Source organism: Xyrauchen texanus, chromosome 22 (genome assembly GCF_025860055.1).
Source record: "Xyrauchen texanus isolate HMW12.3.18 chromosome 22, RBS_HiC_50CHRs, whole genome shotgun sequence".
In the NCBI taxonomy this organism is placed as follows: Eukaryota; Metazoa; Chordata; class Actinopteri; order Cypriniformes; family Catostomidae; genus Xyrauchen; species Xyrauchen texanus.
The window spans coordinates 1,948,661-2,092,839 of NC_068297.1; the positions used below are offsets into that span (position 1 = coordinate 1,948,661).

The 144,179-nt window shown below is 39.4% G+C and overlaps 1 protein-coding gene across 1 annotated transcript; it reads left to right on the forward strand.

Moving 5' to 3' along the window:
* Positions 1-28,565: 28,565 nt before the first annotated feature.
* Positions 28,566-104,773, forward strand: LOC127662756 (gamma-2-syntrophin-like). The gene is made up of 17 exons (XM_052154062.1): positions 28,566-28,991; positions 51,114-51,251; positions 53,007-53,063; positions 53,296-53,353; positions 54,972-55,015; positions 57,385-57,426; positions 58,322-58,409; positions 60,365-60,456; positions 69,011-69,138; positions 77,495-77,624; positions 82,511-82,549; positions 82,856-82,972; positions 88,838-88,909; positions 89,584-89,793; positions 99,571-99,663; positions 102,801-102,911; positions 104,035-104,773. The coding sequence occupies exons 1-17, from the start codon at positions 28,923-28,925 to the stop codon at positions 104,164-104,166; spliced, it is 1,620 nt and encodes a 539-aa protein (XP_052010022.1). The 5' UTR covers positions 28,566-28,922; the 3' UTR covers positions 104,167-104,773.
* The last annotated feature ends 39,406 nt before the right edge of the window (positions 104,774-144,179 follow it).

The following is a 144,179-nucleotide window of genomic DNA, read 5'->3' on the forward strand; positions in this document are numbered from 1 at the left end:
TCTTATTTTGTGTTCTACGGAACAATTAAAGTCTATGCTTTGGAATTACATGGCGGTGAGTAAATGATTACAGATGAAAGAAAAAGGAAAAGAATGATCAATCAAAACATCTAAGGAAGCTCATGGAGTTTTTAGTGTATTAAAGATTTAATAATTCTGGAATTGAATGGAAGATCACATTAAAAAGGCCAATGTTCATGTTTTCTGGGTATAAAGTGAAACAGTTATGAATGAGTTGAAAGTGAGAACAGCAGTATTTGAAACGGGTGCACTGTGATTAAAAGCCTGAGGAAGTGAAAGTGATTACTGCTCTCTCAGCTGACTTACAAGATTGCACTTGAGAGTGATTCATGTTGTTGGAGTTTTCATATTAAAGATGTTCGACTTTGCATTTAAAGGAATAGAGTTAGTTTCTACTTAATGTCTATGGAGAGCATCCCTGGCCTGCTGTCGATCACCAGAGACAGTCATTTAGAATGCCTCAGTTTGTATAAACAAATCAGAAGTACGTCACAATAATATACTTTAAATGGAAGTCTTGCAGGCAAGAAGACTAGAGTGTTAAAAATCTGAAATGTTTTGCTTGTATTTTTGTTATTGCACTTTCATTAATTATTGAACTTTTCTAAATGGATGAACTTCTGGTAATGTATTATGGATCCATCCATCCATCCATCCATTCATGCATCCATCCATCCATCCATCCATTCATGCATCCATCCATCCATCCATCCATCCATTCATGCATCCATCCATCCATCCATTCATGCATCCATCCATCCATCCATCCATCCACCCACCCATCCATCCATCCATTCATGCATCCATTCATGCATCCATCCATCCACCCATCCATACATCCATTCATGCATCCATCCATCCATCCATCCATCCATCCATCCATCCATCCATCCATCCATGCATGCATCCATCCATCCACCTATCCATCCATCCACCCATCCATCCATCCAACCATCTGTCCATCCAGCCATCCATCCATCCATCCATCTTTCATTCTCACCATCCATCCATATTCCCATCCATCAGTCCATTCATCCATCTGTACATTTTTCATTCTCACCATCCAGACATTTTTTTTCTAACTTTCTATAGTTCTGTCCATTCATCCATCAGTCCATCAGTCCATCCATCCATCCACCCATCCATCCATCCATCCATCCATCCATCCATCCATCCATCCATCCATCCATCCATCCATGCATAAATCCATCCATCAATCCATCAGTCCATCCATCCACCTGTAAATCTTTCATTCTCACCATCCATACATTTTTCTAACTTTCTATAGTTCTGTCCATCCATCCATCCATCCATCCATCCATCCATCAATCCATCCAGTCCATCAATCCATCAGTCCATCCATCCACCCATCCATCCATCTGACCATCCATCAATCAATAAATCCATCCAGCCATGGATCCACCTATCCATCCATCCATCCATAAATCCATCCATTCATTGATCAGTCCATCCATCCATCAGACCAACCATCCATCCATCCATCCATCCATCCATCCATCCATCCATCCATCCATCCATTTTTCATTCTCACCATCCTTCCATAGTCCCATCCATCCATCAGTCCATTCATCCATCTGTAAATCTTTCATTCTCACATCCATATTTTTTCTAACTTTCTATAGATTTATCCATCCATCCATCCATTCATTTATCCATCCATCCATCCATCCATCCATCCATCCATCCATCCATCCATTTATCCATCCATCCATCCATCTATCTATCCATTAATTGTTCTACCATCCATCCATCAGTCCATCCATTCATCCATCCATCCATCATCCAACCAACCGTCTGTCCATCCATCCATCCATCCATCCATCCATCCATCCATCCATCCATCCATCTATCTATCCATTCATCTTTCATTCTCACCATCCATATATTTGTCTAACTTTTTATAGTTCTGTCCATCCATCAGTCCATCCATCCATCCATTAGTCCATCCATCCATCCATCCATCCATCCATCCATCCATCCATCCATCAGTCCATCCATCCATCCATCAGTCCATCCAGCCATCCATCCGTCCATCCATCCATCAGTCCATCCATCCATCCATCAGTCCATCCATCCATCCATCAGTCCATCCATCCATCCATCCATCCATCCATCCATCCATCCATCCATCCATCCATCCTTCTGTAATGTGACTGTATTTTCTGAGAGTTATTCCTTCTCTATACTAAAATGCACTGTTTCATTTTTAAAATAAGAAAAGAAATGTGTAGTAAGAAGGTACATTTAAAAAAAAAGTGGTCAATTTTGATTTTATGTTCACTTTGAAAGTGAACAGCAACACAGTGATTAAAAATTTAGAACATTTTCACCTAAATTATGCATTGTTAAACATTTAAAATGTTTAATTTAGTTAATTGTATTTGTTAGCTACCCTTTTACATTTGTATACACAGGTTTTACATATTTATATTTATATGTATATCCTATATATAATGGTCTTAAACTGCATTTATACAGTGCTGCCAAATGGAGGTTAAATAATATTTAGTTATATAAGATCCAGATCACACACACTTAGTTTATTCAGGTATTTCCAGAATCAAAATACTTTGAATGACCTGACAATGAAGATGCATTCTCCTTGCAATCTCTCTCTCTCTCTCTCTCTCTCTCTCTCTCTCTCTCTGATGTCATTTGTGTGTGCTATCACTCATGCATGCTAACAGAGGTAGCAGAGGTTGTTCGGGTTCAAGCTGTAAGTTTTATTAGATTGCTCTGCACAGGGAAAGTGAAATGTGGGCTAATTGCATAGGAATGTGACTAATCTCGTCTTTATATAGGTCACAGCGGGGGCACGGTTTGATCTCACAGCTACCTGACTTCACTCACAATAGGAAAATAGCTGTCAAACATCTCTGGAGACTCATCTCTTATTGCGTTTAGACTCGCTGGCTCATTTTTGTGGCCCTGCATTGACAGACTTAATGTAACTCATTAGAAATATGTTCCTGTTAACATTAGGTCATATGGCTTCATGATTTTTATAGTCCTTTACATTTGTCTAAATGTGTATATCTATGGCAAGGCAAGTGTATTTATATAGCAAATTTCAGACATAAGTCATATAGTTTTTTTTTTTGGCTTTATAAAAAATTAGAAATAAAGAGAAACATAAAAATCAAATGTTTTCAATGTATACATAATAAAGAAATTGCCTATATTTATCTTAAGCAATGATTATTACTGTTTGTGATTTAGCATGATAAAGACGAGCAAAGAAAATACATTTGGTTTGCATATTATAAAACACGCTGTTATCATTATTAACCGTGTTGTTTCATCTTTGTCTGTTCTAATGAATCTGACACAGTTTAAGAGCGATTTTAACGGTTTCACAGGCTAACATCAGGTTGCTCATGTGGGACATTGGTTTGAATGGGAACTATGGAAAGCAAACATACTGCCACCAGACCAACGGGCCTTTCAACCAAACAGGAACAATCATTTCCTTAAATTTATCAAGCTGTTATATTTAAAAAAATAAATGAAAGCAATTTAGGAGTATATGCCTATTATTGACACATATCAGCCTATGATTCTTTGGTGTTGCATAGAAAATAATTAACTTTACGTGAGAGTGACTGTTCTGCATGCGTGCGTGCAATTACCCCATTCATTCTTGCATTTTGATTTAAAACGGGAAGACTAGCAGCTGTACATCATCGCACCATTAGCTGGGTAACTCCTAGCCAATCACATGTAAGCCGTTGCTTTATAAGTCTGCTCACACTCTATCACATCGCTGTTTCAGTGTGCTAACACGGCAACCTCCTCCACCCCACCACCACCTGTTGAGTCCCGTCCTGAACGGGGGTAGACTCCTCGCCCCTGCCTCCTATCTCCGGCAGGATATGGCGGTTCCAAGTACAACTTCTTCGGACCGCCAGACGCCAAAGAGAGACATTACATTTCTGTTTAATATTCATCAAATAAATGTCATCTTAAATTTCACTCAAGTGTGCAAGTCTTCCTGATAGAGACATAATGATTGTGTTTGTTTGGCAAAATCTATTGATTTTCAATCTTTAATCTTACATTTGTTTGACAAATTGTAAAAACTAAGGATGTTTTCTTTCTCAGTAATTCAACCATTCCCAGATAATTCAAAAGATGATACTGTAGCATGGCACAAAATGTAACATTTCAGACTTATGCATCTCCCATATGCATAATGCATTATTAAACTTCCCATGCAAAGGCAATACACAGTAGCTTCACATGTTGTCAAAATTGAGTTATGAGCTTGAAATTGTGTCTCTTTGATTATGATCTATCCTGTGAAAGATGTGTTTGGCTTGCTTACAATGCTCAGATTCAAAGAGATGTGACAGTTTAATAAATCATATTTGGCTGGACAATCTTTGAAGCACTATTTCTCAGTTTAAGTGTTGGTGTAAGTACATCATTTTGCTGACATAAATGGCCTGTTTATCACTCAAAATGATTATAGATGGAGCAGAAGTGTCATGCCCAATCAAAACAGTATATTTATGTATTTTTGCATGGTGATCAATGTACGTTTTTTTTTTCAGTTTTAATGAAAAACGTACTGTAATTACTGGCTTTTAGCTTCAGTTGCAATTTTGATTTATTTACAATAACAATATAATAAATTGTGTGTGTGTGTGTGTGTGTGTGTGTATGTGTGTTTTACAAAACTGTTTTCAGTTCAACTGTTAAAGATATATATGAAGCTGCTGAAAAAACCCACACTTAACCCCACACAGATAGAAGACTACAGACCAGTCTCTCTCATCCCATTCATGGCAAAAACACTTGAAAGGGCCGTTTTCAATCAGATCTCTGCCTATCTCTCACAGAACAAGCTGCTGGATGACAATCAGTCAGGCTTCACTGCCATGCTGTGTGACACGGAGTCGCTGAGACAGGCGAAAGCTGAATCCAGATCATCCGTCCTGATTCTGCTGGACCTTTCTGCAGCCTTTGACACAGTCAACCATCAGATCCTACTCTCCACCCTCTCTAAACTGGGCATCACTGGAACTGTGCTTGACTGGTTGAACTCTTATCTCTCAGATAGGTCTTTCAAGGTAGCCTGGAGAGGTGAGGTATCCAAGCCACATCCGTTACTTACTGGGGTACCTCAGGGCTCAGTGTTTGGGCCACTTCTCTTCTCTATATACACAACATCACTGGGACCCATCATTCAGTCACATGGTTTCTCTTACCACTGCTACGCTGATGACACGCAACTCAACTTGTCTTTCCAGCCCAATGACACCACCGTGACCGCTCGAATCGCTGCCTGTCTGGCAGACATGTCGGCCTGGATGAAGGAACACCACCTGCAACTCAACCCAGCCAAATTTCTTTTAATATTATTGACATTTAAATCTAACTTTTAAATAGGATAAAGGCGTGTTTTCAATAGCACATTACCATATTAGTATATTTTTTCTGTGGTCTCGAAATTGGTATCAAAAACCATGAAATTTCACTGGTATCGGCACCGACGACTGCAATGTTGGTATTGTGACAAAACTAATGGCCTACATATTCACCAGATAAAGAGTTTTATATATTTCACAGAATTACTTTTTTATATTATTCATCAGATATGAAATTGAAGACGTGATGTGTGGTATCCGGTGTCCAACTTCGCATGTTAGCATGCCATCGCTTTAATTTAGAATACTTGATGTTTATCTTATCAAAATAGATGGATGAATATTACAACAGATTTGATCACATGATGCCGATTAATTGTCAAAAACGGTACATCGGTGGCTCTAGTCTAAACAGAGTGGTGGTGGCGTAGTCGGCTAAAACACATAACTGGTAATCAGGAGGTTGCTGGTTCGATCCCCACAGTTCGATCCCCTTTGAGCAAGGCACTTAACTCCAGGTTGCTCAGGGGGGGATTGTCCCTGTAATAAGTGCTCTGTAAGTCGCTTTGGATAAAAGCATCTGCCAAATGCATAAATGTAAATGTAAATGTAAAGAGAAACATTCAGTTAACAATGTTCTCTCAGTAGGTGTCCGTATGCACTTGTGAAAGTAACATGTTAGTTCTCATGTTTGTAGTGATTCTCTAGACAGCATCAGATGCCGTATGAAGGCTTCAACAGAGCAGTCATGTGCACTGGCACAAACACAACATATCATTTCTAGTGAATAAACAAACACCTGTGAAACCTCAAAAGAACAAACTACAAAACTGCCTCATTCACAACAGCAATGTGATAAAAGTGCCATGGTATAAATAAGGTTTCTTGGAAATAGTATCTTGGATGATTTGAGAAGATTTACACATTTCTTTGAAATCCATATGATGACATATAAATGATCAGTATATTGTTACATAGCTTTGTGGATTAATTAGTCAATTGCAGAATTGTGCATGCAGATACTGATGTATCAATATTTAATGTCAATGTATTGATTTATTTGCTAAGTAGCCGTGTAATAAATGGGGTAATATTCTGCCAGTCATTTTCCCCAAATCAGGGTGATTCAAGGCCCCTTAATAATGCAATAATGAATGATGGAATGCACATCGTCCCGTACAGTTGAGTCTGGTAATCGAACAATATCATCACCATCTGATATCATCACTGTACCATGGTACTGCCACAACCTTCTTTTGTGAGGGATATTATAATGAGATGATAAACTCTTCATATCAAGTGTTCCAAAAATATTTTTGATTAGTGATTCAGACCCCATCTGTTTATTTTAGTGTAGCTGCAGTTGTGCACTAGATGTGCTTTTCAGTGGGCACGAACTGCTGTTTCATTAAATATAAATGAGCACATGGACTCAGGTGTAAATAATCTGTCCCTGTTTTAGACAAAAACATGACACAGGAGAGTAAAAAAAAAATGGATCTGTCTGAAAACACGTCTATTTTTAGTCTCCATAAAGTGTTTCAGCTTGTATGTCACCGGAAATGTGCTTCTTTATTCTCTTCTAGAATGTTCTCTCACAATAAGGTCACAAAAAGAAAAAATACAATTGCAAACAGCAATAAGTGTATATATATATATATATATATATATATATATATATATATATATATATATATATATATATATATATGCAGTGCATCCGGAAAGTATTCAGACCCCTTTGAATTGCCAAAGCAAATAAAACATTTTTGATAGCTTTGCAAATGTATTAAAAAGAAACAAAAAACTGAAATATATCACATTGACATAAGTATTGATATAAGTACAACTTTGCTATGACACTTGTAATTGATCTCAGGTGCATCCCATATCTCTGGATCATCTTTGAGATGTTTCTACAGTTTTATTAGAGTCCACCTGGTGTCCAAACTCAGTTGATTGGACATGATTTGGAAAGGCAGACATCTGTCTATATAAGGTCCCACAGCTGAAAATGCATATCAGAGCAAAAACCCAGCCATGAGGTCAAAGGAACCGTCTGCAGAGCTCAGGGACAGGATTGTGTTGAGGCACAGATCTGGGGAAGGCTACAAAAATATTTTGGCTGCATTGAAGGTTGCCAAGAGCACAGTGGCCTCCATAATTCTTAAATGGAAGAAGTTTGGAACAACCAGGACTCTTCCTAGAGCTGGATGCCCGGTCAAACTGAGCAATCGGGGGCGAAGGTCCTGGGTAAGAGAGGTGACCAAGAACCCGATGGTCACTCTGGGTGAGCTCCAGACGGAAGCCTCTCCTCAGTGCAAGACACATAAAAAAGCACCTAACGATTTGTCAAACAGAATTGTTTGACCTCAATTCCAAGCGTCATGTCTGGAGGGAACCAGGCAGCACTCATCACCTGTGCAATACCATCCCAATGGTGAAACATGGTGGCAGTAGCATCATGCGGTGGGGTTGTTTCAGCGGCAAGGACATGGGGACTGGTCAGGGTTGAAGGAAAGTTGAATGCAGCAAAATACAGAAATATCCTTAATGAAAACCTGGTCCAGAGCGCTCAGTACCTCAGACTGGGCCGAACGTTCACCATCCAATAGGACAACGACCCTAAGCACACAGCGGAGACAACACAAGAGTGGCTTAGGGACAACTCTGTGAATGTTCTTGAGTGGCCCAGCCAGAGCCCGGACTTGAACCCAATCGAACATCTCTGGAGAAGCCTGACAATGGCTGTCCACCGTCGGTCCCCCATATAACCTGACAGAGCTTGAGACGATCTGCAGAAAAGAATGGCAGAAAATCAGTTCAGATTTTCTGCAATTTGCTCTCCAATTCTCTGGCTTCACCTCGTCCCTCCGATCCATCAGCTCCACCGGGGACCTCCATCCCTACGGCTCCACCTTTGTCCTCAGCCTCACCGGCTCTTCCTCCAGCGCCGCCTTGTTTCTCCGAGCCTCCAGTGACGCCTTGGTCCTTCGAGTCTTCGGCTACTCTCTGGGTACCAAGTTCCCTGGTATCACCCATTAAGTCTCTCATGGCCCCACCTTCCACAGCTCTGCCCATCGAGCCTATCAGGGCCCCACCTTCCATTGACCCTGCCCTGCTCCCATGCCCCACGCCCTATCTCGCCAGGCCACGCCCCACACCATGCCATTCCAAGCTACGCCTCAAGACCCCCCCAGCTCCATTAAAGTCGGTTATGTTTGATATGGTTTGGATTCACGTTTTGAATATCACTGTGTAATAATCTGCACTTGAGTTCATCTATACTTCATCGTCTTCATCTGCGTCATTGTCAGCACCAACGTTACAGAATATTACAACCACCAAATTTAATTCAATATTATTAATTAAATATTAATATTTAATACAATTACAAAAACCTACATATTAAGTTTTTTTTTTCATATTTGTTTCATATCCATATTTTTTCAAAGTTCATATCCATACTCTGAAAATATAGTGGAATATCAAATTATGTGCCTGACAATAAATATTGTAGCCATTTTATGCAGCCTGATCTCATGAAATTTACGTAACCATGACAACATTTTTGCAATTCTAAATTAACGTGCTGTAATAAACGTTTGGCCGCAGTTTCCCAGCGAAATGTCCAGCAGGGGGCGCCAAAAGTGAGTAAAATGGTGTTGTATTCAGAAAAGGTTTTCAGGTTAATTGTAGATGTTATTTTGATTAAAACATACCCCACTAACCTAAAATTTTTGCCTGAACCTAACCAGTAATGTTTTAAAATATAAATGAGACATTAAAAAGACGTCCTTGCCTAAATAGAACCGATAGTGTTCTAGATCCAACCCGTTAGTGCCTAGTATATGCAATTTCACCAAACCCACTTGCACCTAGAATGGCCATGCCCATTGACTTTGTGCTTACGACTTTTGGCAAAGCACTACGCTAGCACACTTAAAATAGGGCCCTTAATGTTTTCCCCAATTATACTTACTTTTTGAAGATTTTTAAGGTCAAGTAAAATGTCCAGCCCACATTTCGGTAAATTTAGCTCGCTTTAAAAAAAAATTATGTAGTGAGGATCCAGGAGAAGGCACAATAATTTTCCAGGGCTGTTCAGTTTCTGCATGCATGATCTTCTTCATACATAATGGATCACACTAGAATCTGAGCCACGGCACTTTAAAGAGGCTTTTCTGCATCCCCGACTCAATAAGTTAGATGATGCACACACATGCAAGGTGTCATAGGCACTTCTCGGTTCATTCGTTAGAGAAAAAAATCCAACATGATAACAGAAGAACACTAATTAAAGAGTTTGCCCTTACTGGATTTGCATAGTGCCAATTCTGATGGCTACATTTTATGCTTGTGCTTTGTAGATACTGTATATAACCAAGTTTCGTAGTTTGGCCTCTTATTATACCATATTTGGCCTGTTTTGTAAATTGAATAGCACAATTATAACTGTATGCATTGGCCTACATATGGGTGTTTCTTTAACTTCAGGCACATTTACATACACTTCGGTTAAAGTCATTAAAACTAATTTTTCATAAAACCACTCCATAGATTTCATATTAGCAAACTATTGATTTGGCAAGTCATTTAGGACATCTACTTTGTGCAAGACACAAGTTATTGTTTCCCAACAATTGTTTACAGACAGATTGCTTAATTTTTAATTAACTATATCACAATTTCAGTGGGTCAGAAGTTTACATACACTAAGTTAACTGTGCCATTAAGCACTCTGGAAAATTTCAGAAAATTATGTCAAGCCTAATTTAGCTTATGATAGACTAATTGTAGTCAATTGGAGGTGTACATGTGGATGTATTTTAAGGCTTACCTACAAACGCAGTGCCTCTTTGCTTGACATCATGCGAAAATTAATAGAAATCAGCAAAGACCTCAGACAAAAATCTGTGGACCTCCACAATTCTGGTTCATCCTTGGGAGCAATATCCAAATCCCTGAAAGTACCATGTTCATCTGTAAAACAATAGTATGCAAGTATAAACACCATTGGACCATGCAGACATCACACCGCTCAGGAATGAGATGCATTCTGTCACCTAGAGTTGAACGTATTTCAGTGCAAAAGTGCAAATCAATCCCAGAACAACAGCAAAAGACCCTGTGAAGATGCTGGAGTAAACAGGTAGACAAGTATCTATATCCACAGCAAAACGAGTCCTATATCGACATAACCTGAAAGGCTGTTCAGCAAGAAAGAAGCCGCTGCTCCAAAACCACTATAAAAAAAGCCAGACTACAATTTGCAAGTGCACATGGGGACAAAGATCTTACTTTTTGCAGAAATGTTCTGCAAAAACGGTCTGATGAAATAATATATTGAACTGTTTGGCCACAATGACCATCATAATGTTTGGAGGAAAAAAGGGTGAGGCTTGCAAGTCGAAGAACACCATCCCAGCCTTGAAGAATGGGGGTGGCAGCATCATGTTGGGGGGGTGCTTTTCTGCTGGAGGGACTGGTGCACTTCACAAAATAGATGGCATCATGAAGAAGGAAAATTATGTGGATATATTGAATCTCAAGGCATCAGACAGGAAGTTAAAGCTTGGTCGCAATGGGTCTTCCAAATGCACAATGACCCCAAGCATACCTCCAAAGTTGTGGCAAAATAGCTTAAGGACAACAAAGTCAAGATATTGGAGTGACCATCACAAAGCCCCGACCTCAAACCAATAGAACATTTGTGGGTAGAACTGAAAAAGTGTGTGCGAGCAATGAGGACTACAAACCTGACTCAGTTACACCAGTTCTGTCTGGAGGAATGGGACAAAATTCCAGCAACTTATTGTGAGAAGCTTGTGGAAGGTTACCCAAAATGTTTGACCCAATGTTGCTCGCCAATCAGAGTAGACCACATTGACAATACAACCGTGCACCAATGCTAACATGAGAGGGAGCTGACTTGTATACTGGCTGACTTGTTACTTTTTAATTTTGCTTACAGATATCATTGACAACTGTGGCAGGGCGGAGGGCGTGCTGGGTCATGATTCTACACACCCGGTCCCTTATCAGGCTAATTAAGCCTCTGAGAGGGATAAAGACCGACTGCATTGGATAGTGCGGGAGAGAGAGATCGTTTACGGACATGTCCGTCATGTGTGTGTTTGTCTTATAAGTTTCTCATTAAAATTTCATTTACATCGTCAAGCTGGTTCTCGCCTCCTCCTTTCCATCTAAATTACGTTACACTGGTGCCGAAATCCGGGAAGGAGGAGGGATGCGCTGTAGTAGAGTTCTCGCCACTACCGTCCTCTCCAACAGAGCAGCTGCGGCCATCTGCCGGAGGACGAAGAACCCGGCCGCCTGGAAGCGGTAGGACGCCCACCGACTGCGAGGGTAGAAGGGGCTCCTAACCGACCGCCTGGAGCGGTCAGGGCCGTTGCCAGGGGCAGAGGAGTGCCCTACCAGCCGCTGAAACCCCTTCTGTTCCCCAAGAACGCGGCAGGGCGTTCCATCCGCCAGGGGCTGGAGGACTGGCTCTGATCTGTCCGGAGAGGCGCAGCTGTCCTCCGTTAGAGGGTGGAGGAGTTGCCAAGGATCAAGCTAAGGCGTATCGGAGAACTGGCGAGTAAGTGTTTTCTCTCTCTCTCTCCTCTCTCTCTCTGCCGCACTGCGTTGGCCTTTTCCCTCTCGTTTAAATTTTACAGTGTTTTTGTTGGGGGTACTACACTGTTACAGGAAGTTTTTTTATTATTTCTGTTTCCCTCCCCTTGTCCCCTCCCTCATCCAGGTGGACGGGGATGACCTGCCTGCAGACAGGGCTTCGGGCACGTCCTCCCCCAGGGAAAGAGGGGGAGGGGATGTATGTCATGCCGGGGGCTCCCCTGCCTGAGAGAACGAGGGAGGAACAGCAACTTAATCAAGTTTTGTTAATTCGCTCACTTTTGTAAACTTTGTTAATGGTGTTGTCTCTGTATTGTATGTTCACTTACTGTTGTACCATTCTTGTGTTGTGTGATTCAACTTCTTCGACCTCGTCACTTGTAAACCTCCGTGTCATCACAAACAGGGAAAAGAGGAAAGGTTTGAACTGTCACGTGGCATACATTGTGCAACACCTAGGATTGGTGTTTTTGTATTGATTCACTAGGTTTAGGGGCGAGTGCCACTAAGTTATAGTTAGAGGAGCTTATATAAGGCATCATTGATGCTGAAGATTACTTTTCTTTAGACAGTTTAGTGGTTTTCAATCAGGAAGACAGTTTGTTCTGTTTTGATTAGTTCCTTTCTATGTCCCTTTTCCCCTCCCCATCTAGTGTGTCTTTGGTAACTTCATTTATATATGTTTTTTGTATATATTGCAAATACTCCTATTTCTTTATTGCACTTACCACTGAAGTCCTTGTCAAATAAATTCATTCACTTTAGGTACATAATGTCTCTGTCCCTTGCTTAAAAGCTGAAATAAATCATTCTCTCTACATTTATTCTGACATTTCACATTCTTAAAATAAAGTAGTGATCCTAACTGACCTAAGACAGGGGATCTTTCTATGATTAAATGCCAGGAATGGCGAAAAACTGATTTAAATGTATTTGGCTAAGGTGTATGTACACAGTATATATTTTGTTTACACCAGCCCAAAGCTTGGCAGCAAAGTTATCCGTTGGCATCAAACATATAGTCTACAATACAATGGAAACAACTCAAATGTTTTGCAAAATGAGATCCCAGCATATGTCTCAACCAGTTTACCCAGAAATAAAAAGGATGCACAAATCAACAGTTTTGTATCATAATATATTTGAAAAACTAATTTTGATTTGACATGAGTTTGATTACAAAAGGGACTGATTTTGAGTAGTTCATTCAACTTCATTTAGTTAAAAATGTTTGTGACACATATAAGATTTAGCAACTAATAGCACTGTTTCAAATGAACATTTATATTGTTTCTACTGAACCCCGTGCATCCACATGCTTCGCTATTTGCAACACATAATTTAAATGAATTAAAACAGCTGAATGCTGTTCACAAGACTCAACACTGTCATTTAAGTGTTAAACTTCTGGCGCACCAAGTCAGGTGACACAACAGCATGACGCCGATTTCCGTGAAGCGCTTCTACAGGCGCAGCTCCAACAAAAGTGCATCTAGTAAGAAACCTCTTTATGTTTTTCGTGATCGCTTGTATTAGTACTACACCACTAAAGCTGGGAAATAATGAACAACTTCAGCATTACAGCTCATCACAGCTAATAAACAAAACAGAATGATTGATTGCACAATGGTGGCCATTTAAAATGGTGGAGGACATTGCGGTTTCTATAGTGATCGACTCTTGCGCACCGGCTACCACGATATAGGGAGAAATATCCCCGCTTGGATGTTAATCTAACACAGAGAAAGCTGATCTTCAGAAAGCTGACAGCATCTCTGCTTGGGAGTGGCAACAGGTGATCACACACGCTCCATCGCTCTCTCTTTCTCCCCCTCTCTCTCTCTCCCTCTCTCTCTCTCTCCCTCTCTCTCCCTATCTCTCCCTCTCTCTCGCTCTCCCTCTCCCTATTTTTATTTCTCTCTCTCTCTCTCTCTCTCACACACACACACACATCCATACTTGTTTATCCAATAACTTGTTCTATTTCTGAAGTTATATTTTTGAATTACCAAAGAAAGTTTGGACGCATCATTTGTTTTAAACCAGCAACGGTAGATTCTGATCCGTCACTTAAGAAAGTAGTTCCATGCAGAAATGCGTTTTTATGACCGTACTAATTTTTTTACATTTACTTGTTCATTGATCTGTGGTATGTAAGCAATATCACACTCGCAATCGTGCTATATGACCCTATATCAGCACTGATGTGATTACATACGACATTCGACCTGTGGCCAAATCACAGCAGTGCTGATTTCACAACGTCCCCATATGAGGACATACATTTTTAGGAAAATGATTTGCCCTAGGACAAGTATTATTTTTATTATTTACATTTACATTTATGCATTTGGCAGATGCTTTTATCCAAAGCGACTTACAGTGCACTTATTACAGGGACAATCCCCCCGGAGCAACCTGGAGTTAAGTGTCTTGCTCAAGGACACTATGGTAGCGGTGTGTGGGCACCCGGTATTGTATGACACAACGTCATACATGTACAGAGACCGAACGAAAAAAAAACATCGCTTGGGGGAACGTGAGCAAGGAAGTTGGACTACCTGGTAAGTTCTGAAAATATGCGCGTCTACATGATTCCAGCTATTGGTTGAACTTTACTATGAACCAACTCGTAGAAGCCCCTCCTCCTGTCCTTTTCCGGAAGAGAACGGGGAATACTCGCGGGTTCCTGTTACTCGCGCAAACGCGAGTTTAAACACACATTTATAATCCAGCGGTCAAACTCACGCGAGCAATATGAGTCGAAAATTTATGTAAACGCACCATAACGGTAAGACCCGTGGGTGGGCCTAAGCAGTGTCGACGATAAAGTAGGCATTGATCTGTTTATGCAGAGGCTGGCCTGTGCTGATGTAATTAATACCTCACTATGACGTATTAGCAGTGCTGGACTGGTAATCTGGCATACTGGGCATTTTCCTAGTGAGCTGTCGCACTTTGGGGCCGATCAGGGGCGGACTGGCCAATGGGAGAACCAAGCGGGCGGGTTGATATGCTAAAATGAGCCGCCATGTTATGCAGAATGGACCACAAAAGGGCCGCGATATGCAGAATAGGCCAGCGATTTTCATTTTAGTTTGAACTATTCCTTTTCCTTTTATCTTACAAGAAAAAATACAAATCAAACTTGTATGTGGTCAATAAAAATCCTCTTCTTGGAGGTCCAGTGCCAGCTCACATCTAATAGAGTTCAGCTGATGTTCTGAAGTCGCTCTGTTCACATTTCAGCCCTTAATCATCAGCTTCGATCTTTCTGCTTTCTATATTTGTACTTGATAAATATATATAATCAATGCAATCCCACCTGCTCTGAAAACACTTTCCGTGCATTATGTGTGCTTAAAAACAAGAAGTTTAGAGTAATTACATACTGCAAAACTGAATCAGCTGGGCTGTGATGCATTCTTGTGTGTCGTGCTTCAACTGAATTATTTTCCCCAATATCAGTTAAAGGGACAGTTCACCCAAAAATGAAAGTTCTCTCATTATTTCCTCCCCCTCATGATATCTCAGATGTGTTTGACTTTCTTTCTTCAGCAGAACACATTTGAAGTAAAATAGTAAAATATCTCAGCTCAGCAGGTCCTTAAAATGCAAGTGAATGGTGATTTCTCTTATGAAGCCCCAAAAATGTTTGATCTGTTATTATCTGTTTCTTTACTCACAATGGCGTATTTGAATGTTTATCTTGGATGTCTCAACTGAGAGAAGAATGTGAGATTATGTCTGTATCCATGGCAACGCGAATACGTCACACGAGAGACCGCTTGGTCTCCATCCTCTCTATTATAGTTAAAAAGTACTTACATTTTATCTTTTGCGCACTAAAAGTGATCATATCGCTTTAGAAGACATTCATTTAACCACTGGAGTCGTATGGATGACGTTTATGTTGACTGTCTGTGATTTTTGGAGCTTTATAGAGAAATCTCCATTCACTTGCATTATAAGGACCAACTGAGCAAAATATTTTGTGTCACTTCCAGCATGTAGTGTGAATGCAGCTTAACTCACTTAGATGTTGTAATTTTATTCACACGGCTGTTTTGTTTCCCTCTGAATTCCATTCACAATCTTCTGTGTATGTTCATTGATAACAAGGTGTCTGCTGTATAGTTAACCATTGCAAATGAAGTGACAGTCGCTTTCATATATACCCAAATTAATTTGCATAACATATCACCAGTGGGGGTGCATGTTTACCCTTTAAACAGTCCTGTGGGTTATGAAAGGAATAAAACAATGTCTTCTTCAAAGCTGTCACACATTAAAGACATTGCGTTTTAAACCTCAGCTAACATGTTCGGTGTATTTGTGCAAGCTGTTTGGTAAGGATATAAAGTGTTAGAGTCGCACGGGCATATAACCAGAGACTTGTGATAAATGCATGACATTAGAAAACTTTCCAGACAGAAACGTTATGGCATGAAAGACACGATCACCTCTGGCTAAAGTGCATTTTCATTGACGATCTCTATTTTTTAAAACACAGTGAATCAGGCACAAGAGAGCCAAACAGCTACATATTAAAAAAGCTTCTTCTCATATATGAAGACTTTCCAAATGTTATCTCTTGAAGGGATCACTTGATATATATATATATATAGGTATATACAGCACCTTGAAGTTCTGTATCAACCGCTGGTCCTGTGTGATGCTCCAGGGCAATCAGCAACATTTATCTGTGATGAACTGCCCATTCCTGAGCTGAAATTGTTCATGGCACTTCTAAACAGGGACCTTAAGGAAATATACAGTTCTCATTCGTTCTAGTGGCTTGCTATAGGCACACAAAGGAAACCAAATGTTAATGTATTACCCTTATAAATAAATGAACCTATTTTGTCATTACCTAAATTAATCTTTAAAGTTAACATGATATGATTCATCAGTGCATTTTATTCCAAAGCATATTCATAGAATCACGTTATTACATTTACATTTATGCATTTGGCATTTTATCCAAAGTGACTTACAGTGCACTTATTACAGGGACAATCCCCCCGGAGCAACCTGGAGTTAAGTGTCTTGCTCAAGGACACAATGGTGGTGGCTGTGGGGATCGAACCAGCAACCTTCTGATTACAAGTTATGTGTTTTAACCCTCTACACCACCACTCATTATTGTTCCTACATTTTGCAAAATAATATTTGCATGGCTATTTCTTCGTATCGCATCATATACACTAGAGGCGCTACAACAACAATCACACAAATAACGAGTAAAACTCGTTAGGGTTTAAGTTTAGGGTTTAGGGTTTAGGTTTAGTGTTTAGGGTTTAGGTTTAGGGTTTAGGTTTAGGAATTAGGTTTAGAAATTAGGTTTAGGGTTTAGGTTTAGGGTTTAGGTTTAGAAATTAGGTTTAGGGTTTAGGTTTAGGGTTTAGGTTTAGGATTTAGGTTTAGTGTTTAGGGTTTAGGTTTAGGGTTTAGGTTTAGGAATTAGGTTTAGAAATTAGGTTTAGGGTTTAGGGTTTAGGATTTAGGTTTAGTGTTTAGGGTTTAGGTTTAGGGTTTAGGAATTAGGTTTAGAAATTAGGTTTAGGGTTTAGGTTTAGGGTTTAGGTTTAGAAATTAAGTTTAGGGTTTAGGTTTAGTGTTTAGGTTTAGGGTTTAGGTTTAGTGTTTAGGTTTAGGGTTTTGGGTTTAGGTTTAGGGTTTGGGTTTAGGGTTTAGGTTTAGTGTTTAGGTTTAGAAATTAGGTTTAGGGTTTAGGTTTAGAAATTAGGTTTAGGGTTTAGGGTTTAGGTTTAGTGTTTAGGGTTTATGTTTAGGTTTAGGGTTTAGGGTTTAGGTTTAGAAATTAGGTTTAGGGTTTAGGTTTAGGGTTTAGGGTTTAGGTTTAGGATTTAGGTTTAGTGTTTAGGGTTTAGGTTTAGGAATTAGGTTTAGAAATTAGGTTTAGGGTTTAGGTTTAGGGGTTAGGGTTTAGGTTTAGGTTTAGGGTTTATGTTTAGGGTTTAGGTTTAGGGTTTAGGTTTAGTGTTTAGGTTTAGGGTTTTGGGTTTAGGTTTAGGGTTTGGGTTTAGGTTTAGTGTTTAGGTTTAGAAATTAGGTTTAGGGTTTAGGTTTAGAAATTAGGTTTAGGTTTTAGGGTTTAGGTTTAGTGTTTAGGGTTTATGTTTAGGTTTAGGGTTTAGGGTTTAGGTTTAGGGTTTAAGATTTAGGTTTAGTGTTTAGGTTTAGGGTTTTGGGTTTAGGTTTAGTGTTTAGGTTTAGGGTTTTGGGTTTAGGTTTAGGGTTTAGTGTTTAGGTTTAGGGTTTTGGGTTTAGGTTTAGTGTTTAGGTTTAGGGTTTTGGGTTTAGGTTTAGTGTTTAGGTTTAGAGTTTTGGGTTTAGGTTTAGGGTTTAGGTTTAGGGTTTTGGGTTTAGGGTTTAGGTTTAGGGTTTCAGTTTAGGGTTTAGGGTTTAGGTTTAGGGTTTCAGTTTAGGGTTTTGGGTTTAGGGTTTAGGTTTAGAGTTTAGGGTTTAGGGTTTCGGTTTAGGGATTAGGGTTCAGGGTTTCGGTTTAGGGTTTAGGTTTAGTATTTAGGTTTAGGGTTTCGGTTTAGGGTTTAGTGTTTAGGGTTCAGGGTTTAGTGTTTAGGGTTTAGGGTTCAGGGTTTCGGTTTAGGTTTAGGGTTTAGGTTTAGGGTTTAGGGTTTAGGATTATGTTTAGGATTCAGGGTTTCGGTTTTGGTTTAGGGTTTAGGTTTAGGTTTAGGATTAGGTTTAGGGTTTAGTGTTTAGGTTTAGGGTTTAGGTTTAGGTTTAGGTTTAGGTTTAAGGTTTAGGTTTAGTGTTTAGTGTTTAGGTTTAGGGTTTTGGGTTTAGGTTTAGGGTTTAGGTTTAGGGTTTAGTGTTTAGGTTTAGTGTTTAGGTTTAGGGTTCAGGGTTTCGGTTTAGGGTTTAGGGTTTAGGTTTAGGGTTTTGGTTTAGGGTTTAGGCTTAGGGTTCAGGGTTTTGGTTTAGTGTTTAGGGGTTTCGGTTTAGGGTTTAGGTTTAGGGTTTATGTTTAGGGTTTAGTGTTTAGGTTTAGGGTTTAAGGTTAGGGTTAGGCATCATGAGGAGATGATTTAGGCAAAATCGTTGTTTGTTACTAGTAACGATCTTGACTACTTTTGTGATGTCAGATGGTGTGCCAGATACAGACTGAACTTGTTTACTCTTTAGCAGAACTGACTGAACTCTTGCCTCTGTCACATTTAATCCCAGCAGGCAGTGGGGTTTTTGGAAGGCAGCACGGGATGCTAGTAGTTTAGTTTAGGATTGAATGATGTTTGAACCACACGATCCACAGTAGACCTTGTTTTGTTCTGGCTTAAGGGAGTTTGTTGCCCTTGTTAACTGTCAGCCGTAAAACATAAATCAAAATGAACCCTCTTTACTTTCTTAAAGGGATAGTTCACCCAAAAATGAAAATTCTCTCATCTTTTACTCACCGTTGTGCCATCCCAGATGTGTGAGACTTTCTTTCAGCAGAACACGAATTAATATTTTTAGAAGAATATCTCAGCTCTGTATGTCCATACAATGCAAGTGAATGGTGACCAGAACTTTGAAGCTCCAGAAAGCACATAAAGATAGCATAAACATAAGCCATACATCTCAAGTGGTTCAATCAATGTCTTTAGAAGCGATCTAATTGATTTTGTATGTGACAGACTAAAATGTAACTCCTTTTTCACTATAAATCTTGACATCAGCAGCTCCTTTGGCGATTATGATTTCAAGCTCGATTACACTTGTGCTTGATGCATGCTCAGAGTGTTAGATGGCGCTGTAGGAAGTGTAATCGAGCCTGAAATCATGATCACCAAGGATTTTTTTATTTTCAAGATTTATTTAAAGATTTCAATTTTGGTCTGTTCTTATCCTCACCTATCCTATCTCTTCTGAAGACATGGATTAAATCACTGCCATTGAATGGAATCCTTTTATGCCGCATTTATGTGATTTTTGCCGTTTTAAAGTTCAGGTCACTATTCATTTGCATTGTGTGGACGTACAAAAGAAAGAAAGTCATGCACATCTGGGATGGCATGAGGGTGAGTAAATGATAAGAGAGTGTCAGCTATCCCTAAATATAAAATGCTGTGCATGTGTCTTACTGTGTGTGATTCATCAGATTATTCCAGTCTTCATAATCTGTTATCAAAATGTTATAACTTGCTCCGACTCCAAGCCCTTTTTGGCTCACTTATATCATTCGAATCAATACCAATAGATAAAATGAAGTCATGCCTGACTTTCTTCTCTCATTGACAATGTGTGATATTACGGAATTCAAATGGATTGGGAATGTTGTTTCGTGTTAATTTCAAGCCGGTCCTTTCTCTTCAAAACTCAGTTTGTGACACTTCTGACAAGAACTTTGAAGTCTTATTTATCAAGGCAGCAGGAATATTTTTTATTAAGCATCGCAACAGCTTGTCATTTTTGAGGCTGTTATCTTTTTATGCGAGGTTTCATATAAACCTGTTCATGCTGTCACAGGAAAAACTGATTTTCTCATGAAAATAGGGGTCGTTCCCTTTCTGTAAAAATGTTCCAAAAGCTTCCAATATTCCTCTGTTTTCACCTGTACTAATCAGAACAGTGTCTGTCTTATTTAACCTTTAAATACGCTGAAGAAAGGGCTCGAAGGGACGAATTAAATGTACCGTTAAAAAGCTTTGGGAATGAGATTCGAGAGCTAAAGCAATGGGAATTCTGTCCTCACTGTTTCTCCAAAAGCTATCGTATGGCTTCAAAAGACTTGGAAAATACCACTAAGTCACATTTTATCATATTATAAAAGTAATCTTTAGGAATGTCCCCGTTCACATTTATTGTATGGAAAATGGTCTTCCACAGATGAAGCTAATTTCGTTTTTATTGCAATTAGAATCTTTTGATTATTGTTTGTTTGTGATCTTGCCATAAAATAACACCTTTGATGCTGACATTACATTCAAAATATACTATAATAAATAAAGTGTTTCCACAGAAGAAAGTCATGCAGGTTCGGAACGACATGAGGGTGAGTAAATATTTACAGAATTTTCAATCCGCAATTAATATGATCTCAAACCCTCAAATATTTTAAATAAATAGCTACAAAATAAATAGAAATTCTGACTTTTGTCCTTTTGGCCTCTATTAAGTTTTTGTCAAAATAACTAACCAGAAATCTGTTTTTCAGGACAAATGTGCCTCTTTCTTTTTCACTTTAACGCTGAGAGGAAATGAGGAAAAGTGTTACAAAATAACAGTTCCCTTCTTGTGTCCATTGTGTCGTTTTCATTCCATTTGATCATTTTGTAAAGATTTTTTTTCATGTTTTAATCTTTGATCTATCTTAAAATATCTACACGATGACTTCTATATAAAATTTCTATTTTCAAAGAGAGATTTAATGATGATCACACTGAAACGGTCCGAAGGGTTCATGAACGGCATTAACCATTTTGGTTAGAAACTATTTATAACAGTGTTATAACAGGGAAAACTGATTTGTTCATGTTCTTCCTGAAAGGCTGTAACCTTTTGAATGAACTTAACCTATACTAATAAAAACAGTCTGTTTATGAAGTTTCAATAAGATAAATCCATCCATCCATCCATCTTCAACCACTTATCCGAAGTCGGGTCGCGGGGGCAGCTGCTCCAGCAGGGGGCTCCAAACTTCCCTATCCCGAGCCACATTAACCAGCTCTGACTGGGGGACCCCGAGGCGTTCCCAGGCCAGTGTGGAGATGTAATCTCTCCACCTAGTCCTGGGTCTTCCCTGAGGCCTCCTCCCAGCTGGACGTGCCTGAAACACCTCCCTAGGGAGGCGGCCAGGGGGCATCCTTACCAGATGCCCAAACCACCTCAACTGACTCCTTTCGATGCAAAGGAGCAGCGGCTCTACTCCGAGCTCCTCACGGATGACTGAACTCCTCACCCTATCTCTAAGGGAGAAGCCCGCCACCCTTCTGAGGAAGCCCATTTCGGCCGCTTGTACTCGCGACCTAGTTCTTTCGGTCATGACCCAGCCTTCATGACCATAGGTGAGGGTAGGAACAAAAATTGACCGGTAGATCGAGAGCTTTGCCTTCCGGCTCAGCTCTCTTTTCGTGACAACGGTGCGATAGAGCGAGTGAACCGTATGTTTATGTATTCAGGAAGCCTGTTTGGAAACAATAATTATCCCAAAACAAAGGGGTTTAAAGGTTATGTGCAATCGTAGACACTTAATGTTTTCTGTTATATAATGATTAATTGCTGAAGACAATATTATCTCTCGTCTTACACTTGAATCAAGGCTCGCGCTGTGTAATTAAAGGTAATGATATTGTCTCTGACTCTAATAGATATGATTTTATATGCCGTCCTGACGTGGGATGAACTGCATGTCATTTATCATTTCTATATGCATCCATAATTGCGAGACACGGCGATGTTGATAAACTGCCTCGCAGTGATAAACATAGAAGGATGCATTTTCCAAGATCATACGTGAGATTGACAGTTTGTCACTTTCACCTCAAGGGGTCCAAAAATGAGATCTTTGGACTTCACAACGCAAGATAGCTTTTTCCCTCTCCCTCCAAGCAACAACAATTTGACCCTCTATCAAATTATTGGTCTTATACACAAACAGACCCCTGCTGACGGTGTAAAGGACAGTTCTCTCAGAAGGTCCGTCCCAGCGCTGCATGCTGGATTCAAGAATAAACTCACATCCCAATTCTGGAGGGCAAAATGTACCCGATGCATAATAGACAACAGTACCGCTGGAGGAGAGGAAAAACAAATGTGGGGGGAAAAACAGTAATATGTTTTGTGCTGCTTTTCACCAGCCTTAAAGGGGCAGTTCACTGATTCAGAACATTCCACATAGGCAGCAATTCCCATTTGACTTCAAACATTTGGTAAAATAGTCTTGTTTAGTGTGCTCATCTCAATATTGTACATTCTGGAATTGTTTTCAGTATCTGAGAAGTCAATTTAATGTGACCTAGTGAATTCATGTGTATCTTAGCCAGGGCTGGACTGGGGCGTTTCTGGTCCGTTCTGCATAACTAATCATTCGGCACGATTCACGGCCGAACCCACCGGCCCGCTCGGATCTCTCGATGGCTAGTCCGCCTGTCACGATTCCCCGTTGTCTGCTCTATGTTTCTCCCGTCACCTGTCCCGAACTACACTTCCCATAATCCCCTGCCCTCATCACTGCCAGTGTCATTGTCCTCACCTGTGTTTAATTTACTCATCATCCCTGTGTATTTAAGTCCTGTTGTTTGTTCATTCCTTGTCGGTCGTTGAATGTTATGGTTGTCTTCGATGTTTCTCCTGTTTATACTTTGTTTTCCCCTCGTGGACGTTTTGTTTGTTCCGTGTATTGTTTTGTTATTTTGTGTTATCCGGTTCACCCTTTTCATTAAAAAGCTGCATTTAGAGCCTCTCTCCTCATCTGCCCTCGTCTGATTCATAACACCGCCCCTGATTGGCCCCAATGGGCATCGGCCCACCAGGAAAATGCCCGGTACTCCAGATTACCAGTCCAGCCCTGCTCTTAGCTAAAGTGTGGTTTTAGCACCCTGTACATTTGCGTACATTTGCGTAAACGTACTTTTTTGATTTACACATTTACATTTTATAGCAAAATTTCATCAAATTGAATTCAGTAAAATAGTTAATATTTATTCAATTTTGTTTAAAAAAACACACAACTCAGTAAGATGGAATTTTGTTATGAAATTCAAATGCATAAATCTTTAAAATGGGATATATTTTTTATTTTATTAATTTATTGGAAGTGTATTTAAAGGGACAGTTCACCCCTCATTATTTACTCCCCCTCATGATATCTCAGGTGTGTTTGACTTTCTTTCTTCAAGAAAGAAAGTCAAAAGAAATACTTTTGTGCTTTTTGTCCTTTTTGGAAAAGAGTTGCCAGTGATTTCTTGAAGACTATGCTTCTGAAAACTGTTCTTTCATAGTGTATGTGAAGATTGCGGCCTAATTAGTTCGGTGCAAGGGGGAAAAGTGAAGGGAGTAATTACACTTTGAAGCTAAATTGTTGATGCAGCTTCCTGGTGAAAATGTAAAGTTTGCTCCCAAGTGTAACCCTCATACTGACATATGTGGAATAATAACCACTGCTTAACAAAGCTGCCTCACAAGGCGTCTCCCACATCTTTAGGTTAGTGTTTTGCCATGTTGCATTCTTCTCAGTGCATCAGGACAAGGGTGATGCAATTTCTGTTCCCTGCCGGTCTTCCCTTTCCATGACCTCCTTCTAGTTCCTCTGCCCCTGTTGTTTTTTCAGACGCTCTTCTGCTAAGGTGCTCATGTGAAATGAATGTTAATCAGTTAGGCGATGGTGATGGGAGCTGTATTGTTGGATGCGAGCTTGGCCCTCTGCCCGGATGCTCTTTACCTCCCTCGCCGTATCGCCCAGCATGTGTGATCGCATTAGAAGGGTGAAAGCAAGACATTGAAAGTCCATCGCGCTCCGCAACTATCGAGTGCAATAAAATGAATAGTGCCTGGAAATGGGCAGTATAGTTTGAAAGGCCAGACATCATGTGATGGGCTATTATTAAATGTTTGTGTCATGACAAACGGCAAATTGCTTTGTGGCAGTGGGTGGCATTTTATGATCCCTGGTAACCCTTAAAGACAAAGACAAAAAGCAAGTGTGAGTGAAGCATTTTTGTCATGGAAAGTGCCGTGCATGCTACAACTTTAGAAGTAATCACAAATGAATGTTGCTTGAATTAATCTGGACTCAGAATAGCTTAGAAATGTTTAAATAATTTGAGCTCAGGAGCACTGAAGCTGTTCTGGTGTTCTATTAAACTGTAGTGTTTAATTACTCATTACTTGTAATCAGACTTCACCTAAGGCTGCAGACTTTAACAGTAGAGTGCAAACAATAATTAGGTCAGTGGCACATTATTTTAGCCACTGAACACTGAAATTGAAACATTAGGAAAGCCCTACAAGCATGTTTAATATTCCTCACATTTTACATGTTTGGAAGAAGCCAAAACGCTGCTATCGAGAAAGGTAATAAACTACATTTGAAATGTTCAAACACTTTAAGTATTCAAGTACATCGTAACCTTAGCTTGTCCAAAGGTCCTGAACACTCTTGTAAAATCTTGCTAATTTGGAGTTGATGTTACAAGGGTGGCGTATCCATTAAAACACCTTTGATCTTAGTGTACATTTATTGCCTGATCAGCAGCATCATAGATAATCCATTAATCCATGTATTTGTTGGTATCTACAACAACTAATAAATAATAACTAAAAAAATAATAAACAATAAAAACAAACAGCATCATGAAAATACATCAAAAAGATGTATTTTCAAAGAGTAAACTTTCTAAAGAAATACTAGAAATATAAACAAATGACATTCAGATTCAAACTACTTGTCATCAGGGCTGGACTGGTAATCTGGCATACGGGGCATTTTCCCGGTGGGCCGACACACTTTTGGGCCAATCAGGGGCGTAATGGGCATCGGGAGAACCGAGCATGCCAGTGTGTCGGCTGCGAAATGTGCTCAATGGTCCGCGATAAGCAAAAATGATCCGTTTCATTATGCAGAACGGACCACAAAACGACGCCGCGATATACAGAAAAGGACAGTGAACACAAAATGGCATGTGGAGTCGTGTGGGCCGGGAATCGAACCACCAACCCTGAAAATGGCAGCCGACCCACTCTACCACCTGGGCCAAAGCCTTTCCCACATAACTGAGTGGGGAGAATCGATTGAAAACCCTGACAGGAATGGGAGAGTGTCCTGCTGCGGTGGCTCATTAGCTGGAACTAAAGTGAGTGTTGCTCTCTGTACTGCCCGCATCTGAAACAGTATCTACCGGCTTCTCTTTCTTACTGATCTCCACTAGCGTTCGGATGCATGTCTCTAACTCATTAACCTTCTCCTTCAGCCTGTCTAAATCCTTAAATTTATCACATGTGCATTCCTCACTGCTGACGGAAGAAGCTATAGTAAACATGTGGCATCCAATGCAGGAAGCAATAATATGAGCAGATGCCATGATTTACAGCAATTGTTTGTTGTATGGTTGATTTTGGAGGGTTTTAGAGCAATGTGAATCCCTCATGCAATTGTATGCTGTTGTTGCTTTAGTTCCTGATCAGCAGATGTTTGAGATTGATGTAATAATCTGTGTAAAACACAGAGGAGAAAACGAAATGTGAGATGCTGACAAGTGGAGAAAAGAAAAGAAAGAAAACGGGTGCGCGCAGTAATATACAAGCACTTAAAACAGTAGAAAAGAAGGGGAAAATATTAACTATGTGTTAAAATAATCACTTGAAGGAGGTATTGCCCCAAGTGAAGGAGTTCAAGTACCTCGGAGTCTTGTTCACGAGTGAGGGGACAATGGAGCGGGAGGTTGGCCGGAGAATCGGGGCAGCGGGGGCGGTATTGCACTCGCTCTATCGCACCGTTGTCACGAAAACAGAGCTGAGCCAGAAGGCAAAGCTCTCGATCTACCGGTCAATTTTGGTTCCTACCCTCACCTATGGTCATGAAGGCTGGGTCATGACTGAAAGAACTAGGTCACGAGTACAAGTGGCCGAAATGGGCTTCCTCAGAAGGGTGGCGGGCTTCTCCCTTAGAGATCGGGTGAGGAGCTCAGTCATCCGTGAGGAGCTCGGAGTAGAGCCGCTGCTCCTTTGCGTCGAAAGGAGTCAGTTGAGGTGGTTTGGGCATCTGGTAAGGATGCCCCCTGGCCGCCTCCCAAGGGAGGTGTTTCAGGCACATCCAGCTGGGAGGAGGCCTCGGGGAAGATCCAGGATTAGGTGGAGAGATTACATCTCCACACTGGCCTGGGAACGCCTCGGGGTCCCCCAGTCAGAGCTGGTTAATGTGGCTCGGGATAGGGAAGTTTGGGACCCCCTGCTGGAGCAGCTGCCCCCGCGACCCGACTTTGGATAAGCGGTTGAAGATGTATGGATGGATGGTGTTAAAATAAAACGATGAGTGTAGAGGAATAAGCAATGCAAAGCATGCTAGCATTTGGTTAGATTTTCAAATAGACAGAAGAGAAGTGTGTAGCAATATCTGACACGGCCAATTAGATGTACTTTTTAATTATGAACCGATCAATAATTGTGCGTTATTAATAAGCCCTTTGGGTTTGCCCCTGAACAATGGCCCGGTGGTTAATCCGTCCTTGCTGTCAGCACATATATTGTGTCTCCAACTTCATATCTTGAGAATATATTTTATTCCTCATTATACTTCATCTGGAGAAATATACAGCATATACACAAAACTCATGTGGTGAATATATAGGCTATAAAAACTCTTGGCTGATTAATGGATTATCAGCCTTTTTCACCACCTTAGTTATCAGTACCTGTAAAATTCACAATCGTTCCAACTCTAATATCAAGTAACATCACTGTACAAACATTTTTGGAATCGGTTAGAATGAATCATGATAAAGATATAAAAAAGGTCCAACACATCGCAGCATCAGGACCCGCACCAGCCGACTTCATGACAGCTTCTTCCCCCGAGCGATCAGACTTTTGAACTCTTGTTTGCTCGCCATACATACATCAACACCGCACATTATTAGCCTCATACTGGAACCACATTTCATACTTCACTTAATAACACACTGGCAACTGACTATCAACGGACAGCCGAATGTCAACAACACTTCATATTAATTTCTACTGATTACATTATTTTATTTATACAGTCTTCTTATTTTATGTATACTGTATATTGTATTTTATTAGGTGTATATTGTATATTGTGTTGTGTAATAAGACTGTGTTATATGTAAATCAGGTGTTTATTGTTATGGTCATACTACAATGTTGTTTGGAAACGCACCCAAGACTTTCACCCACTGTTGCACTTGTGTATATGGTTGAGTGACAATAAAGAGATTTGATTTGATTTTGAAACATCTGAAATGCACCCAAAAAAATAAAATAATATTTAAAAAATTAATTAAAAAAATCTGCCTATTTTTTAAGATTTGCCCATTTCAATTTCATAACAAAATTCCATCAAATTGAATTGACTAAATGTATTTAATAAAACTTAAAAATATTTACATTTTACTTGATTCAATATTAATTCAATTAGATGGAATTGTGTTATGAAATTTAAATGCATAAATCTTAAAATATTTTTTTGTGTGTGGTTTAAAAGTGCATTCTCATTTCTAAGGTTATAAACTAAAATATTTGTCAACATGCATTTTAAGGAAATTGGTTAATATGATGCAGCTACTTTTGAATCGATTCACTGAACGCATTTTAGTGGATATGTATCAAACTCAAAAACTCCAATGTCACATTGCTGCTGTAGTCGCTATATTTACGTGTGTTAATTTTATATCGCCAGATATATCGTATACCCATATATCGCCCAGCCCTGCATGGCTTCAGAGTTCAGTCACTGATGGGTTAAAGCCCAGTCCGAGCTGAAAGGTTCATTTGAGGCAGCAGGTGGAGAAGTGAACGCGCACAACATTCGCGCTCCGGACCTTCAACATCACACATCACGCACTCTCAACTCTGGACCAGCAGAAGGAATAACCCCTAAATCTACCTACCCCTATACCCTGTGAGGATGTCTCTTTAAACATCAACCATTCCCCAGCCTCCAACATTTCCCACTCATTCAGAATCCCAAAGAGCTGCTGATTTCCTTCAAGTCGTATTGAATGCTGGATCCCGGAGCAACTTGCGCGTTTTATTGTGGTGCCGCGACCTTCCCCACAGGCTGAGCACGATGCCCGAGCTCTCCTCCGCGACACACGCGCATCACTGGATATAAATGACTGATTCAAGTGTGTGTGACTTCGGTGGACCGAACCAGAGGCTGCATGGGAAATGAACGCAGCCGGCAAACATCAACCCGATCTGTTAGAGAGACCTGCCAGCCTTCTAGTGCCGACATGGGTGAGAGAAGATTATGTAATAATGCAAAAGCTGTCAACCAAGTTAGAACATGCACTTGTTTAAACTAAAGCAGTTCTGCAAATACTGATGCAGAGGAAAGGTGATGTAAATGCAATGGTTCAGTGTCAGATGTGTTTGGATTACTAGATCCGCTTATCTAACTTTGTTACGGATGAAGTCATCGAGGTGGTAGAAAATGAGAAATCCAGTTGCAGTTCTTATGTTAGAGAGCTCGTGTACCGCATTATGGTGAAATATTAAAATTATGCACAATACATATGGGCTACAATGTAGTAATAGATGTCTTGAACTATGACTGAAATAGTCAGAAGAGGGAAATTCATGTTGATGCGCATACTGTGTATTGATTCAGTTGGAAATGGTTAGGAGGTGTTGCCTTTTGAACTGCACTCCTATTTTTGTCCTATGTGCATTTTAAATGTTTAGAGGTATCATAGCAGGAAATAAAATGGTTTATTCTGTCGCAGAACTAGGATGTGATCTTTGGTGGGGCACTTGCATGTTTCACTGTCAGTCAGGGTGCTCTCAAGACCCCCCACCCCCCCAAAATGGCAAGAATGACTGATTTCTCCAAATGTTTCGTATGGTTGCAATGAGCACTGATGTCTTTTAAGCTGCACCTTTTTCACCAAATGTGCATTTGTAAAAAGTGATCGAAGTAGACTTCGTAGGGAGCAACTATTGAGATTGGCTTACTTTGGTGGACAGTACTGTACACAAACGAGCTGGTTACTACTAACTGTGTTTTAATGCATAAAGCTATTGTGTTCAAGTCTTGAACCAAGGCACGATTGTCTTTTGAGTTCACTCTATGTCATATATGCATTTTTAAAGAAATGAAATGGAATAATTGTGCATGTGAAATACAAGCCCAACATTTCTGAGCACTCGTGTTTGCTGTATATGTAGACATTTAGACATACAGAACATATATACATTTCTCATTGCGTTGTTTGTACTGAAATATCATTGGCATTAGTCCGGTAACATTTGGTGCAAAACAAGAGTCCGTAGCAGGGTTGGATCATTCGATTTGAATGTAAATTAGATATAAGAAATAATGAGCTGTTGCACTATACTGGGGAAATAATTGGTAAAATAACAATGTAAAAATGTCCTCTTTATTGCTACACTATTCGTGATTTAAAAAATGAGCAAATCATTGCATGAAACGTTGCATAATTGATAAAAACAACTCATGGTAGATTTGAGATGACAGTGTAATCTCAAGGCAAAATGAGTTTTTGTGCTTTTGTTCCCATTTGCTGTATTCCTTATTGTGGAGATAATGATGTGTGACAGTGTGGAGTAGCTTCATTCGCACTATTCATGAGGTGTTCGGAGATGCCCTCTCAAAGGATTTGCATTGCTAGTGCAGAGAATGCTTTGCAAAAGCCTTTAGACTTTTCTTATTTTTCATTCGGCTCTATTTTTGTGTCCATTTGTTGTGCGGATGTTCTTCGTAACTGGTAAATGAAGGCATGCCAGTTAAACTGCAGTACCGTTGTCGGTTTCTTTGGATTTTTTAAGGGCTTCTTGCGGTATCAGTGAATGCTGGCTCACTGCCTTTTTGATCCGAGGAGAACTTGCAGTGCTGGCCCAAAAATAGTTGAAGCAGAGGACCTTTGGGAAACCTTCAAGAGATTGGATGTCTGTGAGAACAGAAATCAATAATTATGTTTCCTTATACATTTGTTCATGAGCTACAACCAGTACAAAGACATCAAGTGGAAGTGACTGAAATCGTTAATGATCATCAATTATCATTATCATTATGAAATGCAAATCTTTTGCAGTGCAAATGCAAGACAGTTTAAGCAGCGATGCATTAATGCATATTTTTGAGGTATGCGGGTTATAGACTTCACCTTTGAGACCTGTCGAGAAGATTTTGCCATTTCTGAGTGCGGAATGAGAACAGGGTCAACCATTGTCGGTTGAGATTATCGTCTCAGAATTGTGTATTTGACCTTTTTTTTTTGGTGAAAGGAACACATAAATTATGTTATTAAGTACCTTGAATCAATCAATACTGAGTGTAACACGGTTAAGGATGGGCAAGGAGGAGGCGAGAACCGGCTTGTCAACATAAATCATAATTTAATGCAAACTGAACTCAAAATACACAAATATTAAACAAACACACACATGACGGACATGCCCGTAATTCTCTCTCTCTCGATCCATCGTCACCGGCCGCCTTTATCCCTCCACGCCTCATCAGGCCGATTGGGGACCGGCGTGTGATATTCCGACCCGGCCCCGCCCCCCTCCGCTCCACACTCCTCCCATCGTTATCTCAGGCCGGGGTGCCACCGGCATGACGTATATCCCTCTATCCCTGGGGTGGGGTGTATCTTTGCATCCTGTGTGGTCATCCCCGCCTTCCTCGCCCTGGGAGGAGACAGAAGGGGAAGACAACAACAACAAAGAAAACAAAATAGGCGAGGGAAAAGGCCAACACGGTGCGAAAGAGAGAGAGAGGAGAGAGAGAAAAAGCTCACTCACCGGTTCTCTGATGTACCGTTGCGTGGTCCTCGAACACTCCTCCACACTCAGGCGGACGACAGCCGCTCCAACCCCGGGCGAACCGGAGTCAAACCTTCGACCCCCAGTGGGCAGAACGCCCCTCTGCTTTTCTGGCAGCAAATGGGGACACTCCTCCGCCCCTGGCAGCGGCCCTGCCGCTCTGGGTGGTCGGGGAGTTTCTTCCCTCCTCCCCTCGCGGACGGCGGTGTCCCTCGTCCCCTCCGCGTCTCTGGGAACGGCAGGGCACTCCTCCGCCCCCGGCAGCGGCTCCCTCGCTCCAGGTGGTCGGGGTATCCAGTCCCCACTTGCCCTGCTGACGGCGGCTGTTCCCCGCATCCGGGCGGTCGGGCTACTCCGTCACCCGGCAGATTGCAGCGGCGCTCCCTTGGATGGATGGCAGTATCGAGGACTCTGCAACGGGCATCCCTCCTCCTTCCCGGGATTTCGGCACCAATGTAACATGGTTAAGGATGGGCAAGGAGGAGGCGAGAACCGGCTTGTCAACATAAATCATAATTTAATGCAAACTGAACTCAAAATACACAAATATTAAACAAACACACACACACAACGGACATGCCCGTAATTCTCTCTCTCTCGATCCATCGTCACCGGCCGCCTTTATCCCTCCACGCCTCATCAGGCCGATTGGGGACCGGGCACGCGATATTCCGACCCGGCCCCACCCCCCTCCGCTCCACACTGAGTAATCCGTTATTTTATCGAGAGGAGTAAAAATGACAATTTTCGTTTTGTGAAAAATACAATGATTTTGGAGCATAAAGCATTACAATGAATACGGCATAAAGCATAAGAGACAAGTTTCTAGAATGCATCAATTGGGGTCAAAGCACCAAATAAATTATCAGAAGAATTTTGATTCATTTCATCATGATTTAGATCATTTTAGGTCCCCTAATGAGGCATTCCATGAAACTAATTCAGCCAGCAAAGTGTTGAACTTTTGTTGATTTTATTCAATGTGAAGAAGTCAATTTTACTTTCATAAAGTGGCATATTTCCAAGGACATACTATGAATAAACGTAGAATGTTATATAAAGAACGTTTTTTATACTGTACACTGAGAACATGTATTAAGAAAGTAAATAAAACTGGTTTAACATCTCATGTAAATGTGTGTGATCTGTATGGACTGGGAAAATAATTGGTATATTTAGCATCAACTCAACACTGTAATGCTGTTTGTGACGTTATAACCTAAAGGTAGTGATGGATTCATTTAATCTGTATGTCAAGATTAATGTACAGCTCCATATATTTACATTTGTAAGTAGTTTGTTTGTAATAGCAGACATTCAATTAGATGAACTGTTTGCCGAGGCACAAAGATGATTGTTAGTAACTCTGGAATTCATTGTTCACTTCTACAACCTCTATGATAGGATCAACCACCCCATACAAACAATGTCATTTAGAGTTATTTACACTTTTATACGATCAAACTTAACATTGTAAACCTCACTTATTAACACACTGATCAAACTGGTCCTCGTTTTATTTGATGGGAGATTTGATTCAGATCTGACTCACAGATGTGTTGCTATAAAACACTTCTGGAAATGCATTATATTCTTGTCTTTGAGATTTGGAGAGTTTGGAGAAAGTCATTATTTACTTGATTTATTGTGTGCAGGATAGAGGACTCAAGTTCTCATAATATGTTCAACTGCAGCTTTAGTTCTCTTTCCAGATGTAGAGACATTGATGTTGTCAATTATGCAGTCAACCAGGCCTGAACTGGTAAATATTGCAAAACAACTGGTTGGTTTGAAAGCCTTGGTTAAATATGTAATAAAAACGAGATCTCTCTCTCTCTCTCTCTCTCTCTCTCTCTTTCTCTTTCTCTCTCTCTCTCTCTGTCTCTCTCTCTCTCCCTCTCTCTCTCTGTCTCTCTCCCTCTCTCTCTCTATGTCTCTCTCCCTCTCTCTCTCTATGTATGTATATAGGCAGTAAATATATATATAATTGTTGGGTGTTCTGATTGCTTCTTTAATACTGGCCATTAGAGTCCACACTCATGTCTCTATTATACTGATAGTCCCCATCAGCTACTCAACAGGTGAACTGATTTTTACTGGAATATTCCAGGTTCAATACAAGATCTAAAATCAACAGCACATGTTGCATGATGTTAATAAAAAAAAGAAAACAAAATATGTGTCAACTAACGATTATTTTAATAATCGATTAATCGATTAATCAGATAAAAATGCCATTTTATTTAAAAAAAATAACTTTTTTTTGAAAAGTTCAGTTTTAATGTATTAGGGCTGTCAATCGATTAAAATATTTAATCGAATTAATTACATGGTGTCCTGATTAATTAATTGCGATTAATCGCATATACAAATATTTGCTTAGAAAGCCCCTCCTATACCAATAATTCAATATATAATGATGAAATAATTATACATATAATTTTTTCATATTTAAAGATAACTATATATATATATATATAGCCTATAAAATAAACAAATATTCAGATAATTAAAATGTATTACATTCTTGTGGCAGAAGAGTTCATCATTGATAAAAAGCGGCTTTAGAATTTATTATTATTATTGATCATAAGTCAATCATTGACACACAGTTCACAGCAATCCATTACACAAGTGAATTTATCAATCAGAGATTTATTATGAGGGCTTGTTTAAGAAGCCGTCAATTTACACCTGCATTAGACATTTTTTTTGTTTTTTAGAAACAAGCCACATAGTACACAATACTACAGATATATTTTACAATAATGCCAAGACATTATATTCATTACATTGTGCAATGGTGTTCGATGCTTTGGAGTTGTTGGAGGTACAAAGATTATTTAAATAATATAACTTAAAAAAAAAAAAGTGGAAATAGGGGCTTTATAGACATACATTTACACTTATGTATTAAAAACTTGGCAAGAAAAATAAACAGATTAATCAGAAAATATTAACTTAAGTTATCAAATCTGTGAAAACCAAATAAAACGTCTTTATAAAGCAAAGAAAAACTAGTTAAAATAGATGTATGTACAAACAAACAAACTTTTGATCTACAGCATTACAGAAGGAGTGGCTCTATTTCAGAGAGCATGTTTCTTAAATAAAGATTGATTGGGTAAAAACGGTGTAACAGTTTAAAGGACACCTCCTTAACCTCGTTGGTTATTAAATATGTATGAGGTAAAGACCGTACGACCTGCGTCAGACATGCTTGTGTCGCATCTCGGGAGTGTTGCGTCATAAAAATAAAATGTTTAGGGCAGTGTGTCGTGTTAAATATAGTTTAATACTTAGAAAACATCTTAAGATCCCTTAAAGATCGCATGTGCACTCCATCAAGTGTTTTGAACGCAAGAAATTGTTTTCTTCACTGTATAAACTGTGTGTTGCTCACACAGCTGGAATTTCAATTACTGCCCTCTGGAGTAAACATGTGGTACTACAAGCTTGAATTTCTCAGTTAAGCATTGCGATTAAAGTGCGTACATTTTTTTAACGTGTTAATAACGTGCGATTAATTTGACAAAAATTAATGCGTGAAAAAAATTTACGCAATTGAATCACATTGCTTTACTGAGAAATTCAAGCTTGTAGTACCACCTCAACAGCCCTAATTATTATTATTATTAATATTATTACTTTCAGGACATACTCAAAACAGTTCCTTTACTTGTAAAACTTGACACAAGTAAGCTCATCATTAAAGAGTAAAATGATCTGTATGGTTGATTACATGCTTCTTAACTATTCTTGTGTATGTTTATCCAGTAAAATAATGTTTGCCATTGTATCAATTCACTATTAAAATCAGACCTGCTGCATTATCATGAGGACTTTCAAATATCAGGACCCTTAGTATTATTATATATTATATTCAGCATTACTTTCTTAAACAATATCACACGAGCAAGAGTGCGATATGATAACCAACGGCACTCGGCCACGGCCAAATCACAGCAGTGCTGATATAGGGCCATATAGCATGATTGCGAGTGTGATATTGCTTATATACAACAGTTCAATGAACAAGTACCTTTTTAAAAATTAGGAAAAACTGAGTACGGTCATAAAAAGGCATTTGTGCACGAAACTACTTTCTTACACTATTGATCAGAGTCTGCCATTGCTGGTTCAAAACAAAGGATGTGTCCGAGCCTCTCAAAAGTATCATGGCTTGGGCTGTTTCTAACAAATTATTGGAGGAACTAGGATTTATGTGTGTGTGTGTGTGAGAGAGAGAGAGAGAGAGAGCGAGATGGAGCGTGTGTCTCAATTGCCACTCCCAAGCAGAGATGTTGTAGTGTGTTATTCAGCTTTCTGATGATAATGTCATTTTGGTCAAATGCATCTGTAGTGAGCAAGGCGGGCCGAGGGGCGTCTGGGTTGAGCGAGGCCGGGAAGATAAGTGGTGAATGAGTTCCACCTGTGTGCCATACCGGTCTCACGTTCCATTGAAGGGCGGCGGGAGTATATGAGGAGAGTAGACAGTGGCAGACAGGGAGAGAGAGATGCATGAAGATGTGTTTGTGGTTTAATGTTGTTTAAGTGTAAAATAAATGTCTACGTGTTGTCAAGCCAGTCCCTGTTTCCTTCTTGACCATCGTGTGAACCCGTTACATTGGTGATAAAACCTGGGAAGGAGGAAGGATGCACTGTCGTGGAGTCCTCGACGCTGCCGTCCGCCCGGAGAAGGAGGAGCCTTTGCTGTCCGCCAGGGGATGGAAAAGTCACTGCCATCCGGCAGGAGCCGGAGGAACCGCTGCTGTCCGCCAGGTAATGGAGGTCTCGCTGCCATCCACTGGGAGGCGGAGGAACTGCTGTCGTCCGCCAGGGGGTTGAGGAGTGGGTGAGGAACAGTTGACAGCATGTCATCTACCACCCCCCATCCTGTTCCAACAGGCATGTGTGGGTGGGACTCAGAGGCCAACGCTCCATCTCTAGAAATGGTGGGGGGGTGTCACAGCCCGGAGAGTTCCCCTGCCAGAGTTTGCCGATGGGGGTATGTGGCGAGCAGGGTGGGCAGAGCGAGGTCGGTAAGATAAGTTGTTAATTCAACCTGTGTGCCACACTGGTCATGCATTCCAGTGAGGGCCAGTGGGAATATTTAAGGAGAGCAGACAGCTGCAGACAGGGAGAGAGAGACGCAAGAAGATGCGTTTGTGTATTCGATGCGTCTGCGGGGCAGCAGCACGTGGAGTTGTTTTATGTTACGTTTAAGTTTCAAATAAATATCTGTGAGTTTTCAAGCCGGTCACAGCTTGAACAACAGGGGTATTCCTCCCTATTTCACAGTAGCCGGTGTGCAAGAGTCATTCACTATATAAACCACAATCTCCTCCATTTTGAACATTATGTCTTCTTCAATGTGGAAACTCTGATAAGAGGTAAGCGTCTTGTGTTTGTGATTGATTGATCAGTCAGTCTGTTGTCTCTCAGCTGTGATGAGCCTTAATGCTGAAGTTGTTAGTTTAAAGCTGTTTTTCCCAGCTTTAGTAGTGCAGTAGTAATCCGAGAGTGCCGATTAATGAAAATACTGACTGACTGGTGAAGCATGTCACCTCAGCTGAATCATTTATATACAAAAATATTTTTTTCCGCCACCTGTTGGCTAAAATCTGTGATGTCACAAAAATAAATGTAAAGAGACACATCTAGCTTTTTACACATCTGCACTGCTCTTACACTTTATTTTATAACGGCACAAACACAAGCGGAGTGATACAAACAGTGAAGCATCCGACTGCTGATGTTCTGAGACATCAGTACTCATGGAACGTCTCTCGTCCAATCAGACTTGAGGAATGGAACAAACTGTTATATATATAGTTTAATATAGTACATCATCTGTAAACCCTGTGCAAAATCACTCTCCGGTGATAAGACTCATCCCGGTGCTCACTGTAATAGGCTTACACAAGCAGGAGAAAACACTATAAAAACCAGCACACCTTGACTGCAGAGACTTCAGTCTGATATCCATGAAAGCTGCACAACTGATTACACTGAAAATGAAATCGTGGTATGATGTAAATGATTGCGCTCCCTTTCTCCATTGGTCTTGAGGCAAAAGTTATTGTCCTTTTCTGCATATCGTGGCACCGTTTTGTGTTCTGTTCTGCATAAACCTGCGGCTCATTTTAGCTAATCGCTTCCCATTCGTCCCGTTTCGTGGCTGACACAGCGGCCCACTCTATTCTCCCGATGGCCAGTCTGCCCCTGATTGGCCCTAAAGTGCATCGGCCCACCGAGAAAATGCCCGGTATGCCAGATTACCAGTCCAGCCCTGCTTATAATCGATAACTTTAAATCAATACTTATATATTTTTCCATACTTTTTAATTTGATTACATCATTCGCAATGATTTTATGAAATCCTTCTGGATAAAAGTGAATGAGACGAATACTTCCGGAACCTCTACAAGTCTACAATTGTCTCTTTTTATCTGGTCCCTCCTCTTCTCAACTAGCAGCATGATTTTAGGTCTCATTCATGTCCGTTCAATCTAACACTATAAGCAATGTAATAGTGCCTCAGTAAGCACCACTCATAATCACTTTATGAATATAATGAATTTGATGCACAGCGTTTTGCCATTGCCAGCTGAACTGGAATATAAATATATTTAGATTGTTCCCTGGGGCCGTGATGATTTACTTGCAGCGTGCAATGACAGTTTAATGTACTAGACACAGCAAAGCAATTAGTCAACCTTAATGTAAAACTGCATGTGAGCTGTTGGGGCTCATCTTTATCTCTTTATCTATAAATCGCCATAGCAGCATTTAATATATCTCACTCTGGCATGCACACACTGGCCATAATACATGCTTAACTCCCAAATGATCGCTCTTTATTCTTTAAATTCTCTATTAGTACTGTCCTGATATGTTTAACCCCCCAAAAAGGCTCCTTTGTAGTGTGTCTTTGCCACCGAGCCCAGACTCGCTTTTCATTTCCATTTTGATTCACGACAGGTGTGAATTTTAAGAAGGTCCATTTTGTATTTGGAAACTTAACGTTCACGTTCACTTTAATTTGCACTTCTGTGTGTGATTGGCATGCCTTTGACATCTGAAAACCCAGAACTTATTGTAAAAGTTGTGCATGCGGCCCATCCAATTGCTCAGATACTTCCCTTTCAAATGCTTTTCTGACTGCAATATGTACAGGCATTTAATCCACAGGCTAAAAGCTATATCGACTGATTTCGCCTGTCCTGTTGGCAGGGGAGAAAGATGATATCTGTGTCTGGCGGTCTGTGTGTCGCAGCCCTGGAGCGGTGGAACATTATCGGCTCTGATCTGATATCAAGCCAGCACTTGACCTTCATTCTTCTTCTAATTATTATCTTGATTGCAGCAATCCAGATGCACCCTCATCCGTCTCAGTTGTGAATTTAAATTAGAAGGATTATTTCACCATTACAACACTATAAACACTTAAAGGCAATCTTTGGTTGAAGCAGGTAATTGATCTTAAAAGGGGTTTAAAATCACACAGATAAAACAAATCAAGCTTTTTGTTTGTATAGAAGAGCAATAGAATGGTCTTCAACAAGCCACATAATTTAAAGGGATAGTTTCACAATTATTGGCCAGAATTGTTAAGCCCCAGAAAGCACATAAAGGCACCATAAAAGTAATCCATAAGACTTCAGTGGTAAATTCATTAATTCTTCAGAAGCAATACAAAAATTGAGGGTAAGAAACAGATCAATATTGAAGTCCTTTTTTACTATAAATTTCCACTTTCACATTCTTTTGTTGTTGTCGATTCACAGTCTTGGTGCATATCACCACCTACTTGGCAGGGAGGAGAATTTATTGTAAAAAAGGACTGAAATATTGAGCGGTTTCTAACCCACACCTATCAGATGGCTTCAGAAGATTTTTAATTTAGAAAATAACTGAAGGCGTATGGATGAATTTTATGCTGCCTTTAGGAGATTTGGTCACCATTCACTTGCATTGTATGGACCTACAGAGCTGAAATATTCTTTTAAAATATTCATTTGTGTTCTGCAGAAGAAAGAAAGTCAAACAAAGTTTTTTGGGACCAAAAAATACTGCAAAGTAAATACAAATGTCAGCTGTATATAGATTTTAAAAAAATTATAATTGCCTAGTATTTAATGTAAAACAATTTAATTGTAATTTATTGATTTATTAGTATGATCATTAAATAGAACTTCTCTATACAGTAGTAATGTCTTGAATTTCATGCATCCTGCTGAATCTAACTTTTATTTTTGCAAGGAAAACTGTGTTAAGATGTTTGAATTTATTTGACGGTAGTTTTTAATACGCTCCTGTAACAAACTGGCCATGGAGGCGGTGTTAGAATCCATTTGCTGGAATTTTATTAAAAGAAACAAGCAAACAATCCAAAACAGGAGGCAGAGAGACGTAGTCGTAAAGCAGGCAGATAAATCCAGTCCAACTAGGCAAACAAAACAAAGGGTTATTCAAAAAGCTGTAAATCCTGAAAAACAGGCAATGGTCATAACACGAATCGAACAATGGCAAATGGAAAACGCTCTGTAAGGCTGGGTAAACTGGCAATACTTCGCACAGAATAGCACGCACACACACACACACACACACACACACACACACACAGTGACAGACAATGGGTGAAGATCAGTATTCGGCAGAGGGCTCCCTCTGGTGGTTGGTAGGATGGGTAACAACCTCAGATGTTACAGAACCACACCCCCCCCCTCTACGAACAGCTCCTATTGTTCTTCTGCTGGGACATCCCCTTGGTCATGCTGTTGGATGATTAGGATGAGCTTGGTGGAACTCTTGGATCCGGGACTGGTCCAGTTTGTCCTTGGAGGCTACCCACGATCTCTCCACTGGTCCGTAGCCTTCCCAGTCCACCAAGTATTGCATCTGGCTCCCTCGTTGTCTTGAGTCGCTCCACTTTTCCTGTTCATGGCTAAATTAGCTCCAAAGATGTCTGCCAATCTCCTGGTTTAAATGTTCCACCTGTCTATTGGCTTGTGGGTGATAGCCTGAGGTGAGACTCACATTGATGTCCAGTTGCTTACAGAATGCCCGCCAAACTCGGTACGTGAACCTTGATTGGACACGATGTCTTCTGGTAATCCATAGACACTGAATACTTGGTGAAATAGAGCATTAGCAGTTTCCATAGCTGTGGACAAACCCTTGAGAGGAGCAAGTCTACATGATTGAGAATCGGTTGCTAATAACCTGTATGGTGGTGTATCCGTTGGAGTTTGGCATGTCAGTGACGAAATCGACGGACTGGTGTGACCATGGTCTTTGGGGTATTGGCAGTGGTTGGAGTAATCCCATGGGCAGTCCTTTGGGGGGGTCTTAGATTGTGCACACACTTGACAAGACGTGGATTTGGTCTCTTGGCTGCCTTGATGTATTCAAAGTTCTTGTGATCAGTGATAACTTGGAACGGGTAGACTTCCTCCTCTAACCAGTGATGCCACACTTTGAGTGCTGCCTTCATGGAAAGTAATTCCTTGTTCCCCACATCATATGTTTGTTCAGCAGAATGTAACTTTCTGGAGAAAAATGCACAAGGGTAAAGACTGACTGGGGTACCATGACGTTGTGACAGGACCGCTCCTAATCCCACAATAAGAAGTGTCTACTTCAACGATGAAAGGAAGATTGGGGTCAGAAGGTTTGGTATGCCATTCCATGGCAACTTGTTGGGTTTCAACTTGAGCAATGACGTGAGTGGTGCTGCAATGTTACTGTACTTTCTGATGAAGCGGCGGTAGAAATTGGCAAAGCCCAGAACTCGCTGTAGTTATTTGTGAAAGGTCTAGGCCATTCGGTAACCGCTGGGATTTTAGAGACATCCATTTCTACACCTTGGTGGCTGATATTGTAAACTAGGAACGTCAAATTTCTCTGCCTTGACAAATAGCTGGTGTTCCAGGAGACTTGATATCCAGCATGTCAGGACAGTCCTATGTTGTTTTTTGTTTTGAGAGTAGACGAGGATATTGTCAATGTAGGCCACCACACACTGATTCAGTAGGTCTCCGAAAATCTCATTGACAAAAGACTGGAAAACAGAGGGGGCAATAGCAAGTCCATACGGTATAAGCAGATATTCATGGTGCCCCCTGGTGGTGATGAATGCATTTTCCACTCAACTTCTGTGATTCTGATGAGGTTAGAAACACTTTACGATCGAGCCTAGTAGAAATATTAGCCTCACAGAGTTGTTCAAGGGCTGATGGGATAAGTGGCAGTGGGTAACGGTATTTCAAGGTGACAGAGGTCAGGTCTTGATAGTCCATGCAGGGACATAGACCTCCATCCTTTTTCTCCCTCCACCTCTCTGCAGCTGCTGGAGAGCCTTGCTTCTCAGTGGAGCTGTAGTAGACAGAAGTTCATTGGCACCTTTCCATGGATGGTGAGGAGGAAGTTGAGTAGCTTTGACTTCTGCATACTCCTTGGGATTCATGGATATTGTTTGGAATTCAGGGCTTTCAATGCTGGTGGTAAGACAAGGCATGGAGACAGTAACATGTAGACAATGTTCATGAAAGAAACTTGACCATTTTGTGAGCGCACCATGGATCCAGGGTATAGAAGGATTGTAGAAGGCCAGCCAATGATGACCAAAGATAAGAATGTGATTGGGTGAGTTTGGCATACAGTGAAATGTTCTCCACATGAAATAGTCCAATCTTAATGGTATCAGACTGTAGGGTTATACCAGTACCAATGTGAGCAATTGGTGATATTAATTGTTGGAATGCACTGAATGGTGGGTGTATAGATTTCTTGTACAATCTCTTGATTTGAGATTCACAGTAGCCTCAGAATCCAGTAAAGCTGTAACATTTGATATGATCAACAATGGAGATCTCTACAGGCAACAGAAAACTATATAGGATAGGTGATACATTTCATGGTACTTGATTCAGAGCAACTTGATTTCTTGTGTGGGCATGCAGCATTGAGATGATCTGGTTCACCACAGTAATAGAAAAGTTTTTGTTACTTCGACGTTTGCGTTCCTCCATAAAAACACGGGCGTAAATAACTTGCATAGGTACGGGTGATTCAGTGGATCCCTGTACGGAGACTGTAGACTTAGAAGCGGCCTGAAACTGGGGCCGTGGAGCATTACGAAGCAGGCTATCCATCTTGATAGCCATGGTAATAAATTCAGACAGAGTAAAACCCTCGCCCACATCGAGTCGCTTGCGTACTGAACAGAATTGCGTAGTCGGCTTCAGATCGATGGCCCTGGCATGAATGAAGCAGCTGAACAGAGATATCTTGACCACTCGCTGGATACTAGAAGACTTAGTGGATCTGTTGAACGAAGTAGTCAAAAGAGGTCTGGATTTGAGGATCTTTGTTTTTGTCGGCTCATTCGAGTGCTTTACCAGCAAGCAGAGTCATCATAAAAAAATGGTACATTTCTTGGCATCTTCAGGTCGTAAAAAACAGATGGATCCAACAGAACCATCAAACATGTCAGGAAGAGCAAGGCTTACTGGTTTAGCATGGGGAGCTGGCAGTGAGTGAATGTAGTGAGTCAAACATTCGTTGGCGGCTCGTAGGTTGTTCAGCTGGTCTTGATAATCCTTCAAAAGCTCAATTGCAGCCTGGAGCTGTGAGACTTCCTCTGGATCCATGGTAGGCGAAATATTCTGTAACTAACTGGTTATGGAGAAGTTGTTAGGATCCATGTGCAGGAAGTTTATGAAAAGAGACACAAGCAAACAATCCAAAACAGGAGGCAGAGAGACGTAGTCGTAAAGCAGGCAGATAAATCCAATAAACCAAATAGACAGTCCAACCAGGCAAATAAAACAAAGGGCAATCCAGAAAAACAGGCAATGGTCATGAATCAAATAATGGCAATAGAAACACACTTGTAAAGCAGAGTAAACTGGCAATACTTCAGATACAATAATGGAAATGCATGGCTATATATACATGTGGTAAACAGGAAATGAGCAGTGAAGAAATGGTTGAAGATCAGTATTCGGGAGAGGGCTCCCTCTGGTGGTTTGTAGGTTGGGATTTTATTAAATTGCATACATTTTCAGCTATAACAATTATACTTGGCCAAATTTTAGATTAAATGAATTGTCAAATTGTCACTCTTTTTATCTCAGATTTATCAATTTCTGTTAAATTCTGTGTTTTACTCTCAATTCCATTTCTATGACTCTGAATCATAGGGCTCAAATTATTTCTCACAGTTGCGATTTCTCCAAGTAGGGAAAGGATGCAATGTCTGTACATAAATAAAACTAATAAAATATTACGAAATGTGACCTCAAACAATGTGTTATCAGTCATCTTTCTAAAGTCCCTCACAGCGACACCCAGTGGGAGGCCGCATCTCTCAAGCCTCCCTTCAGCTCATTGGGATCTCATTCAGCCCTGTAGACATTGGCTCCGATTAGTGCTGATTCAATCAATATGCTGTCAGTCAATCAAGGCGGTAGTGCCCACCTCTCATGCCCTCGTCCTCACAGCTTGTCTCTGCAGATCATCAGTATGAATGGAACGAACTCATGGAAGTGCAGAAACTATTTGCACACCGCACTTTTGGTCACATCCATATCAAAATGAACATAATATCACTTGAAAGTGAGTTACACGCTTTTTAGTGAGAACTCACTCTTAAAGGTACGGATACATACTATCACGAACCCTGTGTTATTGACCAAGGAGTAGATGATGGATGATCCAAAAACAAGAGGTGAACAGATGAAATACACATGAAATATGCTTGTTGCTGTATTCTTGTAGGTATTGTTTAAAAATAATAATTATAAAACATTACATTCAATTGATTGACTTCATTTATTATGGGATGAGTTTGCTCCGAAATGTAATTCTATGTATAAGCAATGGTATTAGAAAGAAAGTATTGATAGTATTTTAAATAAATAGTATTTTTTAATTTAAATAAAAAGTGTTCTTTTGAATAATAATATTAATAAAAACATGATTAAAATGAAACAGAATTGAATTGTTTTGTTAGGTGTTATTGACTTGCATTCTGTTGTGCATTGAGAAATTGTTATTTTTCATTGGAACTGGTGAGATGTGCCTGGCTGCCCACAGTGAGCCACGGTGAGGTGCTTTGATGTGACTCTCGGCCAGTTTCTCCTGCCAAAGTTGGATTTCCTACCAAACCATCAATCCGTGACTTCCACTGTTTTGGCCTTGAGCAAAACATCTAAGCCCAGGCTTCTTGAGAGACCCAAAAACTGCCCAGCAAGAATATAACAGCGTTCACATGTGCCTTCACAAATTTGAAAAAATAGCATGGTTGAATAGTGTGTCAGGAAGGGCTCCCGTAGAGTCCGAATCGGTCTCTTAACTCCAAACTTTGATTAATTGTCCTCTTCCTATTGAACTAATGTGAGAGTCACTTGACCTACATCATGGTGTCTCAAGGGGGAAACTGTTTAGGTGCCAGAGAGAGATATTTAGGCCAGCAGAGAAACTGTGAGTTTGTCAGAACCCGTGTCAACATCACGACTGAAACTACATCTTGTTTTTGCAGTTCAGTCCAAGTTAGCAGCTTGGATCAACCCTAAAAAGAAACTGCTATACTTTTATTTCCGTTTTGACCAATATGCATCTGCAACAGATACAAATCTATAGTGCACCCAAATTCAGCAAATGTACTTTCATTGAGCAAAAAAGATGAATTTTTGAAGAATATGTCAACATCACGTTTTCTAAACAATATTAAGCCAGTAATTCATGCTAATTAGTATTAGTAATTAAGTTATTGGTTTGTTTTGCACATGTTTTAAATACAATAATGCCCTCAAAGCATATTTGAGGTTATTGCAAATACTGTGATCTCCTAGTAAAAGTCAAACTAATTAATAACTTGTTTAAGTAAATGTTTCACTTTAGAACCAGGAGTCAAGTCATCTTTATTGTGCCATTATAGTAAAAGATATTCTTCCTAAAGTTAAATAAACATACGATACCACCTTATAAGTGCAAAACAAACTTTCACTTTAGAATAAGGAGTCAAGTTGTCTTTAATAAAAGATTTTAAGCAATTTATAACCTTGTGCGACCCCGCATCCACGTGTGGACGTTGTATTTTGGCTTTGTTATACGCAACACATTATTTAAATGAATATAAACTGACTGAATGCTGTTCACAAGACTCTACACTGTCATTTAAGAGTTAAACTTCTGTCACAACGAGTCATGTGACACAACAGCATGACGTCGATTTCCATGAAGCACTTCTACGGGCGCAGCGCCAACAAAAGTACATCTGGTAAGAAACCTCTTTAAGTTTTCTCATCAAAGCCTGTTTGGTTGTAAAGAGTAGCATCTCTAGTTTCATCTGATATGCCGCTTTATAAAATCCATTCATTATTTGTGCATCAGCACACTGATAAACATGATGTCCACAAATGTGGAAAATGGGACCTTATTCCCTCAAACGTTTAAAAAACATTAGTTATATGAATCAATCTCAACATGAACACATCTGTGGGTCAATTTGCTTCATTTTAATATAAATGTTGTTATATTTTGTTATCTCTGTACAATACGGTTCTATTGATTAACATTAATAAATGCATTCCTATATTTACTATCACATTGAGAATACATTTATTCATGCAAAAATATTATTTTTTAATAAAAAATTAAATGAGCTTTAGCACCTAATAAATGCCAAACAAACCTATAACTCGAATAGTTAATATGTTCACTTTAGAACAGGTTGTCCCATTTTCTTTAATAGAAGATTTGAGTATTTTATTGGTAACACATTTGTAAATCCAGTACTAACTGTGATGAACGGGCCCTCGCACCCTGGTGCACGTTGGGGCTGCTGTGCCAGGGGAATGTCACTCCAATTTGTTTTTTTATTTTTTAGCACTTAAATGTTGTTAAGAGTGTATCACAGTGTAACACATGTCATTTCCTGTTGCCAGTAGGTGGCGCTATGACTATAACTGAACATTGGCATATAGAAGTGTTCAGGCCGGGACTCTTATAAAACACGTGAAGTTTGGAGTATATTGGACATTATATGTTTGAGTTTTAACAACTTCCTGTTTCATGGCGAAATATCGAATTGTGCCAGGCCGCCACAGACACGCCGTTCAAAGAAAACTCAAAAGCTTTGCAATTTAGCATCGCAAAGGCCTTTAGATTAGACTGACTGAATATAATGTTGATCTGATTTAATCTCTAGGAGTTCGTTCTAGTACGAGTCCTGGAAATGGCAAAAACTGAGCAAAAATTTAAGAGAAAAATTACAATGGCTGACTTCCTGTTGGGTTTGGGATATGGTTCTAAGAGACTTTTTTGTACATGTTGACATGTTACATACACCTCCCGATTTTCTTACGTGTAGGTGAAGCGTGGCGTGAGGGCTGCTTCGTTTACATTTTTTAGGTGGCACTATTGAGCCATTTTGCCACAATTAAATCTAAAACCAGTATCAGTGGTACATTTTCCCCACTTTTTGCAAAGTTTAATGAGTTTTCAAGCATGTTTAGGCCTCAGAAATATGACTCATTTCATATCGAACTTTGTCAGGCCGCCACGGACACGCCCTTCAACGCAAACTCAATTTAACATCACCAAGGCCTTTAGATTAAGACTGACTAAATATAATGTTTATCTGATTACATCTCTGGGAGGAGTTTGTTAAAGTACAAAACCTGCAGTTGGCTGTTGCCAGTAGGTGGCGCTATGACTATAACTGAATATTGGCATGTAGATTTATTCAGGCCGGGACTATTATCAAACATGTGAAGTTTGGGGCAGATTGGACATTGTATGTTTGAGTTACAACAACTTCCTGTTTCATGGCGAAACATCAAAATTTATCAGACCGTCACGGCCGCACCGTGCAGTGAAAACTCAAAAGCTTCGCAATTTAGCATCGCCAAGGCCGTTAGATTAGATTTACCAAATATGAAGTAGATCTGATGAAATCTCTAGGAGGAGTTCATTAAAGTACGAGGCCTGGAAATGGCAAAAACTGAGCAAAATTTTTTGAAAAATCAAAATGGCTGACTTCCTGTTGAGTTTAGAGCATGGGTCCAAGAGACTTTTCTGTTGGTATTGGCATGTTACACACGTGTACTGATTTTCATATGTGTAGGTGAAACGTAGTGTAAAGCGAACATTGTTGAATGTTTGTAGGTGGCGCTATTGAGCCATTTTGCCACACCTAATTCTGAATCCCATATCAGCTTTTCACCACTTCTGATGCATGTGCAAAGTTTCATGAGTTTTCGAGTATGTTTAGGCCCTCAAAAATGCGACTCATTTGGGGAAAAAATAATAAACACCTAGAAGAACAATAGGGTCCTCGCACCATCTGTGCTCGGGCCATAATTAACAATAATTACTGGCTTAAAATTGTTTTGTAAACTTATATGATATATCTTGAAATAGAGCATTAATTACATTATTTTCCACACAAAGACGTTCAATATGTTGTAAATTATAGCCTAAATATGCATTATATGCATAATTAGGATACTTGCTGCACAAAAATAAGACGTTTAATAAGTTGCAAATTATGGCTAAGATAACCTTCTACATTCAGTTATGCATTAATTATTTTCTTATTCAGTGCTTTATTGTGGAAGTCACTGCATATTGTTCAAAAATTCAGTTTTTGTATTCCACCGAAAAGTCAAGAGGGTGAGTTTACGAATACAGTTTTCATTTTTGGGTGAACTGTCTCTTTAAGACCGATCACCTGGGGGAGTTGTGGCATATTGATTACAGATGTGGGCCGGTAATCAATAGGTTGCATCTTGCAGGTTTCAAACCCTGATCTATGAACTATCACCATTGTGCCCTTGAGTAAGACATTTTACACCAGACTAATGTTCAAGTAACTTACCATGACATTGTTCTGTGGCGATGAAGACTCTATTTGATTCATTACTGTATTTCAGCGGAATTATGAGAAGTATTTGTCAATCTAACGGCCACAGGAAGCTCCTCTTGGGACTGTTTTACGGGGGTTACTGAATTAACAGCCCTCTAGTGCTCCATCATTTTGTGCACTGTGATGTCTGATCGAAAATTCGAAAGTAATTGAAAGATCCACAGGCGACTTTTCGGTTATGTTCGTTCAGTTTAATTCTCTGTGGAGATGGAACCATTTTCTCAAGATGGACTATTATACAGTAGGATATTTTTACATTTATTCCGCTAAAATGGACATCATTTGCTCCATCCCATGTCAGTCCAAAACTGTAGGACCTTCTTTCATCTGTGAAACTCCCCAGCTCTCAAATCTCATTTACACTTCTGCACAGGGACAAACAATGAAATGCTTTTGAAATGCTTTAGTACAAAAGAAAAGCCAACAGAGTTTATGTGTAGCGAAGCTGAAAAGCCAACAGAGTTTATGTGTAGTGAAGCTGAAAAGCCAATGGAGTTTATGTATAGTGAAGCTGAAAATCCAACTGAGTTTATGTGTAGTGAAGCTGGAAAGTCAACAGAGTTTATGTGTATTGAAGCTGAAAAGCCAACAGAGTTTATGTGTAGTGAAGTTGAAAAGCCAACGGAGTTTATGTGTAGCGAAGCTGAAAAGCCAACAGAGTTTATGTGTAGGGAAGCTGAAAAGCCAATGGAGTTTATGTGTAGTGAAGCTGAAAATCCAACTGAGTTTATGTGTAGTGAAGCTGGAAAGTCAACGGAGTTTATGTGTATTGAAGCTGAAAAGCCAGCAGAGTTTATGTATAGTGAAGTTGAAAAGCCAACAGAGTTTATGTGTAGTGAAGTTGAAAAGCCAACGGAGTTTATGTGTATTGAAGCTGAAAAGCCAACAGAGTTTATGTGTAGTGAAGTTGAAAAGCCAACAGAGTTTATGTGTAGTGAAGTTGAAAAGCCAACAGAGTTTATGTGTAGTGAAGTTGAAAAGCCAATAGTGTTTATGTGTAGTGAAGTTGAAAAGCCAACGGAATTTATGTGTAGTGAAGTTGAAAAGCCAATAGAGTTTGTGTAGTGAAGTTGAAAAGCCAATGGAGTTTATGTGTAGTGAAGTTGAAAATCCAACAGAGTTTATGTGTAGTGAAGCTGTAATGTCAACAGAGTTTATGTGTAGTGAAGCTGAAAAGCCAACAGAGTTTATGTCTAGTGAAGTTGAAAAGCCAACGGAGTTTATGTGTATTGAAGTTGAAAAGCCAACAGAGTTTATGTGTAGTGAAGTTGAAAAGCCAACAGAGTTTATGTGTAGTGAAGTTGAAAAGCCAATAGTGTTTATGTGTAGTGAAGTTGAAAAGCCAACGGAGTTTATGTGTAGTGAAGTTGAAAAGCCAACAGAGTTTATGTGTAGTGAAGTTGAAAAGCCAATAGTGTTTATGTGTAGTGAAGTTGAAAAGCCAACAGAGTTTATGTGTAGTTAATCTGAAAAGCCAACAGAGTTTATGTGTAGTTAATCTGAAAAGCCAATGGAGTTTATGTGTAGTGAAGCTGAAAAGCCAATGGAGTTTATGTGTAGTGAAGCTGAAAAGCCAATGGAGTTTATGTGTATTGAAGCTGAAAAGCCAATGGAGTTTATGTGTATTGAAGCTGAAAAGCCAACAGAGTTTATGTGTATTGAAGCTGAAAAGTCAACAGAGTTTATGTGTAGTGAAGTTGAAAAGCCAACAGAGTTTATGTGTAGTGAAGTTGAAAAGTCAACAGAGTTTATGTGTAGTGAAGCTGAAAATCCAACAGAGTTTATGTGTAGTGAAGTTGAAAAGCCAACAGAGTTTATGTGTAGTGAAGTTGAAAAGCCAACAGAGTTCATCTGTTGTGAATCTGAAAAGAAAACCTTTTGTGTACTTCTGAAAAGCGGCTTTATTGTGTGCGACTGAAAAGTGCAACAATAAATGTCTACGTGTTTTATTATTCCTTCCCCAGCATCCTCCTTTCCATGAACTGTTACACTCCCGGGTTTCGGCACCAACGTAACAAGGTTCATTGGAAAGGAGGAGGCGGGAACCGGCTGAACGGTCAAAATAATATTTAATTAAACAAAAAGAAATAAACGCACAAGAACAACATCACTCATCTCTTTCACCCGTCTGCTGTTTTCTCCTCTCATTAAGTACTCCTGCCGCCCCTCGCTGGTGGTGTCTCGCTCTGCCCAGACTCCACCCTGCTCACCACAATCACCTTTCTCACGTAGACACTCAGTATCAGCAAGACGTCTGGTTACGTCACATCAGGTAAACGTTTGACATTATGTGAGATAAAATATTTCAAATCAGAATCCGTTAATTATACCGGAAGTGCTACAGGAATAGTTGCGTTTGAATTCCTTTGTTATTGTTTACATGCATGAAAAGGTCCAGCAACTATCGGCAGCGATTAACCATTAAAACTGATTGGTCTACCTTTAATATGAATAGTATCTACATTGCATAAATGAACAAAATGTCTCCTTTTGTGTTCCATGGTAGAAAAATGTGGGTTTGGAACAACAGGAGGATGAGAACTTACACGAGAACATTCTGGGGTTGTTTACCCTTTTCCATCCCTTTCATTTATTACACAAAATCTTTTTGTTTGTTTGTTTTTTCTCAACAGACAAAAACTGGACTTGCCCTTTTGTATGATGAGCACACAAGTAACACCTACGACATTCGTTTGAAGTTGACGAAAGAGCTGCTTATCATACAGAAACAGGACGTGGTTTGCATTAACGGCGGCAACTCGCACTTAAATGTAAGTACTGATGCTTTACTCTCAACTCAACCACGATTCACAATCAAACACACATACTGGCAATTGCATTGCTTCATGTTTCTCATTTGTTCATCACTGGATGTCACAAACAGGGAAGCGTGTTCTGCTAGTGTTTGATTATAGAGATTCGGCACAATGCACAATGCATTAGGCATTTTTCCATCAAATTTGACTTCCCTGTCAAGGAGCACGCTCCAGTTCATCGTTTGCAGGCATGTGACACATCATCATTCATATATTACGTCAGGGGTATCAGCATCGCTTTGGCCCATTTCAGATCTCTGACGCTGACAACATAGAATGAAATGAGTTAAAAACACTTTACTGTACAATCCATGCCGGAGAACCAATTATTAGTTTGAATGCTTTATACAAAGCCAGCGGTTCTCAACTGGTGAGTTGCTTCTTAAAAAATTGACGTTTACATTTACACATTTGGAAGACGCTTTTATCCAAAGTGACTTACAGTGCACTTATTACAGGGACAATCCCCCAGAGCAACCTGGAGTTAAGTGCCTTACTCAAGGACACAATGGTGGTGACTGTGGGGATAGAACCAGCAACCTTCTGATTACCAGTTATGTGCTTTAGCCCTCTACACCACCACCACTCAAAAAAATGGCAGGTCTGCTTTGATAGGATCGTGAACAGCTGGGAAATTCAATGCTGAATACCAATAATAAAATGTGGGTAACTGCAGTTTGTTGTTGTGCATAACTGTGATAAAAATAATAAAATAAGGCTTATCAACTTTAAAAGGGAGTAGAAAATGCTTCCTATGTATTTTGTTGTTGATGTCAAAGACCATGTGATCATTTAAACTCTACAGTATTTTTGGCTCTTGTTAGAAGCTCGTCAAAGTAGACAGATGTTATGTGACACAAAGTCATCTTTGAATAAAAACTGTGGACAAACTACACAAGGTAAAATAAATATATGATGCAGACTACATCAAATTACATATATAGACTACAATGGTAAATTATCTGTAATTATATAGCGCCTTTTTAACCTTAGCGGTATTCAAAGTGCTTTACACTGTGACTCATTCACCCATACACACACACATTCACACACCAATGACGGCAGAGCTGCTATGTAAGGTGCTAGCCTGCCATTGGGAGCAACTTGTGGTTCAGTGTCTTGCCCAAGGACACTTCAGCATGTGGAGTCATGTGGGCGGAAAATCAAACCGCTAAACCTGCGATTAGTGGCCGACCCGCTCTACCAACTGAGCCACAGCCGCCCCATAACAACACAATTTACAACAATTTATCCTACAGTATGATGATATTTTGCATACTGTTGGGCCTATGGAGTTCGTGGTAATATAATATTGTTTTAAGGACATTTTTGTTTGCTTTTATCATAATACAAACAGTAAGTAAATAAATAAGTAAATACAATCTGGCTCTGTGTTTGGTTGTCTTGAAGCAAAACCAGTTGAGAACCAATTCATTTTCTCATTTAAAGGTGTTACTACCAATAGGTAAGTAATTACAAAGTACATTATACACCTTTATGTTATTTGACTTTATATTATATTTAATTATTTATGTTCATGTAATAACTATTTGTTAAGTCATTTTAATTTATTTGTATTTTATTTCATAATTTTGTATTTTATTTATTTTTATGCTTCAGGTAAATTGTTACATGCTCACATCTTTCTAATCATTTAATATGTAATTAATGCATTGAATATTTTACCAACTAAATTCCCCCTTTTTAAAGCACAGAACTGTTGTACTTCGACGGCAGGCGACTGGAGGTCTCGGGCTGAGTATCAAAGTAGGTTTATTTTCTCTTTTAATATGTAAAGTGTCTTTAAAGAGCTTAACTGAACATGCTCAGGTGTTGCACACACATCATCGCTGCACAAAATGAGACTTTGAAAATTCAAAGAGTTGAGAGAAGGATTAAGACTCATTACTTGATGCAATAGCTTTGGATTTTGGATCTGTAGTAAACGCATGTAATATGTTGGAGTGAATCACCTTCACGACTCTTCTTCTTTTTCCAGGGAGGAGCTGAACACAAAGTGCCTGTGGTCATCTCTAAAATTTTCAAAGATCAAGTAGGTAAGACGACAACAGTTTTTCCCATTTACCGTAAATCAACAGCAGTCAGAGCGCATTTAGTGGAGCTTATTAATGTGCTTCTGTTGCTCATACTTACTTAAACACTAACCTTAGATCAACTGAATGTTTAAGTGTTTTGCATGCCACGCCCCAGACATACGGGTATAAAGGGAATCAATCTACAATGTATTTCTTATTCTGATTCATTGTTTAATTAATTATTATTATAATCATATGTAACAAGGTTGAATACCGAGCCTTGATGTTATGTTTCCCAAAACTGTTACAGTTAACGCTGAACTTTGGCACTGGATATTAAAGTACATTTTTAAGGTTTTTGATAATGAAAAAGAAAAGAAAACATGAAAAATTGGACTGAAAAATAAAATCAAGTAGTAACCATTGTAGAACGTTTCGAATAAGTTCTTATTCGGTTGTCATGGTTACAAAAATAATATATAAATGTAACCATTAGAGAGCGTTCTGTATAGGTTCTTTTAGGTTGTTAGAAGAAGAAAAAAAACGTCCCTGCAACATTCTGAGAACGTTAGTTAATGGTTATAAAAATAAAAACATAAATATAACCATTAGAGAGCGTTCTGTATAGGTTCTTTTTAGGTTGTCAGACAAACTTCCCTGCAACATTCTGTGAACGCTAGTTTATGGTTTTAGAAATAAAACGTAAATATAACCATTAGAGAGCGTTCTGTATAGGTTCTTTTTAGGTTGTTCGAAGAAGAAGAAAAAACGTCCCTGCAACATTCTGAGAACGTTAGTTAATGGTAATAAAAATAAAACGTAAATATAACCATTAGAGAGCGTTCTGTATAGATTCTTTTTAGGTTGTTAGAAGAAAACAAAATGTCCCTGCAACATTCTGAGAACGTTAGTTTATGGTTATAAAAAAAGATTAAAAAAATTGAATAACCATTAGAGAGCGTTCTAGGGTCACGTATAGGTTCATTTTAGGTCGCTAAAGAAAAACCTGCTTGAAATGTTCTGGGAACGTTAGTTTATGGTTTTAAAAACTATAAGCTAAAGAGAAAGTTTCTACATTAAGAATTGGTACCATTTTTTTTTAAATAAAATAATCAAACAGGAACCATATGCTAACGTTTGGAGAACGTTTTGCGCTTGCTGGGTTGAGCTTGCTAGCATGATAAAAAATGCTTAACTGCAAATAATCAACTCGTGTTTTATCAGTATTAAGAAATCAATACTGAACTGATATGATTAAATCTTAAGCATGTCACATGTTACACTTGTTTAGTACAAATGTAGGCCCCTATAGCCAATTACAGGTAAAATAACCTTTATGCCTGCAGGGGATTTATTACTTTTATTGCTTATGATTAGCTTCTCACTCTCTTTTCTTACTCTGTGATGTTTAGTCCAGAAATAGAAGTTTTATAATGTTTGTCAGAATAAGTTGAACTAAACCCAGATTTGTATGAAACTCACCCCAAAGCGCCTCATGCCTTTGCTAATGCTAATGCTAGATTGAAGGATTCATCAGGCACAAATCCTGATTGCTGTGTCATCGTATAAGTGACTGTTAAATGTGTAATTATATCCCAATCTTTCCATTAACCTCTGACCTCTCGGGCCGGGTCTGCAGCCGATCAGACGGGCATGCTGTTTATCGGTGACGCCGTGTTGCAGGTTAGTGTTTCTGGTTTTGCACGCTCTCATTCTCGGCGCTGGCCTCGGGGGGCGAGGGTGCATGTTCGGGCAGCGTTCTCTCTGCATTTTAATGACGATTCCCTCTGATTCATTTTCTCTTGCTTGGCTGGAGGTTTAACCTTTATCTCTTTGTATGAATCAGAGGAACAGCAATAAAGCAAGCGAGAAATAGAATCATAGTTCCACTGACAGACTGAAACAAATGCTTTTTACCTTTTGCTCTCTACTTTTGGTCTGTGCCAGATATCAGTGGAGCCCCTTGTATGTATACATGACAAAGGTTTATGTTTATCAATGCTTTTTAGGGTTAGTTTCACGCTAAAATGTAAATTATGTCATCATTTGCTCACCCTCATGTCATTCCAGACCAATATGACTTTCTTCTGTGGGACACTAAGGGCCTAATATATGAAGATACCAAGTATAGGGTACTCATTCGCTCATGCAATCTATCAAATGAAATGTGTTGCGGGCTATTTACTATGAATAATTGCGCAGATAAACACACGCCCTCCAGAAGAAGGCTCTTGTGGGTTGTTATTGTACCAAAACCTCTCAGATGTCACTCATGTCTGTGTACATTCAAATATACCGTGTGTATGTCACATGACCGGATACAAAGTTTGAAAATTAGATTTTTGAGCTACAGCAGAGGGGAAGATTTTCAGTGAATAACAACTTACATTTCAGTTTAAATTCAGACAGAGCTATCACATGGTTTCAGAAGACCATGTGAGTCAAATTAAGTACTAAAATGTTTTTTATGGGGTTTTGTTGTCCTTTGTGGAGCTTGGCAGAATCTGGTCACTGTGCTTTCATGCTTTTGTATTGCACGCAAGAAAGATCATATGGCAGGGGTGTCCAAACTTTTTCGGTCATGGGCCAAATGCAGAAACAAATAAGGTACAGCAGGCCGCATCACTGTAATAATAAAAAAAATGACTGGAAGCTACTAGATTGCAACTATGTATGATCTTCAATGCGCCACTCATATCCTGGGCAACCGCAACACGATGGCGGATGCGCTGTTGCGAAAGGTTTCGCCCAGCAGAGAGTGGAGGCTCCACCCCCAGGTGGTCCAGCTGATTTGGGGCTGATTTGGCATGGTACAGGTAGATTTCTTTGCCTCCAAGGACAACACTCACTGCCTGCTCTGGTACTCCCTGACAGAAGCCCCTCACAGGACAGACACGTTGGCACACACGCTTCATTTTATATTGCAGACGTGCATGTGCAAGCTGAGCGCGTGCATCATTGAGTGTGTCCTCACTCAAATGGCACTGGGCAGCCTGTGAATCATCTTTCTTGTTTCAACGAAATATCAGAACGAACCAATTAATTACAGTACACTTCCCAGTGCTACTGAGAATGTTCTGGAAGAGTATGCATGGTTTGCGTGTCTCTGTGCGTGCTAAATAAACTCTGTCCGGCCACTCGCACAACAGCAGCGCTACTCAGCTGCAAGATGCGAGGTATCAGGACCTTTACACAAGAACAAGTACATGAGTAAACTCTAACCTGATGCCATTCTACTCTAGGTCGACTAGGTCGTCATGGTTGGCACGATGACTCACCTCAATCCGCGTGGCTGAGTACAAGTCTCAGTTGCCTCCACTTCTTATCACGCGACTTGTTGTGCATGACACTGCGGAGACTCACAGCATGTGGAGGCTCATGTTACTCTCCACAATCCACGCACAACTCACCACACGCCCCATTGAGAGCGAGAACCACTAATCGCGATCACAAGGAGGTTACCCCATGTGACTCTACCTTCCCTGGCAACCGAGCCAATTTGGTTGCTAAGGAGACCTGGCTGGAGTCATTCGAACTTGCGACTCCAGGGGTGATATTCAGCGTCAAATCTCGCTGAGCTACCCAGGCCCCAATGCCGATCCTTTAATCCATGCATCATTCTTTCTGCTGGGCACATCATCATTGAAAATAAGGAGTATGCCAGTGAATGAAGCTGGTGATGACACAGAACGCACTAGCGGAGACGATGCGCTGTGATTAGCGGCTGTACACGATAGCGACATCCAGTACACAGAATATTAATTTCATATAATTTCTCCATAGCGGTCCTAATCCTGTTGTATTTATAAAGTCTCTCGCGGGCCGCATTTGATCAGTCGGATGGCCGCAGATGGCCCACAGGGCCAACTTCGGACTTTGAACTTTGGACTTTGTCATATGGGTTTTGAACAACCTGAGGGCGAGTAAATGATGTCAAAATGTTCATTTTGGGCGAGCTACTCTTTTAAAGGAAAGCATGCAGCATGAGCTCTTAGCTTTAATCTTGAGCAATTGTAATGTGACGTTTAAATGGAAGTATTTTCTTTATTCAGGTCAACGGAATAAATGTGGAGAAGTGCACACACGAGGAAGTTGTGAGTATCCGATGGGCTATTTTATTCTCGCTGCCGGCAGGGTTGAAATAACAGTGATGCAGAATCAATCAAAGGTGCAACAGAACCGCACAATCCTCTTATATCAGTGACAAATGCTTCTTTTTCCCTGCCTGGTCTCGACTATAACTGATCGATAGTGAGTACATTAATCAATGAGAGGACTCTTTTTCTCTCCACAGCTGTTTTGTGGATTCCCATCGGGTAGTAAAAGGACTGGATAATTAATCATATGTAAGAGAGAATTTGTCACTTGCTCATTATCCCAAAAACAAATACAAAATTCAGGGTGACACAAGACCTGATGAGAAGCTGACTGCACATTACCCGCTGATTATATGGCTACTTACCATTATATGGACATGAAATAAAATTGAGTTGTTTATTTAAAAGCAACTTCCTCCTTCTTCAGAAATGTCATGAAATGATGTTCCATTAGCAGTTCGATTAAACGGATAGTTTTGAAATCTCTATGGATCTGCAATTTAGGGAAGAGGTCAGATGTTGTCGGATGATGGTATTTCTAAGCTTTTGGACTAAATCCTGGTACGTGTATGATGATGAAATCTGAAGACATGAGGCCCTGGTGGGGTAATTGCTTGTCTAAGTGGCAGTTAGTGAACCTGAACGAAGCTCATGACAGTCAAACGCTCCAATCGTGTGACTCTTTCTGTAATAATTCAAGAGAGTATCTTGAACTCCTGTACCTCCCAAGAAATATCATGCTGATTGCATTCTTGATTTAATTGAAATGTTGAGACTCCTCAAATAATGTAAGAGTGAAACAGTCATTTAAATACATGTTTCTTCAAGCGTATCTTCTCATCACAATGCTCATCGCAAGTATCTCTCTCCTCTTGTTCGGTTTGCTACGCAGGTTCATCTTTTGCGAACGGCAGGCGAGGAAGTTACCATCACTGTACGCTACCTCAGGGAAGCGCCGGCCTTTCTGAAACTCCCATTAGGTAGGTTTTCCTAAAACAACTTCACATTTGAGATCTTTTCTAAGACCTATTGAGCTGTCTTGTTGTCTAGTGCCTTCATAGGCAGCTGCCTTCCACAATGAAACCTTAAAAATGTGTGAGATGAAGCATTTTAGGGAAGATCTCTGCTTGGAGTCAGACAGTGAGAATGAAAGCCCCAATTTGGAGGATACTCGAGAAGGCATGATTGATCTCAGTTGTGCCATGAAGTCCTAATATATCTGAAGAGAGCTTTTGGTTTGCATTGCCATTCTTCTTAATAGCCTAAAATACATTAATTTGTTCTAAATATTTTTGGTCGAAAACAATGATAAACAGCTGCAATTACCTAAATGTTTAGCTTTAAAAAAAAGAAAACAGTGTAATGGCCTGTGTTGCCCATGCCAAGATCTGCCACTGTTTTGATATTAGCATGTTGCTAAGCTAACGACGTCCTCAGCATAAAAATACATAGCACACCGAACTGAGTTAAATTGTCCATTTATCAGACAGTACTCAGATCCATCTCCTTAAAAGATTCATGCAATGATGCTGTAGAATTTTGGAAAATTAGGCCAAAATTACAAAGTATGCGATTGTAATGGCAGTCAGCTGGTAGGTAACTGTGCAGTTTGTAAACCTCACTCCCCTGGCCTCAAGAGGTGCACTAGTGACTGAAGCTAGTGGCTGTAGCCTTTAGCCTTCTCGTTAGCGTGCCTGCCTCCCATGCCGGAGACGCCAGTTCGAATCCCGTTCAGAGAGGGTCAAGTAGGACCGGTTACAGTGGTACCGTGACCCAGATGGGAGTGAGGTTTAGGGGGGTGAGTGCAATGGTAGCCAGCTGGTAGGTAGCTGTGCAGTGTGTAAACCTCACTCCCCTGGCTACAAGAGGCACACTAGCGATTGACGCTAGTGGCTGTTGCCTTTAGCCGCCTCGTTAGCGTGCCCGCCTCCCATGCCGGAGACGCCAGTTCGGATCCCGTTCGGAGAGGGTCGAGTAGGACTGGTTACAGTGGTGCCGTGACCCAGATGGGAGTGAGGTTTCGGGGGGTGAGTGCACTGGTAGCCAGCTTGTAGGTAGCTGTGCAGTGTGTAAACCTCACTCCCCTGGCTACAAGAGGCACACTAGCGATTGATGCTAGTGGCTGTTGCCTTAAGCCGCCTCGTTAGTATGCCTGCCTCCCATGCCGGAGACGCCAGTTCGAATCCCGTTCGGAGAGGGTCGAGTAGGACTGGTTACAGTGGTGCCGTGACCCAGATGGGAGTGAGGTTTCGGGGGGTGAGTGCACTGGTAGCCAGCTTGTAGGTAGCTGTGCAGTGTGTAAACCTCACTCCCCTGGCTACAAGAGGCACACTAGCGATTGATACTAGTGGCTGTTGCCTTTAGCCGCCTCGTTAGCATGCCCAACTCCCATGCCGGAGACGCCAGTTCAAATCCCGTTCGGAGAGGGTCGAGTAGGACCGGTTACAGTGGTGCCGTGACCCAGATGGGAGTGAGGTTTCGGGGGGTGAGTGCAACGGTAACCAGCTGGTAGGTAGCTGTGTAGTTTGTAAACCTCACTCCCCTGGCTACAAGAGGCACACTAGCGATTGATGCTAGTGGCTGTTGCCTTTAGCCGCCTCGTTAGCATGCCCGCCTCCAATGCCGGAGATGCCAGTTCGAATCCCGTTAAGAATTTTTTTTTTTGCATTGTTGGAGGCAGTATAAACTCTGCAGGAAGGCTGAAATAAAATGTCTTCATCTCACATATTTCACACATTCTTACAGCTCACCGTCCTCATCATCTCTTGTGACTTTGGTGTCCATGGCATCGTGACAACCTAAAAACCTTGCCAAACGAATACGCCTCATAATGGGCAGATTTAGAACTGTGGAGTATTAAAGTAGCTTTAAGCATACTGCGCATACCAAGCACTGCTGTTTATAAAATATTTAATTAACTCTGATATTTTCTCAGGTTCGCCTGGACCGTCCAGCAATCACAGCAGCAGGGCATCGTCGCCGCTTTTCGACAGTGGTTTGCATTTGAATGGGAACTCGAACAACACAGTAAGTTCATTTTTGTATTGTTGTAAGTAGTGTTCGGTTCCAGTCCAACTTAGTTGAGTCTGAGTCAAGTCTGAGTCTTTAAACAATCAAGTCTGAGTCCAAAAGAGTCCGAGTCGAGTCCGAATGAATCTGTTCATGAATCTGAATTCAAATTGTAACCGTAAACTCAACATCAATGTTTTAAGCTTATTTTAACCTTCTCAAGAAAAACTATTTGTCAATATAAATGCAAAAAACTAATGATTAGTAATGTAATCAATTAAATGCATTTAATGGTCATAAAATTAAATGCAACAACATAAAATAATAACAGAAAAGATCAGATACCATTAAAAAAATATTTATGGGGGTCTGGGCATCTCAGTGAGTATAGACGCTGACTGTCACACCTGGAGTCACGATTTGGAATCCAGGGCGTTCTGAGTGACTCCAGCCAGATCTCCTAAGCAACCAAATTGGCCCGGTTGCTAGGGAGGGTAGAGTCACATGGGGTAACCTCCTCGTGGTCGCTATAATGTGGTTCTCGTTCTCTGTGGGGCGTGTGGCGAGTTGTGCTTTAATTACTGTCACTTTATACCTTTATATACATTGTCTCATTTCGCTGTGTACTGTACTGAATGTATATGGTTGAACGACAATAAACACCACTTGACTTGACTTGACTTTTTTCAAATTCTGCCTATTTCATGTCCCATGGGTTGATTTTTAATGAAACAAACAGATTCCTTTTTTCTTTTTGTCTTATTAAGCATCCATTAAGTGCGTCTTGAGACACGCTTTTAATAGCTGACGTACTTTTTTACCCGACACGACTTCTACTGTAAATAACACGGCTCTCCTACGCAAGACGGTGAAAGAAACGCCAGACGTGGCTTAATATTCAAAGATGTCCTTCTAGCGGAGGTTCACATGGAAAAAGCACAGACGGACACAAAAATACATTTTGTGTGAACTGTACTTTACAGTTACACAACGTGTTTACCAGATGCAACACAGCAAAGCTACAAGTGGCATGACATTCAATGATAACTTATACACCTTTAAAGACAGACATATGGTGAGCTCCAAGGTTGTTTATCGATGATATATGCTTCTATTAAAGCCATCAGTCTGTGTTATTTCAATATTATTGTTTAAAAATCGTGTTTGATTGCGAAATTCCTTGGGAAGAACTTAATTACCCTTGATCCTGAAGAGAAACGCTCCACCAATCAGAAAACCGCAGCCAACATAGTCCACAAAAATAACCCGGCTTTTTCTACACCCTTGAAACGCATCTCAAAACTAATACAATTTTCTGAAGTGTGAAAATGCCCTTAAATTTTATAACTTCTTGCACTGTTTGTGTCATGGACAAGAATGATGATTCAAATTGTGCATCTTGTTGAGGAGAGGTGTGCTATACATGTACTTTCTAAACTATTGCCGATAAAACAGGCCAAAAAATCCAATAGGCTTACGTTGAATAAGGGTCTCAAGCCAAATCTAGACTTCATTGACTTGGGCCAGTAAGCAGATCACCTAACAACCACCCAGAACTCCATAGCAACCATATAGCAATGATGATAAGTTTTGCACAGGCAAATATGACCCACTTATTCTCCTGAAAAGGAAGTCTAATTCACCCCTCGTGATAGCCCGTTTGAGAAGCTGTAGGGGTCAATGAAATGGTCATTTTGTACACTTGACCTTCAAGGAACATTTCGAAAGCAGTGTGCTGCTATATAACACACTCCAGATGTCACATGACCTGACAGAGTGAGAATAGCTCGCCGTCATTCCGACAAACAGCCCTGTTATAACGTATTAAGTCAGAGGGCACTCATTTATTTAAGTCATAGAGCTAAGGTAGGGCAGACGCCTGACTCGATCTGCTCTATGAGCAAATGAACACACAGACTTTCAGCCATCACATTAATATTACGATGCGACATGACACTTAAGACTTGAGGAAAGTTTCTGCCCTGCTGCGTGTCAGCGAGTTAAGCTGCAAAATTCTGCAACGTCTTTAAGATGTGCAGTAATGCACCACTTTAAGCCACTGAAAATCCATTCGCATCTCAACACGGTATGAGAGATGTGAAAGTCATGCTCAGAATGGCAGCTAATCAAGATTTCAGCTTTGGGCACAACCATATCGTATCTAATATTTTGCCTGGGTTATTCTGAAATACCTGACACTTTTGTGCTTCCAGATATCTGCTGCTGAATGCTAGCAAACGCAAAGTTCATCAGAGCATTTTGTTTGTGCTTTAAACCTCAAGTTGTTCATTACATTTAATAAAAGAGCCACAGGAGCTTCAAGTTTCATTTTCATTTCTATTGTGCACCAGTTGCCCCAGAAGTGATGATTTTGTTTTCTTAAACATATGGGCAGGGCTAGACTGGGAAGAGAAATCGGCCCCGAATTTTACATAGCAACTGGCCGAAGTTTAAGTTTTAATGGTTCTCAGCAGGAAACCTATGGAGTGCGTACTCCGGGTATGGAAGGAGGTATCGCCCCAAGTGAAGGAGTTCAAGTACCTCGGGGTCTTGTTCACGAGTGAGGGGACAATGGAGCGGGAGGTTGGCCGGAGAATCGGGGAAGCGGGGGCGGTATTGCACTCGCTCTATCGCACCGTTGTCACGAAAAGAGAGCTGAGCCGGAAGGCTAAGCTCTCGATTTACCGGTCAATTTTCGTTCCTACCCTCACCTATGGTCATGAAGGCTGGGTCATGACTGAAAGAACTAGGTCACGAGTACAAGCGGCCGAAATGGGCTTCCTCAGAAGGGTGGCGGGCTTCTCCCTTAGAGATTGGGTGAGGAGCTCAGTCATCCGTGAGGAGCACGGAGTAGAGCCGCTGCTGCTTTGCATCGAAAGGAGCCAGTTGAGGTGGTTTGGGCATCTGGTAAGGATGCCCCCTGGTGCCTCTCTAGGGAGGTGTTTCAGGCACGTCCAGCTGGGAGGAGGCCTCGGGGAAGACCCAGGACTAGGTGGAGAGATTACATCTCCATACTGCCCTGGGAACACCTCGGGGTCCCCCAGTCAGAGCTGGTTAATGTGGCCCCCTGCTGGAGTTACTACCCCCACAACCCGACTTCGGATAAGCGGTTGAAGATGGATGGATAGAACTGGTCCAAAAGTTATTGAGCGGGGTCTTTTTTGGCATATCGCGGCACGTTTTGTGCTCCGTTCTGCATAACGCGGTGGCTCATTTTAGCTCATTGCGGCCCATTTGGCCCGTTTCGCGGTGGACACACCAGAACGCTTGGTTCTCCAGATGTCCAGTCCTCCCCTGATTGGCCCCAAAGTGCGTCGGCCCTCCAGGAAAATGCCCAGTATGCCAGATTACCAGTCCAGCCCTGCACATGGGATGGAAATGCATCTTTATGTGCAAATTATTGTTGTGATCTTCAGATTTTGTTCATAAATTTAATTCGGTCGATGACTAGTTTCATCGTCTGCCAGGATAAAATCATATGTATGATGACTTTAAGAAGTTATAGATCACCTTTTCTCAACAAGCCATATGATTTGAGGTATCATTCATGTCCATAGCACAAACGGTGCGGGATGAGTAGCGCAACATATTTAAGACTTAGGGTTAGTGATTTTAAAATACAGCTAATCCTAAAATTCGTATGAGCCTGAGTAATAGCGATGCTTGCCTCCACAGCGCCACTAAAATTGAAATGCATATCACGATGGTCTCCATGGTATAGTATGTTCACATCAGCTTGTTTATCAGTTCTATTGAAATGAGTTTTCCTAAATATGAAATGCATTCTTTCCATGACATTTTTCCATGGGAAAACAAACATGCCCACAGAACAACATTGAACGACAGCCACTGTATCCAATTACTGTAAACAGATTAGTTCTGTTCTTCTGTTGACTCTCACTCTATCTCTGTGTTTTCCTGCCGTTGAAATGTGCAAAAACAGGAGCCACACTCTCCTAACTGCTGAGTCAACAATATTGGTGCTTTTCTTGTGTTCTTCAAATTAGTTTTTTGTCTAATCCTCTTTTACTCGCTGAGCTCCTCGCCTGCAGGTGATTAGAATTCTCTGAGCTTGTCGTTCCCTCTGGGACGGCTGTGACATTGAGTTGATCGACAGTGCTTTTCTTTTAAGCCGTTTGGGTAACGAGGCAGGTGCTGGTGGTTTAGCATTCGATTATTTACATGCCCTCTAATAATTAGTTTAGTGGCTTTTTTCCCCCATAGAAATATCAGAAGAAATGTCAAAGGTACAGTAGCGGTTCAACATTTTATTGACGATTTTATCGACAGTATGTCTTTATTGAATGTTAATAGGCCAGACACAAAATCATATTTGGGCATTTGAACTTGAGTACATGTAAGCTGCTCTCTATTAAGTGGTATTATTAATCAAACATATTTATTTCTTAGTTTCATCATTACGGATATTTCACTTGAATAATTGCTTAAGGTAATATTTACCAGACCACAAATGACCCTCACCACTGCGTATGGTAAACGAATGGTAAAATCAGTGCAAATGGACACTATGTTAAAGTTGATGTGTGTGTGTGTATTTTCTGCACACTGAGCAGAATAGCAAAAACAAACATTGTTTTAAAGCAGCTTTACCGAAAACACCCTAGTCTGCCATTGATCCAACAAAAAGATAGTCCCGCCCCCAACTCACCCCATTGGTGGAAAATATTAATAAAACAGATGTATTTACAGATTTTTTCCTTTTATGAGGTTCTAAATGGATTTGACAGTAAAAGAAGTATAGCCTATATATAGTCAAATTAAACACTTTTAAAATCTGTAATTAATTGCGATTAACTATAAAAAATCATGCAATTAATTGCGATTAATATTTTAATTGAATAACCAGACTAATTACTATTTTATTTTGTGTATTTTGCATTTAAGATAGAGATCAAACAATGCAATCAATTAATGTTAGCATTAAAGTTATTGTAAGGGGGTTAAAGGGCAAGGAAGAGGCGAGAACCGGCTTAACAATATAAATAATCTTTAATGATAAACTTAACCCAGTTGAGGTGGTTTGGGCATCTGGTAAGGATGCCCCCTGGCTGCCTCCCTAGGGAGGTGTTTCAGGCACGTCCAGCTGGGAGGAGGCCTCGGGGAAGACCCAGGATTAGGTGGAGAGATTACATCTCCACACTGACCTGGGAACACCTCGGGGTCCCCCAGTCAGAGCTGGTTAATGTGGCTCGGGATAGGGAAGTTTGGGGCCCCTGCTGGAGCAGCTGCCCCCGTGACCCGACTTCGGATAAGCGGTTGAAGATGGATGGATGGATAAACTTAACCAAAAACACACAAACATAACCACACACAGAGCAGCTGCCTGTAATTCTCGCTCTCTCAAACTGTCGTCACCGGCCGCCTTTATCCCTCGTGCGCCCCATCAGGCTGATTGGGACCGGGTGTGCGTCGCTTCAGCCAGGCCCCACCCTCCTCCGCTCTACACTCCTCCTGGCGTTGCCTCAGGCCAGGTTGCCCCCAGCATGACGTACTACCCCCTCCTCTCCGGGGGGGTGGGGCGTACCTTGTGCCCCATCTGCCGGCTGGTCATCCCCGCCTTCCTCGTCATGGGAGGAGACAAGAGGGGAAAAAACCACAACAACAACAACAAAAAAATAGAAGAAATAGAAAAGAAACTCATTCACCGGTTCTCTGATGCGCCATCGCGTGATCCTCAATCACTCCTCCACCCTCTCAGGCGGATGGTAGCTGCTCCTTCCCGGGTGGACCGGAGTCAGACCTCCGACCCCCAGCAGACAGAACACCCCTCCGTGTTCACGCCGACCCGTGGGGAACACTCCTCCGCCCCTAGCAGCGGCTCTAATGCTCCAGGCAGTCAGGGAGTCCAGTCCCCTCTCGCCCCACAGACGGCAGTCGTTCCCCGCATCCGGGCGGTCGTGCTACTCCATCCCCCCCTTTCAACATGAAAGTCAAATCAAGCTTAATTATCCAGTTTGGTGCACATGAACACAGCAAAGTGGACAGTACCTCTTGAGAGTCGTTTGGGATGTAATTTGTGACTAAAATGTTGTCAAGAATCAGAGTTACCGGTCAGTTCTTGGCTAAGAAGCTAATGATGATATAGGGACGAAAGTTACATTTTTACCTGGTTTAATTTCTGGCTCTTTAATTAAACATGTAAGATTAATGCAAACTAATAAAATGTCCTGCGGATTCATTCTAGATTTATAGTCAACAATAAATAGTGCAGGTGCTCTGCAGCATCTCTGCTGACTTGTTTTGGGGGAAAAATATAAATATTTTGATAATAAATTCTCAAGTAAGTAGATTTGCTTGGCATTTATAAGCTTACAGACTTTACTGAATATTTATTAATGCACTCTTGATGTGCTTACTATTATTGTAACACTGCAATGACTTATTTTGCTTTCGAAGTGAGTAATGAACACGATTGAATTGAATTTTGTAGACTATACTAACTCTGGACTTGGCAAACTCGATCTTTTTGTTCATTGAGTTTGCAGAAGTTTAAGGTACTTTTTTGAAGACTCAGACTTAACAATGTTTACAACAAATGATCAAAGCAAGTTTTATTTTATGGAAATAAAGCAAAACATGTCACCAAAACAGTTTGATGAAGAAATGATGAGACGGAAGTCCAAATGCTTTTAAGGGCCACTGTTAACAGCGGGCAGAACAGAAGCTTTTTCAAATGGAACTTTCCAGAAATATTCATGTGCTTTAGACTTTCATCATCTTTCTACAGATGTTGACTAGAGACTACAGATGTTCTCATGACATTTGAATAAGCATGAATAATGTCATGTATTTATGTAAGGCAGCTGTAATCCTCATTCATTTGTTAAATACTGCCGGATAATGCTGGTGAAATGAGCCACAGTTATTATCTGTTAAAGTTAAGGCCTCTCGGGAGCGGCCTCGCAAGTCCGAGCTCTGCAGAGTCTTTTAAATCAAGGAACGTGCTTGTTATGGGGCCGATTGCACAGGGATCAAAGTGGATAGTGAGGCTACTCTCTCTCTCTCTCTCTCTCTCTCTCTCTCTCTCTCTCTCTCTGTTTCAGTTTTTTAATTAAAATTGGAAAAATGTTAACATCCAAGCTGCATTCAAATATAACAGGCAAAACTACAGAGCCCTTAGAGGAAAAGGAGGGAAGTAATTTTCTGAATATTTTGCAATTCCTCGTAATAGTTGTGTTCCCTCGCAATACGTTTTGTATTCCCTTGAGATAGATTTGCGTTCCTTCGCAATAGTTTTGCATTCACTTGCAACAGTTTGTGTTCCATCTCCAAATTTGCTAAAGTTTTGCTTTCACTTACGACAATAAGTTTTGCATTCTCTCAAAATAACTTTTGTATTCTTTGCAATAGTTTTGCACGCACATATTTTGTGTTGTCGTAATAAAAGAGGACAATCAAAACTATGGTAATAAAACTCGTTATGATTCTGCAATGTAATTATTTTTATTTTTTTACTATATTAACGGCAAAGTTCATATGTGGTACAAGTATGGTTAGTTTTTGTAAGGGCATGTTATTTTGTTTTTGTTGGTGTAATCCATGGTTTTAAAAATCATACTTTTACCACAAATTAACCATGGAGTTACGATAGTATTTATTTATTTATTTATTTTGGCAGAATTATTATAGGTAGAGCATGTTTAAATGATTATAATTACCATAGTTTTCAAAATTAATATAAATTAATTTTACTATGGTTTTACTACAAATACCATAGTTCAGCTATAATAACTGTAGTAAAACCGTGGTTAGTTTCTTAAGGGATGGATAAAGCTATTGATAGGTAACCCAAAATAATTGTGAGGCAACACCAAACTTATTGCTAGAGAACCCAAAACTGTTGCAAAGGGCGGCTGTGGCTCAGTTGGTAGAGCGGGTCGGCCACTAATCGTAGGGTTGGTGGTTCGATTCCCGGCCCACATGACTCCACATGCCGAAGTGTCCTTGGGCAAGACACTGAACCCCAAATTGCTCCCAATGGCAGGCTAGCGCCTTGCATGCAACTCTACCATCATTGTGTGTGTGTGTGTGTGTGTGTGTGTGTGTGTGTGTGTGTGTGTGTGTGTGTGTGTGTGTGTGTGTGTGTGTGTGTGTGTGTGTGTGTGTGTGTGTGTGTGTGTGTGTGTGTGTGTGTGTGTGTGTGTGTGTGTGTGTGTGTGTGTGTGTGTGTGTGTGTGTGTGTGTGTGTGTGTGTGTGTGTGTGTGTGTGTGTGAATGAGATGCAGTGTAAAGTGCTTTGAATACAGTTCAGCTTAAAATGGTGCTATACAGAAAACTTTTTCAGAAATTAAATTCCCTCCCTGTCCTCTAAGGGACTCCGTACAAAACAACGTACAGAAATGAAGAATAAAAAATGCAAAATAAAACGTGTATTATTGAAAAATAAAAGTAAGAGGGCTAATGTTACTGTAAAGAATAAAAAAATAAGTTACACGTAAAGGAAAATGAAATTACTAATAATACAAATTATAAGAAATAGTTAAAAATATGGTGGAGACTCAAGACAGATCACTTACTGTTTCTCATGCTCTCTCTCATTTATTCCATCTAGGCCCCATCGTCGCCCTGCTCACCTTCAGATAATGAACCAAAGTATGAAAAGCGCTGGCTCGATGCCATCACCCTGCCTCTGTTCATGTCCAGAATCTCTCGACGCAAAGCTGGAACCGACAAATTAAGGTACGATAATCCACTGTGATGGCGTACAAGCTGTAAGGTATGCCATGCGCCAGCTCAGCCTTTTGGTTTTGCCAACTTTTTCATTTAGGTAAGAGGGTGTTAAATCCAATATCTATGCAGCGGCATGCCATGTCGTGAAAGGTCACCAATGCGGCTACCAATGAGAGGAGTAGAGGTCGTAGAGAAGTGCCTCTAAATTCAGTCATATTGTGCCTTCTCACTTTCTGGCCTTCCAATGAACTGTATTGTCATTTAAATAAAGGAAATCTATGACATATCAACATTAAAGCTCAAAGGCTGTGATTGCAACAGGTTGAAACATGTTTATGATGCATTTTTAAATAAGGTAGAGCATGTTTAAATGTTTCATTTTCGTGTAAGGTATCAGTGCTTTGGGCTTGACTCCAGGCATTTCTAAACATGAGTTTTTGATATAATTAATTGAACTTAAATTATTCAATCTGTCTACTTGATTATGCAGAATTGGTTTCTGTGGAATACTACTCCTCGATTAAAGGAATATTCTGGGTTCAATACAGGTTCAACTCAGTCGACAGCATTTGTGGCATAATGTTGGCATTTACAGTGGAAGTCAATTGGGTCAATCCGTAAACGTTGAAATACTCACTGTTTCAAGAGTGTAGACACAAGACGTGACATGTGTTAACATGATTTTAGCATGATAAAAACACCTATTAACCTTTACTGTGTATCGTTTTATCCAATTTTATGAACTCGTTACCATGACGACGTAACGCTGTAAGCCCTGCTAACCAAAATCGACGATTTTAACAACTTTGCATCTTTCATAAAACACAAGTCTTTACAGAAGATTTAATGTAAATGCTTTATACAATCTTAAGCTTCACATTTCTGACTTTAAAACCTACAAAATTGGCCCCATTGAATTCCATAGTAAGTGCCTCACTGTAGCCTCTATTATTGCTTTTTTTAAAGAAAAGGAGAGACGAGTCGAAACTCATTTTTGTGGTAATCAACATTATGCCACTAATGATGTTGATTGAGTTTAACTTGTACTGAACCCGGAATATTCCTTTAATATAAATGAAGGGAAAGCAGTTAGAAACTTTAGACATTAAGGGTAAAGTATACATTGGTTTTCAGCATGCTGCTACATCTCACTTATAATTTGCACGACACCAATTTTGTCATCAGTTTGGGCGGCCTGTCTACACGCAGCCCAGTTTTTCTATCCACGCGTAACAGTACCTGTCTGTGCGTGCCATCTTTGCATGTGCTTATAGTTGACTGTATTCATGAAAACTGCAAGGCAATCGTAGTTCACTATCAACAAATGCCTCTGTGGTGGTGGGGGAGTGGTTGAGCGCTGGCTTGTGAAGGGAGAGTGAGATTAGGAGATGAGAATGGGAGATCATCACCTGGCAATTATTGTCTCTAACAGCTGTTTGTCATTGCAATGAGAGTGGAGATGGGATTTAAGAGTGAGCCAGATGCCAGTGAGGAGAGAGAGCTACCCATACACACACACAGGCACAGAGAGCGCGTGGTGACAGTCCGCTGAAAAGCGAGTGTTTTTTAAATAAATTACCTTTTTGAGTTGAATTTCGTTATCTCCTGCTTCTTCCATGAACTTTGTTACACTGGTGCCGAATCCCAGGAGTTGAAGGAGGAAGAACGCCGCCATGGAGGCCTCACCTTTGGAAGAAATGTTTAAGACCCTCACCAGCATTCACCAGTCGCAGCATCAGGCCCTCCTCGAGCTGCGCATGGAGCAGGTGCAACGGTTCATTACACTCCTCAAGGCCCAAGCGGAGGACTGGCAGGTGATCCGGAGGGGGCTGCCGCTGCGCTTCCGAACCCCGTGACTGCCCCTCTCCATGTACCCCATGTCAAGATTGGACCCCAGGATGATCCAGAGGATTTCTTGAAACTCTTTAAGCAGACGGTGGGGGCATGCAGTTGGCCAAGCAGCCAGTGGGCAGTCTACTTGTTACCGCTGTTGTCCGGGGAGGCCCAACTCGCAGTGCAGCAGTTGCCAGCAGAGAACCTCTAGGTATATGCCGATCTCAAGAAAGCCATCCTGCAACGTTTCGGTCAGACACCAGAACAACAGTGCCAACGTTTCCTCTCGTTGACTCTGGGTTAGAACCTTCGCCCAACAGCTCCAGGATGCCTGCCCCTGGCTGAGCAATATGAGCAATGGCTTGTTTGCTGGCTGAGCAACGCAAAGTCGGGGCTGTGATCAACTTGGTGGTAAGCATTTTATTGCTCGACCTCCGAGAGGGATGGCGAGTGGGTCCAGTGCCACCACCCGGCATCACTCCAAATAGCCGTCCAGCTGGCAGAGGACCTTATGGCAGCATATCCTTGAGCTGATGAGCCCTGAGATCCTTCTTCTTTCTCTCCTGTCTCCCCTCACTCTCTCTCCTACCCTTCCTCTCTCCCTATTCCATCTCCCTGGAAATGGGGAGTAACCCCTCCCAAACCGGCTCCTCGGCTCCAAGGACTGCATTGCCCACTGATTTCCCCTGCCCCTCACTGCTCTTACTCCCAGGTTGGTGGACCCGCTACTACGGGTGCAGGTGTGGAGCCTGGGCCGGTCTGTTGGAGCTGTGGGGAGCCCGGGACCATTTCCGGGACCAATGTCCGGTATTCAAGGTGGATACGTTGGTTCGGGTTGGTTCGGGTGGATTCGGGTTGCAGCCAAACTCTTTGGGTTCTAGTAACAAGCTGAAGGTAAGGTGTGTGCATGGGGATATCCACGATTATCCTGTAGTGACTATGAAAATTAAATTCAGGGGAAACAATCATAGCCACTTCCTTTGATCGAGGTCCCCTTCGAAAGAATTGGGATGGACCTCGTTGGGCCATTATAGCGGACGGCAGGTGGGCATCAATTTGTGTTGGTTCTGGTGGACTACGCAACGCGATATCCGGAAGCAGTGCCTCTACACAACATTTCAGCATGTAGTGTTGCGGAGGCACTCTTCAGAATCATCTCCCGAGCGGTGATTCCAGAAGAAATCCTCACTGATCAAGGCTCTACTTTATGTCACATACACTACTGGAGCTGTACGAATTATTGAGTATTAAATAGATTTGTACAAGTGTGTACCACCTGCAAATGCTCAAACGGTTTTATAAAACCCTGAAAAACATGATTCGTAAGTTTGTGCACGAATAGTTGGCTTGAACATCCTGTTATTTGAAGTTGAAGAGGTCCCGCAAGCCTCCACAGGGTTCTCCCCATTTTAATTATTGGATGGGCATAAGCTTCATGGTGTCTTGAGTTGACAAATAAATTTCCTTTTTGAGTTGGATTTCGCAATCTCCCGTTTCCTCCTTGCACCCCATCATGAATTATTTTATTCATTACAGCCTCCAAATAGGCTTGCGGACAAAAAAGTATACTTGAAAGGCTAGATTGCTCAATCATGTGCAACACTTAACGGCACATGAAAAGCCTTAAGTGTGAATTTTGTAAGAAGGTACTTATACAGTATTTAACACTATTCTTTATATCAAAATTCTGTTTTCATGTTTTTTTTCAACTGAACTTATCTACTGAACCCTTTGGGGTTCCCCTAGGCTATGTACTGGGCCCTCTTTTGTTTTAATACTAATGCTTTTTTACTTTCTTTACTTTTAACAGCTCTTTTCAGAATTGGCTGGGATTTTAAATCTAAATACAATTACCTGTGAGCAGCAAAACCTTCTGAATGAAAGATTTCAGAATTCCTTTGTGTGACGAGCTCCCATTTGACTCTGAACTCCATTTGCACTCGGCACTTCCAACCTTCTTTGCTATTCCTGCTTTTCCTTATCCTATTTGTTACCACTACAACTGCTATTCTTTACCCTCCATTCTAACCCTTTATCTATGTATGCCAATGCCCAATGAAAACAGAGCTCTGCAGAATAATAGGTTTCTGATTGTGTTCTGTCACTCACACTGAACGTTACTTGGTTTTTGAGTAGTTGGCTACAGTCTGCTGGTAGTTCAAGCAGAACATTACATTCTCCAGGCAATTTCTGTGTGAAAAAGGGCCAGGCATTGAATGGCTGCATCTTGCACGTGGTTGGCATTTATTGAAATCAATGCATTTATTGAATTTGGCTGTTGAAGAAGTTTGAAAGTGTGAAGATTGTCTGCTGCTAAAGATGTATTCAACAGGGAGGTGTTTTGATGTTTCATTTTATCTGTTATATCACCTTATATAAGGCCATTACATATGATATCTTATACAGTACAGAATCAAGCTCTATTTTCACAGCATAATTGAATGGATTTAAAATGTTTATCTGACGCGCATTTAGCTTTTGAAAGTTTTTGAAAGCATCTTTGCCCTCCTTTGGCCTCCATCCATAAACAATACTGCATATAGCGCACGGTTCATGTACTTAAAAGTACAATGATAACACAACAATAAGGTTGTGTTTATTAATATTAGTTTACTTTTGAACAATACTTTTTTTGAACACATATTGATCTTGGTTAATATTGATGTCTACATAGACTAATACACTTTATTTTAGTGTCCTTGTTACAGTGTAATTGCACAAGTCAGTACTGAGTTATATGAATTAACTACATGTACTTACAATAGGTTTAGGCTTAGTTGCTAGTAATTATGCACAATTTGCTTTTAATACTACAATGAATACATGCAATATGTTTAACAAGGACACTGTAAAATAAAGTTTTGCCAAAGTTTTATATGCATATATACATTAGTTAATGTTATAAATAAACAATAACCAAGATTAATAAATGTTGTAAAATATAGTGTTAATTCTTTGATACCTAATGATTCCACAAAATAATTCCAAAACTTTGTGCAAAAGTGAGTGATATTTATACATATAAAGGGTCATCATATGACTCTCATCAGAGCTGCAGAATACATTGAAGTCTATGAAGTGAGTGATAGTTATACGTGTAAATGGTCATCACATGACTCGTGTCAGCACTGCAGAATACATTGAAGTCTATGAAGTGAGTGATATTTATACGTGTAAAGGGTCATCACATGACTCGTGTCAGCGCTGCAGAATACATTGAAGTCTATGAAGTGAGTGATATTTATACGTGTAAAGGGTCATCACATGACTCGTGTCAGCGCTGCAGAACACATTGAAGTCTATGAAGTGAGTGATATTTATACGTGTAAAGGGTCATCACATGACTCGTGTCAGCACTGCAGAATACATTGAAGTCTATGAAGTGAGTGATATTTATACGTGTAAAGGGTCATCACATGACTCGTGTCAGCGCTGCAGAATACATTGAAGTCCATGAAGTGACATCACAACAAAGTGTTTTTCACACGTTTTTACTTCACCAATAATGTCTTTGAGAGTACTAAGCAACAAGAAATATTTAAAATCTGTCCAAATTTGTGAAGAGACATTGAATGTCTCATAATGTCTTTTAATGAAATATTATCTTATCGTACCCCAGTTATTGAACTCATTTAAATTCATCAAGAAAACGCTTCTAAACGAGTCCTTTTAGTACTTTCTGCTATCAAAGCAACTGCAATCTTTTCTCTGTTCCAAATACATGTTTTCAATGTTTATTGTGCACACCTCCCACTTTTTTACGCGACAAACTGGTAAAATCACCCCCTGTGATGCTTTCTGCAACTCTTGTCATGTGGAGGGCGATGCGGCACTTGATGCCTCGACTCAACTCGTGTGAAATGAGCTTTACAATGACAAAAGAACATAATTGATATTAATATTAGGCTATTATTGTGGTCTTTTCTGATAAAAGTCATGCTTACTATAGATCTGCTTTGTTATTTTAATGCTTAAACACTATAAAGTCTCTTGGTAAATTTCAGTCATGAATGCTTCAAAATGATTCACTGACTCACTGATCGCACATAAGATGCTCATTTGTCGCCACCTAGTGGCAAAGTTGAAACAAGCCTCACCAAAATACTCTTTATTTTGCTGCTAATTCTGCACAATTGTAAACTTGAATAAACTTGAATCACTAAAATAGCTGGAATTGGTACTTTTAGCTTATTCTTTAAAAAGAATACCACCAGAAAAATGTTTCGAGGACCAGTGATTGTCTTACCTTTTTCGCCCCTCATGAGGTTGCATCCCTGTAATTTGTTGCGGCATTGCAAGAAGTAAAGGTGTTGTTTTTTCATTACCCATTTAGAGCTCTTGCCACCTGTGACCTCACACAGCGTAGCCGACCTGTGGGACTTTTCTGGATTTTCTTGCATAGTCGAATTTCAAACATTACAATTAAACACGTTACGAAAATGGACAGTAAACATGGACAAGTTCTTGAAAAGAAAAAATGTTGACATTGGTTAGCCTATGTGGGATAGTGGTTAGTCGTAAGAAGTGTGCCGTGGCAGAAAAAAGGTTGGGAAACACTGATATAGATGACCTCAAAGCTACAGACATGAACTAAAAGTCACAAAAAACATTCCTTAAATCTGCATCTTAAAGTCCACATTGATAAATGTCTCAACTCTGACCCTGAATATGTTTTGATGCAACAGTCAAAGCTGTGTCGCTTTCTGTTGAACGCTACTGACAGCTATCATTAAATAGTCAGTCCAGCAAATCAAAGTGTAATTTATCTGTGGCACACACCAAACACAAACTGAAATGAAATGTCAAAGCCTCCCCATTACATGCAATTGATGATATAGCGAGTATGACAACCCTCTTTCAGCAAATTTATTTTGTCCCTCAAAATTTCTATAGATATCTGTCACGTTTAAAAAAACGAACAGAAATAACCAGGTCTTGAGATTTGGAGTGATAGTCATGTTTCACTGTAGTAATATTGCTGTGAGATCTGCACACAGTCTGGTATTATTTTATGATTAATTTTTTCATAACTTGTAGTCCTGAAGAACTCATATGGATGATGATGTGGCAAAAAGAATTGATATGCTACAGGTCCTGGCTAGACTTATGGATTTAGTGTGTATTCTTGCAATATACAATGGATTTCAAATGTTTTATTCATTCATCTATTAATAGTAAAATAAATCTCAGTGGCCTTGAATAATTCATTTGGGGTTTGTCCAGTCGTGACATGGTTCTTGCATTTTGAGTTGCCTACAACTGTAGATTGTGTTGCTACATGTTCAGAATAAAACACAGGTCATACACAATATACTGCATAATATACATATATATTTAAATAGTATGTGTGACACAGCAGTTTCAATATTGCATAAGCCTACTACTTTTTATTTTTTTTCTCTCTCTCTCTCTCTCTCTCTCTCCCTTCTCTCTCCCCTTTTCTCCCCAATTTGGAACGCCCAATTCCCAATGCGCTCTGAGTCCTCGTGGTGGCGTAGTGACTCGCCTCAATCCGGGTGGTGGAGGACGAATCTCAGTTGCCTCCGCGTCTGAGACCGTCAATCCGCGCATCTTATCACGTGACTTGTTGAGCGCGTTACCGCGGAGACGTAGCACGTGTGGAGGCTTCACGGTATTCTCCGCGGCATCCACGCACAACTCGCCACACGCCCCACCGAGTGCGAGAACCACATTATAACTACCACGAGGAGGTTACCACATGTGACTCTACCCTCCCTAGCAACCAGGCCAATTTGGTTGCTTAGGAGACCTGGCTGGAGTCACTCAGCACGCCCTGAATTCAAACTCACGACTCCAGGGGTTGGTAATCGGAGTCAATACTCGCTGAGATACCAAGACCCCAGCCTACTACTTTTTCTAAATGTATGCAACATTATTTTCACACAACCTCACTGTGTAATTATTTGAGTGGCATCCAGATATCATCTCTGTCATAACTGTTTAACGATTAATCATGTTAATTTATGAAAATGTATGATGTAACTAATGGTAATATATGAAAATGTTACATTTTTACATTTTAAAAATGTATTATTGTTTGTAGTATGTAACTGTAACACTTTAAGGTTCCATTTGTTAACATGAACTAATAATGCACAATACTTAATAAGCATTAATTAACCTTAGTTAATGTTCATTTCAGTACATACAAATACATTTTTAAAATGAAATGTTGTATTTGTTAACATTAGTTAATGCAAAGATTAATAAATGCTGATAAAAATATATATATATTGTTAATTGTTCGTTCATGATTCATAATGCATTAACTATTGTCAACGAATGGAACCTTATTGTAAAGTGCTACCAAATTAACATTAACCAAGATTAAAGTGCTGTAATAGTATTGTTCATTGTTAATTCATGTTCATTAATGTACTCTAATGATAAAAAAAATAAATAGTACAAAGAGTATGCACTTCTGAACACACCCAATGATTTCATTTGCTTTATTGTGCTGTAGCACATTTAATATCTGTTATTCTGTTGTATTTTCTCTCTCTTCAAGCAGATCGAACAGTTTTGAAGTCATTGCCTTAGATGGAGTTTGCACGCATGTTCTGCAGTTTTGCACACCAGCGGAAAGCACAGACTGGCTTCAAGAAATATCAACCAATATCAACGATTTGACCCAGGAGAGCGTAAGTAACACGCAGCACAGAGGCAATTGATGTACGTGAAAGTTCAGAACATCTAAACTTCACAGCAAAGGGCACATTATAAACTGTGTACAATTGTCTATCTGTCTGTCTGTCTGTCTGTCTGTATTGTCTGTCTGTCTGTCTGTATTGTCTGTCTGTCTGTCTGTCTGTCTGTCTGTCTGTATTATCTGTCTGACTGTCTGTCTGTCTGTCTATCTATCTGTCTATCTGTCTGTCTGTCTGTATTATCTGTCTGTCTGTCTGTCTATCTATCTATCTATCTGTCTGTCTGTCTGTCTATATTGTCTATCTATCTATCTGTCTGGCTGTCTGTCTGTCTGTCTGTCTGTATTATCTGTCTGTCTGTCTGTCTGTCTGTCTATATTGTCTATCTATCTGTCTGTCTGTCTGTCTGTCTCTCTGCCTGTATTATCTGTCTGTCTGTATGTCTGTCTATATTGTCTATCTATCTGTCTGTCTGTCTGTCTGTCTGTCTGTCTATCTATATTATCTAACGGTCTGTCTATCTGTATACAATTGTGCAGTTGTCTGTCTGATTATATAAAGTTGAAGAAAAGTTTTCCAATAATTGTTTACAGACGGATTGTTTCACTTTTAATTGATTATATCACAATTCCAGTGGGTCAGAAGTTTACGTACACCAAGTTAACTGTGCCTTTAAGCAGCTTGGAAAATTCCAGAACATGATGTCAAGCCTTTAGATAATTAGCAAGTTAGCGTCTGATAGGAGGTGTACCTGTGGATGTATTTTAAGGCCTACCTTCAAACTCAGTGTCTCTTTGCTTGCCATCATGGGAAAATTAATAGAAATCAGTCAAGACCTCTGAAAAAAAATCTGTGGACCTCCACAAGTCTGGTTCATGCTTGGGAGCAATTTCTAAATGCCTAAAGGTACCTCATTTATCTGTAAAAAAATAGTACACAAGTATAAACACCATGGGACAATGCAGACATCATACAGCTCAGGAAGGAGACTCATTCTGTCTCCTAGAGATGAACGTAGTTTGGTGCAAAAGTGCAAACGAATCCCAGAACAACAGCAAAGGACCTTGTGAAGATGCTGGAGGAAACAGGTAGGCAGGTATCTAGATCCACAGCAAAATGAGTCCTATATCAACATAACCTGAAAGGTTGCTCAGCAAAGAACAAGCTGCTGCTCCAAAACCACCATAAAAAAGCCAGACTACAGTTTGCAAGTGCACACGGGGACATTTCTTTTTGGGGAACTGTCCTCTGGTCTGATGAAACAAATTTTGAACTGTTTGGCCACAATGACCATCATTATGTTAGGAGTATAAAAGGGTGAGGCTTGCAAGCCGAAGAACACCATCCCAACTGTGAAGAATGGAGGTGGCAGCACAAGTCCTCGTGGTGGCGTACTGACTCACCTCAATCCGGGTGGCAGAGGACGAACCTCAGTTGCCTCCACGTCTGAGACCGTCAATCCGCGCATCTTATCACATGGTTTGTTGAGCGCGTTACCGTGGAGACATAGCGCATGTGGAGGCTTCACGCTATTCACCGTGGCATCCACGCACAACTCACCACACGCCCCACCGAGAGCGAGAACCACATTATAATGACCACGAGGAGGTTACCCCATGTGACTCTACCCTCCCTAGCAACCGGGCCAATTTGGTTGCTTAGGAGACCTGGCTGCAGCCACTCACCACGCCTTGGATTCAAACTTGCAACTCCAGGGGTGATAGTCAGCGTCAATACTCGCTGAGATACTCAGGCCCCAGTAATATCTATTATTAAAATATGATTAACTATTAGTTGTACATTCTTCTTTTATTTTTGGTGATTCGCATTCTTCATGCATGTCGCCCCCTACTGGGCAGAGATGGGAATTTACGGTAAAATAGGACTTAAATATTGATCTGTTTCTCACCCACATCTATCATATCACTTCTGAAGACATGGATTAAACCACTGGAGTTGTATGGATTACTTTTATGCTGCCTTTATGTGCTTTTTGGAACTTCAAAGTTCTGATCACCATTCACTCGCATTGTATGGACCTTCAGAGCTGAGATATTCTTCTAAAAATCTTCATGTGTGTTCTGCAGAATAAAGAAAGTCAAACACATCTGGGATGGCATGAGGGCGATTAAATGACGAGAGAATTTTCATTTTTGGATGAACTATTCATATGCCACTACAAACACACACATACCTCCCATCCATAGAATCTGTTAGTTTCGTGATGTGTTCTCCACCCATTTTTGCTGAAGCGGCCACCACAGTCTCCCAGATGTCAATCAAAGATGTGAAATGTGGATTGTTTACCCTCCCGTTTTAGAAGAGCCCACATGTTCTCCATTCGGTACAAATTCAGTAAAAAAAACTACTACTTTTGATTTAAGACATTCACGTGTTAAAGGCTTTTGATTTATTTAGCTGATTAAATAGGTGTGTTCAGCAACTGTAAAAATATTAAAAAGGCCTACTTTCTTACAAAAACAAAAACATAACATAGCTGTCTACTCGGCTCTCTCCAGATTCCTGCGTCCTTGGACCTGATTCGACAGTTTGCTCGAGCCCTTGCCAAGAATACTGCCCAAAGATCTCATTTCCTGAGCGTTGTCTTAATTAGTGCGCTGATGATCCGATGGGCTTATTCTGCAGCAAACGCGCTCTAAACAAACGCCGCGCAGCTGCCTGTTTTACGTGCAATTACCGCGCTTGCGTCACCTAATGATGGATATGGAGACCGATTGCTAAATGTCCAATTAACAGCTGATTGTGTGTGTGAGTGAGCAACGGAACTGTTATTGTGGTGACCTATAACCTATAAATAGAGCGTGTGACACATGCTTGAGCAGAGAGGATGATGGGAGATGAGTGTTGTTTGACACATTCTGTCTGCGAGTGTATTATGGAATGAGAAGTCTGACTCGAGCTGTGATTCAGTGGCATGTCAACATACTGTCACTCACTGTCGACAAGTGTGACTTATTTAGAAAGATGCTGCGTCAAATGCAACTCTTTTGTGCACTTGTATGCTTGAAATAAAAATGCTATTTTACACTTGACTTGAAGCCTGTAAATGCTGTATAATGTATTATAAATATAGATATGATGATTTGCATGCATTATATCTGTTCTATAAGTATAATGCATAATAATACTTGGTAACACTTTATAATAACAACATGTTATTAAGTATTTGTAAAGCATTAGTTTATAGTTAATTGATCATTTATTAATGATTATTCCTACTTTACTAATACATTAATAAACTACATATAAATAGCATGTTAATTGTTTCTAGTCACTTAGGCAAATTATTTATTATTGTTTAATAAGTTCATATATTGGCAGTTTGATCATGTTTTTTATCCTTAGTAAACAACTTGTTAATCATCCCTAACTGATGTATTTTATTGATGCAAACCTGCGGGAAAGAAGTATTTATGAGAGCATAAATGCATAGTTAATAAACATATTAAATATGTAATTAATTTGAGACACTTTTCAGCTAAATTCATGTGTTTATTAATGTTTTAGGAACACTTACTATTAAACTAATCAATGCTTAATAAAGGTCGTAATAAAGCACTTACTAATGGCTAGCTAAGCATTTTGCCTGACCTAATGTAAAGTGAGAACTATATATGCATAATTAAACATTTATTAACATGGTTCAACCCGTCCCGGGACCAATGTGAGAGTTTCGCCCTTTCGGGTCTTCCGTTGATCTTGTAAATGTGCCCTAGTCTGATTATTAAACCACAGCAGCCTTCGATTTCATCTCAGAAATATCTTGCTTTGCGCCCCATCAGGTCCTCCCCGCCTTCCTCGACCTGGGAGGAGACAGGAGGGGGAAAACAACAACAACAACAAAAAAAACAGGCGAGGGAAAAGGCCAACACGTTGCGACAGAGAGAGAGAGAGAGAAGCTCACTCACCGGTTCTCTGATGTACCGTTGCGTGGTCCTCGAGCACTCCTCCACACTCTTCGGCACATGACAGCCGCTCCTCCCCGGGCGGACCGGAGTCAAACATCCGACCCCCAGTGGACAGAATGCCCCTCCGCTTTTCTGGCGGCTCATGGGGACATTCCTCCGCCCCTGGCAGCGGCCCTACCGCTCCAGGCAATCGGGGAGTTACTTCCCTCCTCCACTCATGGATGGCGGTCTTCCCTCGACCCCTCCACGTTTCTGGGGGACGTCAGGGCACTCTTCCGCCCCTGGCAGCGGCTCCATCGCTCCAGGCGGTCGGGGAATCCAGTCCCCACTCACCCCGCGGACGACGGCCGTTCCCCACGTCCGGGCGGTCGGGTTTCTCCGTCACCCAGCAGAGGCAGCGGCACTCCCCGGGTAGACGGCAGTGTCGAGGACTCTGCGACGGGCATCCCTCCTCCTTCCCGGGTCTTCGGCACCAATGTAAGGGGGTCCAATGGGAAGGAGGAGGCGAGAACCGGCTTGTCAATATGTTTTAATTAAACTCAAAACAAAAAGCACAAACATAAACACACATGACGGACATGCCCGTAATTCTCTCTCTCTCGAACCGTCGTCACCGGCTGCCTTTATCCCTCGCGCGCCCCATCAGGCTGATTGGGGACCGGGCGTGCGACATTCCAGCCTGGCCCCGCCCCCCTCCGCTCCACACTCTCATTTACCCAAATTAAGTTTTCAAATGCAGATATTTCCTGTCCAACATTATCGATAATCCTGATATTAAAGAACAGATTTCTCATTGGAAAAGTGTGAATATTGGCTAAAAATATTGTTTAAGAAATCTCTAGTATTCAGTAACTGCAGTAGGGAATAATCCATTATAGATGATTCATTTCCACTTGGTATAGTTCTCAAATGTAAATGCATTCTCTAAATGTACGTTTTCATGTGTTTCAGATCAAAACAGCAAACAAATACAGTTCTCCTGAGGATCAGGTTGGTCATTTCCACTAATCCATGTTAATTGGGCTGGCTTTATCTTAAAGTATCATTATGGGTTTTTTCCTATTAATGGATGAACATCAACATCTCATTGCAATCGTATTCCCAACTCTGCTGCATTATGATTATTAAGTCATAAGCAGCAGAGAGTAATTCAATTTAATATTTACTTGAGGAGAAATCCAATAGTGGCAGACGGGACCGACCGATGTGTGCTGAACAAACAAGCTCTGATATTCTGCTGTAGGAATCCACCGGAGTGCTCTGGAATTGATTTTCCACTGTGGATGTTTTCTGCAGATTGTCCATATGGGATGGGTGTGCGAGCACGTGCAGGTGAGCGACGCCGACCCGATTCGCAGCTGCAGGTTTCTGGTGTTGAGAGGATCTTCTCTGCTCATCTTCAGGAGACCTCCGGTGAGTTCATGCATGTGTGGAGAAACACTTCAACCCTTTCCATGTCAATATTCAATCCTGAAGTGTATTCCCACACAAGGGCTTAGCGAGGAAATTACATTTGGATGGGCTAAGTTTTCGCCCAAGGTTGATTTTTTACCAAAATGTCCTTAATAACAGAGAAGAGATGCATTCAAACAGTCCTTCACTCTTTCAGTTATCAGCATGGATGTATTTTTTAACTATTTTATAAAAATATATTTGAAGTCAAAGAATATCTCTGAGATTCTGGGTGGGCCTGGGTCTAATTTGGGTGGTCCCAGGCCCACCCCAGCCCACCCTTGGCTAGGCAACTGTTCCCTCACAGGGAGATCGTGTAGTCAGTGGTTAATTGGATTGGCAATATACAGTAAGCAAAAAATTATATTGCGATTTCCTCAAATGTTTTGGTCGATAGCGACATATACCGACAATATACACATTTAAAGGAAAAGTGATTCAAAAATAATGAATGTCACTTTTTTTTATTTAATATGATGTCCAAAACCTATATATACAGTATATTGTTTATTTCAGGTGGTGTAGTGGGCTAAACGCATAACTGGTAATCAGAAGGTCACTGGTTCGATCCCCACAGTCACCACCATTGTGTCCTTGAGTAAGGCACTTAACTCCAGGTTGCTCCGGGGGGATTGTCCCTGTAATTAGTGCACTGTAAGTCACTTTGGATAAAAGCGTCTGCCAAATGCATACATGTAAAATGCACTTATATAGAAAGCGCTTTATACTGTTTGGCCCTCTTTGTCTGGGTGCATTAATATTATCGTAAGTGGATTTGAAAAACTTTGGGAAAAAATAGCATTGAATTCTGTTCGGATGTTTCTTAGTATTTTATTAAACGTGCATTAGCGAATTAATAAAGAGAGATTTTAAGGACACATAGCATGTTTTATGCCCTTAAGTGAAGCGAGACTTTTAACACATTCATTAGCATCTCATTAAGCATCAGATTTACTTCTGTGTTAGATCAGCGCTGTGTCTACAGAAAGAATAGTTCGTTACATAAGCTCTGGAGGCCATGAAGAGGTAATTACTCTTTTTCATGCAAATTAAACTGAACAGAAATGGCAGTGTTATTTATTTCTTAAGTCAGGAACATTACAAACAATTGCTAATATGACACACAATGTATTATCATGTTCAGTACAACTAGTTTACAAGATAATTAAAGTATTTACAAATATTTGTTAACATTAACTACAAAAGTGAACTCTGATTTTGCAGTGAAATTATTCTTCATTGTTAGTCAAAGTAAATAAAATCATTATCTCACTGAGTATTTTTGGCCTGTTTTCCAATAAAATATCGAAACAGTCTTAAATCAAGATTAATTAACTACCCCAATTGTACCTGTAGTGTTGTCCTTTTAAACATAAACCACACAACATTTTGATGATTTCTCTGAAAACAAGACTTAAAATCTTTCCAAGAAATGTTTTCTTGTTTAAAGAATGTTATATTTGTTTATGTTTATCAGAGAATAAGGCAGAAATATATTTTTGCTAACAAAAACATATATATTAACACAGAAATGTACTAATATATGTTTAAAATTAGAAGTTGTACAATTTGTGGTAACATGAGTTAATGCATTATGTATTTTATACAAACTTTAATCACCCTTACAAAAATCCAGAGTTCATGGCAAAATTGTGGCCAGGGCTGGACTGGGAAATGGCCTTTTCTGCATAACGTGAGTATATATATATAGTATAATATATAGTGTGTATATATATATATATATATATATATATATATATATATATATATATATATATATATATATATTAGTAAAAGATATATATATATAGTATAAGATATGTATATATATATATATATATATATATATATATATATATATATATATATATATATATATATATATATATATATATATATATATATAGTTTAAATATATATATGTATATATATATATATATATATAGTAAAGATATATATATATAGTATAAGATATGTATATATATATATATATATAGTATAATATCTTATATATCTTATATCTAATACTATATATATATATATATACATATCTTATACTATATATATATATATATATATATATATATATATATATATATATATATATATACACTCACCTAAAGGATTATTAGGAACACCTGTTCAATTTCTCATTAATGCAATTATCTAATCAACCAATCACATGGCAGTTGCTTCAATGCATTTAGGGGTGTGGTCCTGGTCAAGACAATCTCCTGAACTCCAAACTGAATGTCAGAATGGGAAAGAAAGGTGATTTAAGCAATTTTGAGCATGGCATGGTTGTTGGTGCCAGACGGGCCGGTCTGAGTATTTCACAATCTGCTCAGTTACTGGGATTTTCACGCACAACCATTTCTAGGGTTTACAAAGAATGGTGTGAAAAGGAAAAACATCCAGTATGCGGCAGTCCTGTGGGCTGAAAATGCCTTGTTGATGCTAGAGGTCAGAGGAGAATGGGCCGACTGATTCAAGCTGATAGAAGAGTAACTTTGCCTGAAATAACCACTCGTTACAACCGAGGTATGCAGCAAAGCATTTGTGAAGCCACAACACGCACAACCTTGAGGCGGATGGGCTACAACAGCAGAAGACCCCACCGGGTACCACTCATCTCCACTACAAATAGGAAAAAGAGGCTACAATTTGCAAGAGCTCACCAAAATTGGACAGTTGAAGACTGGAAAAATGTTGCCTGGTCTGATGAGTCTCGATTTCTGCTGAGACATTCAGATGGTAGAGTCAGAATTTGGCGTAAACAGAATAAGAACATGGATCCATCATGCCTTGTTACCACTGTGCAGGCTGGTGGTGGTGGTGTAATGGTGTGGGGGATGTTTTCTTGGCACACTTTAGGCCCCTTAGTGCCAATTGGGCATCGTTTAAATGCCACGGTCTACCTGAGCATTGTTTCTGACCATGTCCATCCCTTTATGGCCACCATGTACCCATCCTCTGATGGCTACTTCCAGCAGGATAATGCACCATGTCACAAAGCTCGAATCATTTCAAATTGGTTTCTTGAACATGACAATGAGTTCACTGTACTAAAATGGCCCCCACAGTCACCAGATCTCAACCCAATAGAGCATCTTTGGGATGTGGTGGAACGGAGCTTAGTGCCCTGGATGTGCATCCCACAAATCTCCATCAACTGCAAGATGCTATCCTATCAATATGGGCCAACATTTCTAAAGAATGCTTTCAGCACCTTGTTGAATCAATGCCACGTAGAATTAAGGCAGTTCTGAAGGCGAAAGGGGTCAAACACAGTATTAGTATGTGTTCCTAATAATCCTTTAGGTGAGTGTATATATACACATATATATATATATATATATATATATATATATATATATATATATATATATATATATATATATATATATACATATCTTATACTATATATGTACATATCTTATACTATATATATATATATATATATACATATCTTATACTATATATATATACATATCTTATACTATATATATATATATATATACATATCTTATACTGTACTATATATATATACATATCTTATACTGTACTATATATATATATACATATCTTATACTATATATGTACATATCTTATAATGTACTCTCTATATACATATCTTATACTATATATGTACATATCTTATAATGTACTCTCTATATACATATCTTATACTATATATATACATATCTTATACTATATATATATACATATCTTATACTGTACTATATATATATATATACATATCTTATACTATATATATACATACATATCTTATACTATATATATACATATCTTATACTGTACTATATATATATATACATATCTTATACTATATATGTACATATCTTATACTGTACTGTATATATACATATCTTATACTATATATGTACATATCTTATAATGTACTATATATATACATATCTTATACTATATATATACATACATATCTTATACTATATATATACATATCTTATACTGTACTATATATATACATATCTTATACTATATATGTACATATCTTATAATGTACTATATATATACATATCTTATACTATATATATACATACATATCTTATACTATATATATATACATATCTTATACTGTACTATATATATACATATCTTATACTATATATATACATACATATCTTATACTATATATATATACATATCTTATACTGTACTATATATATACATATCTTATACTATATATATACATACATATCTTATACTGTACTATATATATATACATATCTTATACTGTACTATATATATATACATATCTTATACTAAATATGTACATATCTTATACTGTACTATATATATACATATCTTATACTATATATATACATACATATCTTATACTATATATATATACATATCTTTTACTATATATATATCTTATATCTTATATATATATATATGTATATATATATACTATAGTATATATATATACATATATATATATATATATACATATACATATATATATGTATATGTATATATATATATATATATATATGTATATATATATACATATATATATATATATATACAGTATATAGTATACTGTACTATATATATACATATCTTATACTATACATACATATATATACATACATATCTTATACTGTACTATATATATATACATATCTTATACTGTACTATATATACTATATACTATACTGTACTATATATATATACTGTATAGTATATATATATATATATATATATGTATATATATATATATATATATATATATATATATACTGTACAGTATATACTGTACTATATATATATACATATCTTATACTAAATATGTACATATCTTATACTGTACTATATATATACATATCTTATACTATATATATACATACATATCTTATACTATATATATATACATATCTTTTACTATATATATATCTTATATCTTATATATATATATATATGTATATATATATACTATAGTATATATATATACATATATATATATATATACATATACATATATATATGTATATGTATATATATATATATATATATATATATATATATATATATGTATATATATATACATATATATATATATATATATACAGTATATAGTATACTGTACTATATATATACATATCTTATACTATATATATACATACATATCTTATACTATATATATACATATCTTATACTGTACTATATATATACATATCTTATACTATATATATACATACATATCTTATACTGTACTATATATATATACATATCTTATACTGTACTATATATATATATATATCTTATACTATATATGTACTTATCTTATGATGTACTATATATATACATATCTTATACTATATATATACATACATATCTTATACTATATATATATATATATACATATCTTATATCTTATATATATATATATATATATCTTATACTATATATATATATACATATCTTATACTGTACTATATATATACATATCTTATACTATATATATATATATATACACACACACATATCTTATACTATATATATATCTTATATCTTATACTATATATGTACATATCTTATACTGTACTATATATATACATATCTTATACTATATATATATATATATACATATCTTATACTATATATATATCTTATATCTTATATATATATATATATCTTATACTATATATGTACATATCTTATAATATATATATACATATCTTATACTATACATATATATACATATCTATAAGGCCTTATCCATTTTTGTGGAAGTCGCATCTAACAGAAACATTAATTGTTTTTGTGTGTCATTATCAGGTCACAGCATCAGACTGGACACAAGCGGAAGCCAGTTTTCACCTCTGTGAGGTTCTCTTTAAAGTTCATAAGGTGGGGGACATTTATGACTTTTATCAATAAACACTGATTGATCTTTACTGGTTTGTTTGCCATTTACAGTTGAAATTAGAGTCACTCTGTTAACATTCTTAATGTACATTCATGATTTTATTGTGATCATTATTCTACAGAAATAAGAATGATTTCATAATCTTATATCAAGTTTATAGAACAATTAAGGTCACAGGTTACAGCGAGGCACTTACAATGGAAGTCAGTGGGGTCAATTTATGGAGGGTTAAAATGCAGAAATGTGAAGCTTATAATCTTATAAAAGCACTTACATTAAATGTTCTGTTAAAACTCATTTTAGGTTGTCAGGTTTGTTGAAGTTGTAAAAGTTGCTATAACTGTATTAAGTGATTTTATTACGCTAAAATCATGTTAACACAAATTGTGGCTATACTTTTGAAACATCAGGGGTTGATTTTTATTTCCTGCACAAAATTCTGTTGAACACAAAACAGAACTTGAGATATGCTGAAAATGACTTGCCAAAAATGGTATAAATCTCCTGTGATGCATGCACAGACACTGTCGGAGATTGTTAGTTGACAAATTAAATAAGAAACCCCCGTTTCACATTGTGAGAGTGTTTACATTGTGAGACATGGTTTTATTTGACTCTACACGGTTCTCAAGTGTATCTCTTTACTGTCGTCTAGTTGTGGATAGCAGAAGACTGCTGGATTCAGCCAAAGTTTTATGTGGGCGTGCAGCAGGACGGTGAGCTGCGGGACAGCGAACCCTTCTGCTTCAATGTGCTGGTGGGTCATGGTCAGAGTTTCTGCTACAGCGTTGAGCTCGGATCTGAACTCGTGCTGTGGGAGAAAGCCTTTCAGAGAGCCATGTTCATCGAGGTACAACGAGTCCGAGTGAGTACTGGTGTTAAATCAAAGGGTTGGATAAACTTTCAAAACATGAAGAAGGGAGGGCACAAATAATGCAATGATATCAAATGTTTGTTGCCCTGAAGGTTTGTATTTTTTTATTATTTTCCTAGGGATGTCCCGATACCAATACTGCGCTCATGCACTTGAACTCTCGCTGCGATACAATCTGAAATACAAATGTTATTACGTAAATGCCATGTGCTAGTCTGATGATGAAATTGAAATAAACTGTTGTTGTGGAATTACCCGTTTTTTTCTCCCCTTTTCTCCCAATTTGGAGCGCACAATTCACCTGACTGGAGTCACTCAGCATGCCCTGGATTCAAACTTGCGACTCCAGGTGTGATAGTCAGCATCAATACTCGCTGAATTTCTTATTTTGGTCCAATTTAATTTATTTTATTAATCATTATTATATTCCATGTGAGCAAGTGAAAGGACTTTTGCACTTTCAATTTAGCTCAAACTGTTTATGGAGCTCTGTGACAAGGAGGAGGGAGGGTCTGGGACGCTACTATGCACGTCCGGCTAATCAGCCGAGGAGAGCGACAAGTGCAGCGGGATGCGGCAGCTGCATGAGGCTCTCTCTCTCAAACTGCCACATCCCGCTGCACTTGTCCCTCTCCTTGGCTGATTAGCCCAATTGGGGGCCGGACGTGCATAGTCACGGCCCGGACCCGCCCTCCTCCTTGTCACAGATCTAATTAGCACCTAAATCAAACATGACTTGAACGTAAAAGTCTATCCTCAACCTAAGCACAAGCACCAATCTTCACTATAATTGTAACCCCTAAAACTCCAACTGAGCTGTAGTTCGTCTTAATGAAGTAAACTGAAAACAGTATCGGGACATCCCTACTTTTTCTTTTTGTGTGTATGTAGTGTGAACAGTTTCAGACCATTTAAGGGGTCTCACCGTTGAAACTTGGATTTTTCCAAAAATGGAAATAGGTTTTTTAATACCTCAAGCAGAACCAACACATACCCAAACTGCGCTCAAGGCAGTCCTCGGCCCAGATGCCCCATTTCCTTTTTATTTTAGGAAATGAGTTCCATGCTTTGATACAATTAACAATGGCTTTACTAAAGTAATACTGAAGCGGTCATCTTTTTGCTTGGTGCTAGATGTGAAGACCATAGATGTGAAGTATGCACAGTTGGATATGACATATAAAGAGCACAGTAAGATGAAATTATGGCTAAGGGTCATAGACAATCACACATGGCGGTTTGGATGTAACATTTGGATTAAAAAGTGTTAAAAACGACTTTGAAGTTCCATTCACTGTTGTTAACACCAGATATTAGAGGGTTGAAATGAGACTTGAAAGAGATTATATACACATTGATTTTTATTGACAAGTGAACTGTTGATTTCTGCATCTCTCAGCATTGCATGCGACACCAGTAGCGCGCTCCGCCTGCATTCAGTGTCTGATATTGTGCATTTCAAACGTTATTATTGCTTTAATTACATTTCTCTGAAGAGCCCATTCTGAGAGACCTCTCCTCACTGAGCCGTTAAATTACCTCGACTGCACAAAGGTCTGACGCATCACTGGTGTCTGTATGAAGTCCTGCAGGGTGGCTATTATGAAGTGCATGCTAACATAAGTTCATGGGATGAAGGGGGATTTAGCTTTCAGCAGCTCCGGAGACTCACGTTACTCACTGTTAAGTCGCCTTAAATACCACCCGGGGTGAACCAGTGAGCATCGTATTACAGCTCGCCAACAGAGCAAGTTTCAACGATATCTGTATAACCCTGTATCCAAGACGCATATCCAGCACACAAGTGCGCATTACTTTTGGATATTTATTTATGGCTCATGAGTATTATGGAGGTTTAGCGGTCTGCTAGCAGCGTGAGTCCTCTCAGCGCTGTTTCATCAGCTGTAGCCACGTGATTCATTCATACTTTGGCTTAGTGGAGCAGATTAGCTGCTCTCTGGATAAATTGCACATCATATTCCACTAAAGATATCACAATCTTGAACAAACAGAGAACTAATGTCAACTTTGAGGCTAATTGAGCGAGGAAAGTCCACAGAGAAGGCATTTATCAGCTAATACTAGTTGTCAAACGCCCCGACTGAAATGGCATGAGGTTATGACATCGAATTTGACTAGTGGTCATGTGACAATTTTATTAATAACAAATGGTTATTTGGGAAGGGCTGATTCTTTTCTAATGAAATGTGCAACCTGATCTCATGAAAATTCGTACATAATTTACGAGTTGTCCATTTGGTATGAATGTGTACGATTTCATCACATGCAAATGGCCGGATGTCTAATGCAGAAGTTTCGTGCATGAGGCGTTAAGGACATGCTTATTAATATTAAGCACGTACCCAAACCCCTTATCTAAACTTCACCAATCAGTAGAGTGTGTAAACATGAAAGGAAGCTGTTGTGTGCGATAAAAGCAAGTTATTGTTGTGTATTAGATGAAAACGATGTCCAGGGACGTCATTGGCTGTAGTGAAAGTCGTACGTATTCATACAAGTGCAGTTGTACGATATCATACAAATTGGCAAAATTCAGAAAAGCCGTACAAATCCTTACGATTTCGCCATGCTCTGAAGCCCGCGAGCTGCATTACCTGCTCACCTTAACCAGAGACATTTATAAATAATACAATAGAAAGAAGCTGTCAGAGATGATTTAAATCACTGTAGTTCTGAGACACTGAAAGTGCAACATGCAAAATCTCCCAAAATTCCACGCAGTGCATACTAGGAAGGCAGTGCAACAGTTTTATGGAAGAGTGTGAAAGATTTTAGAATCATATTATTTTATATGGAGAGCATTCGTGTGAGGAAGTCAGCGGGAGTTCAGGATCACGATTTCTCTGGGTCCAATTGTGTTCCCGTTTAAAGGAATAGCTCCTAAGGCATGTTTTTAACATGCATAATAACTGCAGTAAATGCCCACATTTGATATGGGGTGCAGAATGAAAACCGTAACGCTCTCTCGGTGCATATGAACTGATATTTTAGACGGGTTTGTCGTAATTCACACCGTCAAGCCAATAAGAAAAACTGCAGACGTCCATGCATTTCCTGCATCTGTAGAAAACCGAAAAATATTTCAATGTTAATACGTTTAACACAGAGGGTTTGGGGTATGTTCAAACCAATAACACTTCATCATGACCAATGGATCGCAATAGTCGTTCCAGAGGTAAAAATCTTTAATTAACCTGCTTCAATTAGTTAATAGAAAAACACAACTTAATTCTCCAGATATATTGAATATCGTTAATAAGCTGAAAAATATTGAGATATAATTTTTTTAGCCATAATGCCCACCCTGATTTCCAGAATATGTTTCAGACCTTTAAGAGATAGCGTTTGGAACAACATGTGGACGAGTTGTTGGAGTGGTGGGCTAAAGCACATAACTGGTAATCAGAAGGTTGCTGGTTCGATCCCCACAGCCACCACCATTGTGTCCTTGAGTAAGACACTTAACTCCAGGTTGCTCCGGGGGGATTGTCCCTGTAATAAGTGCTCTGTAAGTCGCTTTGGATAAAAGCATCTGCCAAGTGCATAAATGTAACAATGACAGAGTTTTCTTGTTAATAATATAGTGTAAGTTCATAAACTTGAACCAATAAAAATGAATGGACAGGTCATCACAAATCATGTGATCATACATATATTGTGGAGATATGAAGAAAGGCGATTTTCTTTAATTTGGGAAGTGTTTTATTGTATATGTTATTATGATGTTGTGATGATACACCAGCAGGTAATTAAATACCTGCATGTGGACTTTGCATGCCACCACCATTGCTTAACTTTACTTGACAAGGGAATCCTCAATCCTCAATATGTGTTTTTGAAATCCCTTGGGAGAAGCTCTCCAATTAGCGGCCGTGGCTCAGTTGGTAGAGCGGGTCGGCTGCCAATCACCCACACGACCCCACATGCCGACGTGTCCTTGGGCAAGACACTGAACCCCAAGTTGCTCCCAATGGCAGGATAGCGTCTTGCATGGCAGCTCTGCCATCATTGGTGTGTGAGTGAGTGTGTGTGTGAATGGGTGATTGGGACACAGTGTAAAGAGCTTTGGTAACCTCTAAGGTTAAAAAAAGCGCTATATAAGTGCAGACCATTTACCATTTACCATGTAGTCTGCGCTTTACATGCGACGGGTAACGCTCACACCAGGCGACAGTAAACACTGCAAATCCACTTTGGTGGCGTTCCTGTTCCTTGGCAGTGGAATTTCATGCATCTCTAAAAACGACAGTACATCTGTGAAAGCAACAACAAACCTGCACTTCAGCTCCAGCAGATGCTTTCTGTGACAAACACCGTCAGAGCTTGAATCCGCTCCACTTGTGATGGGAGCACAGATAGTATTACATCCATTGCTCATAGAATCATGTTACTATCCCTGCATTTTTGCAAACTGATAGAGTGTTGCACTTGCGATGTACAGGAGCGGGATACTAGTACTGAAGAGCACACCTGAGCCCACACGTGAACCCAAAGTGTCCTAGAAGCACCACAAAATTACGAGATTGTGTTTTCATCTCACATTGGCTTTTACTTACGCTATCGATTTGGTTAAGTTTAAGATTTAGGGTAGAGAACTTTTAATGCAATGAACAACGTTATCTCATATTCCAAAAATGTCATCACTAACCTGGCAAAATGGATATGTTACAATTAATGATGGCAAAGGAGGAAGCTGGGACCGGCTTGAAAAACACATAGACATTTAATAGCACTTTTCAGTGTACAAAGGAACAAAAACACACAAGCTTTGTGCATCCCTCTCCTGTCTGCCGCTGTCTCTTCTCCTTAAATACTCCCACCTCCCCTCACTGGATCACTCACTGCCCTGACACTGCTCGGCTCCGCCCTGCTCACCCCATACCCCCATCGCCGAACTCAGGGTGGGTGATTTCCCCGGCCTGTGACACCCCCCCCAATTTCTAGGGAGGGAGGGTCGAAGGGTGACTCCGGTCTCCGGATCCGACCTGTGAGTGCCTGGGAGGCTGAACAGGTGAAAGAGAGGAGAAAGGGAAAAGGGGGTGGGAAACAAAAGGGAGAGAGAAAGCAGAGAGAGGAGAGGAGCTCGCCGACCCCAGATACATCATCGAGTGGTCCTCGGCCCTTAGCCGTTCCTTCCGGTTGCCGTTTGACATGGGGCTCCAGTGCCACCGGCTCGAACACTCCCTCAGTGTAACGACCCCCTGTCAGCAGCAAGCATGATCCGATAGTGAGCCAGGTCGCTCTCTTAGCGCAATAGTTTGTTAGATAACGTTAGCCACTCTAATAAGGCATTTTATTATGGATTGTGGTACTGCAGTGCTTTCAATGTAATTTTCGAGGAAGGACAATGGAAAAAAATTTACTTTGTGCTGGTAACATCGGCAATTTCTAAACCAGATACTACATTAGTCGATTTGCCTGCTAGCTACGTTATAATAGTTTCCACCATTTGACATTATCTGATATGACTAGTGGAGCCGAAGCCCAACTCGCATAATTAACAATATGCCTCCAGAAGTAACTTGCAGTTTTATTCTTCAGCCACTAGAGGGCCAAACGTTACACAGTGAAGCTTTAACGAAAACAAAAACATTTCTTTTCATTGAAATTAAATAAAAACTAAGATGGCTGTAAAAACTGAAACTAATCTTAAGTACTTTTTGCATGACTCCAAAACTAAGTAAAATAAAATAAAAGTTTACGTTTTTAATTCACACTATATTATATAGATTTTGCAAACCTTTACAATCCACCTTCATTAGACATGAAGCAGTTAGACTGTCCTGAGATATTTTTATGATGTTAAACATAATTAAATTATATTTATATCATCGCTTTAGCTTTTGCAGCCATAAAATACATAATACTTAAACTAAAAATAAAAACGAACTAAACTGAAAGTAGATAATGCAGAAAAAAATCTAAAACAGTCAAAGAGTGAAAACGAATGAAAAAAGAACACACTCTCACAAAGAAATTGTAAGGATTCGTTAGTAGTTGCCTAATGCCGAGTTTACACTATGTGATTTTAAGCCCGATTTTCTCTCGCCGACAGTTTTGTGGAGATCGCCAACAAAAGCCTGAAATCAAGGGCAAATTGGAGCTCGCTCCCGTGAGCGACAAACGCAATGTATGAACTATCAAAGACGCGATTTGAGAGAAGCGCCGACGTGTCGCCGATGTCAGCGAGATTTCTAGAATGTTAAATATCTGGATCCGTCTGCAACTCCAAATCGTGCAATGTGAAATATGTTTTGACTGAATACAACTGCAGCGTTGACCTACAGCCAATGAGAGAGCAGGAAACGGGGCACGGGAAGTTTCAGTGGGAGGAGTCCTGATGTACCTGCAACAGAACATCAACTAGCATGTGGTATCAAGAAAGTCTAATTGGACTGAAGAAATGGAGGAACAATAAGTGGGACATTGGCAGGAGCACCAGCGCCTATTTGATGTTTCATCTGAACTGTAGCACATGATGTCCCCGCCTGAAAAGGTCACGGGATTGAATGAATTCTTAAAAAGTAATGCACGTACACTGTTATTTAGAAAGACACTGTTGTTTATGAGTGCAATGTCTTGCAAAAACTATTTATCCAGTAATCACATACGCATGGAAAACTGTGCGTGCGTGTTCTGCTGTGTTTACATTCAGATGTCAGTGTGTACATTAGTGCCCACACTTCTATGGACTGTACAGGTGAGTTTAATGCACAAGAATAATAAGGACCCTGGAGAAATCCTGACAGGGCTTGTGAAAATAATTCACACTCTGCTCCTGTATTAGTCAGTGCTGTGTTGACGAATATTAATGGTTTCTTCTCCAGCTCGGCAGATCAGCTGATGATGCTGCAGAACCAAAATGTGACTGCTGGCATCCAAAAATCTCTCCTGCTCATGCTTAATTGAACCGCTAACTGTAATAATGTGAATATGACTTTTACATGTCATGCATATTTAAGTACAAAGGTTCAAAACAGATGGGACATTAGTTGGTTTGATGCTGAGACTTAGTGATGATTTCTTTGCATATGAATACATTTAAATGTGGCATGGTCCCAACTAGGCCTGTCGTGATTATTAAATAAACGCCTGATCGCGATTATTTGGTCTAACCTCGATTATTGTGCACTTCAAATTCCAATCACATCTTAATGCCCAAATAAGGGAATTTTAAGGGAAGATATAAATGCTGTGAACACCATGCAATTAGTGTGTCATTCAGTTGAACTCCCGAGCATCTCTGAGCAGCATTGTGGACGTTAACCGGAGCAGCTGCTGTCTAGAAGAGCGTGTGAAGTGCTTGTCAAGCGCCAAACTGCAGCGAAAATATAAACAGACGAATATAAACTTTGAGAGAGAACGCAAAGTGCTCCGACTTCAATTGAAACAGTTGTGTGATGGCAAATATAACAGGTCATAGGGGGTTTATATACGCAGTGTTAATGACAGTGACACAGAGGAGATGCAGCTTACTCTGTTTCTCTGGAGTGATACAATTATGAAACAAAATATCAAAGGTTTTAAATAAGGGCTCATGGGTTAAATTAAAGAGCATATGAAAGTGAAGAAATTAGGACAGAAATATCTTACTATTGCATAATATAATAATATAATATAATATAAAAATAAATATAATAAAAATAAACATTTTATATAATATTTTTATTAAAAATAAAATATATATATTTTTTATGAGATCCAAAAACAACAATGTAAATGTAAATGTAAATGTAAATGTAAATGTAAATGTAAATGTAAAATTGACCATAAATAAAGTTGGCCAAAAAGAGAGACATATTTTACGTATTTAGAATATTTTGATATTGATATTATTGTATTTATATATTTGAATTGGAAAAAAAGACTTCTTAAGATGTATGAAGCACACATGCACCTCAAGAAATATGACAATTTATTTGACGATTAATTGTGAAAGCCCTGAAAAGAGGATTAATCATCAGAATCGCTATTATTTGTCTGACAATTAATCATCAGCCAAATGTCACAATACACTAGAATAGAATAGAATTCTGGGTTTATTGGTTAGATTTTTGCTTTGTCCTCAAAAGCACTTTCAGTCCTGTTAACTAAGAAAAGACTGTCCAGAGAACATAAGAGAATAGAATAGAACATAATAGAATAGAACATAATAGAATAGAACAGAACATAATAGAATAGAACATAATAGAATACAATAGAACATAATAGAATAGAACAGAACATAATAGAATAGAATAGAAAATAACATAATAGAATAGAACAGAACATAATAGAATAGAACGGAACAAAATAGAATATAATAGAACAGAACATAATCAAATAGAACAGAAAATAATAGAATAGAACAGAACATAATAGAATAGAACAGAACAGAATCATTTGCAGCAGTTGAAGTGTCAGGAACTCGACTGTAGCTCATTCACTGTAAGATAATGTGATTTTGAGCAACAGCGTGTTGTGAATGTTGATGTGTTGTCATTATAATCACATGATCTAAAAACACAAACTTTCTGAGAATCTAATTCTAGTGGACAAAACAATGAGACTCTCTCTGTTACATCAGTCTTTCCCTCAGTCAGTCCATTAACTCAAACCTTTTTTAATCTGTCATTGTTACCTGATTTGAACAAAATCCTTCAATTAATATGGCAGTGAAAACAGAGAGGCCAGGTGAACAACGCAAGGGTTTGGGAGTGTTTATAAGGCCAAATACTCTTACCAAAGAAGTACTCCATCACCATAAAGATGGTATTACCATGGTATATGTCTCAAGACATGGAATTATTAAGGTAATATGATAAAAAAAAAAAACATCCATATCATGGAAATACAATTTTGTTAACATGACACGTCAACATAAAAACATGGTTTTGCCATTGTATGTGTCAACAAAATGATATTTCCACAATATACTTGCAAAAGTATGGTGTCACCATGTTATATGTCCAAAATACGTGGTACATGTAAACAAAAAAACATATTTTGCAAAAACAAAATGGTATTACCATGCCTGAATATTACGGTTTTACTATGACAAATGTAAAAAATAAACACATGGTATAAACATGGGTGAAATGAATATGGCATTACTATGATATTTGCAAAAATATTGCAACTGTATATGTCCTCTTAAAACATGGTACCATTGTAAATGTCCAAAATACATGGTATTACCATAGTATTATGCACATAAAAAATGGTATTACAAAAGTAAATGTTCAAAAAATATGGTATTACTATTGTTTGTCCAAAACACGTGATATTACCCTGGTGAATGTGGGAAAAAACATAGCATTACCATGGTGTATGTCAAAAATATAGTATTACCACAGTACTATGCCCATTAAACTTGGTATTAATGTTGTATATGTCCATTAAACATGGTATTACCATCATAACATGTCCAAAAACAACATGTATGTTAGTGTACAAACCAAGGACTAATTAGTTGTTTTGCACAAGCAGGCATCACTCATAATTTTCTTTTGTGAATATTAAAATCTAGTGTTCATTAAATGTGGATTAGACTACTGTAGATAAATGCTTTCTGCTTGCAAGGAAAGTGTTGGCCAGCCATTGTTATAGCAACTGAAAATAACCTGTCCCATTCTTGGAAAAATAAAAGCATTGGTGTATTGAGATAAGGACTGTTAAAACTGTTCAGCTATTTAAATATGAATGAATTGATATCATGTTTTGTAGTGTTTATCTAAAACAATACATAACAGTGACTTCTATCAACAGTCGAAGAGCTACATGTGCAGCAGTCTGGGGATGATCCTGAGCTTCACAATCGACTTTGAGTCGGGCTTCTCCTGCTCCGAGAGCGTTTCACAGGTGAATACATGAAACATTGTTTTCTGTGATTTTATTTGACCCTTTTATTGAAAATGTCCAATTAAAACACGGTCATAATCATTTACAAAAGTATTTACAAAGGTACTGCATAGCATGAATTACCTTGTTAATGAGCATTCAGAACTGAATATGTTCGGCTGTATGAATATGAATAGAGTAACACATACTGTTTCTGGGCTGACAAGTGAAATTAATTGTGCACTCTAAATTTGGCATGTTTTGTTCTTGGTTAAAATAGCAAGCAGTGATTTACACAGCAATGAAAAGTGTGTGAAAGTTGCAGATTCCAAAGCGCCTGTTACTATTGGTGGTCATGATGTCTGTGATGTTTAACTCACTCTAGTAGGACAGCGTTGTGTCCCTCTTGCCACAACATCTTGTTCCCTCCATCAGAGAATGGAGGTTACAACATTAACCAAGACATTCTCTATATGTCACTCACTCGACGTGGTGTCGATGTAGTGACACTAGGGGTCCCTATTTGAAATGCCACTACAAGCTGAACTGTGTTACATGGACTGCCGGTGCAGGTGCAAACAAGCTGCTGCGTGCCTAAAAGCAGGTGCAAAAAATGACACACAGTTTCTCATATCACGGGAGACGTATCTACAGTCAGGTCCATAAATATTGGGACATCGACACAATTCTAATCTTTTTAGCTCTATACACCACCACAATGGATTTGAAATGAAACAAACAAAATGTGCTTTAACTGCAGACTTAGCTGCAGCTTTAATTTGAGGATATTTACATCCAAATCAGGTGAACGGTGTAGGAATTACAACAGTTTGTATATGTGCCTCCCATATGTCACTGACAGAGAATGCCTGCAGGTCCCCAACCCTCTTGACAGAGATGAGCACAGTCAGGAGGGCAGCTCAACTGATTCTAGAGGCTCAAACGGGGCTCTCCATAGACCCAGGAGGACCACGGAGAGATACCACAAGGTAAAGAGGTGGTGCCTAGGAGGATTCAGCCTCCTGGCACCTCTCAGGAACCTGATGATCAGGTTGTGTTTTCCCAGGGACTTACTATGTGGCTATAGCGGGCACATACACCTTTAAGGTGGAGGGGGACAGCCGCCCCTCCAGCCTCTCCTGCAGGAAGGAAAGCACTAACCCAACTGCGCATCTCTCTGGGGTCTTTCCCTCAGGAAGAAACCCACTTTGCAAACAAATGCCCCTTCAAGGTATATAGCTGTCTCTTAGAGGGAGCCCTGGCCTGAGTGATCGTGTCTACCACTTCCAGGGGCCAGACATGGAGGTTCCAGATGTCTGGGCGTGGGTGCCAAATGGTGCCCCATCCCTGAGTGTGGAGGTCCTCCCTCAGAGGACCTCGCCAGGGAGGGGCTGTCACAAGGAGTGTGAGTTCCAAGAACCAAGTCTGGGTGGGCCAGTATGGTGCCACGAGGATGACCTGTTCCTCGTCCTCCCTGACCTTGCACAAGGTCTGTGCAAGCAGGCTCACTGGGGGGAACGCATACTTGCCCCCGGGGCCAGTCGCTGCTGACTCCAGAGGAGGAGACGGCGGGTGAGTTGTGACATGCAACGTGAGTGTAAGCCACCATGGTGGTTTCTATACACTACCATCACCGTGTTGTCTGTCCGGACACACACGTGCTTGCCCTGGATTAATGGTGAAAGCCTCAGCAGGGCCAGCAATACCGCCAGCACCTCAAGGCAGTTGATATGCCAACGCATTCGCTGTCTTGTCCAGGAGCCAGCAGCTGCATGCCCATTGCGCACAGCGCCCCATCCTAGCTTGGAGGTATCTGTGCCTAGACACTTGCTGTAAGGGAACCCCTGCCTGCAGATATACAAGGTCTGTCTAAGGGCTGAACAAGTGGTGGCAACTCGGCGTGATGGGCATACGATGTGTGCAGTGGTGCCATGCCCAACTCAGGACTCGAGTCTGAAACCAGTGACTGCCGCCGAGGAAGCCACATGCCCCAGGAGCCTCTGAAACTGTTTCAGTGGGACCGCTGTTCTCCACCAGAACGACTTCAGGCAGTTCAGCACTGATGGCGTGTGATCGCCCGTGAGGCGCTTTTTCATAGAGACTGTGTCTAACTCCACCCCCAAGAAAAGAGATGCTCTGAACCGGGGAGAGCTTGCTCTTTTCCAGTTGACCCGAAGCCCAAACTAGCTGAGGTGCTCGAGCACCAGATCCCTGTGCGTACACAACAGATCTTGAACGTGAGCTACAATTAGCCAATTATCAAAGTAATTCAGGATGCTAATGCCAACTTCCCTTAAAGGTGAGAGTGTGCCACGGTCGGGCGCATGAAGATGGGGGGCCCACGTTCGTAGTGTCCTGGCCGTGAGTGTTCGGTGTCTGGCTGTCGTGATAATGTCATTATCACATCATGATAATGTGTGACCCAGGGAGTGAGTGTGACCCACATTTTCTTTTATTGAAAATGTGGGTACAGAAGCCCCTTGGTGTGCAGCCAAAACAAAACAAAAGCAAATACAAGATGCTCCTCCCGGCCCTCCACCGGGGGATGGAGGGTTCTGGATACCATCGCCACGGTTCCAGTGGACGTCTTCCTCCCTGGGTCGTCCATCTCAGGGGCGCTTGGGGGCCTTCCTAGGGCTCTTAGAGCCAGACCATGAGGCGGGGGTCATTAGCTTCCTGTGGGGGGTAGTCGTCACCTTCCTAGGCCCGGCTCTACGCCGGGGCCTAGCGGTTAAGATACGCCAGTCTATTGTCTACTGTGGCAACTCAAAAACAAATACAAAGACAATGTTAAGCGTATTTTAATGAACCAACTATCTTTCAACTGTGTTTGATATAATGGCAAGTGATTTTCTATTACCAAATTAGCAATTTAGCATGATTGCTCATGGATAAGGTGTTGGAGTGGTGGCTACTGTCTAGATTGGATAAAAAATGACTTTTTTTTGAATAGCGATGGTGCTGTGTTTTACATCAGTAATGTCCTGAATGCCACTTTGGTGAATTAAAGTACCGATTTCCTTCTGAAGCAGCAAAATCTGTACATTATTCCAAACTTTTGGCTACCAGTGTAATAATTTATATAATATTTTAAAGTCTGACAGCATTTGCACGTTTGTCCACTTGGTCTGATATATTCTTCACCTGCTTCGCCACAGAAAATAATTTGGAAATACAAGTTCTCCCAGCTCAAGGGTTCCTCTGATGACGGAAAGACGAGAGTGAAACTCTTATTCCAGAATTCTGAAAATAAACAGATCGAAATGAAGGTTTGTCATTATGTTTACTTGTCACTAAAAGTTAACATTTATATAATTGGTAACACTTTAGAAAAAGGTTTCATTTGTGAACATTAGTAAATGCATTAGCTATCCTGAACTAACAAATTAATTTTCTCCTCTTGGAATGTTTGTTACTATAACAAAATCTTTGCAAACGGAATTCTATTTTCCCCGATCTGCTTTTCGGCGCAGTTTCCTGGTGAAATGAACACTAGGAGGTGCTACAACAACTGCACTTTATTCACTTACACAATCATGAGTACAAATATTACTCACACACTGCTGTGTTAGGATATCAAACCACTTATACTCCAACCCATCGTTTGAAAAGCGGTACACTTTAATGCTTTTATAACAGACTCCCCTACATTTACACACTTATTCCTATGTGAGTAACTTGCGTGGTAAAAAACGTTGACAGTGTTTGACTTGTGTTGAGCCCACCCGCTAAGCTGTGAGAGGTGCACATGCCCGAGGAACCAATCAAATAGCTGCGAGGGGGGATCAGAGGTATATTCAGCGCTCAAGAGAGACCCCTAGTGTCGCTTCTTCGACACAACGTCTTGTTCCCTCCATCAGGGAACAGAGGTTACATACGTAACCTAGACGTTTTCACATTTGGTTTTTGGACACTAGGTTTAGGACTGTTAGGTTTAGATGTTGTTATGGGTAAGAATGTTGGTTTTGTTCACCTCTCATTTGATTTTAGATCACTATTGGTTAGGTATATTTAAAGTTTTAGGTTAGGGAGGTTCGTTTTACTCAATACAAACTCCATCTAATATTCCTTAAAAACCTTGTCTGATTACGACAACATTTCACTCGCTTTTGGCGCCCCCCGCTGGACATTTCACTGGGAAATTACGGCCAAAAATGTAATACGGTGTGTAATTCCTTTTTGCCAAAAAAACTAAAAATGCCATGATCATGTAATGTTCATGAGACCAGGCAGGGTAAAGTGTTACAATATAATACCATGTTAATAATAATTATATGCTTATACAATTCTATACCAGAAAGTTACTCTACGCAAGTATGCAAACGTGAATGCTTGTCCAATAAGTGTTTTTAAGTGTTTTTTTTTTTCCATTCCCGATGACCGTACGGACAGGAGCTGGAGTTTGCTAATCTGACGGCGGTTCTTCACTGCATACACGCGTTCATTGCTGCCAAAGTGGCCACGGTTGATCCCGTCTTTGTCAACAATCAACGCATCACACAGAAGTACATGAGCAACAGCTAAAAACTTCAATGTTTCATGAACATGTACGATCTCGTCTGTTGAATCGGTATCTATTTTATGCACAACATTGATGGATATATCTAGTTCTCGTTATTTTTGTATAAATCTTCTAAATTGAGAAGGATGTTTAAGAAGAAAAACGTTGACAGTAGATGATATTTTGACATGCATTGAATTATGATTTCTTACCCACAAATGTGATCTCAAATGTGATTATGTAGCAGTGCAAATGTTCACACATATAGCATTATGAGTTAATGCATGCATAGCATTGAACAATTTACAAGGCAAAACGGGTGAAACTTTGAGATTTTAGCTGTAATATCAACCAAACTTTGGCAAATATTTGACTTTCAGTGTTCTTATGACATCTTCCCTTTTTATTCAACGCATCTAATAAAGTAAACTATTTCAGCACAAAGCAAAATGGCAAGTCTTATATAAAATGTTAAAGTTGCTATTGATTTTCTCCATTAGAAGTGCAACCTACAGTATGTTACACAAATCTGACATGTGCGATTACAAAGTAGACAATTAATAGAACAGTAATTATGTCCTTAACAAATTGAATTTGTAAAACTCAGTCACTGATCTGTTATTCTTTTTATTTCTGTTGTTATTTCCGTTCTTTTCCAAATAAAGGAACAGTAAGTTCACTGTTGATACACTATTGCATGATTCTTATCTGAGTGCTGATAAAAGAGGAAATGTTTCCTGTGTAAATATGTGTACTGTTCATTATGAGGGTCCGAAAGGATGAATTAAATTACATTTGTTCATTAATTAAACAATTTAATCTGAATCTTTTAGTTTTAGATTTTTTAAGTATATTTTAGATATTATTGATAAGAGTTCTTAAGCTGCGTTCACACCGCCTGCGACATCGCAGGAGACAGCGACACCTCCCATTCATTTTCAGTGAGAGCACAGCGACTTTTGATGACACGAAATGTCGCGACCATTGGCGATCAGATGTGTTCGTGTCCAGCGACGCGACAAAGTTGAGACAAGTTTAACTTTATTCAAATGAAGAGCGACTTACGAGCGCGACAGCCAATACGAGAGAAGACGGGAGAGCTCACGTGATCCTTCTCTCTCTCTCAGCTCCTGCAGTAACGTAAAGATCAGGGGACTCACCCTCTGCAGCTGCTCATCAAACTGGGTCCTTTCATGCCTGAAGTACTGCTGGAATGGTCCTGGAGGAACGTTCCATTTGACTTGACTTGATTTGACTTGACTTGACTTGAATCAGACTTCATCCAGCCGCAGCTCTTGCACCAGCCGGTGGTACTCGCCATGCTATCTCCGAGATTGAATGGTTTTGTGGACCCTGCAGATAAACAGCCGCTACGGCAAACAGCACGCCTTGTTTCTCGTTCATCTTTGATATAAAGCATTTTATGTACTGATTCCATTTATATTTAGTCTTTTCCCTCCAAAATGTTTGTTTTTAGCTGCAAGAAAACTGATTTGATGTCAACAGCAATGGAATGGCATCCGTGAATGTCATTTATAAACGTTACTAGGCAACCAGTAGTGGGAACGCCCACTAGCAACCTAACCGCCAGCCACTGGCGACCTGCAGCGACACAGTCGCTGGCAGTGTGAACGCACCTTTAATTGTATTAAATATATTTATCAAATAATGTGTTTCACCTCCGAATCATTTTGACAGTGTTACCAAAATGATACATGTTTATTTCCGTGATTCATTTTCTTATTTTGTTCTTTTAATTTTAGGGTTTCAACATCTTCTTGACAGGTTTCGTGACATTCTCCTGTTAAGACGTCTTTGTCTCAAAGATGTGACACACTTTTTTCAGTGATTCAAAAATACATTAAAAATGCAATTTACTACACACAAAAAAAGCAATTGCTTAAATAATACACCTCAAATTACCTCAAAGTCATTTTAATAATTTCTGGGTGTTAAAATAAAAAAAATGTCTAAATGGTGTAACCATCAGGAGACAGTAAATATTATAATAAATAAATAAAAAATAAATGTTAGTAGTTTAATTCGTCGCTTACAGTGCTACACCAACTGCAGAGACGCAACACAAAGCTTTGAAGAGCACGCACTTGTGGAGTGCTCGCCTGAGTAAATACTGAAGTAGCGACTCTCAGCTTCCCTTTCAAAGAACTCTGGAGTCTATTGGGCAATAGAGACACCAGAGACATGAGTCAGTGCTACTCAGGCACAGAGGAGGACCGATTTAGAAGGATAAACGAGTGAAAATCTCACAGCATCAACAGTGATTGATTCATCTACCAGCTCTGTAAAGTGGGATTCTTCACAAACACGTCATTGCTCAATTACTGTCCCTTCTTTAGGGCACTTGATTCGCTCTGAAGTGTTTCAGGAGCGTGGGCCTGGCATCAGAAGAGCTGGTGTTCTGTTCCGCTCAAGTATCCCTGACGCTAGTCGCTGACAATGTCACATTCAGTTGTCTTTTTCTCCCCTTTTCTCTCCAATTTGGAACACCCAATTCCCAATGCGCTCCAAGTCCTCGTGGTGGCGTAGTGACTCGCCTCAATCCGGGTGGCGGAGGACGAATCTCAGTTGCCTCCGCGTCTGAGACCGTCAATCCATGCATCTTATCACGTGACTTGTTGAGCAAGTTACCGCAGAGATGTAGAGCGTGTAGAGGCTTCACGCTATTCTCCGCGGCATCCACGCACAACTCACTGAGAGAACCACATTATAGCGACCACGAGGAGGTTACCCCATGTGACTCTACCCTCCCTAGCAACCGGGCCAATTTGGTTGCTTGGGAGACCTGGCTGGAGTCACTCAGAACGACCTGGATTCAAACTCACGACTCCAGGTGTGATGGTCAGCGTCAATACTCGCTGAGATACCCAGACCCCCCTATGGCAAGCCATTTTAACATTTAATGACATGCAGAATATGAATTATAGATATGAACTATTACTTTTTCACTATACTAATTATTGATATCAGAAAATGAATTACTAGTAGTGAAAGTGCATTTTTATATCAGTAAATACATTTACACTAGTAAAAACAATCATTCCTGATATCAAAAGTGACACTATTACTCGCGGAAATACGCATTCTTGATATTAAAAATGGATTTTCAAATTTTCCACAAAAAAAAAGCATAATTATTGATATCTGTAAGTGCTTTTTCACTAGTAAAATGTTACAATTATCTGTCATTCACTCCCGTTCAAAATGCATTTACTATAATTAATTACCGACTAATTGGAATTCCAATGATATTTCAGCTCTGATCTTCTAACTGGTAAACATTATACTTTTTTCTATCAATCACAACATTATTGCTTATACAAATATCCATTCATGACAATTCAGCAACTGAATTAAAACCTTTTTTTAATCTGTAACCGTATTTCAAAATCTCAGATTTGGTATTTCAGATATCAGTAAATTGGAGTCATTTAAGATATATCAAAATGCTTTATTGTTAATTTCAATAACATTATTTCTATCGGGAAGACACGCAGGCTTGAGTGAAGTTTAAGATGCCATTTATTTGTTAAATGTAAAACAGGAAGTAATGTCTCTCTCTTTGGCGTAGGCCCCGTCCGGCGGTCCGAGGGAGTTGTACCCGGAACCGTCATATCCTGCCGGAGATAGGAGGCAGGGGCGAGGAGCCTACCCCCGTGCTGGACAGGGCTCAACATGTGGTGGTGGGGTGGAGGAGGTTGCAGTGTTAGCACAATGAAACAGCAATGTGATTGTGAGCAGACTTATAAAGCAACGGCTTACATGTGATTGGCTAGGAGTTACCCAGCTAATGGTGCGATGATGTACAGCTGCTAGTCTTCCCGCTAGAACTTCCATAGATATCTGAAATCAACCAATTTCCATATTAATGAGTTACAGATAAACAGTGCTGGGTTGATTACTGCTGAAACGATTGCAAATGACACAATTTATCATGCAATATGTTATGTAATCTTTAAGATTTCACTTTAAAGTAATAAAACCTGATTACTTTGGGATTACTTTTGGATTACCCATTTAATATTTTAATGAAAATCTAATCATTAATATTAAATGTATAAGTAGCCTAGCAATTAACACTTCTTTCATTTAACATTAGTGAACATACAATCAAACTTGAAAAGGTAATGTTATGCTACTTAAGATAAAAGACAACAACAACATGCTTGTATTTGTCATTTTAAAAGAACTGTTGTTTAGGGGAGTAGAAATAGGCAATGGACTTTTTATTATCCAGGTTGAAATCAATAATGAGAGCATGTCTCTGGATAGGATGTTGAAATGCATGGTTTGGACATCCAAAAAATTGTTGATAAGAAGGTGTGGCCTTAACCTAAAAAAAAGGCTATTTCTGAAGCACGGGTTGAAGTGCATTTGCATGTGACCGACACCTCTGAAATGTTTGTGTGCAAAGTGCATTTTTACAGATTATTGACAGGTGGACGAGGGCTTGAATCAAATACATTATTTTCGATGAAGGGTGCAAATACAAACAGTTTGCCCTTTATTTGTGTATTCATTTAGAAACTAAATTCACGGAAACGGAAATGCCCTGTGTGTATTGGTGGATTGTGTTTAGCACTTCCTATGTAGTGTATCGATCCGTAGCTACTGTACATGCACACATGGCTAGATGTTACATAAAATATGTAACTTACAGACCGTTTAGACTGCTCATTTAAATTTAGGAGAATAATAAGTAAATAACACACTAGCTGTTGCCTTTGGCTGGCTGATGATGTAATGAAGAATGCATGTAATCCATAACAATTGAACTGTAATCTGATTATGTGCATTATAAAAGCCCGCACTGCAGTTAAGTTACAGTACGTCAGGGCATTGCCAATAAAGTGCAGTCTTATAGCAAAAATAATACATTTATGCATTGCATTTGCATTTATGCATTTGGCAGATGCTTTTATCCAAAGCGACTTACAGTGCACTTATTACAGGGACAATCCCCCCCCCGGAGCAACCTGGAGTTAAGTGCCTTGCTCAAGGACACAATGGTGGTGACTGTGGGGATCGAACCAGTGACCTTCTGATTAACAGTTATATGCTTTAGCCCACTACACCACCACCCCTCATAATAACAGTAGGTGAGAAATATGAGCTATTTTTAAGGATACACAGACTGATGTTTGTCAAAAAATAACAGGAAAGAGTGTTATTTTAAAGTAATTCTGTAATTATTTATCTTTGTGTACATTTAAGATTATTAAGATTTCCAGCCCCTGACAGATACTTAATGTAAACTTGTGTTGGGTTTAGAGTAGCTCCTAACACTACGTGCATCATGTAGTTGGAGAAAAGCAAGAGCCTTGAAAATGAAGTGTTTTTGGGGTGGAATCAACAAGGTTTGCCTGTTCACAGTCAGTGAGCAAAACCCTGTTCAGATGAGAACACAGGGGAGTAAACACAGCCGACTGGAAAACACAGACAACAACACAACACCAGTAAGAGAGGTATGGAAATCTGTATGTCCATATATGTATGCATATTTACAATAACGTGATTAGTGATTCAATTCAATCAGTTATTTACTTTGCAGGAGAAATAATCCAAATATAGACATACTTCACGCTTAAACAGTACATACTATCATAATTACTATTATTATTATTTTAAATAAGAATTTAGACAGTTGAGTCACAATTTACAATATAAGAATTGCATTGCAATAGATAACAAACTATAAAAAAACAAGACATGACTACATTGTCCAAATACTATTATTTCATATCTACATATTATTGTGTATGTAGTTGGTATGATGTACATATAGAAATCAATGGTATGTGATGACAGATGTTCTGAATGCAATCACTCATGTAATGAGTTTAATTGCAAATGTCTTGCCAAACATTTTTCTTTCATAGTTCAGCTCGGAGAGGACGTGTGGAATTATGATGTGTTTAACCTCTGCCATGATGTGCTGTAGTCTGCTTTTGTATTTCATCAAACACATGTCAGCGTATGTCAGACATTCTCCTTTAATATCCTACATTTCATCTGTTTAAGCTTGCATGTGATACTGAGAAATCTATAAATAGACACTATAAATAGACACTTCGATGACAGATATAAGTTATTCTGAAACATGCTGTACAAGCCGTCACAATGCCGATGATTTGTAATTAATTGCCATTCTTTGACAACACATACGAACCAAGTACACACTTTCAAGTGGGATTGACAGAACTCAACAGGGCATCGTATTCTTGCGACGGAGGCAGCAGCTGGTGATAAGATTCATTACAGGTTATTTTGTAGTTACTGACATTTAGTTTGACTTACTTTCCAACCACATCTGGTGCCAAGTTTTGTAATGACATCTCCTGGTTGCCCTCTGAATATTTCGGCAGTATTGCCTAGAGGCTGACTTTGTTTACAGTACATGGTGTTTTTATTTAGTCGGGAATTCATTGCTATTGATGTGGGACATTTTTCGAGTGGCAATAACCTGCAAAAGTGCCTCAACTGTTTAGTGAATTAGCCCTAAAAAGGGGCTTCCACTCGCATCAGCGGTACATATCATTACGTTGGTGATGTCAACACTAAAATCAAAGCAAGACATCTGTATTCATGTGGAGATCAAATCGACACTTGGCGTTGGCATTGAGCGTTGCAGTTCCCATTTGGGAATGACAAAGTTCAGGCATGCAACTCTGAATAGGACAAGCCGATGGGTACTTTGAACTTCTTATCTGTTAGCCAATCAGCTCACATGTGAAATGTCAAGCCAGTAGGCTAACGTAGTGGTCCTTTGACGTGTGATTGGGTACATTTATGCATTTGGCAGATGCTTTTATCCAAAGCGACTTAAAGTGTACTTATTACAGGGACAATCCTCCCGGAGCAACCTGGAGTTAAGTGCCTTACTCAAGGACACAATGGTGGTGGCTGTGGGGATCGAACCGAAAACTTCTGCTTAACAGTTTAGTGCTTTAGACCACTACGCCACCACCACTGGGTAGACAGTGAACGTGCATACTCTCTCTTTGCCTAAGTCTTTGCAAGTAAGTCATGTACTCGTGTTGTGAGTTTTCTCTGAAAATGCTATTTGCTCAGGTGGTTGCTGGGGCTTTTTCTTCTACCAGCTTGCACAATGAGGTCTGCTTTGTCCATGACACACAGATGTGCGTCTTTATCAAGGTAAGCAATAGCCAAATCAGGCACAGGCATATATCGCTATCTTAGGTCATTCGTTTAAATATATCCACACATAGCTGGTCTAAGTCACTAGTTAAAAAGGCTCTAGGCTTTTCAGGTCCACTTTAGGCAGTTTAAACCATTCTGCTGAGTAGCCCCAGGCTTCATTATCTTTATGCCAATCGACCAAGCAGGCCAAGGCATACCTAGCAACTCTAGTGTACATTTGATGCACATGGCTCTTCGGCGCAGCAGCAGTGCACAAGTCTTGGTGGTAGATCTGCTTGTTTGGGGTGTTATTTTTTGTTTTGTGTTATGCAAATGTACAGCTTCCTTGCTTGTTTTTTTTAACTCAGTGTGTGTTCTAGCAGTAGCAAGTATCTGTACATGCTCTGCAGCAGCAACAGCAGCGTAGCAGATCTAGTCTGCCAAGACCAATATATGTCATACCCACAAACACATGCTAAATAGTCATGACAGGAGTTGTCATGACTGAAATGTCATAATTCAAACACTGATCCCAACATCCAAACAGTTTTGAATTTAGGATGCAGACACCCAGAATCCGCTTTGGTCTTGTTTATGCTGTCGGCCTCTCAGGAAGACCACTCTGGTTTTGATGTCATTGTGCGGGTGGCATAATCAGAGGTGAAATAGGGACATTTCCCGCCAACTCAGAGGTTGTTTTAAGTAAACACAAATGCCAAAGCCTCAAATGATGCCCCGTTTTTGTAAACCCACCCTAGGGACAATCCATGAATCAAAACTTGGGTGAATCACAAGTTATATAAGGACAAGAGCGGTTTAATTACATTTTAAAAAACGGCATGACTGTTTTTTTGTGGTGTTAGCTGAGGCAAGTTATTATTGCTTTAAATTAGGGGTTAGAGAGCAAAGTAGTACATTTCAATCCATTAAAGTCCAATGCTATTTGTGCTATGGACATGAATGATACCTCAAATCATGTTGCTTTAGTTTTTTTTCTCCCCGATTTGGAATGCCCAATTCCCAATGCACTCTAAGTCCTCGTGATGGCATAGTGACTCACCTAAATCCAGGTGGTGGAGGACGAATCTGTAATGACACGCCAACACGGGAGCTGTGATGAACCTAGATGTTGGAGTTTATTTCACAAAACACAGGTAAGGAGAAACAGGTAACTAGTGAGAGCAGGGTATTCAGGTAAGGTATAAAGTCTAACAACACATTTGTTGGTTAAACATAGAACAATGGCAGAGGGCACAGATCCATAAATCATTCATTCCTATGTGGCACTTGCCAAAACAGGAAACTTAAGCTTCAGACAGGCCTTAAGGTAAGTTCCTTCCATAAACTGGGGAGCACGTCTGTGTATCAAGACATGAATTACATACAGTGTTCTTAAAGGCATGTTTCCCGCACATACAGAGCGGGGCGATATATAACTGGTAAATTTCACTCAGGTAAGGATATATACATGGGTAACTCATGCTCCACATTGATCACTAATCTTGTAAATCTAGAGCACTTCATCAATAAACAGGTGAGATTAATACAGGTGAGCCGACATGCCATACAATCAGAATATTCTAAGTCACCAATCTTGCAAATCCTGACCAGGTCGATGATAAACAGGTTGGTGATACACAGAGGAGCAGTTTGCCACTGTGTCAGAGCAAAAGAGCCCAAGGTACCTACAACAAGACTAGACGCCGACTGAGAGGGATGTTTAAGTTCCTGTCCATATGACGTGATGAGCTGCAGGTGTGTGTGACTAGAACTCAGGGGAGTGAGAGCGGGTTACAGATGGATATGTGACAGAATCAGTTGCATCCGCATATGGGATGTCAATCCGAGCATCTTATCACGTGGCTTGATGAGCACATTACCGCAGAGACATAGCACATGTGGAGTGTTCACACTTGGGTCATTAGGGCCTAACCCTAACTAACCCTAGCCTAACTAACCCTAACCTAACTAACCTTAACCTAACTAAACCTAACCAAACTAACCCTAATTTTAACTAACCCTAACCAAACTAACCCTAACCCTAACCTAACTAACCCTAACCAAAATAAACCTAACCAAACTAATCCTAACCTAACTAACCCTAACCAAAATAAACCTAACCAAACTAACCCTAACCTAACTAACACTAACCTAATGAACCCTAACCAAACTAACCCTAACCTAACTAACCCTAACCTAACTAACCCTAACCAAACTAACCCTAACCCTAACCTAACTAACCCTAACCAAACTAACCCGAACCTAACTAACACTAACCTAATGAACCCTAACCAAAATAAACCTAACCTAACTAACCCTAACCTAACTAAACCTAACCAAACTAACCCTAATTTTAACTAACCCTAACCAAACTAACCCTAACCTAACTAACCCTAACCAAGCTAAACCTAACCAAACTAACCTTAACCTAACTAACCCTAACCAAGCTAAACCTAACCAAACTAACCCTAACCAAAATAAACCTAACCAAACTAACCCTAACCTAACTAACCCTAACCTAATGAACCCTAACCAAAATAAACCTAACCAAACTAACCCTAACCCTAACTAGCCCTAACCTACCTAAACCTAACCAAACTAACCCTAACCTAAATAACACTAACCTAACTAACCCTAACCTAACTAAGCCTAACCTTAACTAAACCTAACCTAACTAAACCTAACCAAACTAACCCTAACCTAAATAACCCTAACCTAACTAACCCTAACCTAACTAAACCTAACTAAAATAACCTTAACCCTAACTAACCCTAACCTAACTAACCCTAACCTAACTAACCCTAACCTAACTAACTCTAACCCTAACCTAACTAACCCTAACTAACTCTAACCCTAACCTAACTAAACCTAACCAAAATAACCTTAACCCTAACTAACCCTAACCTAACTAACCCTAACCTAACTAAACCTAACCTTAACTAAACCTAACCTAACTCAACCTAACCAAACTAACCCTAACCTAACTAAACCTAACCTTAACTAAACCTAACCTAACTCAACCTAACCAAACTAACCCTAACCTAACTAAACCTAACCTTAACTAAACCTAACCTAACTAAACCTAACCAAACTAACCTTAACCTAACTAACCCTAACCTAACTAAACCTAACCTAACTAACCCTAACCTAACCTTAACTAAACCTAACCTAACTAAACCTAACCAAACTAACCCTAACCTAACTAACCCTAACCTAACTAAACCTAACCTAACTAACCCTAACCTAACTAACCCTAACCTAACCTTAACCCTAAACTAACCCTAATGATTTTTGCCTCGAGGACGATAAAACAGTAAAAAAAAATGTATTTATTGCATTGAAGCTGGGAACTAAGCCATATATAGAGACCAGAATATCATAATAGAGACTTGGAAGAGCAATAAAAAAGCAATGCCCTGGCAACCACCTACAACACATGTCATGGTGGTAAGTTTTGCACAAGAAAGCACCACTAACATTCCTTCAGAAGAAGTACAAATCTGGTTTGCATCAATATTTTGAGGCAATTATGTGTTTTTTCTTTTTATTAATAATACTTGGAATAAACTATGAAATATAGTTAATTTACTTATTGTAACTGTAGGCTTTTACGGTTGCCTGGTAACTTGGCATGTGAGTATATAATGTATGGTCTTAGGTGTTTAACAAATAGCGGAGTTATTTAATAGTGGCTTATAGTCAAACATGGCTTATCCAATCAGAATTTAGAGTTGAAACTACGTTTGTTGAACATCATTTTATTAAATGTTCTCAGGAGAAACTGTGGCTCCTGACAGCTTGATTATTTGCTCATTCCAAGAGAGTCTTGCACTGGTGATCAATGCACTAAATCACACCCTACAAAGGTAAATAATAATCTATATGAGTACAATGTAGCTAGAGGTGCCATAAACACATTTATTGTTTTCTCACTTTTCTGAAATAGTTATTTAAATATGCATTATCTTAATTTGTTACTCTAAAAATCATCTTGCTGTCTTAAAAGTATTTTAAGTTATTTGCACAAGTTGACGAATGTGGGGTTCTAGACCCCCTCGCCACCTTTTCTTTTTTTTATTTTTTAGATTCTAATCAAAACTTCCTACAGTTTTTATTTATTTCAAGCAAATGATGTTACTTTACCAATATTTAATACTAAGAAATGTATTTTTGCAATGTTGATACACGAAGAGGGATAAAGCACATTTTCTTTAAGGGGGGCTGTGGCAGGGCAGAGGGCAGGGCCGGGTCGTTAAAGAGGGCCAACTCTTAAAGAGATTGAGAGTGGTTCTCGCTCTCAATGGGGCGTGTGGTGAGTTGTGAGTGGATCGTGGAGAGTAGCATGAGTCTCCACATGCTGTGAGTCTCTGCGGTGTCACGCACAACGAGTCACGTGATAAGATGAGCGGATTGACGGTCTCAGAAGCGGAGGCAACTGAGACTTGTCCTCCGACACCCGGATTGAGGCGAGTAACCACGCCACCATGAGGACCTACTAAGTAGTGGAAATTGGGCATAACAAGTTGGGAGAAAAGGGGATAAAAAATAGAAATAAATGTAAAAAATGTGTTGTTCATGACACTTTTAGATCCCATCCATTCATACTGTGTTATTTAGAAAGAACCATTTCTGAAGAGCTGCCACCAGTGGCTTAACCCGATGGCTCTCCAATGAAGTGTGAGTATGGAGAAAACCAACCCAAAGGTTGGAACATCGAGCACCGGTACAGCGGCTTCCAACTTCCTGCGGTAAGCCGTGGAAGAACATATTCTGTGCCACAGAAATCATGAAGTAATCAACTAAAGTCAGGAAACCAAGAGTATTTTTTTTTCTTTTACAATGATACATCTTGTCGTAACAGCACAATGCAACAAACTCCTATCAAAAAGTAATTTGTCTGTCACACTGAAAAGTAAAAATGCTTTGCAAAGCGACAAATTCACAGCGAAACAGAACATATTTGATGTGTAATTTATAGTTATGAGAAGCATCATTTTGGACCAATTAGATTCATAGTGGTCGGAGCTATCCAGCATGACACAAAACAGAAACCACTGAAAAGGGTTTTATAAATTGTAAATGTGGGCAGTCAGGTTGATTTCTAAACAAACCGTTTTGCACCATTTCGCTTACCGTACATGGTCTTGGTGGAATGAAGAGAAATATTAAAGCTGTGAATTTTACAGTACACTGACACAGTACAACGTTCAACACTTTTAGTTCAATAGAACAAGATAAATCCTGTTTTCCGTTTTTAAGAAATCTATACGTGAATCACGGATATGTGTTTTGGATTCAAAGAAGTCCTGCTGAAGGTTTATAATAAAAACACTGTGAACGTCTGCCAAATGCTCTTTGAGAAACTGTTGAATATTAAACACAGCAGAGCTGCCTGATCTCATATCCACCTGCGACACATTGGCCTTTTGCTGCTTTATTATTGCATTAAATATGCACGCTTTTTAAATATGCACGACCCTTTCTTTCCAGAATGCACAGAAACATGAGTATCGCTGCCGTGCTTTTGCTGTGGAGTGAAACTATTGTTTTAATGAGGCAGAGGATGCAACAGTTCAATACAAGAAGTACCATGACAAATGTTCATATTGTCATTTCTCAAATTCGGCAGGGATGATTCAAGGGTGTTCACAAAATGCATTGATCCTGTTCAAGTAAAAACTGTTTAATTGCTGGATATTTTAGCGACATTTTAACAGGTAAACAAACACTGGCAGAGGGGTGTAATGAGACTTCCTCAACTGCCCACAAACACACACACACACACACACACACACACACACACACACACACACACACACACACACACACACACAGATATCAGGATTTATCTCCACCAGAGCAAATCCTCATGTTTTATATTATTAAGCAGAGCTGAATTAAATGATTGCGATATGGTGCGGACAAACTGTCTGATGCTTTTGAGATGAAGTGCTTTTATATACGTGATGTTTGCTAAAGCCAGAATCACTTTTATCATTCGCTCACACAGGAGCCCATAACCTGAAGTCTTAAACTTTAGCATGAAAATCGTCCCGCTCTGTTTGTGCTTGATACCTCAAATCATGCAGCTTGTTCAGGAGAGATTTTCTGAATTCACTCTCAGCATCTTTAAGTATTACTGTCTGTTTCTATATTTGAAGGTTTGTGAAGTCAGTAGGAAAATCATGCATGGCTCCAGAATGCCAGTCTTGGAGGAGAACACTTATTCCCAGATGCAGGTGGACTGGGGCCAGTACATCGACCATGATATCTCCTTCACCCAGCAGAGCTCCAGTAAGGTTGCCTTCTCCAACAGTCTGTTTCAGTGCCAACCCCTGCTTATTCAGGTAACAACAACTGTAAACTAGACAGGTAAAGTTTGTGCAGACACATTTTGATGTTGGCTTGACAAAGCCTTATCTAAAGTTAAACTGGTTAGCTTGCATGCTAAATAGCGAGAGAGAGAGAGAGACAGAGAGAGAGAGAGAGAGAGAGAGAGAGAGAGAGAGAGAGAGAGAGAGAGAGAGAGAGAGAGTAACTTAGAGCACATTAAAGGCTTTGTGTGGGTTTGTTTACATTTACATTTTTTTACATCATATTTATTCCAAAGTAACTAAAACTGTTCATTATCCATTCACAACACCAAGGGAACATGGGTAAACCTGGTATGAATCACTAAAACTATCACTAACTGCACATTTCTGGTTAGTCGAGCTAATGTGAATGCATGTCATTGCAAATACGATGTCGATAATTGAAAGGCATTCCATTCCTATAGTCTCCATATGAAGCGTTACGATTCTCCCGTTCATATTTCTGTGTTTGGCCTGACACGTCCTTATGTTGTCTCTGGTGTTGTGTATTATTAATCACAAACGTATATATTCATATCAGAGTCTCTCCTACAGTTAGTTTTCTTGTATTCTCTCGATAAGACATTTTAATTACAATAATCTCTCGCTTTGGCATTCCAAGTCGAGCAGCAGCGACTCTTTACTTTCAGACTCTACTGACAGAAGTCATCGTTTTAACAGATAAAATGCCATGTGTTTTCTCCAAGGTAAAGTTATTGTCTAGCACTCTCTTTGTCTGATGTTGTTGGTCTCCCGTGAGTCAGCGGTGGGAATATATTTGACTCGGAGGGCAGTTCAGGCCTGTTGGTTCGGAACGTCGGAGATGAACCCAGGAATGGGGCTGAGGAATATAATTAAACAGAATATATATCTTGATTACTTCTTTATCTACAGGAAACCACAAATGTCATTTAAAATGGAGGCCACAGGGGCGCTGTTTTGTTATAGTTGGATCCTTTAGGGGAGAAACTGCTCATAGAAATGTAGGGAATATGGATTGTAACTAATCTGAGTGTCACCAGACAGAGTCGAGGAGACGACTTCCATAGATGTACGAAACAGCATTTTATTCATGTCCACCCTCAGCCCCTGCACACACAGTGTACTGCATACTAATACAGAGAGCATCAACCTGAAAATGACAAACAGAAATTAAGCAAAAGTATTTGTGATTAATCGGGCAACAGAGAACATTCTCAATGTCTCAAAGCTCTGGAGACTTGAAGGAAAATTCTGGGTTCAAAAGCAGGACAGCATTTGATTACCACAAACAAATACATTTTGACTTCTTGTCAAAATGTATTTGGGTTTGAGTTCAATTCAGAGACACTTACAAAGGAAGTCAATGGAGCCAATCCGTAAACGTTCGAATACTCTCTGTTTCCAAAGTATAGCCACAAGACATAATCAATATATGTGATTTTTGGGCAAGACAGGGTTGGTGGTTCGATTCCCGGCCCACATGACTCCCCATGCTGAAGTGTCCATTGGGCAAGACACTGAACCCCAAGTTGCTCCCAATGGCAGGCTGGCACCTTGCATGGCAGCTCTGCCGACATTGGTGTGTGAATGTGTGTGTGTATGTGTGTGTGAATGGGTGATTGGGTCACAGTGTAAAGTGCTTTGGTAACCTCTAAGGTTAAAAAAAAGTGCTATATAAGTGCAGACCATTTCCCATTTTACAACTTGGTTGCCATGACGACACAATGCCTAACCCTGTAATCCCTCAAAAATGATTTACAGCTCAAATAATACATACGTTTTATCAGAAGAATTAATGCAAGTGCTTTTATATTATTATAATCTTCACATTTCTGCATTTAAACCCTCCAACTATTGGCCCCATTGACTTCCATTGTGAGTGCCTCACTGTAAAGAAAAGGAGAGACGAGTCAAACATAGCTGAACTTTTTCAAAGTCAACATACATTTTACTTGCGAAGTGTGACGTTCTTCTGAATGAAACTGAATATTCAATGAAAAACTTTGTAGGTTGGGTTGGCCTTTGAGTGTAACTACGCAGTGTTGAAAGTGTTGCCAGGTGGGTGGTTACTGGTTTATGACAAAACAGTTCACCCCCAAGTCTCTAGATATGACTCAGTTCTTTCCTTCAATGTTTCACTTTTTTTTTGTTAACTTATTTTATTGTATGAAACACAAAAAATGTATTTGTTTAGAAAAGCAATCGCATACCTCTGCTCAACAAGCCACACACGTTCAGGAATCCTTCATATCTGTTACACAAACCGTTTCCTGCGAAGGCTCATGTTAAGGGGATTAATGGTTTGGACTTTTCTAATAAACCCAAAATGACGGGACTGTGGCGATGTTTTTGCAAAATGATATTCTGGTAGTTCTGACGTGAAATATCCACTGTGTGGCGCTAAAAGCGAGTTAAATGTGCTCCTAAACAGATTGTGCTTTAAATCAACAAAAACAACCTTCCTACCCTAAACCTTAAACCTTAACATAACCGACTGTGGATGAAAAACACAAGCACATAATTTTGTGGTGCTTCTCTGACACTTTCGGCTCGCGTCTTGACTCGTGTGCTCTTCAGGACTCGTATCCCGCTCCTTTACATCACAAGTGCAACACTCAATCAATCGAGCTAACGTGCATTTTGATCACACTCGAACAAGCTTGTAAATGTAGTTGACTATGTAATGCAAATGTTAAAATGAGTCATGCACTATAGTAAAAGTGTTCAGATGTCGTAAGATAGCATTGTGTGAGGAACAGGCGAAAAGTACGTTTTTGTAAACTACGTGAAAGGGAATGAAAGTCATTGTTGTTGTAGCACCTCTAGTGTTCATTGAACAAGGACTCTGCAGTGATAAGGGATTACTGACTGGGCCAATGGGGCCAAAGCCCAGGGGCCCTTGACTACCAAGGGGGCCCTTGACTACCCGGGAGTGCCCTGGGCTTTAAGACTGCTCAATCTAGTTTGGTGACCCCAAAAAACCCTTTTGGCCATGAACAACGAACCCACCCCCCCACTCAACATCTTTTGGGGATGGAGGGGAGCCCTTGGAGATAATTGGCCCCAGGGCCATTGCAAGTCATAATCCATCCCTGGGTACAACAAGCCATGTAAAAATCATTTTGCAGAAATCTACATTTAGTATTGAGTATTGTGTAAACACTAACCTGTATGAGCAAAACTGTGATGCATGTCTCAGAAAACACAACTAGTTAAAGAGTCTCTTTTAGTGTCTATTAAAATTACAGGATGATTTTAAGAAGATAAAGTGGATTTTATCACTCAGAACATCATCTCTGCGAGCGGCCCCTGAGCACAAGAGCTGTTTAAAGAGAGAACATCCTGTGTTCCAGTGCACTACATCATAGTAACAAAATACAGAGCAATTGAACAGATAGCAGCTGACCTGTAATTTCACACTGAGAGGGATTCTTTATTTCGGAGGCGCTGCCCTGAGCCACAGTGCCTGCAGCATCCTTTAACTGTGAGTGAGTGTGTGTGAACTCTTATTCCCTGAAATCACTGCTCGAATGCAGAAACAACAGTGAGGGGATGGAGGAGAACACTTTTAAATGTTAAAGACGACAAGAGAAGCTTTTGCAAGGGGGTTGATGAACTGACAACTTGATTTAAGCCAAGCATCGCCCTGCACTTAGCAAAAGATCCAGAATGGATGTTGTGTGCATGTGCACTTTGTAGGGGCCAAATTAACGACACATCCAAGCTCTGAAATCAAGCATTTAGTGGCAGTGAGGCATGTTAGGTGGAAATTAAATGACATAAACTCATCAAGTCACAGTCTACAAATCTGTGGTTTAGTTTCATCTTAATATTGATTTGTAAACATTACACGCTAATGCATATTTAGAAGCATACTGCATTGATTTGGTTTTCTTTGATATTTGCAGATGAATTGATAATCTTAGCCAAGTGTTTTGCTTTTTGCTTATTATAGAGAGCTTGGGATCTTATATTTATTTCAGATGTTTATGAGTCTTGCTAACATTGGAGAAACTGCTGTAAAAAATATGATTTATTGATTTTATGATTAACTTAAACATGGTAAAAAGCCACACGCTGAAATGGAGGTTTGTGCAAGTTCAAATGAAATCTCCAGACAGTCAGACACACACACTCTGCAATTCAGCGACTTCCTTCATTGACGCTTCCACCATCTACGTCCAATCCGCACAGCTTTAGAAAACCTTGAGAAAACTCTCATGCACTGACCGTCTGCTAGCTGACAACAGTAAATACAGTGATAACAGCCACTCGTACTAGCCGCTTGTCCCCACTCGCCAGTCTGTGTGCTTCCAGGAGCCCGGTTCAGGCTTGGGTGAGCGGGTCGAATGTTTCACGGTGGGTGACAGCAGGGTCAATGAGATTCTCGCCCTGTCTGCCCTCCACACACTCTGGGTGAGAGAACACAACCGTGCGGCCACACACCTGAGAAGACTCTGGGGATCAGAGGTCACCTACCAGGAGACACGCAAACACATTGGTGCACTGCATCAGGTATTACACACCACTACACTACTAGATACAATGGTAAAACCATATTTTTTGGACATATACAATGGTGATACCATATATTTTGTTCTTATTTCATGGTAATACCATGTTTTTAGCCATATACCATGTTGATGCCATGTCTTTTGGCCATGCACAATGGTAATACTATGTTTTTGGTCATATACAGTACAATGATGATGCCATGTTTTTAGCCATATACCATGTTGATGCCATGTCTTTTGGCCATGTACAATGGTAATACCATGTTTTTGGTCATATACAATGATGATGCCATATTTTTAGCCATGTACAATGGCAATACCATGTTTTTTGGACATATACCATGGTAATGTCATGTATTTTGGGTGTATACTATGGTAATACCATGTTTTTGGGCATATACAATGTTAATAAAAAAAAATGTTTGGCCTATACCATGGTAATGCCATGCGTTCTTTTGGATGTATACTATGGTAATACTAATGTTTTAGGAATATACCATGGTAACACCATTTATTTTAACATATACCTTAATAGAATGTACAGTATATGGTAATCACATTGCCATGGAATAAATCCAAATACCAAGGTACTGCCATCCGATACCATCACTATACCACAGTAATCTATGTTTTGTAAGATAATGGCTTCTTTTCTTCTCAGATTCACAATCAAAGCATAAAGTAATATTTCCCCTACCTTTATTTTATCAGCTGTTTTAATCTTTTGAGCTTCTCATTAAGATGAAACTTCCTGTTTAGAAGATAAATGCCCTGGTGCAGTATTTGAACAAAACATCATCTCTTCACAGTGAAAAATGTCATACTTCAGGAGAAAATGTATGCAAAGTACTTTCCATAAATTACCGCAGCCTCACAAACTTGACCTCCGATGGGCAGCACTGATTATAAAAGCCTGTAATTTTGGGCTTCACACTCATCACCACTGGCCAAAAATCACAGCTCACAGACTGACAGTTCTGAATGTGTTTGATTTAAGCACACGTACATTCTCTTACGTTTGCATAGACACTGAAATGTACAATTTGTAAATATTTACAGCATCTAAACCTCATCGTTTTGCTTATTAACAGCTATAGAAACTTACAAATTTGTACAAGTTTGAATTGATTAATATTGAATAATTCATAGAATTAATTTCATATATTATCAATGACATTAGTTAAATGCCATCACATTTATTTAAAGCAGTTGACATTATAATTTGACATTTTAATGGTTTATTTCTCTTCTGTATGATTTCTGCTGCCTTATACAACATTTTAAAGGATAATATCACTTTAACCAAGATTAAACTGTAACCCTTGTGTGACCTTCATTTGTGGGATAAGTGGCTGTAATATATATATATATATATAAATGAATATACTGTATATAAAACTGGTCAGAGAAGAAATGCTATGGCTTGAGCCATAGATCTAAAAGCCTCTCCTCTTCTAGCACTCCTCGCCAAATCAAAGAGACATTTGATCGCGCTCACAAGCTCTAAGGTTGAATGCTGCTCACGCCCCGTAACTTAAAGTGGCAGAGAATGTGAACCTGAAGTAGTGCAGAAGCAAAGCAAACAGCACACATTAAACGGAGCGCTCTGTTTTAACAAAGTCCCAAAGGGGCTGACTTCACACAACCAGCGAAAACTGTTCCCAGTCTCTGGCAAAGCAGCGATATTTCGTGTTATGTGCAGTCAGTTATGTATACGGCCCCTCGGAGGTGCCTGAGCCGTCAGTCAGACATGGCTTTACTATAGCATCTCTGTGCTGGGCGCCTCGTTTCTTGGGGTGAACTGCTGGACTATTATCATAAGCAGCGATAAGGGTAAATGGATTTTTGAGGCATGTCACAGGGAATTGAGCCATACAATCTCATTTTATCTCTCCTGGCACAGGGATGTCCCATACGACCATCACAGACTAAACTAACAAAATGTTTGTACAATAGCACACATAGCTGTCTCGTTCACATTGGAGCAGATATTGAGCTTGTTTCTATATTTCACCATCTACTGTATAGATTTCAGAATGTGAGTCAGAATATAATTTAGCAAATTTTGGACTGAGCACTCTGAGGCGTAATCATTATGTTGGCTCGACAAAGTCACATGCGGTTGTGCTGCTGACATATAAATCCCTTTTACCAATACTGAAATTTCGGACTGACTTCTAGAGCTTTCAATCTACTTCAACTAAACTTGGCACAGACCTTCAGACAGTTCGGATTCGGGTTGCTTTGACTATTCTAACTGAACAAAATTACGATGTTCACACTGCGGGCGATCAAACATCCCCACAATGATAAAAATCCACCCAGTCCTTTTTTTTTAATCCCCCATTAATCACAAGCACAGTCTCAGAACAAGCCGTTCTCAGATTCTGTACAAAGTGACATCACTTTGTACAGGCCCCTCCCACGACTGTTGACGGACACTGCCGCACCTGTACACCAATTAATAAGTGAACATTACGCAACATGTTTGTTTGTGTGTGTTGTTTCGTTATAGCGCATAGCGAACGTTGTAACAGTATTTGTGTGTGTGTGTGTGTGTGTTGCTCATCCATAAATAAATGTATCAAATAAACATTTGGAAACTTCCTGGTTCATTCTCAAAGTTGTTATTTCTGACGGAGTCTCTCCCTCATCAGTGTCTGACTCCGGTTCAAACATATCGGGCTGAACACCAATCACTGTCAATCATATCGCTTATGATGTCTAGTTATCCCAAACAGAGATGTCAAAACTCCGCCCCATTCTGGATATGGATGGGGAGCACCAGCTCATTTGCATTTAAAGACACACACACACACACACACAAAAACTGCTCGTTTTTATTCCAACCCAAAAACTGCCATTTTCAACATGGTGTAATAAATGATCTGTCACAGACACATTCTGGGGACACCAAAGATTTAAATGACATCTTGTGAAAAGGGGCATAATAGGTGCCCTTTAAAACAGACCCTGGATACCTACTGTAAGTCTGACATATGTGGTATCATTTTAAAGCTTAAAATCACCCTATCACAGGGCTGGGAGGGTTACTTTTGAAATGTGTTCCACTACAGATGACAGAATACATGCTGTAAAATGTAATTTGTGTGCATTCCGTTAGAATACTCAATATCAGTAATGTAATCTAAATACTTTGGATTACTTCTTCAGCACTGGTAGATTTTTTTCACTTGTTTTGACTATAAAAACTCTGTCTGGCTTCAACCATGGCGGAGTAGTTGCGGGGTGGTGGCGTAGTGGGCTAAAGCACATAACTGGTAATCAGAAGGTTGCTGGTTTGATCCCATTGTGTCCTTGAGCAAGGCACTTAACTCCAGGTTGCTCTGGGGGGATTGTCCCTGTAATAAGTGCACTGTAAGTCACTTTGGATAAAAGCATCTGCCAAATGCATAAATGTAAATGTAAATTTAAATTGTAACTGTAGTGGAATACAGTTACTTATATTTTGTATTTTAAATACGTAATCTTGTTACATGTATTCCGTTATTCCCCAACACTGTATATATATATATAATATTTCCCTTACAGAACTTTTAAGAGAAAACCGACATAAATGTGTGTCACTGAAGAGGGCCCCATTCCTGTACTGTGACTAGGGCCCCCAAATCACTAAATCCGCCCCTGACTAAATATACTGGTACACTCGGAAATGCATGAACCAGTCATCATTAACGAGGATCTGCTGAACAACTATGTTGTTCATAATGTTCATCATAATGTTATTTGTTAAAATAAACTTGTGGCGTAGTGGGCTAAAGCACATAACTGTTAATCAGAAGGTTGCTGGTTCGAGCCCCACAGCCACCACCATTGTGTCCTTGAGCAAGACACTTAACTCCAGGTTGCTCCGGGGGGATTGTCCCTGTAATAAGGGCTCTGTAATTCGCTTTGGATAAAAGCGTCTGCCAAATGCATAAAAATGTAAAAATGTAAAAAATTGGAAAATGCGCCGGATGAATTATGAATAAAATAGAGTGATAAACAGCTTATTACGATGGTATACAGACTTTATTGAATAAACTCATACTACATTTTTAGGCTAGTATTGTCTATTTTTGTATACTGTAACTTGATAAAAAGTCACGCTCAGCAGTTCCCAGTATGATAGAGATGCTTTGTTGTCATTTGTGGGGAATTGCTTATGATGTGAAGCCACACTCTGCAGTGCTGAAGTCTCTTAGTAGAGTTGCTGAGATGCAAATTTGAATAAATGATAATTAGACTTATTCCAATCGTGAATAACTGAATAGCCTGCTTTTTCCTTGTTCAAAGTGTAAAAGACGGTCATTTGGCGCAAAAGTGTAATTTGCAAGTCAATGTCAATGGACAAATCTGAAGGAATCTCTCGGGTGAACACATTAAAACGACTCCTCGTTGAAATTAATCTATATCAAAGTTCTTTAAGCCAATGGATGGATCCACTGATGTAAGATGAAGTTGGCTTAAATGTAACATTTCATGCAGATGTAAAAAAAAATTCTTGTTAGCATACATTCGAAAAACATAATGAAAGTTCTGTTGAAATGACTGCATTTGATAAGTATATTGGACCATTCGAGGACTATAACGACTCTTTGAATCCTTCTGTATGGTATGTATTTGCCACTGCTGCGTTCGTTTCGATCATGCAACCATTTCACCAGTGCTCAGACGACTGAGCGAGAGCTTCCAGGAACACGAGCACTTCTCTTCCTTAAATCTTCATCAGACTTTCTTCAGTCCAGGGAAACTAGTGAGAAACGGTACAGGCAACTATCTAGTAAAGCAACATCAGATGCTAGTACTAATATTGTTAACGTTGACTTTCGACTATTGCCATAAAGTCTGGTCCACTTTACAGCATTTTCTAGCCAAGAGCTGCTCACTTAGACCGAAAGAGACCCTCGAACAGACATGTGAAGTGACCAATCACAGTTAGTGACATTTAGGGTCTGGATAAAAATGAAAAGAATTGTGATTTTAATCATTTTCTTGCCTACGCTATGCTGATACAAGATGTTTGTTTTACTCATATTGAAATGCATCCCACGATGATATAAAGAAACACAAAAGGATTTTGAGGAAAAATGCAGTTCATTGTCGAGTTGAATTATGCAGATATGTCCAGGCAAGGGAGAGAAATGTTTATTTTAAATACTTTTAAATGATTACTGCTCATCCACCTCAGATTGCCTCTAGTACTGGCAGATATTTGAATGCAGCACTGAATCATTTCTCTCGTTTGGTGTGGAACTGAGGGATTTATTGTCAGATGTTCAAATGCATCTAGGGGTCATTTTACATACATCCTGATTTATAGGACTTTGTAAAAAAAAAAAAAAAAATGAAACATCTTGATTGCAATGGCAATGAAACAAACTCAAAGAAAGATAAATGTGTTTTTTGTATGGTATGAGCCACCAAATTTATTTTCCTTGTAATTTCCTTGATGTTTTCTGTTAATGCACCAGTGTTCGGGAAACTATTTTAGTTAACTAGGACTGGACAGAGAAATCGGCCTGGGACATTCCCATTTTGCGGCTGACCCAACAGCCAGGAAACTTCTCCCGATTGCCAGTCCACCCCTGATTGGCCCCAAAGTGCCCGGCTGCTCACTGGGAATGCCCGGTATGCCAGATTACCAGTCCAGCCCTTACTACAAGCCACTAACTAGATTGACGCTATTCAAGGGAACAATATACATTTGACTAAATAGTGTTTAGGCAAGATAAGTTTGATTTGAGTTACTCCACAACACTTTGACATTCACATATGAGCATAACATTTCAACTGTGATTCGCAACCTTGTTTTATGTTTCTTGTTAATTTCTACCGCATGGCTATGAAGTAGTTCCAGGTAAGTTTTAGACCGCAATTTAGTTGCACACCACTTTGTAACGTCCTTGCTAAACTGTTTCAAGCTTGTAACAGCAAAATTGTTGGTGGCCCTATGACCATAGGTGGATATCGCGGGGGGGTCGGGGGGTCAGGATCTGAGGGTTGTCCCCCCCTAAAATATCATTAAAATATGTGTATTGTAAATAATATAATGATATATTCTTAAAATAATCGTTTAAGAAATAAAATAATACAAATGCAAACGGGGCACCCCCTTCAAAATTTGCTCTTGAGAATTGTTATGTTTATTGTCCCCACAACATTTTGATGAAATCTTCGCCCCTGCCTATGACACATTTTAAAAGACGGCAACCTAAAATATGTCTAGACCTAAATGCATGCACATGTGGTAACTGTATATATATATTTACACCAACACCTCTTAGAGCTTTCATACTACATCCATCGAACTCGGCACAGACCTTCAGACTGTTCTGGAATAATGTGCTTTGTCTTTTCTGTTAAATCGGACTTATAGTTTTTGCAAATCGGACAATCAAAAATCTGAAAAATTCTGTGCACTTACATTCAAATATTTTTCAAATGTGTCAGCAGAATGCTCGTTAATTCAAACTCAATCTATAAAAAAAAATTCAAATGTAAACAAACCCACCAAAGGCCTTTAATCTGCTGTAAGTTTATCTATCTCGATGTGACAGGCTGTCTGAATATTTACCTAGCTGGCTGCTATATCCATATGTCTTGATAAACTTTACCTATCTCCAAGGGCATAGCATTGCTTTGAAAGTTGGTAGGTACATATTGCATGGAGGACATTATTAAGAATGCGAGAAAGTCTATATTTCCTCATATAACAAGTCTCATTTTCTTTTCCTCTGCCCCACCGTATAAAATATTGCCCTGTTTTTTCACAAGCACAATTTAGATCATGTTGGTCTCATTGTTCTTCTCCAATGTGCAAAATTATATGCTATACATTGTGTGAAGAAAATATGAAATATTAGTTAAAAATACAAACATAGTTGCTTGACACATTTTAATTTGATAAATACATGAGATATTTATTTACATTATTGCACTATGAGTCCTGAGGCAGTTTAATTGCCTGTGTCTTCATAGAAACACACACATACTAGACACGTGTCTAATATTTTATGCTCCCTGAATCTTATAAACTTTAAGGATGAATGCGTTGAACTCAACCTAAATGTTGGTCAGGACATTTTCTATTTTCTAAAAGTTTATAGGGACATGTCCCTATCATCCCTACCTAAATCTACACCTATGCATATTTCGTTACAATTAAAGTTTTGCAAGGCAGCTGTGACAGGGTGGAGGGCGGGCCGGGTCATGATTCCACACACCCGGCCCCTAATCGGGCTAATCAAGCCTCAGAGAGGGATAAAGGCCGACTGGAGACTGCAGTGGGACAGAGAGAGATCTTTTTGTTTAGTTCTTCATTAAACTATTATTTATATCATGAAGCCGGTTCTCGTCTCCTCCATTCCATTAATCCCTTTAGACTGGTGCCGAAACCCGGGAAGGAGGAGGGATGCGCCGTAGTAGAGTCCTCGCCAATACCATCCACACCAACGGAGAAGCCCGGCCACCTGGAAGCGGAGGAACGACCGCCAACCGCGAGGGGAGGAGGTGAGAACAGGCTTGACGATATAGATAATAGTTTAATGACGAACTAAACAAAAAGACAAACACACAGGCAACTGGACAACCTTGGACTAATATTTTTATGTGATTATTCATATAACGAGGTTTGGGCCATAGAAATTACGGGAGTTTCCCGGGAGAAATAAAAAAACGGGGGGGTACGGGAGACTGTTGACAAGTATGGGCCCCGCCCGCCGCCCACTGCCCTGTCCCAGCAGCAATGTAGTGATATTAGATTAGATATGATTATTAAGAAACAAGATACATTTACTTGAGAACATAATAGCATAATATACATATATACGTGCATGTAAATAGAATAAAATGTTTGCCAATGGTGTAAGAAAAATAAACTTCATTTAAAAGTTTGCAAATTGTTTTGACATTTTAAGCATAAACCAAAGTAAATTTTGTTCGATTTCTCTAAAAACAAGATTTAATATCTAATGCCCTTTTCGTTCACAAGCAAATTTTCTGTATCTTATTTCAAGGATGTTTAGATATGTATACTGGAAAACAAGACAAAAATACGCAGTAAGAAAATTCTAGATATATTTTATGCAATGTTCGCAATACTGAACTGTAATTAGTCTTCATTCTTGCATTTATTTGCATACTGAACTGTGATTGCACTCTGAGTGTTGAGCGCTGGTATTTCCTTCAGGAAATGTAAATCTAGTTCCTCACTTGATATACACGTGATCTTAAAATGCCAGTGAAGCCACTATTTATTGTCTATTCTCTCTGGGCATCACAAGTTACAACGACTGGAGTGATTTCTGTGGATATGACAAGATATTTGTGGAGGTAGTCAGCAATGCAGCTTTGGTGGTTAAAGTAATGTATGTGTGCAAACATCCAAACAATATTGATGTGTGGCTCGGTGGACTGTTGGAGCGCCCGCTGCCAGGCGATCGGACTAGGCCACTGTTTTCATGCTTGATTGGAAGACAGATGAAGATGCTGAGGGAAGGTGACAGGTACAGTTGACTTTGAATGGTTTCAACAGTGACAGGTCTCGTAAAGCAAAAACGCTGCTCAGTTAACCTGCACTGTTTTATCAGAGTCATGCAATTCTTCTCTGACCGGTAAAAGATTAACAGGAAAAGAATGAAGGTTAAATAGTTCACCTTAAAAGGAAAATTATTTAATTTAATCACTATCATGTCATTCCAAACCATGTGACTTTCTATCTAAACCTGCATTTAAATCTGTCTGAAGACATTTGATAACATTGTGTGAGGATTGAAATTCTTGACATTATTCATTGACAATCTTCCCCACTGACACATCTCTCAGATCTCATTTGCAAATGCATCACACCATTTTTGCTTCAAACCCAGTCTCATAGAATGAAAATTACTACTGTATAACTACATTTCAGCAAACTGAATTTTACGTGCCAAATTCTACATTTCATTGCCGTTTCCAGGTAAAACTAACTCTAGAGGCGCTACAACATCTGTGCGTTTTAGTACCTTCTAGCAGGAAGACTAGCAGATGTACATCATCACATCATTAGCTGGATAACTCCTAGCCAATCACATGTAAGCCATTGCTTTATAAGTCTGCTCACAATCTATCACATTACTGTTTCAGTGTGCTAACACGGCAACCTCCTCCACCCCACCACCACCTGTTGAGTCACGTTCTGCATGGGGGAACCCTTCCTGATAGAACTACACCTGACAACGGTACTGTGTATGTATATTAGCGATTGTTTGGGATAGTATTTTTGTTCTCATTTTACCTTTAAATGTCAAATATGTATTTTCTTTCAATGTTTAAATACCATTCTTCCCAGCACAAGAACAGGTCCAATGGGAACTCCCCTTATATATGGGATAGTTCACCCAAAACATTTTATTCTCTCATTATTTATTCACCCTCATGATATCTCAGGTGTGTTTGACTTTCTTTCTTCAGCAGAACACATTTGAAGAAAAATAGTAAAATATCTCAACTCAGCAGGTCGTTAAAATGCAAGTGAATGAAGATTTCTCTATGAAGCTCCAAAAATCACAGACAGTCAGTATAAATGTCATCCAAACGATTCCAGTGGTTAAAGTGACATGATCACTTTTGGCGCAAAAAAGATTAACCATGCACGTGTGTTGTGTTCACGTTGGCACATGATACACGTCAGAACTGATGCACATGCGGCACAGACAAAATCTTGTCACTTTATATGACATTAATTTAACTGCTGGAGTTGTGTGGAGGACGTTAATGCTGACTGTCTGTGATTTTTGGGTCTTCAAATGTTGGATCAACATACGCTTGCATTTTAAGGACCAAATGAGATGAGATATTTTACTATTTTTCTTCAAATGTGTTCTGGTAAAGAAGGAAAGTCAAACACACCTGAGACATCATCAGGGTGATTAAATAATGAGAGAATTTTCATTTTTGGGTGAACTGTCCCTTTAATAAATGTGTTTAATGGACCATCAAAATAGCCAAATTATACAGGGCTTCTCACAGAGTAATCGGTTTTGAAAATATGTAGTTTTGCACATCACTTTGCACATGGTTTTCATTTCCAATTGCAACAAAACACTGGTGTGGGTATTCATGAATACTGAAGAGAGGCTCTTATTTGAGGAATTACACAGAAAAAAAGAAATGCAAACTCACTCACACACAGTTAAATCACGTCTGTTTAAATTGCAGCGCTCGAACCCCCTGCAGTTCCAGGTGAGAGGTAGAGTGGTAATTTTGTTCACAGACTGGCAAATTGATGGTGTAAAATGTTCTTTTTCAATAGTTATAGCGAAAGACAAGGCTTTAGCCCATTGTTAGGATTGTTCCTGAATTAAATTACAGCCAAACTCACAATCACATCACTGTTACAAACTGAATTAGAAACAGAGGATACCAAAGAGAAAATGAAATGAGTTTTGTACAGTAAGTGCCATGTTTCCAGCTCCAATCATTTAAATAAAAACACGTATAAAAACCAACTAGGGTACTTTGAACAAATGTAATCATATAATTGAGGCCACTTTCTATTAAAATCCTCAATGCAGTTTTATTACAGTACAGAGTTCACACAATCACATTGTCCCACATTGTGTATATATATATATATATATATATATAATTATTGTGTTGTTTTGCCCAGTGTAAAATTTGTGTTGAGTTCACTGCAAAATGCCAGTCAGCTCCTGTTCAGTAATTCTGGTCGACACTGGCATGTTCACGTGGGCATTATTGGTCAACAGGCTGCTGGACTGAATTCACTCATGCAGTGTATTAACAAGCATTACTCAATCCCTGAGCACTCCTCAGAGTCGGTAATTCTCACAGCGCAGACGCTTGTAATCTCAACGCTGGAATTCTGCCCAATAACAAATATTATGCATGACGCGCCTGCAACACTGCCAAAACAATTAGCCTTAGTAATCATACCTGTTACACGAAGAGAAATGAATCTTTCTAATGAATATTATAAAATCCCATGGCATCCATGTGTAGAAGCATTGCAATCGAGAGTCCAAAAGAACTTGCTTAGCATTTCAATTACCACACTCCAAAAATAAAAACATTCAATGCACTTTATTTAGGCTAATTGTGGGGAAAACTGTCCCTGAATTGAATTACGCCTCCACGAAATATATATACTTTGGTGGAACAGATGTGTTCTAGTCTTTTCTTTAAAAAAAAGCACAAATCCCAGGGCATGCTGAGTGACTCCAGTCAGGTCTCCCTAGCAACCAATTGGCATGCTGAGTGACTCCAGTTAGGTCTCCCTAGCAACCAATCGGCCCGGTTGCTAGGAAGGGTAGAGTCACATGGGGTAACCTCCTCGTGGTCGCTATAATGTGGTTCTCGCCATAGTTCGAATTACAGGGGGTACTGGGGGGTACTATACCCCACAATGAAGACCCAGTACCCCCCAAAGGGACAGAAATATCAGTTTTGGGTGGGGTCAGATAATTTTTCTGATATTGTGAAAAAATATATTTACGGTTACAATATAAGTCAACTCCTATTTTCACTGTAGGAACATTTTAATGTAAAGCGATTTCAGACACCCCTATAGTGGACCGTACCATTTTTAACCACCGTGGCGGCTAGAAGCAATGGAGATAGAGAACGGTTTGCTGCTGACGTGCATGGATAATTATAAGTTGCTAGCTGACGTCTAGCTTGTTGATTTTACAACCTTCATTTATTAACGTGTTTTGTTCTTTCATAGCTCATGTCACGTCTTCATACATTGAATTACCGGCTACTTACCTGTAGGGATGGGACGATTACCGGTTTCACTATAAACCACTATAAAATATATTGACTACATATGGTTACACGTTGGCCTTGTTGACATGCCCTGCTTTTAACCTTTAGTGACACATCTTACTGGAAACAACAACAGTTTACTTTGCTCACCCAACAACAAAACGAGTCATCGCCCATATTTCTGCTTGCATCATCTGATTGTGGAGAACTATGTTGTGGTTTTCTCTCTTCAGGTATGTTTCCACTCAAAAAAAATTCTCTTGACCTTTTTATGCTCAAAGCGCACATAACAAAACAGTTGGAATGTAAGGGCTGGCATATTGAGGTAAACTCATAACAATGTTACTGTGAATAAGACCCTCGGTCATTGTCCATATTAAAACAGAACATGTAAAGAATAACCTCCATGTGTTGACTGAGCAAATATAAATGTCCTTAAAGGAATAGTTCACCCAAAAATTACAATTCTCACATCATTTACTCACTCACTTTGAAGGAAAATCTTCATTTGAGCTCAACAGAAGAAAGTCATGCACATGCACAGCTCTGTAGGTCCATACAATGCAAATGAATCGGTGCCAAAAAGTTGAAGCTCAATAAAGCAAAAAGGTAGCATAATAGTAATCCATACGATATGAAAGGTGTACGTGAGAAACAGATCAATATTGCAGTTGCTTTTTACTATAAATATCCTCCCTGGCCAGTAGGTGGCGTTATGCATGAAGAATTTGAATCGCCAAAAACAAAAGAAGAAAAAAGTGAAAGTGGAGATTTATAGTAAAAAAGGACTTAAATGTTGATCTGTCTCTCACCCACACCTATTATATAACTTTTTTTTATCCCTTTTTCTACCAATTTGGAATACCCAGTTCCCACTACTTAGTAGGTCCTCGTGGTGGCGAGGCTACTCACCTCAATCCGTGAGGCACATGACACCACGGAGACTCACAGCATGTGGAGGCTCATGCTATTCTCCGCGATCCATGCACAATTTACCACTCGCCCCAAAAGAGTGAGAACCACTAATCGTGACCACGAGGAGATTACCCCATGTGGCTGTACCCTCCCTAGCAACCGGACCAATTTGGTTGCTTAAGAAACCTGGCTGGAAGGAGCAGTACCCCCCAATTATGGTGGGGTAATTCGCACTCTGGTTCTCGCTCTCGGTGGGGCGCGCGGTGAGTTGTGCGTGGATGCCTCGGAGAACAGCGTGAAGCCTCCACACGCGCTACGTCTCCACGGTAACGCGGTCAACAAGCCACGTGATAAGATGCGCAGATTGATGTCTCAGACGCGGAGGCATCTGAGAATCGTCCTCCGTATAAAATACATTTTTGTTGTAATCAACATTATGCCACAAATGTTGTCGATCGAGCTTAACGTGTACTGAACCCGGAATATTCCTGTACTATAATGAATAATAACACATTAAAAAAAATTAAGCAGTTAATAATGCCCCCTACCCCTACGTAAATGACGATATAACGAATGTTCCTTCCATACGACAAATTCAAGCTTGATGTACCACCTTGATATGGCAGGAGCGGGCAGTCAGTGTGCCAACCATACAGGCTACAAACCTCGTCAAACCTACATAAACCAACAATTAAAAATAGCGCAGAGGGGGTAAAGGGTTATGTTCAATGATATGCAAACAAACAATATTTTTACTTTTAGACCACTTTTTGTGCTGTAGAAATGCTTATCTGCTGCCACAATATATGTATATGATGTAGTGTATTTGAATTATATAAATTATTTTAATTATACTAAATTATCTTTATTTGTGGGCCTTTCTCAGTAGATATTCTGATTAAATAAATTAATGAATTGGCACATCATAATTGGTAATTAATTCGATTTTTTTATTTTAATCAATTGACAGCTCAATTAAAAATAGTATGTACATTATATTACTACATAATGCCATTTTAAATCATTTTAAATGCATTTTTTATTTTTGGCATTTCATCTAACATTGGCAATTGATAGTTTTTTATTGCCTTACTACAAAGTCCAAACGCATTAACTATATTTTAATTTAGTTGAATATTAAATTAAATAATGATTCGGTCAAATTATGAAAAATGCTCAAATCAATTTCCAATGTGTCTGCTGTTCCAGAATATCCATGCATCCATTATGACCAGCGAAATGTACACGTCTTCAAACTTCCAATTTGTGCCTATAAATGTAATGCATTGAAGAAAAAGTTTGTAACTAAATGTTCACAAATTGTGTTGCATTTGCTCATTTTAATCAACTAAATGGAACAGGCAGCAAAACCACATTTTTATATACACCTCCTTTGATGGTCTCGACCAAAGTGATAGATATAGAAAGCAGGAGAGGATTGCATTTGCTTGTCCTTGTGATATAACATGTCCTGACCCATTCCAGACCCATCTACAGTGTTTATTTAATCCTGGTTATAATGTACACTGCAACTCAACTGCTGTCAGCTCAGATAATGTCTTGTAGAGGTGATCGAGTGTGTAAATTGATGTCACAAAGACACCTTCCCTTCAGAGCATCAATCCTCCTTACACATCTCTAGGGCTGGGTATCGAGTTCGATACATTTTAGGCACCAACCGAATTGCCTCTAAACAAACGAGTATCAAAAAATTAACCAAATTTCGATACCTGAGGGGTTAATCTCGTCAACGTCAGTCATAAGCATGTAGGATTATAGTGTAGAGGCTGTAGTGTGTGTGCGTCTCAAACCCCATACATGTGAAAGATGTGGAAAAGATCAAAAGTGTGGCTACATTTCACCAGGCTCAATGCCAACAGCGTGCAATGCAATATTTGCGACAAGATCATTGCTGCCAAGACCGGCAACATGACAAATCTGATGAAGCACTTGACAGTGCACGGAATAAACTTAAGTGCAGAAAGTTGCTCCATCTTGGACTGCAAGAAGACCGAGCCGGTGCAGTCATCCTCTCGGTGTCCTCCTGCCACAGAGCTTCCTTCAACATGCCCACCACACGAGCCCTCCTCCAAAACTACTGATGAATGCAGCAACACTATGACTGGGACACCGACAGGTAATGTTAACTTTTAGCAAATATACAAAATCGGCTAACTTGTAATGGTACATGCTTGTGTACTTGTTAAATTAATGTTTCTGTGTGTTGTGACATAGTCCTACAAATTTGGACCTACGCAATGTTAGATATTGTTTGGATGTATGGCTATAGATAGCTAGCTAAATTGATGCTAAAAATGCTTTAAGGTTGACAGTAACTGATCAAGTTTAACTCACATTAAAGTAGTTATCTTGCTAAACTTTTTTTAACGATACCCTGCCCTACAAATCTCATTACACACCACTCCCAGTGACAAAAGCACACTATTTCACCAACAGGATTGTCTTTGCATTCTAAACAGGATTGGTTACATGTAGTAATATATGTTGTCACTATGTATTTAGATGATATAGGACCAACCGATATTACTGAATCAGCAGCGCAAAATATTCAGCGCAACCAGTGTTGACTGATTCCCGAATGAATGACTCATATGAGTTGGTTCTTTTGAATTTACCAAACTTTCTACCAAACTAATGACTCTTATCAGCTGGTTTGTTTTAGTGAATCAAAAACTCACTGATTCATTAACTGATTCACCTACAGATTCATTCATTTCATGATGTCAGACTTGAAATGAACTGTTAAATGTGTGCTGTTTTGTTACTTAAATTAGAGTCATAACTGGATGGTCATTTATCAGACAATGTGTAAATAAAAACAGACATTTTGAGTTTGCTGTATTTAGTGGTATTTTATAAAAATAAATCATTAAAATATCGAATAAATGTGTAAAAAAAAGAAATATATGCAAGAATCTGTTCGGTTAAAATATGAAATTACCTCATCGTGATGGCAGTGAATAAATACATTAAGAAATGCATTTCTTATTTACAAATATGTATTCCTCAAAAATACTAAAAGCGCCAATAAGGCAAAATTTAATATGAACAATTCCCATCCCTAAACAAGTATTTTAACATAAAAAATGACACACTTTAGCTTTAAAGAACATTATTTTTGAGGCGAGTTTCACAAATTTGTCGAAAAAAAAAACCGTCGAAGTGAGCGACAGACGGGGAACGTCTAGGTTATGGATGTAACCTCCGTTCCCTGATGGAGGGAACGAGACGTTGTGTCATCCCGGCCACGTTGCTGAGCCGAGGCACTGTTGTGGCCTGACCATTTCCGGCTCCTCAGAAAAATCCTGAATGAAACAGATGCATTTCCCCGCCTTTATATATGTATGTCCGGGGGCGGGACATGCAAATTCTGTCCGCCAACTTCTCAGTCGCCTTTTTTCATAGATCAGAGGTATATTCCCTCGCTCCAGAGAGACCTCTAGTGTCGCTTCTTCGACACAATGTCTCGTTCCCTCCATCAGGGAACGGAGGTTACATCCGTAACCTTGACGACTCCTCTCATCTCTGCCGATTTGATGGACGCTGACAGCACAGGAAGGCGAGCATGACACATTTCATCTGAAACCTCAATGATATTGGCACATTTACAACATCAGAACTATGGCCACTTTATAGTTACACAGGTTTCAAGAATAAAGACCTTCTGTTGAACAAAACCTTTTCAAATGTGAACATTACTACAGGAGGCCCTTGCATGCCCGACCAATTATGACCGGGGCATTGTGATGAATAATAGAATATGTTGAGCAACTCGCCTGTATAGAGACCCTAATTAGTGATGGATGAACAGTCTTAACACAGGACTCCCTCTTAATGTCAAACAGTACAAAAGCACTGATCAGCATATTGTTTTCAAAGCAACTAATTATGAATATACATATGCACAATTCTGAACCATACATCATTTTATTAACTAATTTTGCATGCATTAAACACAAATAACATACATTTAAATAAATGTCTAAATAAATAATAAAATAAATTGATCAGTTGTCACACATTTCTGCATATACATGGTGAAATTATTTATTTTTCACATATCCCAGCTAAGCTGGGGTCAGAGTGCAGGTTCAGCCATAATACAGTGCCCCTGGAGCAGATAGGTTCAAGGGCCTTGCTCAAGGGTCCAACAGTGGTGTCTTGGTGGTGTTGGGGTTGAACCCTTGACCTTCTGGTCAGTAACCCAGAGCCTTAACCGCTGAGCCACCACTGCCCCCTCTATTTCAATACTTCAATATTTATTACTTGCTATAAATATCATATTTAGATATCATATTATACTTCATAGAAATGTTAGTTATTGCCGTTGAAAAAAAAGATACATTAAAAATAAACTAGATAGGTAAAGACTTGTCTGAAAGTTTACACTAATTTAAAAAAATAAATAGTTTGCAGACAAACAGATGGCCAAAATAATGAAAACAAGGTAAGAAAAAGAGAAAGAGAGAGAGAGGGAGGGAGATAGAGATAGAAAAGAGATTGATTTTCAAAAACTCTTTTTATTACAATATTTACATGTCACAAACCAATATAAATATCAAACAATACCCATTTAAAAAACCTATAAAAACATCCTAATTAAAATGGGAAAACAACTCTTCTTCAACAATTTCACAAATGATCCCATTTAAGCACCAAATTGCTTCAAATGATAGAAGGTCATGCATTAATCTGTAGTAATGATAATCAATCAAAACTCTAGATTTTACAAATTTTACAAAAACATCTTCTATACTACTAAAAACATTTTGTTCAATTTCCTCTTTCCTTGTGGTATATATTGCCATTTTTGCTTAACCTATCAGGAAGTTGAACAATTGAGACTTCTGACGATGTTTTTACATCGAAAGAAATGAAAAACGTATTCAAGATATTAAAGTTTTTAACCATCACAATGCATAAACGTATGAAAAATAGTCTCTTTTTGTGAACAAAACGGACAACCTTCAGAAATGTCAGAATTTATCAATGAAACAAAAGCATTGACTGCAATGGCACCATGCAACAATCTCCACTGTAGATCTCCAGTTCTTTTGACTAATGGTGATTTATATAGTGCTCTCCATTCAGGTTTTTCATTTTCATCAAGAGTAAGTACATTTCGCCATGGTGTGCCACACTTGTTCTTCAAAGATTTTTTGTTAAATGCTTTAACTCATACATATGTTTACCAAGTGCAAAGTTTGGACCCACAATTATTAAATCTTTACAATCTAACAACATGCTACTGCACTCACCTAATCTGGGAGATGACTCTTTGGAAAAGGGTCTTTGCAATCGGGATAAATAGATCCGTTTGAGTATAGATCCAACAGTTCTGTTTCTTCTCCAGTGAGGGCTGATCTTCATTTTTCAATTGCTTTAGTCACTATGTAGTTCGATTTGATACCGAAACGCTCAGCAATTGCAACTACATCTTTAAAAGCAGAACCCACTATTTGATGCAAGTGTCCGATTGTTGTTACCTTGGCATCACACAAAGTCCTTTCCAGTATGGCAAATGACATCTCATGAGATAAGTCCAATCGTGAGCCAATGACCAATGGTTCTTGTAGTAAGCAAAAGAAGGAAGATACATTGTTTTCCCTGCTTGTTTTAAATAAAGACCAGACTTTGAACAAGTTGCGATTAAAGACTGGAGAATCATGTAGTTTTAGTCTTTGAGGATCCAACCAGAATAAAGCTTTGTCTAGTCCTAATCCTTCAATACTTCGAAGAATTGCACAAGCAGCGCCCATCCAACTTGACTCATCACAGTACCTTAAGAGTCTTTGTATGTATTGCAGGCGAAATGCAGCCGTTCTGCTCTGCAAGTGTATCAAACCAAGACCCCCTTCATCTTTAGACAGGTACAAAACACTTTTTGGTACCCAATGCAGTCTGTCCCAGAAAAAGTAAATTTAAAATGGACTGGAATTTCATTAAAACTTCAGCTGGGGGGTCTATGCAGGCTAAACGGTGCCAAAATGCAGAGGCTACCAGATTATTAATAATCAAGATACATCCTTTGTAAGACATTTTAGGGAGTAAAAACCTCCACTTATCCAGTCGCCCTTTTACTTTTTCAATAGTACCTTCAAAATTATTTTTCACAACATTTCCATCACCTAAAAAAACTCCTAAATATTTGAATCCATCTCTGGTCCATTTTAACCCATCAGGAACCCTTGGTTAAACTTTTAACCATTTTCCAACTAATCTGGCTTCACTTTTTTCCAGTTTACCTTTGCTGAAGAACATCACACTGACATCATTAGATTCACTGATTAAAACAATAACATCATCAGCATAAGCTGATTTTTTAAAAGTATTATTACAATTTGGGATACACATTAGCTCTTAGTTTGTTTAACAAGGGTTCTATGGCTAAGGTATACAACATGCCTGACAGTGCACAGCCTTGTCTTACACCCCTATTCACCCTAAACAGAGAGCATAAATCACCATTAATCTTTAATATACTCTCAACGCCACAATACATAACTTTTACCATATAAATAAAATCAGAATTAAAACCAAAGGCTTCTAAAACAGTCCATAAATAAATATGTTCGACTCTGTCGAAAGCCTTCTCTTGATCAATTGATATCAATCCAAAATCCAAATTGAAAAGTTTTCCACAGTCTAAATTATCAAAAAATCTTCTTCCTGGCACACAATATGACTGATCTGGATGAACTATAGACTCAAGAACTTCACCTAATCTAATCGCTAAGGCTTTAGTGAGTATCTTATAGTCATTGCATAATAAACTAACTGGCCACCAATTTTAATATCATTTAAATCTCCTTTATTTGGTAGTAGAGTAGTAAGTGCTCTACTGCAGCTTTGTGGCAGTTGTCCATTTACCAAGCTCTCATTAAAAACTGCTACCAATTCTGGACCCACCTCTAACCAAAAAGATTTATAAAAATCTATCGTAATTCCATCAATGCCCGGTGCTTTTCCACTCTCCATTCTTTTAAGAGCATCCTCTAGTTCTCCTAAACTCAGGGCTTTACTGATTTCTTCATTAGCATCTTTGGTTACTTGTGGTAACTTAAAAAAAAAAAACTTTCATCTTTTCCCTCTAAAATGCCATTTTTATACAGGTCTTTGTAGATTTGTACAGCTCTTGTTCTGATATCTAAAGACTCCACTTTCAGACTTCAAACCATGAATAAACCTTTTCTGCCCATTCTTCTTTTCCAGGTTAAAAAATAATTTTGAAGGAGCATCCATTAAATCGGCACTTTGAAACCGGGATAATTATTGCACCTTGTGTTGTCAAACCTAAAATATCAGCTATTAAGATGTCACTTTTTTCTAAAAAAGTGACATCTTTAATGGAGTCTGCAAACCCTTGTAACCTCATTAAATCTTCTTCCAACACCCTCATGGACTTCTTTATGTCTCTTGTAGCATTGTGAGTATATTGCTGACACATCTGTTTGATTTGAACCCACCACTGCTGCAATGTCAAGAAAGATGATTTCATAGCTTTGGCATTTTTCCAGAACTCTTTAAAAACATCTCTAAAAATTATTATTAAAATGCCAATATGCACTTTTTGAAAGCTTGAAGCGCAAGAAGCAGGCTTTACTTGGAACAATTAAGTGCGTTTACACATTTATATACATATGATCAAACAAAAGAACACAAAAATGGTGAAATGGGAACAAGAGTGTTGCCAACAAAAAGAAACAAGGAAAACCAAAAACCAACTATCCAAAGGCAGAAAAGTCTTACTGAAAACAAAAATCACAAAATAAATCTGCCTACTCACATTAAAACAAAACTTACAATTGGTGGCCACCACTCCTTACCTGGTGTTACTAGACAGTGTTAAGGTCTACCGGTTGCAACATGTGCAGGGCCCCTAACCTGTTCCCAATTCAAAAATGTAACAGGATACCTGAAAGGTCCAAGGACCTTACAAAGTTTAAATGACAGAAAACAAAGCACAGAAACAGACTGAGGCACTTGTCAATAACAACCATAAGCAATACAAGAAACAGGTCTCTTCATATCACAGCCATCTTGGATTTTATAGACCTAGGTGATCTCAAGACTCCACTGGCAATTGGCTTACTGGGATTATTGAGCATTCCCTGAACATACTTAGTTGATGCTTAAAACCATGAAATCTGTCAAGCCTTGCCATTGATAACTGATTTTCATAAGCATGTGTCATGTTCACTGTTGTCTTTTGTTTTTGTGCTTTTATGTTGAAGTTTAGTTTAGTTCATGTTTCCTGTTTGGTTTTTGTAGTCCTTTGTAGTTTCATTTTATGATTGGTTTTCCCCTGATTGTTTCTTCTTCCCTGATTGTTTCCCCAGGTGTCCCTCATTCCCTTGTTTGTTCCTTTCTGTATTTAAACCCTGGTTCTTTGTTCAGTCATTGTTGAATGTAGATGTTGGTAAATGTAAAGGTATATGTTCTAATGATTTGTGTTCTCCTGGTCTTCGTGGATGTTTCCCCCAGCCTGTGTTCTCCTTGGAAGTTTTTCGTGTTTATGTTTTGTTTTCCCCTCGTGGATGTTTTGTTTGTTCCCCGTATTGTTTCATTGAATGTGTATGTTGATGAATGTTTCTCATGTGTTTAATGTTTCGCTGTTTGAATGTTGATGTTCCTATGTTTACGCCGTTACCCTTCCAGCTGTGTTCATCCTGCCGTGTTTTCCCAGTTCCGTGTTTCCCCGATGTGTTTGTGTTTTAGTTTCAGTTTTCCCCTCGTGGATGTTTCTTTTGTTCCTGTTTGTTTGCCTTCACTTTGTTTTCAATAAAGAACCGCAGTTAGATCCCACTCCTTGTCTGCCCTCGTCTTCATCTTAACAGCATGAGCCCAAGTATATTGTCTCTGCATGCCATGGAAATATGGAGGACTAAACATGCAAAATAATAAATAAATACATAAATAAATGTAATAATAAGAAAATAAATAAAGGATAAAATGTCTTGATAAAACAAATATAATTCGTTTTTAATGAAAGTTATTCCTGAATTTATTTTTGTATGACTTTTTTTTCCTTTATTATTTTCTCTTTTTATTTTTATTCTTTAAAAAAAATGTATTCTTTCATTTGTTTTTGTATTTTTTAATTATTTATGCATTCATTTATTTTTATATTTATTTATTCCCACATGTATTTATTTTTGTATTTATTCTTACATTTCTGTCTCTTGTATTATAATGATGTGGGCGTGTCCTGCTTACCATTGGTTTATTGTAGAATGAGGCGTGTGCTCGATTACTCTTGACTTGTTTTGATGTGACGTCAGATCATAGCCATATTGCGTGTAAACTATAGCTATTTGTGGGGCT

What these genes read in the sequence shown, in the direction of transcription:
- LOC127662756 (XM_052154062.1), top strand. Translation starts at nt 28,923, where the DNA reads ATGAACGCAGCCGGCAAACATCAACCCGATCTGTTAGAGAGACCTGCC. An exon ending in TCGGTGACGCCGTGTTGCAG is followed by an intron (nt 55,016 to 57,384) that starts GTTAGTGTTTCT and finishes TTCTTTATTCAG; the next exon opens with GTCAACGGAATAAATGTGGA. An exon ending in TTCTCTTTAAAGTTCATAAG is followed by an intron (nt 88,910 to 89,583) that starts GTGGGGGACATT and finishes ACTGTCGTCTAG; the next exon opens with TTGTGGATAGCAGAAGACTG.